A 144,179-nucleotide genomic window follows, 5' to 3' on the forward strand; every position below is an offset into this window, starting at 1 on the left:
GCCTGAACACCTAAATTCAGCCAATGATATATCAACGGTCATCTGTCAATCAAATGTTTTCAGTCATAGCATCTTGATTCATATGTCGCAGCTAATATACGCAACGGTTGAAATCAGAATCCTTTCCTTTCCCATTGAGTTGCGTCCCAGTGTTCACGGGGATGGACGTCTGTGTCTTCGGCAGGCGTAGAGCTAACAGAACTGGCAGCGTTGCGAGGCAAGGGCTCAAAAATGGACGGCTGGAAGCCTTCTACACCAAACCAAGCTTCTGCCGCCCTGGCGTCCTCTTCCACAACATCTTCGTCCCCGCTTTCCTCCTCTAAATTCATATGGGATTTAAATGACAGGTCCTGATCAAAAACAACACCAAGATATTTTACTCTATTATTAGAATTAATCCCTCATCTAAAAATTCCGAGTAAGGACCTGGTGGACGATACAAAGTTACAAAAAGAAGAGGTTTTCTTGCTTTGCAATTTGGATGAGAGAAATTAAGGGTTAAATGTTCAAAGGAGTTGGCAGTATTAACCAGAGATGGGAAGTAAAAAGTCGCCATAAAAATAAGTAGTCAAGTAAAAATATCAGAAAAATCTACTTGAGTACAGTAACGAAGTACAAATACTTCGTTACTGTACTCAAGTAGATTTTTCTGATATTTTTACTTTACTTTACTACTTATTTTTATGGCGACTTTTTACTTCTACTCCTTACATTTAAAAATTGTCTCGTTACTTTAGTTTTGAATCATTTCAATGGAGTTACCGTTATTATTTTTCACGTCATCAATACCAAATTCAATCTAACTGGATGGGAATCTACGTTGCATTTGACGCACCACTACAAGATGAATCGACAGATTCGGCGGTATTCATTGGCGGCAAATCATTGCAGCTTGGTGGCGGTGGCGTTAGCATAGTAGCATGGACGACGAGATGATTGAAAATGAACACAACGGAGATCTAGTCCTATTGGCAGACATCCATTTAAAATGTAGGCAACGGCATGAAAAAAGTGGTTTCTACTTTTACTTTTATACTTTAAGTAAATTTACAAGCCTGTACTTTGTTACTTTTACTTGAGTAAAGAAGTTTAATCAGTACTTCCACTTTTACCAGAGTATTTTTTAACACAAGTATCTGTACTTTTACTCAAGTACGGAAAGTGAGTATTTGCCATCTCTGGTATTAACTGCCTTTGGAGTAATCAGTAAGTCAGACTGAAAGATTGTTGCTACTGATGTGAAAATTTAAATAGCTTGAAGGAGTTGCCTCATTTATGCTCACATAATCCTCTTGCTGCAGCCAGGTTTCTGTCAGGCAACATAAATCAGTGTGATTATCACAAAATCAAGTCATTAGCTAGCAGACTTTTAGAGGAAAGAGATCTTATGTTAAACAGACCAAATGTATTCGTTTTAACTTTTTCCCCAATTGGAGTTATTTTCATGTTAACTAGATTATCATAATTTACTCCTTTGGAAATATTTGCTAATTTATCAGATTTTGGTCGTTGGCAAGACACTGTCAGGATGGAGTAAAGAGTGGGTAACAGTAGAGAAGATGCAGAGAGGTCTGTTAAACTACAACTCTGCTTCCTGGTCTGCACCCTGGGTGGTCAGGGTTTTGGAGGACTAATAAATGTGGCCAGATTCCTAGAAAGAAGAGCTGCACCATCCAAAGTGGGATGGATGCCGTCTCTCCGTGGGAATATATGCGTCTATTTGTTGGCAAAGGCTGTAGGAAAGTATAGTTTGTCTTTATTTAGAAAACATATTGTTCTTGTTTGGAAGCAAATGGTTACCATATTTAAAATGAAAAAGCGTTTCCAGAAATGCTTTTTCATTTTAAGAATGTGGCTGCATTGTTTGACTCATAAATAAAATTAGTAATCAATCATTCTGTTTGCATTTTCATTTTCTTCTTCAACACTGCTCAGTAAAATGAAAAAGACATTTGAGATTTATTTTTCAAAATGTACCCCAGCAAATACATACCAGAATTAAATTTGAAATGTAAAATTTGAAAATAAGAAAGCATGTTTAGAAATGCTTTTTCATTTTAAGAATGTGGCTGCATTATTTGGCTCATAAATTATAAATAATTTGCATTTTCTTTATTAAGTCTGCACATTTTATGCCATAATCAAAGAAAAAAAAAAAACGGAGGGGACATTGCTTTTTTGTTTTCATGGTCTGCCTGCAAAGTACTGTCCATAACTCGAAAATGAAAAAGCATTCTGAGCGGCGGGAGCAGCAGAGTGACGTCAGCAGCCGCTCTTCCTCAGGTCCGTGCACTGCAAAAAACATCTAGAAATAAGTAAAAAATGTCTTAAATGAAGTGTATTTACTAGTGTTGCGCCGATGCCATTTTTTTGGCCCGATACCGATACCTGGCTGTGCAGTATCAGACGATACCGATACCATAATAATGTAAAATAATTGCCATCATGGTTTGTCAAGCTGCTGCCTACCTTTGTGAAGCAGGAAAAAATCTAATACAAAGTGAATCCAGTAGAACTTTTTATTGCCTACCAGGAGTGGGTGACAATAGTTGAATAAACTTATGGCTCAAAATGGTATCGGTGCCCTATTTGTTGGTAGTCGCCGATACCGATACCACCATTTTAGGGCAGTATCGGGGCCCCGTCCGATACTGGTATCGGTGCAACACTAGTATTTACCCTTAATTTGAGCAGGCAAATAAGATGATCTGCCAATGGAATGAGTATTTTTACTCCTAAAATAAGATAATTAGATAATATACACTTGAAATAAGACAAAGCAATTGTTTTTTTCTTATTTTAAGTGTAAATTGTCTTGTTCCATTGGCAAAGTGTCTCACTTACCTCCTGAATTCAAGAAAAAATGAAACTCAGGAAACTCAGGAGCAATCGGCGTTGCCACAGGTCCGTTAGAAGCAGGCGCTTGCTGTAAAGCAGCAGCGGCCTTCCTCAGTAGCTCTGCCAATGTTTTGGTCATTGTAGTCGTTCAGTATTTCCCGATAATCAGACCCAGCAATTCAACCAATTCAACAGCGCCCCCTATTTATTATTTATAGGGATGCACGATATAATCGGCCTCCTATCGGTATCGGCCTTAAAACTGAATATCGGACATCGGCCACCCCACCGATATTTAACCCGATATTTGATCAGCTTCTGAGTTTCTAAAGTCTAAAAAAAATATACTACTTCTTCTTCTTCCTCAAAAACATCTTTTTTACAGACTTAAAAACTTCTAAAGACGAGGGATAAAATATTGATACATTAAAATATCACAATATCTTCATATGCTGATATATTGCCATTTAAAAACACCATATAAATCTCTTTTACTAATGACATATTGCTATATGTCATCGTTATGCTACGAAATCCCCCGAAAATTCACGAAATGTTGCCAAAATTTTATATGTTCATATATTGACGCGGTATCGATCTATTTTACTAACAAAATCTCACAAGAATTTGCGAAATATCACAAGAGTTTGTAACAGAACGATGAAATTTCACGAGATTCTCAAAGTAAAATAGATCGATACCGCGTTTTTAAAAATCAATTTGATATCAGCATATGAAAATATATTTGAGTATATTATTTATCAAAGTGTCAGAAATGGATAACAAAACTGCTATTTTCAATGACTACTTATTTTTGTCCAGCTTTAACATCGGTATCGGTTATCGGCTACATGAGTTTTAAAATATCGGCATATCGGATATCGGCCAAAACCCCAATATCGTGCATCCCTAATTATTTATGAATAATTTTACCGTTAATGTCTGCATGTACCTGTAGATTGAACTGGTGACGGTTTCTGGTTGCAGTAGAAGGAAACAGAGTTTTAAATGTGTGAATGAATTTAGGGAGGAAGACGCATCCAGTCAGAGATTGGAACATATTTATTGACGTGTTTAAAGCTGTTTTACAGAGTCGTATAACTGAATACAAAAAAGAAAATACTTTTGATCTGCACTTTCCACCGATGCTGAAATGTTGAAAATAGAGATTTTTTATAAATATGACGAAGCACAAAAAAATAAAATAAAAATTCAAGCTAATACATTCTGCTTTATTACAACCAGATCATGAATGGTGGTGGGGGGGTGATGATTATGGTTCGCCTCCATAATTTAATGAGTGGGAAAAGAAAAGGAAAAAAGAAAATCCCTCAGATGAGGATGGAGATTTGCTTCATTTGAATTAATAAAGATCTGTGACTGACTCCAGTCTAACAAACCTGCTCTGTCAGGAGCCACTGGTCTGGACCTGGAGGAGGAACTGACCTCGGTTCTTATTCCTCCTCCAATTTCATTTCAAAACCACCGGCTAAAAAAAAAAAAGCACAAAAAAGAAACTCTGTTTCCAGAGCTTGGATTTGTAACAAATGAATAAAAACTCCAGTTAGTCACAGAAACCTCTGGTACTGAATAAGGCGTTGATGACGGTGCTGAAGGTACGGCCAGTGCCTCAAGACAAAATAAAAAAAATAGACAGCTGTTCCTGTAACTTTGTAGTAGAAGTATCCGTGTGATTGTACAGAACCGTTCCAGACGGCAGGATGTCCGTCCAAATAATCATGTAACAGCAGCAGCTAAAGAGCTGACAGATTGACGGAGACAATCTGAAATTATGTGCAACGTTCACTAAAACCTGAAAGTAACAACGTACCATGTACCATGTTATATATATATATATATACATATACACATATATGTATATATATATATACATATACATACATACATGCATACATATATACATACATACATATATACATACATATGTACATAAATATACATATACATACATATACATATGTACATATATATATATATACACATATACATATATATACATACATAAATATATATATATACACATATACATATATATACATACATATATATATATATATACACATATACATATATATACATACATAAATATATATATATACATATACACATATATATATATATATACATACACATGTACATATATATACATACACATGTACATATATATACATACACATGTACATATATATACATACATAAATATATATATATACATATACACATATATATATATATATACATACACATGTACATATATATACATACACATGTACATATATATACATACACATGTACATATATATACATACACATGTACATATATATACATACATATATATATATATATATATATACACACATAAATATATATATATATATACACACATACATATATATACATACATAAATATATATATATACATATAATCATATATATATATATACATAAATATATATATATACATATACACATATATATATACATATACATAAATATATATATATACATATACACATATATATATACATATACATAAATATATATATATACATATACACATATATATACATATACACATATATATACATATACACATATATATATATATATATACATATACATATACATAAATATATATATACATATACATAAATATATATATATATATATATACATAAATATATATATATATATATACATAAATATATATATATATATATACACATAAATATATATATATATATATATATATATATATATATATACATAAATATATAGATATACATATATATATATAGATATACATATACACATATATAGATATACATATATATATAGATATACATATACACATATATAGATATACATATACACATATATAGATATACATATATATATAGATATACATATACACATATATAGATATACATATATATATAGATATACATATACACATATATAGATATACATATATATATAGATATACATATACACATATATAGATATACATATATATATAGATATACATATACACATATATAGATATACATATATATATAGATATACATATACACATATATAGATATACATATATATATAGATATACATATACACATATATAGATATACATATACACATATATAGATATACATATACACATATATATAGATATACATATACACATATATATAGATATACATATACACATATATATATATACATATACACATATATATATATACATATACACATATATATATATACATATACACATATATATATATACATATACACATATATATATATACATATACACACATATATATATACATATACACACATATATATATACATATACACACATATATATATACATATACACACATATATATATATATATATACACACATATATATATATATATATACATACACATATATATGTATATAAATATACATATATATATCTATATATATATATATATATATATACACATATACACACACCCACACATACATATATATACGTATATATATATATATTTTAAACAAGGTCGATTGCACAGATTGTTGCTTCATTTTCTCATTATAAACTTCAGACTTTGATGGTGTCTGACCTCAGGTATGCAGCCAGATGACCTCCATGGCTGAGAAGGAAGAAGAAGAAGAAGATATGTAGTTGGGGTGGGGAGGAGGGCTGGGGGGGCTGAGACACATGATGAATAAGGAGGTGTAATGGCTCTAAACCTGCTCTGCAACATGAGGCCACTTTCAATTATAACTTTTCTAACCACAACATCTCCATCCAACACAAACAGGCCTTTGACGGTGATTAATGTTGAAACGTTCCGTTTGGAGGTGAAGATTGATTTGCGAACGGGTCGGGACACGGACTCGGACTCAATGACACGATGATTGGAAGGAGGCGGATGAGGTGATGGAGCTACTGCAGCTCGGTAAAAAGCACAGTACAAACCTTTGATATTTACAGAGTAAAGAGAATACATTCAGGCAAAACAGGAGGGGGGTGGGGGGGCTCCCCGGCGCGAGGTACGTTTGGCACTGCTAATGCGCGACCCGTCCCCCACACGCCGCCCCGGGTCCAGGAGCAGAGAGCCTGCAGGGCCGCCGTCCTCACACTGATACAGTACGTCTGAAGCGGCGCGGCCGCTTGGCACGCCGCCGCCGGCAGGTCCGGTCCTACTGAGTCATGGTTCAGTTCTGAAGGCACGCAAGAGCATCTTTCATCAACCCCCCCCCTGAGGGGGTTCTCGCTGCGTTCCAGCTTTCAGGTCGGTCTTCCGTGGAAGCGGCAGAGGGAGGTTGTGGGTTTAAACTCAGATTCCTTTGGTGAGATCCGTGATAACGTTGGCTTTAACCAGCTTACGGAGAAACTCCTTCTCCTTGGAGATGTTGTGAGTCCAAGACTGCAGAAAAACAAAAAAAGAACAGATTTACGTTAGAAGTTTTTTTATATCATATATATGTGTTTTTTCTTTCATTCTCTTTTTTTAGATTGAGTTTCCAATAAAGGATTATTGGGAACCGCTTCAATAAAGACGCCGTAGAGTGAGAAACTCCAAAAATGCAAACGATGTCATGGAGACTTTTATATCCAGTGAATCCGAAAAGAATCTTCGGATTTAAAGAAACCAATTTTATTGCAGATTTTTTTCTTTAAAGAATGAATCAGTTTCCTTGAGCTTTTCTCATACATGTGTTCTGTTATCATTCAGTTGCTGAAGAAAAGATTTTTGAGGCCATTTTCTGTAAAGCCGGGCATCGACTGTACGATATTTTCAATCGTTGCTCGCAGCTACAGCTCACACTTTACGACGAAAACGCAGGGTTTAAAAGTTCACAGCTCACGATTTTTGTTCTCACACTGTATGACCCGACGCTATAATGCGATCTACCTGCTCACACTGTACGTCTAAAAACCAGGTGGGACTCAGCTCCGCAGTGAGATGGCGCTACTCGGACTCGTCTATCCAGAAGCCAAATGAGTAGCAGAGGAATATGAAGCTCAGTAGAGGGAAACGCGCTGCCTTGGCTATTTTTGCAATTTTGTGCTAAAGCCCTAAAAAGAAAAGGAAACGACGTATTTGGACAAAGACATGGCTAAGCTAACATGGCTACTACGGTCTGTCAGTTTTACTGAAATAAATTCCATTTCACTCGCACCCCCGCCATGCAGGTGTTTTCATCTGACAGGAAGAAGAATTCTTGTTTGCCCACTGAGCGATTTGCCCACGACTAGCTTACGACGGCCGACTGAATTTCAAACATGTTAAGATTTTCTCCCTACCTTACGGCTTAAGGCCAGAACTCACTGAATCTGATTTTGCATCTGATTCGAGAACAAGGTTGTGGCGTTTAGCGCTCATTGAAAGTCAATAGTCGGCAACAGACTGCCGACCTGTCCACGGTGTAACCTGCCACTCGCCCGTAGACGGCTGGAGAAAGATGGCACCAGCACCCCTCGCGACCCCAGCAGGGATGAAGTATGGTGCAAAATGTATGGATGTAGGAAACTCAATAATCCCATTTACCCTCTGAAAACCGATCAGTGCCGAGTTCTGACCGGGCTTGGATCAGTTAACCGTGCCGAGCTTGGTTCCTTACCACGGTTTACACACCAAGTGGCTCCTCGCCTCCTAGTGGCGATCTACAGTACTACTGCTTACTAGAGGTAAACAAGCAAACCAACATGGCGGCAACCGTATCATTCAGGAAGTTATGTTTTGTTGTCATTGTGGTATTTGCTTTTTCGCGGAGAGTCAGGCGAAGAAGGCAGCCTTGACAGAGTCGGCGTTTGGAAAGCGGATACGGCAAACAATGATCTAATCAGGGCTTACAGACGCAGGAAACAATTAAAAACGTTGAGGTTCATCACCCTGCTAAGCAGAATCATCACTGAAATGGTGTTGCACAGTCGGGAAGCTAGTATATTTTATGAATGTCTGAAGTTTCATGATTACGGAGGCTGTGGGGGGATGACGCGGTGAGCTCATTCGCTCTTTGTTATCTGAGAACCGAGCCAGAACTAAACCGCGGCAGAACTAAACCGCGGCAGAACTAAACAGCGCCAGAACTAAACCGTGCCAAAACTAAACCGCAGCAGAACTAAACCGCGCCAGAACTAAACAGCGCCAGAACTAAACCGTGCCAAAACTAAACCGCAGCAGAACTAAACCATGGCAGAACTAAACCGCACCGGAACTAAACCGCGCCGGAACTAAACCGCGCCAGAACTAAACCGCGCCAGAACTAAACCGCGCCTAGGGCTGGGTATTGTTCAAAGATTTTCGGTTCCGATACCAATACCGGTACCTTCACTTCGATACCGGTTCCTGAACGATACTTTTTTCGATACCAGTTTTTTAATATCCATTCAAAGAAAAAGAAAATTACACAACATAAAAAAGTACAAATCTTGAGTTTTATTTTAAGCTCTGATTTTTCCATTTACATTTTTCCTCTTACATAAAAAAAGTCAGTGTCTAATATTTACTGTTACATTGTGAGGACCTTTTTACTTAGCAGTTTTCCTTTAAAAATTACCATGTCTGACAAACAAGCCCGTTGAATGGGATCCTACTGACAGCGCACCGCTGGTATGTGGGGGTCTGAGCGGCTCCCACAGAAATATTGGAAGGCAGGATGAACTGACTGCACTGATTAAATTTTCAGGTGGATTTTCCCGCTTAAAAACATAATAAAACTACTTTATTCCCACTGATCACAGCAAATATAGCTGCAAGGCAAATAAAGGATAGAGTAGCTCCGCCCAACGCGCATCAGACACACTTTTGCACCGCGCAGCCAGAGCAGCAGAGCTTCTTCAGCCGCGCGTCAGAAACTGGTACAAGCAGCAAAAAAGGAAGCAGCAGACGTGATTTTGCTGCTTCTGCTGCGTCCAGTTTGAAAGCAGCATGATTCACTCCGGTCTGGCTTTGCTCCGCCCACGGGCTGCTGAGAGGAGGATGGCTGCGCCGGCTGCGGTCCGCTCTTCTTGCAGTCAAACACCGAGCAACTTTCTGCTCTTAAATTGTTTACGTGCGCGATGTATTGCATTGCGCACTATTAGCATCAGTCTTAATAAAGTGAAGCCGCACTTTTGACCTGGGGGGCATTTTAAAGGGGTTCCGCGACGCTGCAACCAGTTCACAACAGATACACATGAACCCTGGCTGTAGGCGGGACCACCTGTGTATTTTTCCTGGATGACGCAATCACGTTAAGTGTTACAGCCAATCACCGAAACTTGGTACCGAAAGACGAGGCATGTTTCGATACTCTGTAGAACCGAAGCATTTCGGTCGGTACCATAAAAGAACCGAAGTTCGGTACCCAGCCCTAACCGCGCCAGAACTAAACCGAGCCAGAACTAAACCGAGCCAGAACTAAACCGAGCCAGAACTAAACCGAGCCAGAACTAAACCACGGCAGAACTAAACCGCGCCAGAACTAAACCGAGCCAGAACTAAACCGAGCCAGAACTAAACCACGGCAGAACTAAACCGAGCCAGAACTAAACCGCGCCAGAACTAAACCGAGCCAGAACTAAACCGAGCCAGAACTAAACCGAGCCAGAACTAAACCGAGCCAGAACTAAACCGCGCCAGAACTAAACCGAGCCAGAACTAAACCGAGCCAGAACTAAACCACGGCAGAACTAAACCGAGCCAGAACTAAACCGAGCCAGAACTAAACCGAGCCAGAACTAAACCGAGCCAGAACTAAACCGAGCCAGAACTAAACCGAGCCAGAACTAAACCGCGGCAGAACTAAACCACGGCAGAACTAAACCACGCCAGAACTAAACCGAGCCAGAACTAAACCGAGCCAGAACTAAACCGAGCCAGAACTAAACCGCGGCAGAACTAAACCACGGCAGAACTAAACCACGCCAGAACTAAACCGAGCCAGAACTAAACCGAGCCAGAACTAAACCGAGCCAGAACTAAACCGAGCCAGAACTAAACCGAGCCAGAACTAAACCGAGCCAGAACTAAACCGAGCCAGAACTAAACCGCGGCAGAACTAAACCACGGCAGAACTAAACCACGCCAGAACTAAACCGAGCCAGAACTAAACCGAGCCAGAACTAAACCGAGCCAGAACTAAACCGCGGCAGAACTAAACCACGGCAGAACTAAACCACGCCAGAACTAAACCGCGCCAAAACTAAACCGCGGCAGAACTAAACCGGGGCAGAACTAAACCGCGCCAGAACTGAACCGCACCAGAATTAAACCAGCGCCGAGCCATTCTGATGAACTATTACCATGTTAGCGCGGTTCAGTTGTGTCTGGTACGGCCAGTTCTGTTCTGCATACCATTTACACTCAACAGTAATCTCAGTTACCGTGCTCGGACCGATCTAGGCACAGTTTCAAAATGGTAAATGGAGCTAATGGGAATGATCACACATGACACGATTTCCTGCAGGGGGCAGCGTAGCTACGACTAGAGGCCAGGTCTATTTTAGTCAGACGATGCAGCAATTCAGCAACAATTTCATTGGTCGGACAGGAAGAGAGACGTGGTTTCAAAGTAAAATATCCGCTTTGGGAGAAAATACAAAAGAATCCGTTTGGAGTCGCACATCGCGTTTATATTAAGCAGGACAGACTGGAGCGAAAACAATGAAACAATAAAATAGAAACTTTCCCCATGATAGGAGTTCAGGACAGAAAAGGGATAAAGCAGTGATCCTCTTTGAACCTCACTAAAACTAAATAACGAGGGGCAAACAGAGCAGGTAAGCGCAGCGTATCTCTCTCACCTCTTTATAAAAAAAAAAAATATTTTTAATCAATGTAACAGTTTCCTTAAATTTCAGGACCACATGCAGCAGCGTTTTAGAGCAGAAGCAAAGTTCAGTTTACTCTACAGTTCAGAAACCGATGTTTTTGCGTTTATCATTCTAAGCAACAGCTTAAATAAAAATGACATTTTGACTTTCTAATAAGGCGTCCAGGTGACGATCCTGGAGATGAAAAGCCTAGAGAGCAGAGAGGAATGCAGGTACAGCGAGCTTTATCAAGCATAAAAGACGGAGCTGGATGGCAGCAATGCTGATCTTTATCACCTTTTACTCTGATACACATCATCTGTTTTGAAACAGCTGGATGAACTGAAAACGCCATCAGCTATAAACGGCTTTCAGAAGCCTGGGGTTACCTTGGAGCGCCATGTTGGTTTAAAACATTTAAAACAGTTGGTGGGATCCCAGCATTTCTGATCAGCTCCAGCCTCAGCAGATCGTTCATTATGGAGGGTATTTTGTTCCATTATTATTGCAAAGAACAAGTTTTGGACAAAAATGAGAAAAAGAATGCAATCCCGAATGTTTGTAAAACTACAGCCAGTCATAGATTTAATATTTATTACGCAAAAACAATCAGATTAATCGATTATTGAAATAATCATCAACTATTTAGTAATGGATAATCGTTAACTGGACTATAGAGACTCTAAAACATGCTTTTAGCTGACAGAACGACCCACTTAGAGCAGTAATTAAAAAAAAAATGCATAAACATTTGACATTTAAAGTCGTAGGGAAGCGGCTGTTCCAACCGTTGCATTTCCGACTTCTCCCGAGTGGTGCCCGACTTTACACGAGTGAATAAAGTGAATGTGATTGGTCGATTATCAAGGGGGCGGGATTGTTGTGGCGGAAGGTTTGCAAGCAGGTTTGATTGTAGCCGGTTTGTTGGAAGCATCTTGCCAACTAGTTAGCAACTTAGTGCTAGCAGGTTTCCAATGGGAAATTCCATTGGGACCAAGTAGCACTAAATTGGTGACTTAGAAACGACGCTGTCAAGGAACGCTATGGACAGCGGAAACATGCAAGAGGAGGAGAGTTTAGTGTCGGAGGTCGTGGATGAGTCTCCTCCGTCATCCATTTATTTAGAGGAGGAAAGCGGGATGAAGATGTTGTGGAAGAGGACGCCAGGGCGGCAGAAGCTTGGTTTGGTGTAGAAGGCTTCCAGCCGTACATGTTTGAGCCCTTGCCTCGCAACGCTGCCAGTTCTGTTAGCTCTACGCCTGCCGAAGACACAGAAGTCCATCCCCGTGAACACTGGGACGCAACTCAATGGGAAAGAAAAGGATTCGGATTTCAACCATTGCGTATATTAGCTGCGACACATGAATCAAGATGCTATGACCGAAAACATTTGATTGACAGATGACCGTTGATATATGATTGGATGAATTTAGGTGTTCAGGCTGACGTAGAACTAACTGGCCTGCAGAAGATAATGAGAGAAACACAGATTTTAAGACAGGATTTTTTTTAAAATAGAAATGTTCTAAATTTGTTTAAGATTAAGCCAGAATGATTTGATATTTACATATGACGTCTCTACGACTTTAAGATAAAAAAAATTTTTTTTCATCTCTTAATCTGCTTTATCCAGAACTCCTCAAGTTGAAAAGTTTTGTTTCACCGATTGTAATTTTGTACTAAATATTATTTTACGAATCTTTGGATACTTGATCAATAATCAAAAGAATAATCGACAGATTAATTAATTTGGAAAATAATCGTTAGGTCTAACTCTAATATTTACTCCTCGGGAATCACATAGCTGTGAATCTATGGAGTCAATTTTCTTCCATTATTCCATTGCAAGCCAAGAACAAGTTCTGCAAAGTGAAAAAAAAAAAATGTAATCCAGAAATTAAACTTTAAAAAACATTTTAATTTAAAAAAAGTTCTGAGAATAACTTTGCTGTTGCAATAATGCAAAAATTTTCTATATTTCATTTCTTTTTTTTTTCTTTTTTTTTTTACATATTTGATATTTTCAAAAAAATTTCTTTTAAATTTTTGTGTTGCAGTTTAAAGAGTTTTCTGAATTGGATCCTTGAAAAATTGTGTTTTCTGGATCATATTTCCTTCACTTAAAACCCTATAAAAACACAAAAATATTGCTGCTAACCTCCGTCTAGTTAGAAATAGAAATGTGCCTTTGATTTCACTCCAGAAGAAAGGAAATGTAAAAAAAACAAAATCTGCAATTTTTTTTCTTCTTCTTAATAAACTGTTTTTTAAAATTTAAATTCTGGATTTCATTTTTTTCTTCAAATGTTCGCTTGCAACAATAATGTACGAACATTGACTCCATAGCTTCACAGCTGTGTGGCTCCTGAGGAGCAAACATTAAACCTGAGCGGCTGCAGTTTGGCTTCGTCTCCCAAACAAAAGCCTTTCCATTTATTTAGCCTCCTGAAGCAGACGAGTGTGGAAGAAGACGGCGATAATAAACCGTGAAAGTTCACGCGGGAGTTTAGACGAAGGTTATCATCATACTGAGCTCATGGTTTACACTCATCAGCGCACGGGTGACATCTCCAATTCCCCTGCATCCCAGCGTAAACACACAGAGAAAGACTGACTGATTGTGCTGGGAGTGATCAAACGGCGTGCAGTGTTATTACCACTGATGAAAGATCTCCAACCATTCAGTCTGCTGCTTGTTTTTTTTCCCTCTTTGAAAAGTGACAGCATGAGATTTATCAGTTCTTTCTTTTATTCACCTGTTAGTTCTCTCTGAAGGCCGAACACAAAGCAATGAGGATATCAGACAGGAAGAATCACTCATATCTGATAACATCACTGGAGATTAAAGCCTCAACTTTCATCTCTAAAGAAACACCGATTTTGCTACTGATCTCCGGACCGAGTTCGCAAAATATTTATATATATTCTTCTAAACTACGGCGCTCCATCCTGCTACGGAGCGGCTTTCTGAGATTTCCACAACGACTCTTAATTAATAAATAATTAGGGTTTCATACATGGATCTAACAAAGAGTTTGAAACTTTTAAAAGAAAAGTTTGGTCAGAATTCAAACTTCTAAAAGTTCTTTAAATATGAAATTATTCCAAACTGTTCAATAAATGATCAGTGTTTTTAATTCAGAGTAATTTTCATGTGAATGTGCTTTACTGGAGGCATCCATGTTTGTCAAAGAACACTACTGCCACCTACCGGTTTGTGACGTCACGGTGCGGTATCGGCTGTTGATCAAGTCCCAGTGCTGTATGATGTAAGATGTTGACATTTCAACATCTTTTTCTGAATCCCACATTGTAGCATGGCATAGACAATTCACGTTAGCATTTTGAAGAACACCTGCTTGCTTCTGATGATTTCCTTTAGCTAACCAATGAGTGTTTGCGTTCTATGACTCATCCAATCACACTAGTTTTCACCAGATGTGGGTGGAGCCAATGATCTGCATTGGATGGAGCACATGACGGGAAATAAATATTTAGAAACATTAAACCGAAGCCAAGAGTAACGAGTAACGTTTGATTTAAAAATGTAAGGAATATAAAGTAACGATACTTGTGTGAAAATGTAACAAGTAGAAGTCAGAAGTAGGAAGAAAAATAAGTAATAGAGTAAAGTATATATACCTAAAAAGTGTACTTAAGTACAGTAATGAAGTATTTGTACTTTGTTACCTGACACCTCTGGGAGTGAGGCGTTACTGGGAGTTGGGAGAGGGCAAAAATGGCCGCTCCCAGACTCAGTGATCGTGACGAAAATAATTATTTTACATTTTTTACTGATTAACACTAAATTCATTAAATCACCGCGAACGTATTAGTTTTAGGAACGGACATTTTAGGATTCTGACATTTTCCGTCAAGTATTTTATTTTTCTTTATCGATATTAGGAACTGAAATATCGATATTATATCAGGGAGCCGAAAATAACGATATATTGCCGAAACAATCTTTCCCCACACCCCTAGTGGCGGATATTCATTTTCTTTGTGAAGTCAATGATTTGTTGTGGTGTGTTGCGTTGGTTAAGTTAAAGGTTTTTAACTAATGCATCTGATTAGAACTTTATGAATAAACTCCATTTATTTGAAATATAGTTTTCCTGTCAAATATGCGTCTCTAAACACGTATTTCTATTCTGAGGCCAAACAGGATGAGTTAAAGCATTTTCTCTTCTATTTTTGCATCAATAATAAAAAAAAGAAACCCACAAATTCTTTGTCATTTCCAAAATGCAAACACAAAAGGGGGCGACGCACCTCTTTAATGGCGGACATCTTGACATTCTCGTAGTAGTGCAGAGGAGCGTGAGGAGATGTCATGTCGTAGCCAAAACCAGCCACCGCCACCTCGTCACAGTTATGCAGCGCCATCGTTATAGCAACGGTTCCCAAAGTTGGAATGTTCTGCAGTAAAAACAGAGAAGTGGTCACCACACACATTAAGCAGGGGTATGTTAGCATGAGCAGAATGCATGCCTTAGAAAAAGGCTGGATAAGCACAAAAATAAAAGTCCCGCATCGAGACCTGGACTGTCATCAAAAGTTAATCACAAACACCCGACTTCACCCGACCCTCTTTAGGAAATAGTTTCATGCAAATCGGTCATAAATCCTGCAAACCAAGGAGTGAAGCGGCCACAGCGGGATCAGAGACGCAGCAGTCATGACTTCTTCGTGTTCGAGGACTAAAGCGCTCAGATAAAACTTTGCTTTTTAAACCCAGAAAGCGCGTTTTTCACACCATTTATCAGGTTGTGGAAAGTTTACCTTAAAAAGGACATTTCTGTTTCCGTTTTGGACCCAAAATTATTATGACAATGATTTCTGCCTTAATCAAGCAGCCAAATATGCTTCTTTGCCTGCTGTGCACCTCTGGCTTTGTTCTGCTCTGCTGCTGCTAACTGAATCGGAGCACTTGGTGATTAACTATTACCTTAAAGATGTGACCCTTGCAGACCCACGGCCGCGGTGATGAACGGGGCTGAAGTGTGCTTCCTAACCGCCCCAGGCTGCCAGAGACTCTGGCTCCACAGACGCTTTGTTTGCATGATTGAGGGAGTGGACATAGCACCAAGAATCAGGCAAAAAAAAAAAAAAAAAACGTGTCTGCTTTGAAAAAAACATGCAGGTGGAGAAGAGAGAGTGTAAGGAGGCCCCATTTAAATCATTACCCTGATTTGCAGCCCTCAGGGTTGCTGGAGCTGCACCAGCAGCTGGCTAACCTCCTGCTGCGCTGCATGCTTCTAATCGCCCTTATTTTACACACACACACTCAACATAAACACTTGCATAACAAATAGATATCCCCATTAATTTCCATGTGCATAAACACTCAGCATGGGGGGGGTATGATGTGCTAAATCATACATGTCTGCAGCCTGAATTGTTCAACACAGCGATGTGAACACAAACTCATTATCTCCTCCTTCACACACACAAGCAGATGTTGAACACATGTGGCGGCCGGGCGAGTTTGACGCCCGGGAGTTCTGGTAGCCCCAGAGGGCAGAGTCGGGGTGATGTGCTCCTCATGCCCCCTCTGATTTTCTAACAATACTCCCCTGCAGCCCCTCAACAGCACAAACAAGGCCTGCGTAGCAGCAACACATGCTGGGACAGCCGGGTTATGGAAAAAATGAAAATACAGCCATCGATCAGCTTTACCATTCATCTTAAAACAAACTTTATTAATAAATCGACAATTCTAAATAAAGATTTGGGAAATTGTAGGGCTGCAACTAATGATGGAGGGTGCGATTTAAGGGGAAGGGGAAATTTTAAGACTAATAGATGTAGAACAACATAGAAAAGATTATGTTTATCAATTCGTGGAGTTAAGTGGAACAAACTAAATGAGAACCTAAAGCGATGCCCAAACATATTCCTTTTCAAAAAAATGCACAAAGAAATTATTTTCAGAAGGTGTAGAGATAAATGTAGAAAGGTTTGTTTGTGTTTTTTGTTTTGTTTATTTGTATATATGTACGGAAGAAGATTAGGGCCACTGAAAAATTAAAAGTTAACTGATTTTCTAATTTTATTTCAGTATAGTATGGGAAAAAAGTCAGAATTCTGACTTTTTTGTAATGTGTTGACTGCTCAATAAAAAGCCTAGCAAGGATTCCCCTTTGCAAAGCATTTCAGGAAAAATCTGACACTGTCTGTTTCATTTTTTATAGGTTAAAGTTGGGGAAAATTAACAACCCTAACAATTGTATATAATCTTCAAAATTTGTCACAATTTCTGCATTAAGTAGATTGCTCTTTCAGCTAATTACGTTTTAGACTTTGTGTGCTTTAAGTCACAATTTGATTCCGATAACAAAATTCGTTGCATTGCAAAAAATCTAAATCTAGATAAGTCATTTTTTCTTAAAATAAGTGCATTTGTTTTTGAATTGAGGAGGTAAAAGAGACATTTTGCCAATGGAACAAGACAATTTACACTTAAAATAAGAAAAAACACAATTGCATTTTTTTTATTTTAAGTGTATGTTATCTTATTTTCTTATTTTAAGAGTAAAAATACTCATTCCATTGGCAAACTATCTCATTTACCTGCTCAAATTAAGGGTGAATACACTTAATTTAAGAAATTTTTACTTATTTCTAGATCGTTTTTGCAGTGTGATGATTATTTTAAGAGTTGATTAATAATAATTAGTGAAATTAATCGTTTCAGCCCTAAATGACATTTACCAGCTCATCTACGCTCCGCTGCTTAAAGATATTAAAGAGGAATTTTCTCAGAAATGAAGAGGAGAGATTGAAAATAAAATGACTCGATGGTTTACCAACACAGAAACGGTGGTTTTATGATAAAATCATCTTTAATGTGTCCCTCTGTCAGCACTGCAGAGCGAGGAAGCAAACAGAAAAGCGCCAAAGAGAAGCAATAATAATAGAAACACAATATTTACAACTGAATCCCAGTCTGCTATTATGTCCATAAGTGTTATGGGTACATGAACACTCCCAATACAAGTGTTTATGGATATAAACACTTACCATAAGTGTTTATATCCATAAACCATATAAACACTTTTCTGCGTTCTGTTGTCTTTTTCAGGCAAACACAACCGTTAATCATATATTATCCTCTGACGGTGTTTTTAATGTCATAAAAACATCAGAATATGATTGAGAATATTCTCTCCTCTTCAGTATATAGAACCCTGTTCTTCCTGAAAGGCCATCCACTAGTTTTTCTTCTTCAACTTAGAGTTCATTAATGTTCTGTTGGTCTGTGGACCAGAGGCGGAGCTGGAGGGGGCCCAGAGGTGGCCCTCTAATACAGAAGGTGGCAGCAGTAATACTCTCATTGGAATGTTTAAACTTATTAAACATTTGTGAGCTCTTTCCCATCGTCTTCTTCATTTTTGATGCTTGTAGAAGTTTAGTTCTGACGCGAGGCTGAAGCAGCTTTGCTGCTCTGGCTGCGCGGTGCTAAAGTGGGTTTGGCGCGTGTTGGGCAGAGCTACCCTATCCTCTATTTGCCTGGCAGCTGTCTTTGCTTTGATCCATGGTAATAAAGTAGTTTTAAGATGTTTTTAAGTGGGAAAATCCACCTGAAAACGTAATCATTGCAGTCAGTTCATTCAGATTATCATCCTGCCTTCCAATATTTTTTCTGTCGGAGCCGCTCAGACCTCCACATACTGTCAGTAGGAATCCCATTCAACAGCAGCCTCTGGCCCGGTCGCCTCCTCGCGGATTGCTGCGGCGGCTGGAAGCGGTTTTCATGTACGTAATCTAAACTGCAGGCACCAGGATAATAAAAGCGAACATGTTTTGCCGGCAGGTTTCTACATTTTAAGCTAATTTAGGCGTTAATAAATTGTTTCAGAGGAGTGATCATAGCGCTCTGTGTCAGCAGTGATGTGTCTGTCTCCCTGCCAGCTCCCAGATTAGATTCTCTGATTGCTTGACGTGGCGCGTCGAGCAGCAAAAGTAAAATTTTTCTATCTTGAGCAGCAGCTGCTCAAAACGCGCTGCAGGACCTTTTGCTGCACCTTGACACACGTCAACCATTGAATTTGCATGTAAAATTGCTGCTTCTGCCGCGCCTGCTGTGTCCGGTGTGAACGCAGCATAAAAGAAGCTAGCAGCAGCAACCCAGACTGACAGCTCATTGGCTTATTTGGATCACGTGCAGCCTGGAGCCGGACGCTCCGGAGAGCTTTACCATATTAACAGGAGAAGCGGCGCAAGTGAAGTTAGACTGTCGTTTGACAACATGCGGTAATTTATAAATGTTTTTAATCAGGAGGCTCCGGATGTGGACCGCGGCCCGCTAATCTGTGACCGCTGCTGCAGGCTTCGCTTTGTGCAGGTGGTCTGGGGCGCAGTGGGGCAAGGCGGTAACAGAGGATGTAGGATTTCAGGGTCAGTGTGCATTAGTTATCAGGGTTCCTACAGCATAAGGCAAGTTAAATTCAAGACTTTTTAAGACTTTTTAATGCCACTTGAAATAAAAAATTAAGACCAAATTCACAACACAAGAAAAACCTGCTTGCTCCAACTTAACCCAAAGGTTTATTTTAACATAAACCACTGCACTAATGTTTCAAATGTTGAAAAGCTTCCCATACAGGAAGAAAGCTAAAAACACACAAATGACAGATATATTTTAACAATTATTTAACTGAATTCACAAACTTTGTTTTAGCAGGGAACAAAACAAATCAGTTTTAAAGCCCCAACATAACCAGTGCTAAGTCTTTTTTGCAGCTATTTTTCTTTGTATGGTTTTCTTAGTATGTTTGATTTGGTGATAAGTGGAGGCGTTGCAGAGACAAGGGTGGAACTAAACTGAGAAATACCGGCTGTTTCTCCGTAACTCCATTTTGACGCTTTGTGTTTCGCGCTTCGCATGTGCGACTCCACTGCCTTAATTCCCATCGTTCTGAGCTTGAATCACTTCTTGCACTAAATCCACTGAGCCTCATGTATGTTCCCTGGTTTTAGCCATGGAGGAAACTCTTTTGGTTACATTTGCACTTGCTCATATTTTCCAGACAAGAAGTTAATGGTGCATCTCCCAAATGTCCCGGCCGCAACAACGCTTTATTGGTTCCGCTATCGGGACGGAACCAATAATGGAGAGCCACTATTTTTTCTTTTATAAAAAAAAAAAAATACAAATTTTTTTAATTTTAACGTTTTATTTAGATTACAAAAATAAATCGTGATAAAAATAATCCTATTTATGATGTTTTAAAAAATAAGACCTACGACAGACTGATTTAAGACATTTTAATACCAATTAAGGCCTTAGTTTTATTTTTGAAGAATTCAATGCCTTTTAAGACTTTTTAAGGACCCGCGGGAACCCTGGTTACTGACTCGCCACCCATATTAAAGTTCTCTGGCTACGCCTCTGTTGTGGACGTTCTCCAGTTTGTTATTGAAACTGAACCAGGAGTGAAAATCCTCTTAAATTAACTCCAAACTTCAATTTCTAGCTTTGCTAATGAGTTTAGAGCTGTATGGAAATCACTGATAGCAGGTTTGACTTTACTGTTTTTAGTACAGGAACTGTGGCGCCGCCTTGTTGGCCAGCGAAACCAGTGTCGAGTGAAAGCAGTGTGATACTGGTGGATACAGATGTGAATGCTCCTCTTACCCCTTTGCCCATTAACCCGTTGTTGAACGGCAGGCCTATGAAGTGGAACGCAGCCTCGTAGATGAAGTATGGATTGAGGATTCTCATCTCTGTTGGGTCCCGAGGCACATACTGCGCTACGGACTTCCAGAACCCCTCCGTTCCCCTCTGGATTGTCCAAAACGGAAAAGGGGAAGAAAAAGAGAAAAGAGTGGAATGTTAGAACATGAACAGAAACATGACTCAGCCGGTAGACAGGCAATGAGGTCGGCTGAGAAAACATGACAGCAGGTTTACCTATGCAACGCTGACATGAAAACCAGAAGCTAAGCAGGAGCAGAGGCCTTTCTAGCGCTCATTAAGGAAATGGCTTTCTGGCCTTTAATGGATGGAGTAAGGATGGAGGGCTCGCAGGGCATCGGTAATTATGACCTGCCAGACGATACGTCTAACAGCCTGAGAGGCCTACCGATGCCCCGGACTGGTTCTAATTTATAGAAAACTCCTTCATCATTTCAATACCATGTAATAAAGATGCTCATTAATAATGTAATATTCATTTCACCCCAAACTTTTGGCATTGGCTGTTGAACCATTAGTGACAGACCCCGGGTATCAGAGGACAGGTTCAAGATGGCGCCACTTTCATCTCAAATTTGGGTTTTAAGGTGGGCAGCGATTATAAATTGGATCATTAAATCAACTCTCTAGTATAAAGTTCAGCTCTTCTACATCATCCCAGACAGGTGGTCAAAGTCAAACCTTTTTCCTGCACAGCAGCACTTTCAAACCGTAATCAATGCCTTTATTACATCTCGGGTGAACTACTGTAACGCACTTTATTTTGGGGTGAGCCAGTCCTCCATTGAACGTCTGCAGTTGGTGCAAAATACGGCCGCATGCCTTTCAACTCTTTGTAGGACGCTCAGGGAAATACTTTAAAAATCTAACTTTCAAGCCAATAGTGTTTTTGGAATCCAGGACAAGACCTTATTACCTTTGTAACATAAAAAATATGGATATTTTGATGGAAAAAATGAATGTCAATTTAATAAGAAGAAACGCCAACTTGCCCGAATATATTAAGAAAAAGAATAAAAGTGCTTCTATAAGAAATTCATGGAAAAAAACTCTGAGTGTGAAAGAAACACATTTTATTTGGTCCAATATAACCTTAGAGGCTTTAATCCTGATACTGTTACTTACATTTTTTAGTTTATAAACCAAAATATAATTGTTAACTAGGCTTATTAACTTATTTTTTTACTTTTCAATTAGCCTTTTTCCTTTTTTTCTTGACTTTTTTTTTTCTCAGCTTAATTTCCAGCAGGTAATCTATCATTCAAGGGCTCATCTAATTGGTCAGATGCCAAAATCAGATGTGCAGCCATGTAGCAGCATCTTTGCTGAACGGCTGGATATAGATCTTGTGCTTCTAGACCTCACTCGGTGGCTCTGGTCAGCTGACCTGATTTTTTTAATTCTTTGGCTTTTAACATAGCATGAAACCCACTCTGTTTTTGGATTTGTGGATTATTTTCATGGTTTTTTTATTTGGTTTTATCAGTTTTGAATCATTTACACTTTCCTCGATGGATCCTTGGCTCCTACAACTCATTTTTAATGTCATGATTTGTGGACATTAAGATCTAAAACGAAGCATCATCTCCTAGTCAGACCCTTAATTCAGTGAAAGTCTGAGGTCAAGAGTAAAAAAAATATGCAAGAGGAGGTAATTCCAGTGGCTGGAAGTTGGAGGGGATTGTTGGGAGTTGCAGGGAAGTGGGTTTGCCATTCGGCTGCTGTTCAGCTGGGAAGAGCGATTTTAATGCCTTCTACTGTATTTCATTTTATTATATTTGCTTTATTCCTTTAAACTTCTGTATTGTTTTTATACAACTCTAACTTTACCTGATATGTACAGCACTTTGTTACAGCTGTGGCTGTTTTAAAGGGCTTTATAAATAAAGTTTAGTTGAAAGTCTAAAGGAAGTTCTGCTTTATGCAGATTACGCTCTTTTGACTCCAACTGATCCAACAAAATCGATCCCAGCATTCATTAACGGTGTTGAAGAATTCGGACTGATTTTGGGGTCCCTGGTTAAACTCCGAGAACGGAAAACCACAGGAGCGGACGAGTCTTATTCTGTGAACCTGGAGGCCTGGAGGGCTCACATTATGCCAAAGATTTGTCAACTTCATAACAAGAATGTGAACGCATTGTTTAAGCATTTTGAAGATAAAGATGGTAGTTGGATGAAGATCCTCATATGGTTCCTAAAGAAAATGACAATACTTCCTAAAATATTACACCTTCTGTCTACGCTTTACTCCATCCCTAACAGGAAGCAGATTATGGAAATTAACAGAGCTACTTTAAAGGTTGTTTGGGCAAAACCTGAAATAATATCTAAGATCCTGTTTTGTTCTTTTATGTTTTAATAAAAATAGGAAAAGGAAAACGAGACTAACAAAGATTACAGTACAGGGCTCGATGTTAACCATCGCCCGATCTCCCGGGGCAAGTAGTTTTTATTGTCGGGAGAGAACAAATTTCATTGCATTTGCCCGCCGGGCAATGATCATAAAAAAAAAAAAATATTTATCATTCAAAATTACTTTAAAATCACCGACATTCGCTGAAAACGACCCACAAGCGTTGCCGGCGCCATCTTTGTTGTTTTGTACACATTCTCGCGTGATTTGAAAAAGCTGCGTGATTTTCCGCTAGATGGCGTGATTCAGACGCAATCTGATGCATGCATATACACACCAGGAACCTGGAAACTTACTAAATTACATGTTTCATTGATATATATACAAAAATGAATATTAGGAACTAGAGATGCACGATATAATCGGCCCCCTATCGGTATCGGCCTAAAAACTGAATATCGGACATCGGCCACCCCACCGATATTTAACCCGATATTTGATCAGCTTCTGAGTTTCTAAAGTCTAAAAAAATAAAAAGTACTACTTCTTCTTCTTCCTCAAAAACTTCTTTTTTACAAACTTAAAAACTTCTAAAGACGAGGGAAAAAATATTGATCCATTAAAATATCCCAATATCTTCATATGCTGATATATTGCCATTTAAAAACACCATATCAATCTCTTTTACTAATGAAATATTGCTATATGTCATCGTTATGCTACGAAATCCCCCGAAAATTCACCAAATGTTGCCATATTTTTATATGTTGATATATTGACGCGGTATCGATCTATTTTACTAACAAAATCTCACAAGAATTTGCAAAATATCACGAGAGTTTGTAACAGAAGGATGAAATTTTACGAGATTTTGAAAGTAAAATAGATCGATACCGCGTTTTTAAAAATCACTTTGATATCAGCATATGAAAATATACACTCACCGGCCACTTTATTAGGTACCCCATGCTAGTAACGGGTTGGACCCCCTTTTGCCTTCAGAACTGCCTCAATTCTTCGTGGCATAGATTCAACACGGTGCTGGAAGCATTCCTCAGGGAGTTTGGTCCATAATGACATGATGGCATCACACAGTTGCCGCAGATTTGTCGGCTGCACATCCATGATGCGAATCTCCCGTTTCACCACATCCCAAAGATGCTCTATTGGATTGAGATCTGGTGACTGTGGAGGCCATTTGAGTACAGTGAACTCATTGTCATGTTCAAGAAACCAGTCTGAGATGATTCCAGCTTTATGACATGGCGCATTATCCTGCTGAAAGTAGCCATCAGAAGTTGGGTACATTGTGGTCATAAAGGGATGGACATGGTCAGCAACAATACTCAGGTAGGCTGTGGCGTTGCAACGATGCTCAATTGGTACCAAGGGGCCCAAAGAGTGCCAAGAAAATATTCCCCACACCATGACACCACCACCACCAGCCTGAACCGTTGATACAAGGCAGGATGGATCCATGCTTTCATGTTGTAGACGCCAAATTCTGACCCTACCATCCGAATGTCGCAGCAGAAATCGAGACTCATCAGACCAGGCAACGTTTTTCCAATCTTCTATTGTCCAATTTCCATGAGCTTGTGCAAATTGTAGCCTCAGTTTCCTGTTATTAGCTGAAAGGAGTGGCACCCGGTGTGGTCTTCTGCTGCTGTAGCCCATCTGCCTCAAAGTTCGACGTACTGTGCGTTCAGAGATGCTCTTCTGCCCACCTTGGTTGTAACGGGTGGTTATTTGAGTCACTGTTGCCCTTCTATCAGCTCCAACCAGTCTGGCCATTCTCCTCTGACCTCTGGCATCAACAAGGCATTTCCGCCCACAGAACTGCCGCTCACTGGATGTTTTTTCTTTTTCGGACCATTCTCTGTAAACCCTAGAGATGGTTGTGCGTGAAAATCCCAGTAGATCAGCAGTTTCTGAAATACTCAGACCAGCCCTTCTGGCACCAACAATCATGCCACGTTCAAAGTCACTCAAATCACCTTTCTTCCCCATACTGATGCTCGCTTTGAACTGCAGGAAATTGTCTTGACCATGTCTACATGCCTAAATGCACTGAGTTGCCGCCATGTGATTGGCTGCTTAGAAATTAAGTGTTAACGAGCAGTTGGACAGGTGTACCTAATAAAGTGGCCGGTGAGTGTATTTGAGTATATTATTTTTCAAAGTGTCAGAAATGGATAACAAAACTGCTATTTTCAATGACTACTTATTTTTGTCCAGCTTTAACATCAGTATCGATATCGGTTATCGGCTACATGAGTTTTAAAATATCGGCATATCGGCCAAAATCCCAATATCTTGCCTCCCTATTAGGAACTATATTTCTCAAACATTAAACTGGGCAAGTAAAAATTGTTTCTGGGCAAATGAAATGTGAAAGTCACTTGCCCAAAGGGCAAGTGGTAAAAATCCTTAATATCAACCCCTGCAGTATGTTGGTGAAGATTCTCAATCATCCAGGTCACAGTCATAAAAAAAAAAGAAAGTTTCAAAGTTTGAAGACTAGGCACAATCCTTTGAGCCAGCTGACTGGCAGTGTACAGCAACAGTTTGAGGAGGGCAACACTGTGCTACTCTATGCTCTGGACAGCTGAAGGAAACTCCGCACCGATATGTTCTCCAGAAGCTCACTAAGAGAACCTAAAACCACAGGAATGAACCAGTAAAAAAACCAAACAAAACAACTTTAGCCTCTTTGAAATCTGAACTTTTAAAAACTTTGTTCCTTTACATAGCGCTAACCTAAACATTAGCAGGTGTTTTGCTGATAGATTCAGAGGTAAAAGTAAATGAGCGCAAAGCAAATCAAGAGTTATCATCTTTCCTGATGATGTGACTTCCTTAAAAAAAAAGGCACAAAGCTAAAAAGGTGAGTTCATGTAAATGGGAATCACCTGTTCAAACAACCCAGCTGCCTCCCTGCCCCCCCCCCTTTGATGCGGGAGAAGGTGTGTGTGCGTGTCGGCTAACAGAGGCGGTAGCGAGTCGGCCGACTTTGTGGCTTCGCTTTGAACAAGCGCCCTGCTCTCAGCCTTTCTGCGAGCTCTAACTGGAACGGCAGCTCATCTCTCCTGTCAACACAGCTTCTGTTTGCCAGGAATCTATTTAAAATGTGAGCATGTCTCTGTGCTTTGAATAAAGAACGATGCTGCCTTTTTTTTCCCTCTTTATTCTGGCAAGGGGAGGAGCTCATGACACAACACACACACCCCTAAGCTCAGAGCAACGGCCCAACATGTACACAGACACACATATCAAAGGGCAGAAATCTTTTAAAGATTTTAGGCACAGCTGGTTTTCACAGTTGTAGGAACAACGAAACTGAAATGGTTTGATGTTAGAAAGGGGGAGGAGTTGCTTAAGTTACAAGAAACAGCTAAAGTCACCTGAAATGGTGTAAGGTGATGAATATCTTTCTTTTCAACTTCTCCAATAAAGGGGTGAAGCAAACGCTGGGTGGTTGGGTTTGTCATGGAAGAGGAAATGACTGTTTCCCCTGATCCAGCAACAGCTTTATGCTTAAATTGGGCAGGATTATTAGGGTTAAGTGCACAAGGCTGAGCGATCCACACAGAACCACCTGTTAAAACAAGCAGCACCAGCAGAGAACGGCTCCATTATTTACATTATTCACTATTTATACAACTTCTTTCATATTTATCATTTCACTCATTTGTTCTTATTCCACAAATCCGGGTTTATAAATAGTTGTTTTAATCTCTAAAGTCTATCAGAGAAGTGTTCCAGACATTCAAAAATAGAACCACTTACTGTGCATTAAGGCTGCAACTAATAATTACTTTTTTAAATCGATTAATCTGTTGATTATCTTTTCGATTAATATATTCGAATGGCCAAAGATTCCTTAAAGAAGACTTTTTATGAAATTAAACAAGGTGAAAGTAGAACTTTTCCGCTTGAGGAGTTCTGGATTTAGCATTTTGACGGAATTAATTAATTTATAAATTACCACATGTTGTCCAACGACAGTGTCTAACTTCACTTGCACCTCTTCTCCTGTTAATACGGTAAACCAGAGCGTCCAGCTCTGGAGGCTGGAGTTCATTATCTGACGCATGCAGATACACACCAGGAACCTGGAAACTTAAAAAATACTGAATTACAAAAAAAAAAAATTAAAAAAAGGAATATTAGGAACTATATTTATCAAACATTATACTGGGCAAGTAAAAATTGTTTCTGGGCAAATTAAATGTGAAAGTCACTTGCCCAAAGGGCAAAAATCCTTAATGTCAACCCCTGCTTTACTGGAGTAATTATTTTTAGACATCTTTTCCCTGATACTTTCTACATTTTTAGCAATTATCTCTATTTTCTACTCCTTAAATTTAAAAAATAGACTCTTTAGTTTTGTTTCTTTTAAGCTTATTTTCATTATGGCCTGTTGGTATTTAAAAAACAAAACAAAAACATAATTAGTTTCATTCAGACAATTTCTTTGTGGCTGGACTCGGTGCTGCCCCAACTTGTTGTTCACCACATAAATAAATAAATAGTCTTTCAAGGTTAAATTTGACACTTAACATTAGTTATAAAACTAATATATTAATGTTTCTTTGATAGGCTAGTGCAGTAAAGCCTCTGTCATTAACATTTTTCCTGCATTACTTTTACTTTTATACTTAAATAATAAAAAATATACTTTAACATTTACAATTTTACTGGAGTAAAAAACTTTAAGTTGATTCTCCAACTTAGTTTTTAAAAAGTAGGAGTAAGTTTAGTCTGAAAAGAATGTGCAGGAAGGATTGAAAAGCATGTTAACAAGGTACTGTAGGCTTGAATTCATTATCTGACGCATGCAGATACACACCAGGAACCTGGAAACTTAAAAAATACTGAATTACAAAAAAAAAATTTAAAAAAAGGAATATAAGGAACTATATTTATCAAACATTATACCTGGGCAAGTAAAAATTGTTTCTGGGCAAATTAAATGTGAAAGTCACTTGGCCAAAAGGCAAAAATCCTTAACGTCAACCCCTGCTTTACTGGATTAATTATTTTTCCCTGATACTTTCTAAATTTTTTTAGCAATTATCTCTACTTTCTACTCCTTAAATTTTAAAAATAGACTCTTTAGTTTTGTTTCTTTTAAGCTTATTTTCATTATGGCGTTTTTGGTATTTAAAAAAAACCCAAAAACATAAAAATAATTAGTTTCATCCAGACAATTTCTTTGTGGTTGGACTCGGTGCTGCCCCATCTTGTTGTTCACCACATACCAAAATAAATTAGGGATGCACGATATTGGGATTTTGGCCGATATCCGATATGGCGATATTTTAAAACTCATGTAGCCGATAACCGATATCGATACCGATGTTAAAGCTGGACAAAAATAAGTAGTCATTGAAAATAGCAGTTTTGTTATCCATTTCTGACACTTTGAAAAATAATATACTCAAATATATTTTCATACGCTGATATCAAATTGATTTTTAAAAACGCGGTATCGATCTATTTTACTTTCAAAATCTCGTGAAATTTCATCGTTCTGTTACAAACTCTCGTGATATTTTGCAAATTCTTGTGAGATTTTGTTAGTAAAATAGATCGATACCGCGTCAATATATCAACAAATAAAAATATGGCAACATTTGGTGAATTTTCGGGGGATTTCGTAGCATAACGATGACATATAGCAATATTTCATTAGTAAAAGAGATTGATATGGTGTTTTTAAATGGCAATATATCAGCATATGAAGATATTGGGATATTTTAATGGATCAATATTTTTTCCCTCGTCTTTAGAAGTTTTTAAGTCTGTAAAAAAGAAGTTTTTGAGGAAGAAGAAGAAGTAGTATCTTTTTTTTTTACACTTTAGAAACTCAGAAGCTGATCAAATATCGGGTTAAATATCGGTGGGGTGGCCGATGTCCGATATTCAGTTTTAAGGCCGATACCGATAGGGGGCCGATTATATCCTGCATCACTAAAATAAATTAAATAAATTGTCTTTCAAGGTTAACTTTGACACTTAACATTAGTTATAAAGCTAACATATTAATGTTTCTTTAATAGACTAGTGCAGTAAAGCCTCTGTCATTAACAGTTTTCCTGCATTATTTTTACTTTTATACTTAAATAATAAAAAATATACTTTAACATTTACAATTTTACTGGAGTAAAAAAACTTAAGTTGATTCTCTAACTTAGTTTTTAAACAATAGGATTTATGCTCCTACTGGAGTAATAAACATGAATACTTCTGACATCCCGCCATCAGAGTATAACAGGTATGAGGATAGTTTGTATAAGCCAGAACCTTGTGAGCATGCCATTAGCGCATTAGTCAGACTGAGCTAAAAACCATAGCAGTGTTGTCATCAAGAGCTGCAGCTTTGTAAAGCCTAAGTCTACTTGCCATGCGATCTCAAATCAAAGCTTCCCAAAAACCATCAAATAAAGGATTAGGGAAGACAAAGCCGCGGCGGCGAGGCGAAAACCTGCGAGGAGCATAGAGACGAGGGATCAAACCTTTGGAAAAAGTGATGCAGCCGGATCACAGGAGCGATGAGAACAAAAACAAGTTCAAAGAAAATGTCAAAAGTTACAACGTCGGGGAAAGTGCCTAAATTAGGCCCGGCATGCGCTTTATCCCTTGCATCCTTTTCCTGTCATATAAAGTTAAATATATCCTTCCCAAAAGCAGATGTAAAGCGCCCGAATAAGAAAACTACGATCTCTGCGCCGCTTTTATAGCATAATGCGTAGTTAAGGTTTCACAAGCAGAGAAACCCGAATCCTGTTAAAACAAAAATAATAAAACAGATAGATGACTTTATGGCTCCTCAGGGCCTGAAACGGGGCAGATAAAGGAGGGAGGCCTTCATTCACACATGTTGGATTCTACAGGTGGTTTTTAAACCCAATACTGTAAACAGACTCTAAGGAGGGCAGCAAGCGATCTTCTCAGCACGCCCGGTATGCGTTTGCTTGTAAAGTTATGGCCCAATTTTGAAACAACTAAACAACTATCAAACTGTTTGGCTCTATCTGGGGTTCTTCAATCCTGTAAACAACTGGTTGAGGATGTGGTTGTGTTGGCTTTTTATGAAGTGGATAACTTAAACGAGGACGGCTGGATTCCGGAAGGCCCCGACTTGAAGCAATTTAAAAACCCAAACAGCAGCCAAGAACTGAGAACAATCCCAATTAAGGTTGTCTGGAGGTCTTTAGCAGGCCAAGACGCGTTGGGCATTTGGATTTACAAGGTGGAGTTTCTCACCACATAACTGTTCGACTGAAGAGGAATTTTTCTTTATGTTTGGGAAAAGCAAAGAGGAAGGTGTGAAAAAGGTGATGGGGGGAGAAATTACACTTGATAGGATCAGAAACGATGAAATTCTTTCCTCTTTTCTTCAGCTGGAATCTTTAACACCAACCAATTGGTCTCTCGTGACTTTTAAGAACGACCTCTCCCCCCCCACAGAGGTCACAGCGTTTTCCCAGTTCCTGCCTCTCATATCCGGCGTGTGAAGCCCTCGCTTCCATGACAGCGAGCGCAAAAACACAGAAAACGCTTAAAAAAACACCGTAAACCTGCAGACCTCTGCGCAGATTACTGAGGGGAAAAAAAATAAACAGGTGACATCTTAGAGTCCCGATGTCGAAGTTTTATTGCATCTTATTGGGATGCTGAGTGACAAGAGGTTCCAAAAGTGGGGGCAGGGACACCATGGGGGGTCAGGAGGTGGGTTCTTTCCAATCGTTTTGATGCGACTCCTGAAGTTCATGGGAATATATAATGAAATACATTAAAATAAGTGCCTCATGAAATAAACGGATGCAATTATTTATCTATTACATGATTATTATACACATCTTATACACCATTAAATTGTAAAATTAGGGCTGAAACAATCAGGTTAATTAATAATTAATAGATTATTGAAATAATCATCAATTCAGTAATCGATTAATCGCTAATTGGAGTATACAGACTGTAAAAAAGCGACCCACTCAGCAGCCAATCAGCTGGTCGGGAAACAATTACTTTCATAAAAGACCTGATTTCATTCAGATGGAAAAACTCCTGATAAAAGAGCTTAATCAAATAGTTAAAACAAAATATGTTCCTGTGAGTTAAGGATAGAAATGAGTATTTTAGTACCATAATAACATTATTTACCAACACCTGGATGTATATCTGTTGGCGCATGCGCAGGACGGATCGTGCTTCTGGAACGGATCGGGTAGAGACGCAGCAGACCGTTCTCCCCTAGTCTATACTTTCCTGAGTTCTGCTAAAGAACATACTTGGCGAGGACATGAGTCTGTACTCATGTTCTTCTGAACTGAGAAAGGGTCCATGTTTATGACACGGTCTTAAGAACACGCATTCAAATGGACCGTTTCCCAGAGCTGAGCTCCTCACTCTATCATCTGTCTGTTCTTTTCCAATAGTTTAGTTTTAACTAGGGATGGGGATCGTTAATATTTATTGATATCGATACCTTTATCGATACCACTATCAATACTGGTGGAAAGATGATGCGACAATATGTTTTTAACAGACAGAAAGGAAGTGGGAAAAAAAATTATTTGAAGAAATGTCTTCTTTTGGTATAAAAAAATATATACATTTTCACAATTGTTGGTTAATGTATTGTCTACTGTCACTTTTCATCATGTTTTTAGTGATTAATAACCAGACCAAAATAAATAATTGTATTTTAAATTAAATGTAATTTTTAATAAATGTTGGCATCAGTAGTTTAATTATATATTCTAAAATAATTAGAGCAATATACAACTGTATTACTCATGTTTCTCAGCAAAAACTCAATTTCCCTTTTCTTTACGTTACACTTGAACGCATCATGATAACCTAATTGTCGTTTTACTGAGTCAATCTGAACACATCATCACGCAGCACGTCTGAAACCTTATTTACTTTTCAAGCTAACTAGCTTGTATGCTGCCGATTACAACACGGATTTCAATTACTATTTTTATCTGACCAGACAAGCTACAAAGTCTGTGTGCGCTAACCAGCGGTACTCTGAGTGGATGATGAAGACGGGCCCGACTGTGGTGCGGCGGCAGCAGCCGGAGGAGGAGGAGGAGTCTTTTAAACCCGGAGACAGTGGAAGGTACTGCATTTGGCCTTTATTTCATGCACAATACTAATGTGCTTTGCCATTGAGGTTGTGTTCCCCCCTTTACAAGAGATGATTTTGCAACATAAGTTGCATTTCGCTTCTTCTTTATCTTTGAGCTTGGTAAAATGAAGCCAAACTTTAGACCTTTTCATCCTCGAGTCGTAAGCAAAGTTAAGTGCCAGACTTCACTTGTTTTACTTTTAATATCTGTTTGCTTACAATTTCATTCCAAAACATTGGTGGACATGCTGCAGTGATCGGATTGATTAGATTTAAATGCTGTGACGCGACTCGAGGGACACACAATTATGTTACAGGACCTCCGGGAGAAAAAAAAAAACGACCAGACTCTATAGTGGTATCGATAAGCCCAAACGTTATTGATTTTCGGGTTTTGAAAAAAGTGGAACCAGGTCCTTGATAGAACCGGGTTTCGATCCCCATCCCTAGTTTTAACCGTTAAAACGTGTAATAGTTTGATTAATTCCCCAAAGTTTCATCTCTCTCTAAAAACCCGGTTAGTCCTCGTGGTGCAGCGTTAACGCCGACTGTAGGAGCCCGGCAGCAAAGACCTGCTGTACGCTGTGAGAGTTAAGCTCAGCACAAACAGATTCATTCTCAATTAACTATATCCACACGCAGCCCGTTAGTCAGCTGTTTTGTGCTAAAATATTTTGTTTACATGTGAGTAAATATTTAAGACTGCATGTATCCATGCTACTTGGAGATGTTCAACAGATGTTTACCCCTAAAAAAGATCTTCCTTTCTCAGTCACTTACTCTGAGACTTTTAGAAGCTAGAAATGTCAGCTATATGAGCTGAATAATCTGGATTACACACAGATGAACCCGACTTGATTGTTTGTAATATCTTAAAGTTTGTGACTCAATGTTTGCCTTTTCCAACCCTGCAGAGGGTGCATGATGTTTTAACATCTCTCTACCTCGGAGCAGGAACCTTTATTTTTATTAAAGGAGAGACGATCTATTCCCTAGACCGTCTGCATCCATCATTCATCTTTCCGCCCTGTAGTGAGCAGAGAAAGCTCCTGTAAACAAACAGCAGGCAGAGAACACCGACCCTCCACCTTCAAATCTTCTGTTTACAATCGGCTGTATATCCTTCGCCGGTTCTGTTTAAAAATAACCCCACATATACAAACAACTGCGGTTGCAAGTGCATTAACTGCCTGTGTGAATTCAAGGAAAAAACTGAAATTAAGAGAATGAGAGGGGAAGAAAAAAAAAAGGGGGAAGAAGAAGAAAGTTCTGATATCAACAAGTGCGGAGATGGTGTTTGAGCGTATGTGTAAACAGCAGTTAGCTCCGCAATCAGCCAGGCTGTTACATATGGAGGGACAAAACTACAGAGACGCTTTTGATGCTGCAGCCTCTGCAATAGACCTGGACACAGTCTGCAATAGATCTGGACACAGTCTGCAATAGATCTGGACACAGTCTGCAATAGACCTGCACAGGGACGCAGTCTGCAATAGACCTGCACAGGGACGCAGTCTGCAATAGACCTGCACAGGGACGCAGTCTGCAATAGACCTGCACAGGGACACAGTCTGCAATAGACCTGCACAGGGACACAGTCTGCAATAGACCTGGACACAGTCTGCAATAGACCTGGACACAGTCTGCAATAGACCTGGACACAGTCTGCAATAGACCTGCACAGGGACACAGTCTGCAATAGACCTGCACAGGGACACAGTCTGCAATAGACCTGGACAGGGACGCAGTCTGCAATAGACCTGCACAGGGACACAGTCTGCAATAGACCTGCACAGGGACACAGTCTGCAATAGACCTGGACACAGTCTGCAATAGACCTGCACAGGGACACAGTCTGCAATAGACCTGCACAGGGACACAGTCTGCAATAGACCTGGACAGGGACGCAGTCTGCAATAGACCTGCACAGGGACACAGTCTGCAATAGACCTGCACAGGGACACAGTCTGCAATAGACCTGGACAGGGACACAGTCTGCAATAGACCTGGACAGGGACACAGTCTGCAATAGACCTGGACAGGGACACAGTCTGCAATAGACCTGCACAGGGACACAGTCTGCAATAGACCTGCACAGGGACACAGTCTGCAATAGACCTGCACAGGGACACAGTCTGCAATAGACCTGGACAGGGACACAGTCTGCAATAGACCTGGACAGGGACAGTCTGCAGTAGACCTGGACAGGGACACAGTCTGCAATAGACCTGGACAGGGACACAGTCTGCAATAGACCTGGACAGGGACAGTCTGCAGTAGACCTGGACAGGGACACAGTCTGCAATAGACCTGGACAGGGACAGTCTGCAATAGACCTGGACAGGGACAGTCTGCAATAGACCTGGACAGGGACAGTCTGCAATAGACCTGGACAGGGACAGTCTGCAATAGACCTGGACAGGGACGCAGTCTGCAATAGACCTGCACAGGGACGCAGTCTGCAATAGACCTGGACAGGGACAGTCTGCAATAGACCTGGACAGGGACAGTCTGCAATAGACCTGGACAGGGACACAGTCTGCAATAGACCTGGACAGGGACGCAGTCTGCAATAGACCTGGACAGGGACAGTCTGCAATAGACCTGGACAGGGACACAGTCTGCAATAGACCTGGACAGGGACAGTCTGCAATAGACCTGGACAGGGACAGTCTGCAATAGACCTGGACAGGGACAGTCTGCAATAGACCTGGACAGGGACACAGTCTGCAATAGACCTGGACAGGGACAGTCTGCAATAGACCTGGACAGGGACAGTCTGCAATAGACCTGGACAGGGACAGTCTGCAATAGACCTGGACAGGGACAGTCTGCAATAGACCTGGACAGGGACGCAGTCTGCAATAGACCTGGACAGGGACGCAGTCTGCAATAGACCTGCACAGGGACGCAGTCTGCAATAGACCTGGACAGGGACAGTCTGCAATAGACCTGGACAGGGACAGTCTGCAATAGACCTGGACAGGGACACAGTCTGCAATAGACCTGGACAGGGACGCAGTCTGCAATAGACCTGGACAGGGACAGTCTGCAATAGACCTGGACAGGGACACAGTCTGCAATAGACCTGGACAGGGACACAGTCTGCAATAGACCTGGACAGGGACAGTCTGCAATAGACCTGGACAGGGACACAGTCTGCAATAGACCTGGACAGGGACAGTCTGCAATAGACCTGGACAGGGACAGTCTGCAATAGACCTGGACAGGGACAGTCTGCAATAGACCTGGACAGGGACACAGTCTGCAATAGACCTGGACAGGGACAGTCTGCAATAGACCTGGACAGGGACACAGTCTGCAATAGACCTGGACAGGGACAGTCTGCAATAGACCTGGACAGGGACAGTCTGCAATAGACCTGGACAGGGACAGTCTGCAATAGACCTGGACAGGGACACAGTCTGCAATAGACCTGGACAGGGACAGTCTGCACCTGGGCTTCATCCTGGGAAACCTCCCCTGCAGTTTACATGTCTGGGAATGAAGTAGTTAGCAGGAGCTGCCGTGCGTTTGTGTGGCAAAGTTCACAGACTATCCAGAACGCTACACGGCAGATTGGGAAATCAGCCCCTTTTAAAGGCGCAGTAGGAGAACTTTTCTGACGCATTTTTTTACCGTGTGGCTTAAAGATCTCCTCACAGCCGCTTAGCGAGCAGTGAAATAGAAAGTCTGAAAGTGAAACTAAAATAAATGATCTCCGCTACAGTGAGATATCCATCAATAACCCCAACCAAACACAAAAGACGGTCCGTTGTACACGATTGGTCCCTGACACGTAAATCATGGTCATCTGCTTTGTTCCCTCCCCCTGAACGCGTACCCTGACACATGAACGAATCGACCCCCGATGCTCGTGCAGGACGCTGTTAGGTTTATTCAGTGATGATTATAAAATGAATGTGTGCTTATGAAACATTTGTGCGAGGGGATGCTCCACTCCTGTCTCATGATTCAGTCAGGAGACCATCCTTCCTTGTCATTCTGATGGAGCATTCTGTCTTTATGAACTGATCAATTGTTCTGTCAGAACAATACTCTGTTTGTAACCATGCGTCATGTTCTGTTAATAAAACGCTCTGCAGAGGAGATCCAGTGGGAAACAGTGTGTTTGAGTCTGGGGTTCAACTGTCTCTCCTTCCTGCAGGAATTGTATCCATAATTGTGTATTTCAGTTCTTCTTTTGCAAAAACCTACATTTTATGAACCCGACAGATGCCATAGCTGGGAGCTAGCCACTGTTATGCTACGTTCACACCTATGGTAACCAGAATTTGGTTTCTGAAAAGGATGACTTAATTTTTTTATTTTTTATTTTTGGGAGGGTTTGCTGATTGGACCAGACCGGCTGGCCCCGTGCTTTCCCCCCCGCCTGCCCAGTAACCTCAGGTGGGGGGAAGCACGGGGCCGCCGCTGTCCAGGCTACCGGCACCGGGTCGGGTTAGGTCGCTCCGTCCCCAGCCCCGGAGCTCAAGGCTCGGTTCTGCTGCACTGTAGTTGACCAAAATCCCAGACGATTTTGAAATTGAATTTGACATTTTTTTGGTATGTGAAGTAGGACATGTTTGGGAAAAAGAGGACGTCTGGTCACCCCCAAAGCAGCAAGAGCAGCAAAAACGGACATGTTGCTTCATTTTTTATGCTTGTACAAGTTTGTTCTGATGCGCAGCCGAAGCATCTTTGCTGCGCGGTCCAAAAGTGGGTCTGATGCATGTTGTGCAGAGTTACCCTATCCTAAGTTTGCCCGGTTGTTGTGGTAGTCCATGCATTTGAAAATAACCCATTTGCCTGATTTTCCAGCGTCCGAAAAGAAGCTGAATAAACAATTAACCAAAGTTTGATAGAGTTTAAACCGAATTTCAAAGATTTAAAAGCAAAGAGTGCAAAAAAACTATATTTAATAATAATATATATGAACACAAAAACTAGCACTTGATTATTAAATACTGCCTTACATTATAACTTTTTAAAAGGAGAAACAGTTCAGTAATATTTATTAGTACAATTAATAATTGCCCTAAAATGTAAGAAAATCTATTAAGTCATATTTTATGAAATTTTAAGGTCTGAATTTATTACATAATCCAATGTTAGTTACTTACTATAAGGCTAATTTCAGTATGGAGTGAATTTTGTTCCATTATTCCACTGGACTTTGTTCCAAGTCTGAAGACATTTCTCTTCTGATCTAGGAAGCTTTTTCAATTCAAAATGTCAGGAATAGCGTTGAGTTCCAGGTTTTATAGAGTGGACCAACGTTGTGGAAAACGATAGGCGAAGATGGACCAGCTAGAAGAGCGAGGTGCGTGAGAACGCTGGGACCCTTTTTCCACCTGGATCCCCGCTCTTTTTGGCCCTCATGTCCCTCCGTGTTTGCACAAACTTGCCCCCACTTCCTCACCACCTCGGCCGTATCTAGACCCACAGCTAGTTCCTGATTGGCCCTCTGGCGTTGTGGCGTGGGACCACGCCACAATGTTGGGAATAAATCAGGATAACCAGCCATTTAGACCAGCCACAAAGAGAAAAGAAAGGATAACCTACCATCAAACCTGATAAAACTGCTCTAGACGTATGGAAGTAAATCTGTGTCGCTGGGATTTGAATTAAAAATGCCACTGAAATTTAAATGTTGTATGTTTGTACTTACTGTTTCAGGGTTAAAATATATTCAGAACACATTTTTGACCTAAAAAAAATGTCATTATCATTATTTCTACACAGTTGAAATTTCATTTATTTTCTCTTCAAGCTAAAAATTCACATTACTATATCAAAGTGATTACATTTTCAATACTTATTTTTCAGTGTTAAAAAAATCAGCATGTAAAAAAATTCAACCTTTCAAAATTCAAACTCAGTATTTTCAGCCTCCTGAGATATAACTGGCTCTATTTCACCGTCTTAAATTCGGCGTCTAAATTCAGTGTAAAAAGGGAAGGGTTACTTCAGGTCACAGACATTAGCAATGGATTGTGGCGTCCAACACCCAGCCAATCCCGTTATGGTTTCTTAGTCACATGACGTGACGCTTGTGGCGCCTTCATACGGCACGAAAACCAGCATGATGTAGCCGGTCATGCAAGCTAACGCTAACTCAACGGTGAGTTTATTACTTTCATTTTTCTGTAGTTGAGTTAGCGTTAGCTTGCATGACCAGGTCCATGATGCTAGTTTTCCTTCCGTATCAGGGTTCCTACAGCATAAGGAAAGTTAATTCAAGACTTTTTAATGCCACTTGAAATAAAAATGTAAGACCAAATTCACAAGAAACACAAGAAAAACCTGCTTGCGACAACTTAACCCAAAGGTTTATTTTAACATAAACCACTGCACTAATGTTTCAATTGTTGAAAAGCTTCCCATACAGGAAGAAAGCTAAAAACACACAAATGACAGATATATTTGAACAATTATTTAACTGAATTCACAAACTTTGTTTTAGCAGGGAACAAAACAAATGAGTTTTAAAGCCCCAACATAACCAGTGCTAAGTCTTTTTTGCAGCTATTTTTCTTTGTATGGTTTTCTTAGTATGTTTGATTTGGTGATAAGTGGAGGCGTTGCAGAGACAAGGGTGGAACTAAACTGTGAAATATCGGCTGTTTCTCTGTAACTCCATTTTGACGCTTTGTGTTTCGTGCTTCGCATGTGCGACTCCACTGCCTTAATTCCCATCGTTCTGAGCTTGAATGACTTCTTGCACTAAATCCACTGAGCCTCATGTATGTTCCCTGGTTTTAGCCATGGAGAAAACTCTTTTGGTTACTTTTACACTTGCTCATGTTTTCCAGACAAAAAGTTAATGGTGCATCTCCCGAATGTCCCGGCTGCAACAACGCTTTCATTGGTTCCGCTATCGGGACGGAACCAATAATGGCGAGAGATTTTTATTTTATTTTTTTCATAAAAAAAAAAAAAATAATTTAAATTTTAACGTTTTATTTAGATTACAAAAAAAAATCGTAATAAAAATAATCCTATTTATGATGTTTTAAAAATTAAGACCTACGAAAGACTGATTTAAGACATTTTAATACCAATTAAGGCTTTAGTTTTATTTTGAAGAATTCAATGCCTTTTAAGACTTTTTAAAGACCCGCCGGAACCCTGCGTATGAGCGCCACCAGCGTCACGTCACGTAACTAAGAAAACGTAACGGGATTGGCTGGGTGTTGGACGCCACAATCCATTGCTAATGTCTGTGACCTGAAGTAACCCTTCCCTTTTTACACTGAATTTAGACGCCGAATTTAAGACGGTGAAATAGAGCCAGTTGAATCTCAGGAGGCTGAAAATATTTAGTTTGAATTTTGAAAGGTTGAATTTTTTTATATGCACTTTTTTTATTAACACTGAAAAATAAGTATTGAAAATGTAATCACTTTGAAATAGTAATGTGAATTTTTCATTTAATAAATGAAATTTCAACTGTGTAGAAATAATGACAATGAATTTTCTTTAGGTCAAAAATGTGTTCTGAATATATTTTAACACTGAAACAGTAAGTACAAACATACAACATTTAAATTTCAGTGGCATTTTTAATTCAAATCCCAGCGACACAGATTTACTTCCTTATAGACGCACTCCTTTCTATTTGAACTTTAAAGTGCTTTATAAATAAAGTTGAGTCAAATCTGTCTAATGGAGCTTCAGTTTGTTTGTTTAGGAAATAGGCTGTATAAAATACAAACAAGTTGTTTAATAATCACTATTTTTGAGCAACAAATATCTAAAATAAACAATAAAATCGATTTAAAGACTTTAACGCGAACGCCACCTTCATTTAAACTTAAACGCTAATAGCTTGTGCGTTTTTCTTTTCCTTTCTTTCCTTTTCTTGCAAACTGCCCCTGATTATTAACCCGGCAGAGACATTCTTCCTTCCTCTGCAGTACAAAGGAGATGCAGGCTGACGCCAGAGGCCAGATCAATTATCCCGAGCAGCCATTTCCACTGTCCTCTCCCACTGACGAGCCAGAAAATCTGGGCCCTATCAAAGGCTGAAGGGTCCGCTCCTTTTCTTTTTCCCAGCTATTATCCATTTACCCACTCTATCTTTGCCCTTCTCTTGTCCTTTAATCCAAAATCACACTATTATGCAAACTGGCTTTTTGTTTGATGTCCATCCAATTATGAAGGCATTTATTTCTCCATTTTCTTATTTCGAGTTGGTTTAAAGCAATCAGCTGTTCTTTCAAAGTCACAGCTGTGTGGACATTTTTTTTCTTCCTGATTTAACAGAACAATCCTGCACAGAATCATTCCCGTCGCCTTCAGCGGGCCTTTGGATTTCAGTTGTAGTCAGCCGTTAAAAGCGATCATAAAAACGATGGAACTGACTGGAAAAAATTAGACAATTAAAGAAATGACTTCACCACATCCCTTTGGCTTCACTCGAGAACGACTCACAGATGAAGGAATCGGCTAGAAGTGCCTCTAAACCATCTTAGAAATTTGCACTCCAACCCTGATCTAAATCCTGCTTTACTTGATTCAGGCCGAATTTCCACTCGAATTTTTCTATCAGGCCGAGTTTCAGCCTGATCGTGCTTCGTGTAATATACAGTAAAAGTGCGGAAAGCCTGAGTTCCTTTAAATCAAGACTAAAAACACGTTTGTTTAGGATTGCCTTCCACAGTTCAACTAAAACATCATTAGTTCAACTTTTTTATTTTCTTTAGTCTAACTTTTTTTAATATTCTTTTTTGTTTCTGCATATTTTATTTTATTTGTTTTGTTTTTTTATTTTTTCCTACTTGCTTTGATTCTGTTTTATTTTCCTGTATTTTAATCATGTAAAGCACTTTGCATTGTCTTTGTACTGAATTATGCTATACAAATAAATTTGCCTTGCCCTACAGGGAGTAACGAGGGGCGATCAGCTAGCCTGGTGAGACCATCCTGATCTCACGAGCTTTCAAGGTTTCACTCGCTAATCAGTCTGGAGACTCTCAGTTAAAGAAAATGTGGAGCCGTTCACCAAACGAACGTCCAATCAGCGTTGGCTTTGAGGCGGGTTGAGGTGTGACGCAACGAGAAGCGTGACAGTTCAGTCTAAAGAACATGGCGGCTTCGGCCGATGAAACTAGCGTTAGCGTGGCTATCAAGCAAGTTTTATGGGAATTACAGAGTATTTCTTCACTGAAAGAAGAGTAAAACACTACTCTGGAGGCTTTTCTCAGAGGAAAAGATGTTTTTGCTCTTCTCCCGACTGGTTTCGGCAAGAGTTTGATCTATCAATTGGCTCCTCTTCGTCGTCGCTCTGTTAGTACGTCATATGCTTCGTTGATCTGATTGGTTTATTTAGCCCGTCTATCACCAACATAGGCCAATCAGCTAACCAATATTTTCGCCCCTTCCCAAAATTACTTCAAGGGAAGGTTTCCAGATGGATATGCGGAGCAAATCCATCTGGCGGAGTATTCTCCTTCTTCTTCTTCTTCCAATACAGAAGCATGGCGGGGGTGCAATGAGTGAAATAGAGTTTTTTCTTTTAAAACTGACAGACCGTAGTAGCCATGTTAGCTCAGCCATGTCTTTGTCCAAATACGTCGTCTCCTTTTCTTTTTAGGACTTTCAGCACTAAATTGCTCAAATTTCCAAGGCAGCGCGTTTCACTCTAGTGAGCTTCATATTCCTCTGCTACTGGTTTGGCTTCCGGATAGATGAGTCCAAGTAGCGCCATCTCACTGCAGAGCTGAGTCCAACATGGTTTTTAGACGTACAGTGTGAGCAGGTAGATCGCATCAGATCTACCTGCTCACACTACCTGCTATCTATCTGCTAGGAAATCCTATACACTACTGTTTATGCTCTAAAAACATTCTAAATGACTTCGTTTCGAGTAAATTATGGACGCTACCCACTCAGGACACTTGGAATACATTGGACGAGCAGTATGGAGGAATATTGACACGTTTTTTGTGGACTTTTATGGACCTTTCTGCCTCGGGCGCCATAGACCTCCATTATTTGAATGTCAGCAGACAGCAAGAAGCCTCCCAGATCTCCAGATGCATTTGAGATATCAAAAAAGTACTCCAGAGTGTTGTTCAGCTTGGGGGGGAGTAGAAAATGAAGGCTAATCATGTTTTGGGTGTACTATTCCTTTAATGATTTGCAAGGAGAGCTCTCGCAAAGCATTCTGGGATATATCTGCTCATCTAGTGACAATGGATGATCACTACTACTATTCACTACTACTATTCTATTCTAAAGTGGATGGTTTACATTACGACCTGGAGAGGGAAGAGACCCAGCGTCAGCTTCCCTTCCAACTGAACCCAGTGGAGGTTTTTTTCCCTTTTTTATTTTATTAGATTTTTTTTACACACTTATTAATCAGTAGGATTCATAAATAATTAAGTATGTTTGTTTAATTTGTTTTCTTACTAGATCAAGCAAAAATGAAGCAAATTTAAAGCATTTTGTTACCAGCTAAGCAGTAAAACATGAGGAGGAGCTTTCTTTCCTTAACCTTCAGCAGCGTAGATGTGATCAGGTTTTCCTGGGAAGGTCTTTTCTCAGCTGCTGAATGGACTAAATAATAATCTCAGTCAATTAAACTGGAACATCAGCAATCCACAAGAATGATATAAAATATTCTTTTGTCCCAGTGAATATAAAGAACCCAAAGTCTCCTTAGAAAATCTGCTCCAGACGGCATTTAGAGAGAGAAAATATTAAGGTGTGATTAAGTGGAAATGAACTGAGGGGTTAATCCTTATATCTATAGAGCTTTATTAACATTAATGTCTCCAGTTATATTTTTGCAACCAGTCAGACCTTTTCATATATGCCAGTCGATAAGAACCATTCTAATAATTTTTTTCTATTAAGTCCGAATTCTTCCAAACGGATAATAAAAACTCATAAGAGCAGTTTGACTTAAGAACGCACACACTTAAACTGCTCTCTGCTCCCATTGTGAACATTTTATGAGAACAGATTGAACCCTATTAGGACCCTGATGCATCAAAGGCACGAGTCCCTCTCTGGGAACATAGCTCTGTTTTTATGTTCCTGTAGATTCTCTCCTTTTTGACAGTTTCTGTGCACATGTGTCAGCTTTGGGGGAGGAACCGACCAGAGGCTGTAAACTGCCTGCGATTGGCTACATTTCAGGAAATCCCGTCTCTGTCGTTGTCTTGCTAGTTGCGGCCAGGAACGCTGGCAACATATCTTCAGGCTAATAGCCACCCTCTTAAAGAGTTAAAAAAGTGTTAAGGGGAATCATCATTAACCATTTCTAGGGCACTCAGTGAAATAGTTTGAAATCTATATTTCAAGCCAACAGAGTTATTGGAATCCAGGATAAGACCTTATTACCTTTGTTACATTAAAACAATGTGGATATTTTGATGGGAAAAATGAATGTCAATGTAATAAGAAACGCCAACGTGCCCGAATATATTAAGAAATATAACAACCGTTCTAGATGTAACTCATGAAAAACACTGATGACAGCAACACATTTTTTTGGTCCAACATAACCTTAGGTAACCTGACTCCGCCAGATGGATTTGCTCCGCATATCCATCTGGAAACCTTCCGTTGAAGTAATTTTGGGAAGGGGCGAAAATACTGGTTAGCTGATTGGCCTATGTTGGTAATAGACGGGACAAATAAACCAATCAGATCAACGAAGCATATGACGTACTAACAGAGCGACGACGAAGAGGAGCCAATTGATAGATCAAACTCTTGCTGAAACCAGTCAGGAGAAGAGCAAAAACATATTTTCCCCTGAGAAAAGCCTCCAGAGCAGTGTTTTGCTCTTCTTTCAGTGAAGAAATACTCTGTAATTCCCATAAAACTTGCTCGATAGCCACGCTAACGCTAGTTTCATCGGCTGAAGCCGCCATGTTCTTTAGACTGAACTGTCGCGCTTCTCGTTGCGTCACACCTCAACCCGCCTCAAAGCCAACGCTGATTGGACGTTCGTTTGGTGAACGGCTCCAAACTGATCTGTGAGTGAAACCTTGAAAGCTCGCGAGATCAGGATGGTCTCACGAGGCAAACTCCTTAGGGGGTATGCAAGGGATCAAAAACTGTAACTTGCCCTATAAAGGGTTAAATAACTCACAAGCATGAATGAGTTCTGACAGAGGAGAAATATGAGCTAAAATTACTGATGTTAAAGCTACAGTGTGTAATTTTCAGTGACATCTAACGTCCAGACTGCAGACTCCAGCAACATGAACATCTCCCCCCCACTGCTTCTCCCCCCCAACAGTACGGCAAGCGTTACGGGACAAAATGTCTTCCACGACGTCCGCATCACCTACCTTCTCAAGTGATGAGGTTTGTTTACATAGATAATTTTAATACTGCCATCTATTGTTCAGTACCGTCTCAGTTCATCTCTCTCAACTTGCCGTAGTTACTTTGGAGCGTAATGGGAGATCTCGCAATCGCTAGTTTGTTGGCTCTGCGCTGCCATAGCGCAAAGATGTCTGCCTCCATGGCTGCGAGACACGCTCCTATGTAATTAGAAATAACAAATTCTAAGGCAACATTAAGGTTAAGAGGCTGAGCTCGTAGATGATGATAAATAACATAGTTATGTATAATATATTACATTTTCTGACTGTATAACCCTGTAATTATTACACACTGTAGCTTTAAATTTTCTAACTTTATATGAGCAAAGCAAACGTTAGCTTCATCGGTGATACTGAGGGGATCAGTTTGAGACAGTCCTGTTTTCTTCCTAGTTGCAGCTGTTAGCGTTAGTAAAGCATCTTGAGGCTAACAGCTGTTCTTTTCAAGAGGTAAATTCTGGCTTTATATCCAGCAGCCATCTTTGTTATCAAATCATAGTTTAATAAACACGGGATAGAAAAGGAAATATGCTTCATAAATACGATGGCGTATTATGGCCAGGCTAGAGATTTTATTTTTTATTTTTTTAAATAAGATAATAAAGTCGCAATATTATGAGAATAAAGTCATCATACCAGAATCCGTTTCAGAAAGAAAGTTTGGAGCTCCGCCCAGCAGATGACGGCCGACCAGCTCCACCAATCAGCAACCAGAGTCCACTTTGACATCCTCATGAGTTTATCCTCAAATAAAAAAATAATAATTCTAGCCTCCGTACATGATACTCCTCCGTACATGATAGACGTAAACTGATTGTAATTGCAAATGTCGGCGTTCATCTATACACCAGAGTTTGTTCAAGCCTCGCTTTCCTCAACAAAAACAGCGAAGCTAACATTAGCTTAGCTCATACCAACTTCCAAATGTAACATAAATAATTTTATAGCATATTTTTACTGCTTTCAGAAAACATTAGTGACTGAGTTAAACTAAATTGTTTGATGATTCAATTAAGCATTTTTGAACTCTTTAATAGATGAGCTATTAGCCAGAAGATGCTTTGCTAACATTGCTAGCTGTGTCGACCCAATCCGTCCTGCGCATACACGAACAGATATACATCCAGGTGTCCATAAATAATATTATTGTACTAAAATTACTTTTTTCTAACCTTAACTCACTAAAGAATGCTAATACACATCTTTAAAAAAGGTTTGGACTTCTGTGAGACAGTTTTGATGCTTTTTACATTTCTTTGTTAAACTGCTTCTCTGACGTAATCATGGGACATGCTCAGAGCAGTCAGCTAAAACCATGTTTATCTCCATTTTAGTTACTTCTTTCTAGAGATTACACACTATATGCCATAATGTTACAAAAGGAAAACATAAATCCAAAGCTGAAAAAGTTCGCATTTCCGTTGCAGAGCCTAGTAATGAAACAGAAAGGATTTTAAGGCATATATTTTCTCAGGAAATACTTTATTAATCTATATTTTAGTACGCTTACTATTTTGGGGAGGGAAAAACATAATTTAGGTCTTTTTAACAAAATATAAATCGAGGGCGATCAGGATGTATATCCGGATGCGAAAATGAGCCGATGGCGCATGCCCGGGACGGATCGTGCTTCCGGGACAGATCGGGTAGTGAAACTAGCCACAAATACTGTATGAGGGGGCGGGATTTCCTGGAAAGTAGCTAACCACAGGCAGTTTACTTTCTCTGGTTGGTTACAACCTTAGAAGTGACATAAATTGACATGAGCGCACAGAAAAAGATCCACACTAGAGTAGGACACAATCTATGGGCGCGAGGAAAGCTAGCCAGAAGCGCAGAGAAGAAAGATCAAGCATGGTCCGTTTTAGGACCCTTTTAAACTGCAGCATTAGAATTTTTCTTACCAGCCTTTCCTTGAAGACCATCTGTCTGAGCCACTTGAAATCAAGCGGTTTGAAAGCAGAAAAGACGAACAGCGAGTCTTTTTCGTAGCTGTCAGGTTTCTGGATGGCGCCCTCTGGGTAGGTGATCCTCATCGTAGTTTTGGTCCCAACGTCTCTCTTGTAGCCGCTTACTGGGGCTTCGTTCAACCTGTGAACACCAGAAAGACACGCCTGAGTTTCCCTCTAGACACCAAAAACTGAACTGACCCATCTTGATGAATAAATCTAGGATGTTGTTTGATGCGGACGGCGAGAGAGCAAAAAATAAGGGACTAGCTTTACATTTATTATCATTGTGCCATAAGTTTTTATGGAAATGGAGGAAGAAAAAGACAAAAATCGGTGAAAAATATTGGCAGCACATATCGGGGATCAGTTATTCTGCTGTCAAATTCATTGGTATCAGCCTAAAAAAAAATAAAAAAAATAATCTTTCAATCCCTGAAACAAATAGGCTTTATAGAAACCTTTTTATAAAGCTTGATTATTTACCCAGGATCATCGCTTTAAAATTTAGTTCAACATTGGTCCCAACTGCTTGATTGTGCCACAGTAAAGGCCTGAACACACCGTCAGCGTACGACTTTTTACTCTCCGATCCGATATTTTTCCATGTCACACTGACTGTGTATGAAGAGGCTCCGACTAGGCAGGGTGAGCAGATCTACGCAGATTATTTTCTGTCTCTGTGATATATGCAGATTAAAACTATTTCCCACATTTTACTGGAACAGATTATGAAAAGTTAATAAAAATAATTAAAACCAGTGGTGCATTTCTAACCAGAACAGATAGATATTGTTCATATCTTAAAATAGGGATGCACGATATAATCGGCCCCCTATCGGTATCGGCCTTAAAACTGAATATCGGACATCGGCCACCCCACCGATATTTAACCCGATATTTGATCAGCTTCTGAGTTTCTAAAGTCTAAAAAAAATACTTCTTCTTCTTCCTCAAAAACTTCTTTTTTACAGACTTAAAAACTTCTAAAGACGAGGGAAAAAAATATTGATCCATTAAAATATCCCAATATCTTCATATGCTGATATATTGCCATTTAAAAACACCATATCAATCTCTTTTACTAATGAAATATTGCTATATGTCATCGTTATGCTACGAAATCCCCCGAAAATTCACGAAATGTTGCCATATTTTTATATGTTGATATATTGACGCGGTATCGATCTATTTTACTAACAAAATCTCACAAGAATTTGCAAAATATCATGAGAGTTTGTAACAGAACGATGAAATTTCACGAGATTTTGAAAGTAAAATAGATCGATACCGCGTTTTTAAAAATCAATTTGATATCAGCATATGAAAATATATTTGAGTATATTATTTTTCAAAGCGTCAGAAATGGATAACAAAACTGCTATTTTCAATGACTACTTATTTTTGTCCAGCTTTAACATCGGTATCGATATCGGTTATCGGCTACATGAGTTTTAAAATATCGGCATATCGGATATCGGCCAAAATCCCAATATCGTGCGTCCCTATTTTAAAACATAATGAGATCCCAAGTCTAAAGAAAAGAAAAACACAGCAATAAACTCAGTGGGACGGTTTCTATGCTGACTGAGGCAGAGAGGTGATTCTCAGAGAGATCTGGGAAGTTTATCCAAGATTTTCTTTCTTTTTATGATAAAGAGGTGAGAGAGATACGCTGCGCTGACCTGCTCTGTTTGAACCTCCTTATTCTGGTTTCTGTGAGGCTCAAAGTCAATCACTAGTTTTTTATTTCAAAGGGAAAGTCCGCTCATATTTTAGAATTCAAACTTCTGAAAGTTCTTTAAATATGAAATGATTCCATCCTGTTCAATAAATGATCAGTGTTTTTAATTCAGAGTAATTTTCATGTGAATGTGCTTTACTGGAGGCATCCATGTTTGTCAAAGAACACCACTGCCAACTACTGGTTAGTGACGTCACGGTGCGGTATCGGCTGTTGATCAAGTCCCAGTGCTGTATCTGGTGTTTGTCACAACGCGCTATTATCCAAGTCATCTTGAAAACATTCTTCCTCCAAATGTTGGCTACATATTACGGGTTTTTTCTCTGGCCAGAAGTTCGATGGCAAATCCTCCCTCTTCAAGTTGGCGATCCAACGACCAACCCGTCCGTGGAGGATCAGGAATCAGAAAGGTGGAATAACTCTTTTTTTTTTCACTTTTACCCGATGTATTCCAGCATCCAGCTGCCATGCACGTGGGCATTGTCAGTTTCACTATAGCTCTGGTGAATTTCAATGGTGAAGTCCTCTGGAAATCTTCAATAATTGTTGTTGATTGCAGATGTGTCTAGTAGTTCCCATTGATTTAGCTTGGAAAGCGGGGAGAATGGAAGAAAAACCGTCTCATTGGAATTTTTTAACACCAAATTTTAAACACTGATTTTTTTTAGATATTGAATTCCTTACACTCAATTTTTATCTGGTAAAAATTCACCAGAAAAAAATTCAGCTGAATTCAGTTTTTCCTCTTATCAGACTGGGTGAAACAACTGAGCCGATCAGAGCTAGTACGGCCCCCCTGTCTGCCAAGGCTCTTGGTTCGATCCGGAAGAAGCGGCCGGCGGCAAACTTTTTTTCTTCTTCATTTCGGCCAGCGGGCGGTTTGCCGCCGGCCGCTTCTTCCGGATCAAACCAAGAGCCTTGGCAGACAGGGGTGATAAGAGGAAAAACTCTAATAGCTGTCTGTTAGTAGCTAACTGACGTTCTGTAACTCTGTTTAACAAAAAAAAAAAAATTCCTCATTCAGCCGGGAACAGCGTTGAGCGCAGCCGTTGTGTCACGTGACCAAATGAGCTAATTTCATTGGCTAGAAGCTGCTCGACTCTATCGAGTGTAGATTGCTTTGGCCTGAGTTCACCAAAAGGTCAACACTTTTGCCGCTGAATTTTTTCCTAGTGAATTTTTACCAGATAAAAATTGAGTGATAAAAATTGAGTGTAAGGAATTCGATGTTTAAAATTCAAAAGATTCCAATGAGACTGTTTTCCTTCCATACGGGGAGAATGGCGCTAGGCTTACCGCACCGTGACGTCACTGCTTGAAGATGGCAGGAGGGAGGGGCTACTATATTTGGGCAAAAATGGCCGCTCCCAGACTCAGTGATCTCAACAAAAATTATATAAAAATAGTTTTTTTTTTAGGTATAGATAATGATCCATTGATCATTCCTTGCTGATCGGACTTTTCCTTTAATGTTTAATGCATTGTTTTTTTCACCCGTCTGTCCTGCTTACTATAAACGCGACTCCAAACTGACTCTTCCCCTGTGCGTTTAACAGGTTTTTATTTTTTATTTCCCCCCAAAGCGGATGTGTTTTACTTTCTAACAGCGTTTCTCTTCCTGTCAGACTCATGAAATTGCTGGTGAATTGCTGCCTTGTCCGACTAAAATAGACCTGGGTTCCCTCTCAGTCGGAGAAACGCTGCCCCCTGCAGGAAATCCTCCCAATTTACTTTCAGTAAGCGCTAAACGTTACGACCTCATCGAACATAATTTACTGTTGGATCAGACGCAAAATCGGTGTGTTCTGGCCTTAAGGCAGTCAGTCCAAAGACATGCAGCTGATCAGCCTGCTTTGACCCACATGACCTCCTTACTGATCCTCCAGCGTCGATGACGCTCTGAGCCGCCTCTCATACCCTTCCAGGCGGATTCCCTTCAAGTCATCGAAGCAGCAGCAGTTATTTAGAACCTTGAACTGGTCATTATTGTGGACGTTGACACAGGGAGGGATTTACCATTAGGCAATACTAGGCAGTTGCCTAGGGCCCCATGTTCCTGGGGGCCCCATAGAACTCTGTTTATATGTATAATTAATACAACTCTGTATCCAGAAGCTTACGATCAAATAATCAGCTATTACTGACAGTCCCTCGGACCCGACTTAAGAGGAAAGGAGATCGGGCTTTTTCTGTTGTTGCTCCAATTTTATGGAACAATTTACCTTTTCAAATTAAATCTGCCCACAGCCTGGATCATTTTAAATCGCTTCTTAAAACTCATTTTTATTCTTTGGCATTTACTTGAAGTGTTTTGATAATCTGTTTTTATTAATTAATACTATTGTTTGTCCTGTACAGCACATTGGTGCAGTTTTATAACTGTTTTTAAAGTGCTATATAAATAAATTTGACATTGACATTGACAACTATTCCTTATTTGTGCACATTAATTATGTGCGCATTGGAGTCAATTTGCTGCACACGCTTAGAAAGGTCCAAACAGACAGCAGCAAACCATTTGAAAACAAACGATGCAAAGAGCAGTGTTGCCAACTTAGCGCTTTGTCGTTATATTTAGCCACTTTTCAGACCCCTCTAGCTCCCTTATTTCAAAAAAGCGCCAAATGTAGGGACTTTTTTTCTGCTACTGGAGACTTTAGCGACAACATCTAAAAGCAGCGAACTCTGCTCTCCAGAGCCAGTAGATTGGTAACCCCCGCCTCCTGCTCTCCTCTATCTTGTCTGCTGTCATGATTCATGCAGCTATTATTTCATCCAAATGAAAAATGGAGAACAGATAAGCAGATCATGGCTTGTCTACAGTGAAAAGAAGGACTGGGTTATTTACTTTGGCCTTTTTGGAAACACAGGAAGGAGCAATCAGCTAAGTGAGCTTAGTGCTTGGAAAAAATCTTTCATTCCTTTAGAGACAGCATGAAAAGACAGCTGAGTACAAAACATAGAGAGGAAAACAAGAAGAAAAGGGACAAGAAGAGAGGGACACAACCTAGAACAGATAATGGATGTCTATTCTATTAACATTTCTGTATCCGTTTTATGTGTTGTCTTCTCAATTTAGAGGGCCCCCTGCCTGTCTTTGCCTAGGACCCCCACATTTCCTAAATCCGCCCCTGCGTTGACATTGCCTTCCTGCGTTTCATCTCCCTATAACCCGTCATACAGCTTTCATATCAACTTCTTCTTGGGAAATAAATGCTATGACTTAAAAAATCGAGTTCAAATATCCAGAAAAAGTAAGTTTATGATGGGATGCCATATAGATCTTCAAATGGCATCGTCTGTGTTTAAACTGCTGCAAACCAACAGCTTTGAGGGATTTGGGAAATAAAACCTTTTTACAATGTTTGACAAATTTTTATAGAGAGAAATAAAAAATGGACGCCGCCCTCTTGGCTTGAAAAAGTCTTTATTTAGCTTTTGTCTTTGAAAGACATCTGTTATTATAGCAGCGAACATAAAACCACAGATTAAAATTCCTTTTTTATGGTTTTAAATCGTTTCGCCTTACCTTACGACAACATCGTATTCATCAATACGGGAGCCCAGAGACTTATTATACAGGATTCCCCCGTTCCCCACTATGATGCATCTTTTACATTTGACTCTGGGAGGACACAGAAGAAGAAGAAGAAGAAGAGGTGAGTAACCTGGAGAAAAGGGTAAAACGCTGGGTGTAGAGGCAGGATAAAGGCGAGTACCTGTCTAGCTCCTTTCCAAGGCCGTAATATTTCGTGGCAGTTAAAATGCTGTCAATTATTCTCTCTGCAAGAAAGAGGAAAAAAAAATAGCATTAAATGACACGGAGACGGGGAGCGAAAGCACAAACATTTTGGGAATTCAAACACCAAACGTATGAGCTAAAAATACACGGAGGTATTTTGTTATCCGGTTTGTATATAGATACATCAGAAGGTAAAATACTTTCAGAGATAAATGAAGCAGCTTGGAGTGAGAATCAAACTCCTCAGCTTGTGCATTACAGATCTGGACAGCGGCGATAAATCTTTCGCACGGTAAGGTACACGGAGCATCTCGGCTTAACGTCAAAGATAAGCAGCTGTTCTAACATCAGGATGATGAAACGTCCCTAAAGTGGGAAAAATAACGCCTTTAAAGAGATGAGAGGTGACAACATTCCCCTCCATTAGCAGAGCATGAATGGCCGGTAATGTATCGGTCGTCTAAAGAGGGGAGAAACCCTAAAAAAAAGGCCGCAGGCGTGGATGATTTAGGCTGGAATGCATCTGTAAGAACTCCCTATAAAAAGCAGCAGGAGAGGAATGCTGCTTTTAAACAAGAACATTCTCCGGGTGGAGGCTGCGACGGCGAGCTGCTGTGATGCGTGGCTCCCAGGAAGGCGGATGTTTAGCCATTGCACGCATAGCTGTCGTGTTCGACAAGGCTGGAGTCATGCTTCCAGTATTAGTGCGTTATTTCATTCTGCGCCTCTGGAATATTTTTAGGTCCGTCCAAAACTCCCATCAGTCCTCAGCAAGTATTCGACGTGCAGATTCCTTTATGCAGGAACGCATACGGTGGCCGTGAAAAGATGCAGAGCTTTTTCATTCGTCACACTTGAACATTTTTAGACTAAAACAATTCAAATGACTATAAGGAGGAGGAGTTTATGCAATGACCTCAGTGCGAACCAATCCTTGGTACGTGCTGCCGATCGGTCCGGGCTTTTTTTTTTCTTTATATGTAAAAAGAAAAGGCAAAAAAAGATAAGAAAATGGTTCTAAATGAGTGTCAGGCTAGTTGACACGGATAAACTGGAGAACAACAGAGATGGCGTGACGCAGGCTGTTAGCTAGCAATGCGTACAGACTTTAAAGTTGTGTAAAAAAAACTAAATCAGAAAAACATGCAACACAGCAACCCAAGCTAACTCTAACAAGAAAAGTAAATAACTTCAAAAATATAACAAGCAAATCCAAATCAGAAAAATAAGACATGAAATTAACTTCATAAGGAAAACAAAAGGCCACATTACCACAATAATGTTTAACTATGTGCTAAGCTTTATTGGCAAGGATCACATCAAAATTTTATCTGTCTTCAGGGATTCATTTGGAAAATATAAATGCTGTATGAGTTCATTTTCCTGCTGCTTTACCTTGATAAGCATAGATTGTGTGATGGCCGCATCTGCAACCATACAACAAATGGTCTGGTAGTTCTTTCATTAAATAAATCTTATATTTTACTGTACTGTATTTCATTTTTCTTTTTTTTTTTTTTTTTACTTTTACATTTAGTTGTCTCATTTTGTAATTTCTTGCTTTTTTGTACCATAATATATTTTTCATTTGAGTTGCCAGTTCCTGGGAGGCTGTCGTGAGTGTAGCCAGTAAAGGAAAGGAGGTCCCATCTGAAAAGGATCTCCTCATTGACGTGGAGGCCAAGTTGGACTCTTCCACTTACTTTTAGAAGGGGTGTAGGAAGGCTTTAGGTTTCTGTATTTGATTTTATTTTCTATAATTAAATTTGGGAAATGTAATTATTGAGGTTCTCTTCCTCATAAGTTGCTGACTTAGTATGGTTCAGCTTTCAGTTTGGTCTTTTGTTGTAGTTTTGTTTAGGCAAATGTATTCTATGTCAAAATGGTCTGAACAACCATTATATATATATATATATATATATATATATATATATATATATATATATATATATATATATATATATATATATATATATATATATATATATATGTGTGTGTATGTGTTTTCCTTGTGTGTCAGTTAGGTCGCTCTTATGTCAGGTTTGGATTATATTGATTTTTATCATTCGGTTTCCTTGATGGGCCCAGTCTTGTTAGTTTGCTTTATTTACTTTATTTTTTGTTAAATAAATGTACCATTTTTTCCATCAATGAAAAAAAAAAAGTTGTGCACTGCAAAAAATCTAAATTTTCTTTCTTAAAATAAGTGCATTTGTTCTTGAATTGAGGAGGTAAAAGAGACATTTTGCCAATGAAACAAGACAATTTACCCTTAAAATAAGAAAACACAATTTCATTGTCTTATTTTAAGTGCATATTATCCAATTATCTTATTTTATGAGTAAAAATACTCATTCCATTGGCAAACTTTCTCATTTACCTACTCAAATTAAAGGTGGATATACTTAATTAAAGACATTTTTACTTTTTTCTAGAATGTTTTTGCAGTGCATATTTAAATGTCAAATCATTCTGGCTTAAACGTGTATATAAATGTACTCTTTATCAGAGCATATTGTCCCAAAAGTAAGAAAATTTCTATTTAAAAAAAAAAAATCCTGTCTTAAAATCTGCCCAAAACTGGCACCTTACTGGGATGGAGTCTGTCAGAGCATCCGGAAGATTTTTGGATATATTATCCCCAAAGAGCCCAGAATTCTTCTGCTGGGGCTGAAATCTGGTTTTCAAAAGTGTTTTAAAAAGAAGATCAGTATATTTTAGGACTTTATTTTCGTAATATTACAACTTTATTCTCGTAATGTTATGAATTAATTCTCAAAATAAATAAAAAAATCTCCAACCTGGCCCTAATACTTCATAGAAGTATTGAGCTGGAAGTATAGAGAATTTGGTCTGTGAAACAGTTTGCATGCAATTCAAAAAAAGACAAATTTGGAAGAAAAATAAATTGGAAGAAAATCTAATAAAACAGGAAGGTTTCTTTTAAACCCTACTTTTGTCAAAAAGTTTGTTACAGTTTTTTTTCTGCACTACTGCAAACATGTTTTTAGCTTGCAGCAATAATGAAGTAAAATGTACTCCATATCAAGCTAAAATTAGGCTTTATTTTTGTAATATTACAACTTTATTCTCGTAATGTTACGACTTCATTCTCAGAATAAATAAAAAAAATCTCCAACCTGGCCCTAATACTTCATAGAAGTATTGAGCTGGAAGTATAGAGAATTTGGTCTGTGAAACAGTTTGCATGCAATAAAAAAAGACAAATTTGGAAGAAAAATGAATTGGAAAAAAAAATCAAATAAAACAGCAAAGTTTCTTTTAAACCCTTCTTTTGTCAAAAAGTTTGTTATAGTTTCTTTTCTGCACTACTGGAAAACGTGTTGTTAGCTTGCAGCAATAATGAAGTAAAATGTTCTCCATATGGAGGTAAACTAAGGCTTTATTTGCCATCTAAAGGAATAATCGATATAGTTTCAAAGGACCTCTGAGAACCAAAGGAGAGGAGCCCAAACAAACAGCAGAGGTGATAATAAAACACGGAGGGAGGGAGGAGGATGAAGGACATTACGTCCCGTTCACCCTGACCAAAGGTCCTGATTAACCTACAGCGCCGCGGCTCACTGTTTGGATGTGGTGTCGATGTCTGCCATCAAGCATCACCCCGAGCAGCATAAACACCAGGAAGAGGACCACACCTGGATTCAGGCGGGTGGAAAAAAAAAAAAAAAAAGGTGACAAATCACAGGAGGAATACATAGAAGCTAATTGTTTTATGTATGAGGTAAACATTTCAGACAAGTATGTCTCAAAGGCCGAGCCGAAGACGAATGGGGTGCTGTCCCAGACTGGTAGGTATGTTTGAAAAAAAAAAGGTCTTTAACGGAACCACAGAAGGAGCTTCAAACAACACACAAACAGACACGTTTAAAAAAAGAGCGCCCTGAACAATTCGAAGAATCTGTTTCATCAGTTGATGACTAAAGGCTGGAGAACAGAGAGCTGAACCAAAGCAAGTCAACACAGGGACATCGATGCTCCTCAGCCTGAAGAACTAAATCTGGGAACTATTTTACTCTGCATTAGTTCAGGGTTCCTACAGCATAAGACAAGTTAAACTTTTTAAGACTTTTTAATGCCACTTAAAATAAAAAATTAAGACCAAATTCACAAGAAACACAAGAAAAACCTGCTTGCGACAACTTAACCCAAAGGTTTATTTTAACATAAACCACTGCACTAATGTTTCAAATGTTGAAAAGCTTCCCATACAGGAAGAAAGCTAAAAACACACAAATGACAGATATATTTGAACAATTATTTAACTGAATTCACAAACTTTGTTTTAGCAGGAAACAAAACAAATCAGTTTTAAAGCCCCAACATAACCAGTGCTAAGTCTTTTTTGCAGCTATTTTTCTTTGTATGGTTTTCTTAGTATGCCTGATTTGGTGATAAGTGGAGGCGTTGCAGAGACAAGGGTGGAACTAAACTGAGAAATACCGGCTGTTTCTCTGTAACTCCATTTTGACGCTTTGTGTTTCGTGCTTCGCATGTGCGACTCCACTGCCTTCATTCCCATCGTTCTGAGCTTGAATGACTTCTAGCACTAAATCCACTGAGCCTCATGTATGTTCCCTGGTTTTAGCCATGGAGGAAACTCTTGGCTGGAGACTATTTTGGTTACATTTACACTTACCGTAAATTCCGGACTATAAGCCGCTACTTTTTTCCCGCTGTGGCCTATAATACAGTGCGGCTAATACATGTTTTTTTTTCATGCCGCGAAAAACAAAGTATTTGCAACCACTGGACATCAGTGTGAACCGTGCATTTAAAGTGGCACTGCGCAGTGAGCGGGAGACGTGGACGACCAGTGGCGAGAAATCCTTCACCAAAACTGGCTGCATGCGAAGGGCATCTTTCACTGATGTCTGCCAGTGGGTTCTCAATGCATGAAACCGTGCGAAAACATCCAGCATCACCTGCGGGTTTCAGAAGGCTGGGCTGCTGTGGGATGAAGAGGACCGTGACAGCGGCAAGGATGAGACTGAAGTCAGTGACGGCATCCTGAAGCTGTTCCATTCAGACACCGAGGAAGAGGACTTTGAGGGTTTTAGTGCGCAGGAGGAAGAAGGAAGTGATTAATGACTTTTCCTGGTCGGCTGCAATGTTCTGTGCGTTGTTAAATTAAAAGTACCGGTATATGCAGCGTATTTTGCGTGTTACCGACACATACGTATATTTAAATGTGTTACAGGTAGTTTGAAAAAAAAAAAAGTATTCATAATATGTACCATATTTGTTTGTTTTATTATACGGATTAAATCAAACGTTAAAAAAATGCTCACGTGTAATATCTTTATTTCTAAATATCTCATACAATGTGGGAAACCTGCGGCTTAAAAATTTGGTGCGGCTTATAAAAGCACAAAATTGATTTTCTTTCTAAAATTAGAGCGTGTGGCTTGTAATCAGGTGCGCTCTATAGTCCGGAATTTACGGTAATTTAAAACTATTTTCTAGACAAAAAGTTAATGGAGCATCTCCCAAATGTCCCGGCCGCAACAACGCTTTTATTGGTTCCGCTATCGGGACGGAACCAATAATGGTGAGCCGTTATTCTTTTAAATAATAATAAATAAAAAAAAAAAAAAATTTTTTATGTTTTATTTAGATTACAAAAATAAATTGTAATAAAATAGTATACCCAAAACATGATTAGCCTTCATTTTCTACTCACCCCCATGCTGAACAACACTCTGGAGTACTTTTTTGATATCTCAAATGCATCTGGAGATTCAAATAATGGAGGTCTATGGCGCCCGAGGCAGAAAGGTCCATAAAAGTCCACAAAAAACGTGTCAATATTCCTCCATACTGCTCGTCCAATGTATTCCAAGTGTCCTGAGTGGGTAGCGTCCAGAATTTACTCGAAACGAAGTCATTTAGAATGTTTTTAGAGCATAAACAGTAGTGTATAGGATTTCCTAAAAGCGCGCGCCAGCGCGTTCAGGACGCTACGGAAGCCGGCAGACCAAACCAGATGAAAGTGTGCATTCAGCGTCTGCTCTGCCGATAATGCAAGTGTAGAAGAGGAAATGTGCTGTTTACCTGTGCAAAGAAAGAAACAACGAAAGAAAAATGTCTGAGGACTAGGGTTGTCAAAAGTATCGATACTAAAATGTTGTATCCGGATTCAATACTTGTTTTTAAAAGTATCGATACAGTGCCACCACCAGTGGCATCTAAGCAGTCATTCATCTAAAGTGTAGAATAGAGGAAAATGTACTTTCAGGACACTGTGTGATTGAATAATTCTACGCACTTTTCAGTTTCAGACTTTTTTTTTGTAACAGGTGCAGCTGCTGAGAATTATTTTTGTTTCTTAACTGGTTTGGCTAGTGTCATTGTTATGTGTGCAAAGCATAGCCAAGTAAGGAACACTTAATTTTAATTTTATAAGTTTTTTTTATCAAGCTTGCTTAATATTGTGCACAGCATACAACCTTTATTGTATTTATTTATTGTATTTTATTTATTAATGAAAATATTTCTGTAGAATTTTGGAGTCTTTGTTTTTATCCTTGTGGTATCGAAAATGGTATCGAGTATCGAATATTTTCCTTAGTATCGGTATCGAGTTGAAAAGTTTAGTATCGTGACAACCCTACTGAGGACTTCAGTGTTGAGGAAGAGCATGAGTTCTTTGCTGAGCTGAATGCGCACTTTCATCTGGTTTGGTCTGCCGCGGTTTCCGTAGACTCGTGAACGCGCTTTTAGGAAATCCTATACACTACTGTTTATGCTCTAAAAACATTCTAAATGACTTCGTTTCGAGTAAATTATGGACGCTACCCACTCAGGACACTTGGAATACATTGGACGAGCAGTATGGAGGAATATTGACACGTTTTTTGTGGACTTTTATGGACCTTTCTGCCTCGGGCGCCATAGACCTCCATTATTTGAATGTCAGCAGACAGCAAGAAGCCTCCCAGATCTCCAGATGCATTTGAGATATCAAAAAAGTACTCCAGAGTGTTGTTCAGCATGGGGGTGAGTAGAAAATGAAGGCTAATCATGTTTTGGGTGTACTATTCCTTTAAGATGAAATAAAGTTTTTGTCTGTCTTGAACCCCAGTGGGCCTCAGCAGATGGCCGCTCACACTGAGCCTGGTTCTGCTGGAGGTTTCTTCCTGTTCAAAGGGAGTTTTTCCTCTCCACTGTCGCTACAAGCATGCTTAGTGTGAGGGATTGCTGAAGAGTCAATGAGTCGATGCAATCAGCTGGTTTTCCTTAGATAGAAAACTTTGAATCAATCTGACTGGATGATCTGGTGAACTGGAAAGTGCCTTGAGATGACAGGATGTGAATTGGAGCTATATAAATAAACTGAATTGAAATACATTAGCTAGAACTCCTTAAGTGGAAAAGTTTGAGTTTCACCTGCCTTAATTTATAAAAAAATGAAACCAGTGAATGATGATGTAAATGTGATAAGAGGGAACTCCCTCCCAAAGGACACATCTTATTTTGCTATAAAAGACGACCGGTTTCTCAGGCTGTGGAGGACGAGTGGCACAGATACCTCTCGGAACAATAACTAGTAAAAATAAACTCCCGCCCTGCGCGGCCGCTTCGTGTTCCCAATTTGGAATCCTTTGTGGCGTTCTATTCAACAACCACACGTATCGTCTCTCCACATGAGTACAGCTCAAAGGGAAAAGGCCCGCTGCCATCACAGTCCGTGGAGAAAACAGAAACCAGGTGTAACGCTCCCTTTCATAATGGCTTCTGTGTAGGAGTGTGTGTTTCAGCGTTCAGCCTGCACACAAAGGTAACATTCACAGCGCCTCCTGCGTGGAAGTATTGGAAACATGCGAAAGAGATTAATGTTATCTACTCAGTTCCCATGGTGCTATCTGCTGGGAAGATACCCTGACTGCTGCGGCGCGTTAGGATCAACCGACAAGCAGCAGCGTTGCAGCTCCAGTGTCGGAAGAACATCGGGTTCCTGGTTAAAGGAATTATAGTAAACACCCCCCCCTCCCACCCGTTATTTCAAACAGGAGCCTGCAGTTCTCTGTGTTGAGGGAAAACACTTGGACATGCTGCTGTCAGAGCTGGACCCTGGTATGTTGAGACGGGAGCCAAACTGATAGCAAACAAGACAACACGACGCCCTACGCCGCCTGCCGCTCGATAACCACAACTATGCTCTGAAACGTTAAGAATATGGCTTCACGGTGATTACACTGACAAAATGAAGACGTTTATTTAAAGGAAAACTCACCCCAAATAAGCATTTTGCCAATCGATCCAACACTGCAAAAAATCTAAATCTAGATAAGTCATCTTTTTCTTAAAATAAGTGAATTTGTTCTTGAATTGAGGAGGTAAAAGAGACATTCTGCCAATGAAACAAGACAATTTACCCTTAAAATAAGAAAACACAATTGCATTGACTTATTTCAAGTACATATTATCTAATTATCTTATTTTAAGAGTAAAATTACTCATTCAATTGGCAAACTTTCTCATTTACCTACTCAAATTAAGGGTAAATACACTTAATTAAGGACTTTTTTACGTATTTCTAGATCGTTTTTGCAGTGAACAGCCGACGATCTGATGCATCGATATGTCTGCAAGAGAATCAATTCATGTTTTTTTTTCCTCCGGCCTATTTTTATCCATTTGCTCCTGGATGTAATTGTCCCTCCCGTGCTGCGGTGGCGCTAAACCTATTTTGCCCTCCTACCTCGCTTCCTGGTTATACTCTTACAGCAGTGTGTTGCAGGGAGCTTGATGCAGACATTTTTGATTTATGCTCAATATTGAAGCGTGGTCTGTGCTACACGCTGTGGGTCTAGATACGGCCGAGGCGGCGAGGAAGTGGGGGCGAGTTTAGTCCGATGACGGAGGGACATGAGGGCCAAAAAGAGCGGAGATCCAGGTGGAAAAAGGGTCCCAGCGTTCTCGCGCACCTCGCTCTTCTAGCGGGTCAAACTTCACAAGTTCTTTTCAGCAATTTCGGTCATAAAAACAAACCAAGCTGGCCTCCTGTCTGCGGTCAGCTACAATTTGGGAGAGGAGCAGCGGAGCGTCTGTGGAGGGGGGGGACGTCTGGAGCCGAGGTATTGCATTGCACTCATTGCACTGATTATGTGCAGTATTTTTTGATGCAAAGCCTTTCAGAATCTATAACGCAGGGGGATTATTATTTATCAGTTAATAAGGTTTTAATAGATATAGGTGGAGTACAATTTTTCTGCTTCTGTTATTTGCTGTTGTTTCTCAAATAAAATGTATAACGATATTACAGCTTTCATTGATTTATTTCAAATTTGAAACATTTTCTAGCCTGTAAGGTTAAAAAAAAGATGAAAAGAAAAAAATGAACCAATTAATTGAATCGAATCGTGAAGTACTGCTTTAAAGAGTCTGATGAAAACTGTTCACTTATCAACTTATTAAACCTCGCCCGCTCAGAGGTGGTCAGTTGCCGTATTTTACGGACTATAAGCTGCTAGTTTTTTTTTCCCGCAGCTTTGGACCATGCAGCTTATAAGAAGATGCAGCTTTTCTGTTGATTTTTCCTAACTTCCAGAGGGGGAAGTAAAAGTTGGAAACAGAAGAATAATGGGCCAATTTTCATTTAGCACAAGAACATGCTAGCAGCAGGTACGACGGAGAACAAATGTCCCTAATTGACACATTTTGACATTTGCCACGTTAAAGAGACCGAGCCAAACTCCTGCAGAGTTTCAGAGACACATTTACCCTACCATCTGAAAACCGACCCATGCCGGTGACGAGCTCGGTTCCTTATGATCATTTACGAACCACGCTAGCACCGTTCCTCGTCTCCTGGTGACGATCTAAGCAAGCAAAACAACATGGCGGCACCCGTAACATTCAGGAAGATTGCAGAGTCATGCTTCTGGGAAGTGGATACGACAAACGATCGTCTAATCAGGGTTTCTGGACAAAGGAAACGATGACAGACGTTGAGGTTCATCGCACTGCTAAGCAGAATCATCACTGGAAATCGTGCGGCGCGGAAGGGAAGCTTGGATTTCTATGAATATCTGAAGATTCATGATTACAGAGGCGGACTGTAATTATTTCAATTCAGTTTATTTATATAGCGCCAAATTCACAACACATGTCATCTTAAGTCACTTTACAGTTCAACCAGATCATACAGTCAAATTGATACAAAGTTTTCCATCTAAGGAAAACCAGTTTATTGCATCGATTCATTGACTCAAATACAATCCCTCACACTAAGCATGCTTGTAGCGACAGTGGAGAGGAAAAACTCCCTTTGAACAGGAAGAAACCTCCAGCAGAACCAGGCTCAGTGTGAGCGGCCATCTGCTGAGGCCCACTGGGGTTCAAGGAGACAGAAGCAGAGACACAGAAAGCAGCTGTAAAAGGCGGCCCCGTCCAGGAAACACACAGCCAGGCAGACGAGCTCCGAGCCAGCTCCCATGTCAGAGGATGAAGAGAGCACATTCACTCAGTCACGGTCAGAGAAACAGGACTACACTGGAATTATCTGATAATCAATTAATTATCGGATAGCCAAAGGTTCCTTAAATAATACTTTTTATTAAATTAAACCAGGTGAAACTAAAACTGTTCCACTTCTGGACAGAGCGTGTTAACAGAAAAAAATATTTATCTGAAAAGCAAAATGTTTATAGATTTTTTACAATCTTGGTATAATTCCTGCTCTAAGAGGGTCTCTCTGTCAGCTAAAGGCTTGTTTTACAGTCTCTATACTCCAGTTAATGATTAATCCATTACTAAATAGTTGATGATTATTTCAATAATCGATTAATCACGATCGCTTCAGCCCAAGGTTAGAGCAAAGAAAAATTGTAAATAAAATATTGGTTCAAACTTGCCCTTTTCCTGTTGGAAGAAGACTCTGATAAAAAAAATAAAAAAAAGATTTATTCAAAGTTTTCAAAACCTCCAAACTAGAAACTGACTGTATATTCCCTTTCTTTTTGTTACTAATCTCTTAGTTTTTCTGTCTAATTACAGGTTTCCTGCCATGACAGGCTTCACTAAACTATGACATCATGAAGATACCGTGTTTATGAAAGAGACGGAGCATTTTTTATTCAGCCTTCCTGGATTACATCAACAGTTTGCCCACAATCATCATCAGCAGAGGGAACATTCTGCCGTCATCTCCTCGGCAGACAGTCAAACATCTCCTCCGAACCTTTGTGCTTGTAGGGTCATCCATCCCACTCAGCTGGCAGCTATCTGAGCCGTGATGAATGTGGAAAACCCACCCAAGTTAGGAGCCTTTCTGTTTTCAATCGCTCTCTGTTGATACAGGATCTGATAAGAAGTTTTCCAACAGACAGACTGGACACTTTTTTTTTGTTGCTTTTTAATGCCAACCGAAGGTCGGATCCAAAAGAGACCAGCCACTGGAACCGACCCAGCAGCCAAACAATACCTGAGCCTGTGCGACATGAGGGACGGATGAGGCAACATTTCTAAACAGTCCATAAATAAACTGATTGGGGAATTTAACAAACCTTCCCTGCTGCATTATGGTTTGATCATTATGAAACCGAGGGAAAAAATCTAGAGGTGTGCATCAGTAACACATTGTTTATTTCTAACATCTTAGAGGCATCGGACTGCAAAAGTCTGACAACAAAGACGAGGAAACAAACAGGAAACACGAAGATAAATGACTGCTTTGCCTTCTGAGGAGTACAGAACGTCCTCCAACGTGTGAGCGGCAGGATATTTTACCTTGAGTCTTGATGCCAAACGGGGGCAGGAGGTTGCTGAGTTTTGCAAGTCGTTTGAAGTTCCGATCGAGGAACATGGGGGCTGGTTTTACAAATCTGCAACAGAAGGAAAAAAAGAAGAAACGATTCAACAGAGTCAATCTGCAGGTTTACTAGTGGTTTCTAAAAGTAGAATGGGAGGCAGATCTTTTAGTTATCAGGCTCCTCTCCTGTGGAACCAGTTTTAGTCCGTGAGGCAGACACCCTGTCTACTCTTAAGGCCAGGCTTAAAACTTTCCTTTTTGATAAAGCTTCTAGTTAGAGTGGCTCAGGTTATCCTGAGCTATCTCTATAGTTCTGCTGCTATAGGCTTAGACTGCTGGAGGACATAGGGACCCCTTTTTCATCATTCTGCTTCATTCTATCTCTATTCTCCCACTCTGCAGAATCTGTTAGTTCAATCTCTAACGTTCTGCTCTCTCTGCTTTTTCTCATAGTAGCTTCATCTGGTCTGTTCCTGTTTGGCTGTGACTTCATCCTGGAGAGAAACATCAGCTGTGCTGCTGCCATCAACACCTTTCAGAATCAGAATCAGGTTTATTGCCATTGTTAGTGAAGGAGTTCACAAACTAGGATTTTTTTATGGTACAACCGTTCAACATGAAACATGTAATATGGAATAGGTAAATAAAATTATAAAAATATCTAAAACACTGTGGGTATAAGGCAAGCAATAAAATAGACTAATATATACACTTAAGATAGAAATATGGATATAAAATATGAAAAGTAAAATAGCATCTTACAAGGAGTGCAAATAGAGCAGTGTAAATGGCATGGGCAGGTTATAGAGTCTGACATATATTTGTTTATAGATGTTGGAGATCAGCCATATATCGGTTCGGTATATGTTGATTGTTAGCATGACATGTTGGTCGTGTTGCTGTTAGCATAAACAAAACGTGTTGCACAATGCTTGCACACTGTTGCACTTTTATCCAGCCGTCATCGTAGGTCACTCTAAATGCAAAGTGGTCCCATACAGCAGACCTATAAAGTGCTGCTGGCGCGTCTTCCAACTCCTGTTCTTTCCCACTCGCCATACCCACACAATTCTCCACAACAACTGATTTTTTTCTGCTACACCCGGCTACGCTGCTTCGCTTCTTCTTCTTCTTGTTTACTACTGGTGGTTGGCTTTGGTCTCAGTACCGCCACCTTCTGCTCTGGAGTGTAAACGCTTCGTCTATGAGAAAAAGGAGCAGCGCATGAACCGAACGCAACACACCCGAACCAAACCAAGACAGTCGAACCGAATGGGTCGTACGGTTTTCACCCCTAACCGTTCCATCCCTAATATCGATCTACATTTTGTTTTTGTTTTTAAATAGAGGAAGAACTACTATAATTATATTAAGATTGCACATAAATACATTAAGTGTGGGTAAAAAAGGAATTACCTTAGGGTTAGGATGAGGATTAATTCGTTGATAACCTACTGAGCCTACTGGTAGGTAGGAGGCACAAACTGAATCCATCCTATGTGACTGATAACCGCTAATAACAGGCATTTAATGGGACGTTAACATCCAAAGCTCCTGCATGGCTGTGTTTAAACTCTGTTATCACGGGTCTTTATTTTCGGGTCGGTGCGGTCCCGCCCGGGTTTCAAATGGGGATAACTAAGGGTAACCGGTCTGGTCTTGGTTCCGAACTCTACGGGTGCGGCTGGATAGAGTTTTGAAAAATCAGACCCACGCAGGATTCTGCTACACGGAAGATCAATGTTTGCTACATTTTTCAACAAATCTGTTTTCATGTCCAAAGCCCATTTACTCAAAAGTTGAAAACCTTTTTGGGGTAAAGTAAATTGGATTTGCTCCGCATATCCATCTGGAAACCTTCCGTTGAAGTAATTTTGGGAAGGGGCGAAAATACTGGTTAGCTGATTGGCCTATGTTGGTGATAGACGGGCCAAATAAACCAATCAGATCAACGAAGCATATGACGTACTAACAGAGCGACGACGAAGAGGAGCCAATTGATAGATCAAACTCTTGCTGAAACCAGTCGGGAGAAGAGCAAAAACATCTTTTCCTCTGAGAAAAGCCTCCAGGGCAGTTTTTTGCTCTTCTTTCAGTGAAGAAATACTCTGTAATTCCCATAAAACTTGCTCGATAGCCACGCTAACGCTAGTTTCATCGGCTGAAGCCGCCATGTTCTTTAGACTGAACTGTCGCGCTTCTCGTTGCGTCGCACCTCAACCCGCCTCAAAGCCAACGCTGATTGGACGTTCGTTTGGTTAACTGCTCCAAATTTTCTTCAACAGAGAGTCTCCAGACTGATTAGCGAGTGAAATCTTGAAATCTCGCGAGATCAGGATGGTCTCACGAGGCTAGGATTCTGCTACACGGAAGGTCAATGTTTGCTACATTTTTCAACAAATCTGTTTCCATCTCCAAAGCCCATTTACTCAAAATTTGAAAACCTTTTTGGGGTAAAGTAAATCACTTGACTTGAATTTTGTGGTTTCCATAAAAATATACATTCAAAAAAAGAAAGCACTGCGTGGGAACACATATCTCACATAGATTAGATTCTAATTCATTTTTGTGTTAATGCTGTGGTGCTATAAATGTATGGCATTTTACTCATTACTAAAATACTATGATTAGGTGATACTAGCTTGTGTTATTATAAGGTTAGAGGGTCATTTGTTGTCCTGAGATGACCTAACCACAGTGGGCCCATACTTAGAGTTAGCTACTAGTCCTCCATCTTTCTTCTTTCCCCATTCATTCCCACACAAACTAATCTGATGTGTATACAGCCCCTTCCAACACCAGTGTTTTTGTTGTTCTGGGACCGACTTCTTCCAGCATGGCCTCTTCCTTATCCTGTGTGTCCATGGAAGTCTGATTAACGGCAGCTTCGTAATTAAAAGAATCCATTTCCTCCCGAGCTTCGGCTCTGACCCAAGCGCTGGACTGTGTGCCGCTTCCACCGGTGTGACTTCAGGATGGATGTGTGTTTTTATGACCTGCTGTGAGAGCTCCAGGGATGTCAGATGTGTGGAAATGAGGCAGAACATGCCGTTTTTATTCGTAGGTCTACAAGGATCCAGTTTAAATGAATGAAGAAACTGTCTGTTGGCTGAAATCGACTGAATTAAGATGCGACTGGATGGTTATTTTTTTTTTTGCTGATCATGCACGCCTGTATTCACAAAGATTTTCATTGTCCTCTTGGAGTTCTCCAACCAAGCCTAGAAAGTGATTCAGATAATTGCTGAGAGTGACTCCAAAGAAGGAGGGTACCTGAACTCCTATCCTAGCAAATCCAACTCCTTCTCACATATAAAGCCTTAAATGACCAAGCTCCATCTGATATCAGAGATCTGATTGTTCCTTATGTTCCTAACAGAGCACTTTGCTCTCAATCTGCAGGTTTACTAGTGGTTCCTAGAATTTCTAAAAGTAGAATGGGAGGCAGATCTTTTAGTTCTCAGGCTCCTCTCCTGTGGAACCAACTACCAGTTTTAGTCTGTGAGGTAGGGCTGCAACTAACGATTATTTTAAAAATCGATGAATCGGACAAAAAATATTTTTTATATTAACCTCTTTATTCCAAAATAAACATTTTATTCAGAACAAACAAGCACACAAGTACAGGTTGCTCATTAACTGTACTGGTGCAATATGAAAAATAAATGTTTGTGTTAAAACTACGCAAACTTACATGAGAAATGTAGCTGTACATCCACAAAATATAGGGTACTTTGTTTGATAAAGTGCAAAAAAAGGAGTTTTTTTTAGACTAGAAGAGTTCAGCCTTTTAAGACAGGAAAGTACAGCAGTTAAAGTTGCTACTTGAGAAAATACTGAACCATAGAGATAAAAATAGCCCTGTGATTCAAATTATAAATTGTATTTGGAATAAAAATGAGAGAACTAGGGGTGCTAAAAAACACATCCTCCAAAGACAGATATTTACATGGGAATGTGGCAGATAATTAATTGACATATTACTGATCTTGCTGGATTTTATTCTGCTTTACTTCCATAAATTGCAGGATCTTCTTTACTTTATCTTTGCCAGAAGATTTAAACTTTAAAAGCCTTGCCCTCATAATTTGCAAGTTAATTTATTTATAAAGTAAATATAAACGCTGCTTAAGCTAATTCAAATGAAATTAAAAGTAAAATAAGTAGCCAACCTTATCACTGTCTGTAACCTACTAACACGGTAAGGAAAGCATCAGATGAGCTACCTGAGAAACTAACGTAACGTTTCCCCACTTTAAAACCAAAACAAACATGGTGGTTCCGTGCCATGTTAATTTCTTTTGACAAAAGTTGCATGTTATCACTTTTTTCACTTTACAAAGCGCAGGCTATTTTAATTATTGTGGTCAAATTGCGCCGTCAATCCCGGTGCATGCGCGCTTCATTTGCAGTCTGGACGCTGAGGCTCTGACTGCAGCGCTGAGAGGGACTCCTGCGGGAAAACGAGGTTGGTGTGGGGGAGGCGCCCCACGGCAGAGTAGGAACGATACATGCTTTCACGTAAGAGTCTCCAAAAGCCGCCAGTGACACCGAAAAAAGTCGCCAGATTTGTCGCTAGTCGCTTTTTTGAAAAATAGTCGCTGGAGGGGTCTGAAAAGTCGCTGAGTTGGCAACACTGCACCTGCAGCGCTGACTCGCTCTGCCGTGTTTATTTTTTCTTCCTCTTTCAGTCAAGAGGCAGTGATGACGGCGCGGCGGATGACGCATTAATCGCGCGACACAACTAATCGATGAAGAAATTCGTTGCCAACGCTTTTAAAAGTCGATTTTTATCGATTTTATCGATTCGTTGTTGCAGCCCTACTGTGAGGCAGACACCCTGTCTACTTTTAAGGCTAGGCTTAAAACTTTCCTTTTTGATAAAGCTTCTAGTTAGAGTGGTTCAGGTTATCCTGAGCTATCTCTATAGTTCTGCTGCTATAGGCTTAGACTGCTGGAGGACATAGGGACCCCTTTTCTTTATTGTTTAATTCTATCTTTGTTCTGCGGTGTTTGTGAGTTCAATCCCTAATCTCGACATAATCTCTTTCATTTCTTTAACATGAAAACTGGCTCAGAGCTTGTCTGTTTAGTCGTTTCCCAGAAAGAGTATGGAGCTACTTTACAGTTACCTTTCCTAAGACGGAATGTATTTATAGATTAGTTTTTCTCTTTATTTTGTATTTCTTCCTCTGTCTTCTTAAACTCCACACTGATCCTGGTTCTACTGGTTTCTTCTTGTTAAAAGGGAGTCTTTTCCTCTTCGCTGTCGCTAGCAGTTATCAGGCTCCTCTCCTGTGGAACCAACTACCAGTTTTAGTCCGTGAGGCAGACACCCTGTCTACTTTTAAGGCTAGGCTTAAAACTTTCCTTTTTGATAAAGCTTCTAGTTAGAGTGGCTCAGGTTATCCTGAGCTATCTCTATAGTTCTGCTGCTATAGGCTTAGACTGCTGGAGGACATAGGGACCCCTTTTTAATCATTCTGCTTCATTCTATCTCTATTCTCCCACTCTGCAGAATCTGTTAGTTCAATCTCTAACGTTCTCCTCTCTCTGCTTTTTCTCATAGTAGCTTCATCTGGTCTGTTCCTGTTTGGCTGTGACTCCATCCTGGAGAGAAATATCAGCTGTGCTGCTGCCATCAACACCTTTGTTTCTAGATGTTGGAGCTTGGCCTGTTTTTCAGTGTAGTCCTGTTTCTCTGACTGTGACTAACTGGATGTGCTTTCTTCGTCCTCTGACATGGGAGCTGGCTCGGAGCTCGTCTGCCTGGCTGTGTGTTTCCTGGACGGGGCCGCCTTTTACAGCTGCTTTTGTATCTATGCTTCTTTTTCTATGTCTGCTTCTGTCTCCTTGAACCCCAGTGGGCCTCAGCAGATGGCCGCTCACACTGAGCCTGGTTCTGCTGGAGGTTTCTTCCTGTTCAAAGGGAGTTTTTCCTCTCCACTGTCGCTACAAGCATGCTTAGTGTGAGGGATTGCTGAAGAGTCAATGAGTCGATGCAAACAGCTGGTTTTCCTTAGATAGAAAACTTTGTATCAATCTGACTGGATGATCTGGTTGAACTGGAAAGTGCCTTGAGATGACATGATGTGAATTGGCGCTATAGATTAAACTGGATTGAAACATAAAGACAGTAATCAGGGGTGCATTATTGATTTATTATTGATCTGTGTTGTGATCAGGTCTGCTTTTTGTAAATGAAATCTTTTTAATAATTATATTCTGCTTTGTAATCCAGGGCAGAATCAGTTTTTTTATTGGCTGTGGAAAAACGAACAAACAATAAAACACAGCAGGTCTCCTCTTTGCTCTCTATGCTCCGACTTCAGGCAGGAGTTTAAACTATTTTAAGCAAATGGCTGCAATGAAACAAAGAGTGAAAAATGTAAAGGGGTCTGAATACTTTCCGTACCCACTGTACTCAGAGTGATATTTTTAAGTCTTCTGTAAACGGTTGAACTGCAGGAAAAGAATTCCTTGCAAGGGATTAATAAAGTAATTGCAATTTTAAGAACGGTTGATGGAAATCAGAAACTGTATCTGCATTTGGTCCTTTAAAGACTCAACAGGACGATGCATTCGCTTGCGTTTGATCAGAGGTATGCTGCCATTGATGCAGCGCTGTTCTCTTCTCAGAACCAGACCACCAGCAGCGCATTTCTCAAATCCCATCCGAAAGCCCTGATGTCTGGCGCTGGGGAGCGGTAAATACACACATTCTCGGCAGCCTTAAACTTACGGCTCCTTCAGCTTCCAGAAAAACGCAGAGACGAAGGCATTTGGAGCAGAGGAATCGGAGAGCGCGCACCTCCGTTTCTCAGCAAGAATCTCGGGGTAATCATAACACTGCGATGGACTCGTATGATGGACGCCAATCCCTTAAACACAGCGACTAAACAAGGGAGGCCTTCCGCTAAGGTTTAAGGCCTTCCGAGCATCGCAGGCGGCGTTTTGATGTCCTCATTAATCTCTGAATTTAAAGCAGGAGAGCAGAGCCAGACTAGGAGAAAGCGCTCTGTTCCTTTTCTTTTTAACTTGTCCTCACATCACCTGAGGAAAACGCACACACACACCCTACATCCCGCCGAACCAAAAGAAAACTCATTAAACTTAAGACTGGTGAGGCCAGATGGGGCAATAAATAACAAAGACTTATTATGAGTCACCCAGCCCTGACCACCAGTCAGTCCCTGACATCCTGAAAATACAGACAGAGTGCTTGATGTTAAATACAAAGCGAGGTTCTCCCGAATCAGCCGGGGGGGGGGGGGATGCATTGTGCTCATTTCCTTTCGCAGGGTCCATCTCTCACGTTCGATATTTTCATAACCGTGCCACTTGAAGTTCACAGCCGCCACTTGATTTAGGGTTCCAACACAAACAGTTTTGGGTGAAGCGGAGGGGAAGAGGGAGGTGTTTAAAACAAATGGGACTCTGCAGGGCAAAGGGGCTTCAGAGAAGACAAACAAGGAGGAAGCAGGAGATGATTAGAAGGGGAGCCACAGGACCTCGGCCGCTGGAGGTTAAGCAGCTTTCTCTGAGCGCTCACGCCCGTATGGTCTGAAAACTTATTAGCTGAATTATCCTTTCCTTTAGACCAGAGCTGGCAAGATCACATTTTAAATATGGAATTATTACACACTGTTCAATAAATGATCATTGTTTGCTATCTCTATTCTCCCACTCTGCAGAATCTGTTAGTTCAATCTCTAACGTTCTGCTCTCTCTGCTTTTTCTCATAGTAGCTTCATCTGGTCTGTTCCTGTTTGGCTGTGACTCCATCCTGGAGAGAAATATCAGCTGTGCTGCTGCCATCAACACCTTTGTTTCTAGATGTTGGAGCTTGGCCTGTTTTCCAGTGTAGTCCTGTTTCTCTGACTGTGACTAACTGGATGTGCTCTCTTCATCCTCTGACATGGGAGCTGGCTCGGAGCCCGTTGCCTTTTACATTCGCTTTTGGTATCTATGCTTCTTTTTCTATGTCTGCTTCTGTCTCCTTGAACCCCAGTGGGCCTCAGCAGATGGCCGCTCACACTGAGCCTGGTTCTGCTGGAGGTTTCTTCCTGTTCAAAGGGAGTTTTTCCTCTCCACTGTCGCTACAAGCATGCTTAGTGTGAGGGATTGCTGAAGAGTCAATGAGTCGATGCAATCCACTGGTTTTCCTTAGATAGAAAACTTTGAATCAATCTGACTGGATGATCTGGTGAACTGGAAAGTGACCTGAGATGACATGATGTGAATTGGTGCTATAGAAATAAACTGAATTGAAAAAAAACAGTCGGTTCAGGTGTTTTATAAAATATTTAAATCAGGAAATTGTCTATATACCAAACTGAACGATTGTTGTTCTCTAGTTCATAAAATACTTTAGATTTTAAAATTGAAATATTTTCAATTTATTTTATTTTTTTATTAAAAAATTCAACGTATAACATGGATGCATTAAAACCTCATTTTATTTCAGTGTTAAATTCTGTTAAAAGTAACTTATTATAATTAAAAATATGTCTGGACCTTCATTGGTTGATGATTTTTAATTGGTTACCCCTGATCTATACACTGGAAAAAATGGAAATCTAGATGCGTTTTTTTCCCCCCTAAAATAAGTGCATTTGTTCTTTGATTGAGGAGGTAAAAGACACATTTTGCCAATGGAACAAGACAATTTACATTTAAAATAAGAAAACACAATTACATTGTCTTATTTTAAGTGCATTTTATCAAAATACCTTCTTTTAAGAGTAGAAATACTAATTCCATTGGCAGAAGATTTTATTTACCCACTCAAATTAAGAGTAAGTACATTTAATTTCAGAAAATTTTACCTATTTCTAGATCGTTTGTACAGTGTACGTTATGCAGCGGGGCGGGAGCAGAGCGCTGCCTCAGGAGGAAATCTGTCTCCACTGAGGCCGTCAGTGAAAGTGATGTTTAAAATGTTCTTAAACTCCCTGAAGATGGATGAGCCGACTTTGGATTCCATAAAACACTATGGATCAACTGCAGCCGATACAACAGCTCCTAAAATCATCCCTGTCTGTGGAACCGTCACACTAGACTCCACCCAGTGAGGATTCGTTGCCTCTTTACTCCTTCCAAATGAAATGTAAAAATTACCTTTATCTGCTCAGACTCCTGAACGACGGTACTTTTTGTCCTCTCAGCTGTGGAACATTGAAATGTTCCACCAACTCAAGCTGCAGCTGATTGTGGTAAATTTATTGATTTTCTTCCGACCTTACGGTTCCTGATCGGGAGGTGGTGGTCGTTACTCTCTGTAAGCTACACTGCGCAGGACGCACCATGAGACCAAAACTCCTCCCGATCAAAAAAATTCTCGAACGACTGGAGCATCGGCCCGAAAACGGCAAAATTGATCGTACGGTGTAGGTCTGGCTTAAGCTGATCAAAAATCGGCTGAAATATTTCTTTAAATGCGATGCTACGCTCAGACCGCACGCAGCAGCAAAAACACGCATGCATTTTTATTATTTAAAGAAAATAAAGAGCGTTCTGCTTCATTTTTTAAGCTTGTACAAGTTTAGTTCTGATGCGCGGCCGAAGCATCTTAGCTGCTCTAGCTGCACGGTGGTAAAGTGGGTCTGAGCGCGTTGGGCGGAGCTACCCTATCCTTTCTTTGCCTGGAACAATGGCGGCTATATTTGCTGTGATCAGTGGGTCATCTTTACCGTTGACGGGCTGCAGCCGTGTCCCGAATTATGTTTTCCAGCCACTTTTATAGAAATTAGCATTTTCCCCATTTCTCTAGCTTTTTCTGCGCCTTGAGCTTCTTTTCCAAACGCACAACTTTACGATCAACTGGAAGCAGTTCCACGCAAAAACACGGAACCAGTTCATTCTAATCTAATATATCTGACGAAATTGTTTTTATAAACTTTTTTTTATATATAAATCATTTTAAATGCTACTTTAATGCCAATTGAGGCCTTAATTAAAAAAATTATAATTTAATGACTTGGTGATTTTTACAGAGCCCCTAAAGGGACATGGAGGGGAAAAAAAGAACTTTTGCGAGATCCAGTAATAGTTTTGCGAGATCTCTCAAAGGTATTGCAGGATCTCGCAAAAGTTTATTTTTCGCGAGATCCCGCAATACTTTTGTGAGATCCCGCAATACTTTTGTGAAATCTCTCAAAAGTATTGCAGGATCTCGCAAAAGTTTATTTTTCACGAGATCTCGCAATACTTTTGCGAGATCCCGCAATACTTTTGCGAGATCCCGCAATACTTTTGCGAGATCCCGCAATACTTTTGCGAGATCCCGCAATACTTTTGCAAGATCCCGCAATACTTTTGCAAGATCCTGCAATACTTTTGCGAAATCTCGCAATACTTTTGTGAAATCTCGCAATACAACTTTCTGAGATCCCGCAATACTTTTGCGAGATCCCGCAATACTTTTGCGAGATCTAGCAATACTTTTGCGAGATCCCTCAATACTTTGGCAAGATCCCGCAATACTTTTGCGAAATCTCGCAATACTTTTGTGAAATCTCGCAATACAACTTTCTGAGATCCCGCAATACTTTTACGAGATCCCGCAATACTTTTGCGAGATCTAGCAATACTTTTGCGAGATCCCTCAATACTTTAGCAAGATCCCGCAATACTTTTGTGAAATCTCGCAAAAGTTTATTTTTTGCGGCATCTCGCAAAAGTTTTGCGGGATCTCGCAAAAGTTTATTTTTTCCCTCCATGTCCCTTTAGGGGCTCCGTAGATTTTAATGACCCGTGGACAGTGGGTGTGAAAGTGACCTGGTTTTCTTTTCCAATTAATTCTTATATTGCGCCAATTATTTTTTATGTTTTTAAGTGAGAAAATCCACCTGACCTATCTGTCTGTTAATGATAGTTTTATCTTAATTGGAAATTATAACCCTTTTACATATTTTATTTTTTTTTATATTTAAATCTAAAACAATCTTGTAAATAAATGTCATAATGTTGACATAATGTACTTGAGGTGATGTAACAAGTACATTTCTCTGCTGTGAGATCAATAAAGTCAATCTATCAATGGTCAGTATTTCATATATTTGGCAAAATGGTTAAAATATATTGAAGATTTTTCTTTCTTTTATATAACTATTTAGCCCTTAATATAATGTAAATGTTTACTACTTCATTTCCAGGTAGTGGATTCTAACTCATCCAGTTTTCTTTTATATATAACTAATCATTAACTTTTGAGTAATAACTAGCGCCATTTTAGTGAAGCTGCACCAAAGTTTACCGTTTTTTGACTCATTAAACTTTTTTAAAGGAAAATCCGGTCACCAATAATAATCAATGGATCATTATCTATACATAAAACTAATATGTTTGAGGTGGAAGGTGGCAATAGTGTTTTTTTTTAACAAACATGGATGCCTCCAGTAAAGCACATTGACATTAAATTGCTCTGAATTAAAAACACTGATCATTTATTGAACAGTATGGAATGATTTAATATTTAAATTACGTTCAGAAGTTAAATTCTGAATATGAGTGGACTTTTCCTTTAATTCCCTTTTTTTACTAATTCGGATCTATTCTCTTGAACATCTTCCAGAAGTTGTTCACAGGAAAAAAATCTAAATCTAGATCAAGTCATTTTTTCTTAAAATTAGTGCATTTGTTCTTGGATTGAGGAGGTAAAAGAGACATTTTGCCAATGGAACAAGACAATTTACACTTAAAATAAGAAAACAAAATTGCATTATCTTATTTCACATGCATATTATCTAATTATCTTATTTAAAGAGTAAAATTACTCATTCCATTGGCAATTTTCCTACTCAAATTAAGTGTAAATACACTTAATATAAGACATTTTTACTTATTTCTAGATAGTTTTTTCCAGTGTTCATGCTTAGCCTTAGAATGCTAATAAAACAGTGTCCTATAGATGAAGCTGAGATGCTGAACAGCAAATGAACACCCTGAGGGGTGCAAAAAAAAAAAAAGAAAGAATCAAACGAAGAAATGACATCAGGCTGCAGAGGACCGTGCGGATCGGGGGGGGGGGGGGGGGGGGGGGGGGGGGGGGGTTGGTTGGTGGATGAATCAGGACAGGAAGCGTGTGTCGCCCATTGAGAAGTCTTTAAAGGCTCTATGATACGGCGGAGGAAAGATGGTGGACCTTTGTTTGGGTGACAAATGTTCTATTGTGCACCGAACACGAACACAGTTGAGTTCTTGTGGCTGAGAAGTAGACGATAAAAACACGATTGATAGTAGGATCAGATTGGAAAGGAATGCAGATTCTTTTCGACCAAAAAGCCTTTAGGCCGTACCAGGCTATAGGAGTGACATCATGTATCTCGGCATGCCTCAGACAACTCATTAACATCTACACATCAAATCCATGAAGACATCTCAGGATCTGGCTTTTGTTGAATCTCTTGTCATGTATAAGAAAAGCACTTAGATAAAGCAGAGAACTCACTTCGGATAGATGGATGTCATCTTGGCTGCTGCGTATCCCGGTTTACAGACCCCTTCGCTGAGGTTGCCATACTTGTATGCCAACTCCTGCGGCCTATACGTTAACAGAAAACAGGGAAACATCCATCAGACGCACCATAATAACTCATTAGCTCTTATAGAAACAAATTGGAAACCTTAAAACTGAGCTTGTCAAACAATCTCCAGGGGGAGACAGAACTGTCGATTGCTTAGGAAGTTTAATAAGTCAGTGACAACTTTTCGTCTCATCTGTGTGTGGCAAGACAAAACAACGAGACCTTGTTTAAATAATCAAACCGGCAGTGCTAAGTCTAGAACCTCCCGATTACTACCAGCGTCATTAATAACCTGATGCACGCCGCGGTTCTAGTTCAAATAAACAGGGAGGAGGAAAAAGAGCCAAAGGTTTCTGCTCTATGTGAGGTCCACAGTCAGAGCTGGCAGCAAGAAAAGCCTCGGCTAAACTTTTTTTATTCCACTAAAGGGCTGCAGCTGTATGGAGTAACTTTTGGTCCATTATTGCTGCAGTCAAAGAACAAATAAAAAGGTTTTGTAAATAGAAATAAAAATTAGAAAAACACTCTGTAAATGTAAATTAGGAAAACATAAACAAACAAATGGAATAAAAACACTTTTGTAAATGAAAAAAAAAAAAAACATGTTATGGAAATTTGAAAAAAAAATTCTTAAAACAAAAAAAAAAGGTAATGTAAATAGAAACTCCCCCTCAATTTGTTTTTTTATTAAATATATATTTAAAAATGTATTTATCTGTTCATTTATGACTAGTTTTATATTTTCATTTAAAGATTGAGTTTTCTTTTTTTTTTTTACGGCACTAATGGTTCATTTTTTTGTGCAGTAGGCTGACAGTAAAGGGTGTATGAGAGGGGGGGAGAGACATGCTGCAAAGGACGAATTCGAACCCGAGTCGGACCCTGTATGGAGTGAATTTATATATATAAATATAGATTTAATTACTTAATTTGACAAAGAATAAAGTAATATTCACAGCCTATCATAGCCTATAATATGTAACACTATTTCATTTTTTATTACAAGACTATGGCTGACAAGTTTTCAATGAGATGAAAACATTTAACGAAACCATTAAAAGAATCTGTCAAACTTACCCATCAAAGTTAGGGGGCGGTTATCTAACACCTGATTGGTCACCCTGCACATTAAGGCGAAGCAAATCGATAACAGAGACTCGATTCCCGTTAACCCCGCCCCCTAACTTTGATGGGTGAGTTTGACAGATTCTTTTAATGGTTTCGATGCACTGCGACACAGGACCATGAAATAATTAAATGCACACTGAAATAATTAAATTTTTATTTTTTAATAAAATGAAGATGTATTTTATTAAATTAATGACACATTTATATATTTAATTCCTTATTTATTTAATGAATTACACATTTAATTTATCGCTGTATTTATTTATTTAATTGTGGCACTTTATATTAGTGACGTGGTTTTAATTAATGAATGACACATTTATTTATTTCATTCCACATTTAATTAATTATTGACACATTTAATTATTTATTTAATGCTGTATTTATTTATTTAATTTTGGCACTTTTTATCCTCCATAACGAACAAGGAGCCGTTGGCTTTCAAAGTTAAGCTGCGTTCACACCAAACACAGCAGGAGCAGCAAAAACGCGCCTGCTCCTTCATTTTTGATGCTTGCTTAAGTTTAGTTCTGACGTGAAGTACCGCTAGCTCTGATCTCCATTTCTTTTGTTTTATTTGGCAAAATGTTAATTTGATTTGTGTTTATCTGACTGTGTTCATTATTATTCCCCCATTGAATGAAAAAAGTCAGAATTTATCATTATCTAGAGACTATTAATAACAGGAGGTGAAATGCAGCTCTAGACGAGCTGAGCGTGTGGTGATGTCATCAATAAGCTTCTGTTCCAATTGACCCATATATATGTGCTGCGTGCTCGCGTTCTCGCCAAGTCCAGACTTTCCTGTGTTCTTGCCAAGACCGGACTTGAGGAGAAAGCAAGTCCGTACTCGCATTCTCGCGAATTGAGAAACAGCCAAATATTGACAGGGATAACTACCTTGACGCCAACCTCGTGAGACCATCCTGATCTCGCGAGCTTTCAAGGTTTCACTCGCTAATCAGTCTGGAGACTCTCCGTTAAAGAAAATTTGGATCCGTTCACCAAACGAACGTCCAATCAGCGTTGGCTTTGAGGCGGGTTGAGGTGTGACGCAACGAGAAGCGCGACAGTTCAGTCTAAAGAACATGGCGGCTTCAGCCGATGAAACTAGCGTTAGCGTGGCTATCGAGCAAGTTTTATCAGAATTACAGAGTATTTCTTCACTGAAAGAAGAGCAAAACACTGCTCTGGAGGCTTTTCTCAGAGGAAAAGATGTTTTTGCTCTTCTCCCGACTGGTTTCAGCAAGAGTTTGATCTATCAATTGGCTCCTCTTCGTCGTCGCTCTGTTAGTACGTCATATGCTTCGTTGATCTGATTGGTTTATTTGGCCCGTCTATCACCAACATAGGCCAATCAGCTAACCAGTATTTTCGCCCCTTCCCAAAATTACTTCAACGGAAGGTTTCCAGATGGATATGCGGAGCAAATCCATCTGGAAACCTTCCATGGAGTCAGGTTACCTTGACGCCAGCACATTACAGTTGTTTTGATTGGATAGCGCCTCCTGCTGTCGGTTAGTTAGAATGACGATTCTTTATTTAACATTGGACTTTTGGCAGAAACTTGCCACGGAGTGCGTAGAATTGTCTGGAACGTGAGGAGAGGCTGTTTTGTATGTGAGCAGAGATCATTTTGTACTCTGGGACCATTTATATTATATTTTGAGTGCAACGTTAGAGTCCGGCTTGTAAAACTAATTTTTTGTCTTTGCAACATTTAAGAACAGTTTGTAACACAAGTTTTATTTGTGAACAATAAGATTTATTTGAAAGCAACATATTTATTTGTGATAAGATTTGTTTGTGTGAAACATTCTTTATCTGTTTGCGCAACGTGCTTTACGTGTGTGCGCTACATGCTTTATGCGCGTGCTTTACGTGTGCGCGCAACGTGCTTTACGCGTGTGCGCAACATGCTTTATGCGCGTGCTTTACGTGTGCGCACAACATACTTTACGCATGCGCGCAACATGCTTTACGCATGCGCGCAACATGCTTTACGTGTGTGCGCAACATGCTTTATGCGCGTGCTTTACGTGTGCGCAACATGCTTTACGCGTGCGCGCAACATGCTTTACGCGTGCGCGCAACATGCTTTACGCGTGCGCGCAACATGCTTTACGCGTGCGCGCAACATGCTTTACGCGTGCGCGCAACATGCTTTACGCGTGCGCGCAACATGCTTTACGCGTGCGCGCAACATGCTTTAAGCGTGTGCGCAACATGCTTTAAGCGCATGCTTTACGCGTGCGCGCAACATGCTTTACGCGTGCGCGCAACATGCTTTACGCGTGCGCGCAACATGCTTTATGCGTGTGCGCAACGTGCTTTACGCATGTGCGCAACATGCTTTATGAGGTGCTTTACTTGTGCACGCAACGTGCTTTACGCATGTGCGCAACATGCTTTATGAGGTGCTTTACATGTGCGCGCAACGTGCTTTACACATGTGCGCAACATGCTTTATGCGCGTGCTTTACGCGTGTGCGCAACATGCTTTATGCGTGTGCGCAACATGCTTTATGCGCGTCCTTTACATGTGCGCGCAACGTGCTTTACGCATGTGCGCAACATGCTTTACGCGCGTGCTTTACGTGTGTGCGCAACGTGCTTTACGCGCGTCCTTTACGTGTGCGCGCAACGTGCTTTACACGCGTGCTTTAAGTGTGTGCGCAACGTTCTTTACGTGTGCGCAACATGCTTTATGCGTGTGCGCAACATGCTTTACACACGTGCTTTAAGTGTGTGCGCAACGTTCTTTACGCGTGCGCAACATGCTTTATTGTTTTGGCAGAAAGTTCACTCCATACCACAGACTCCATACATGGGCCGTGTGTGTTTTAAACTTTTAAAACTGTACTTTACAAATCAGTTTTTTTCATCTTCTAAAATTTGTAAAATAAAATCAGAATTAAAAAATACTTAAAAAACAAAAGTAAACAAGAAGTTGCTCTCTAAACCTTTTCTTGATGAAGAAATTTCACATCTGGATTGAATTTTTTTCCTTTTTCTTTCCATTACATTTCTTTTTACAAAAACCTTTTTGTTTTAACGATAAAGGAACAAAATTCCCCCCATAGAGCAGGGAAACCCTTTAACCTGCTGCAAATGAAATCTCACTCATCCTACTAGCATCAAATAAATGATCCATGTTGCAAACTAAATATCAGCGCTAAGATGAATTATAACAACGGATGGGTTGTGCTTGGACTCATAATTAATGGCACTGTAGATATAAAGCAAGTCTCTGTTTTATATAAACTTGGCGGACATTAAATCCAACCTGAGGTGTGTGTTGACGGAGTGCTTATATGGTGTGTGCGCAGTGTGAGGACAGACGCTTTGAAGGTCAGGAAGCCAACGGCAGCTTATAAAAGGCTCCCTGATGACCACCCAACTATAGCAGGTCAGAGTTAAATGATAACATCCAAGTCCAACAGTGATTACTACCTTATCTTTGCATTTCTCACCTGAGGCAGTAGTTAGATACATATTTTTAAGTATATTTTCACATTTCCTCATTGATGAACAACCAAAAAAAGTGACAAATCTTTTTCTTTTTTAAAGAAATTATGATGCAAAGCTTAAATAAAAAATGTCTGCTTTTGGTTTCCAGATAGCGGCTTTTCTTTGCTATGAAAACGAGCGGCTGAATGATGGCGGTAAAAAATATATAGGGCTATTATTAAAGGGTTTTTTTTTTTTTTTTTTTTTATAAAGTATTGGTAACTAATACACTAATTGATTATTTATATTATTTCAGCTGAAGATATAGACTCTAGAATATCCTAAAAGAACCCTGAAACTGTACAAAAGTATAAACATTTAGCATTAAAGATGAAAACCTTTTTTGGTAAATATATTCTAACCAAAACTCCCAAAGTTGTTTCCTTTCAGCTTTACCTGCATCAAATTTTGCAAAGAAAACAAAGCAGAGTTCTAAAGCACTTTTAGTTTTGGTTGGTTTTTGGCTCCCCTGGTGGACAAAAGCTGTATTGTTTTGCCTGAAGACCGCATTTCCCATGAAGACCAGCCGCATTACACGATCAAATCCTGATCTTCCAGTCGTCTGCAGTTGGAATAAACCTAATTTCGGTTTCCAGTGGCTGTGTGAAAAGATAAGGCTAAGCTAATGAAGCTAACAGTGTTATATAATGATGTTGAGAATCAGAATCGTTTAACTACGGTTTTCTACCGTATTCCTGCACAATTTATGAATGTTGAAAAACTAGTTAATGTTGCTTTAAGCACCATTTGCAATCAGACAATTAATTAATTAACAATTAATAAAAAACAACAAGAATTGACTGGTTAATCGATTTGCAAAATAATGGTTAGTTGCAGCCATCAGACATTAATAATGGAGGGCGCAGCAATGCATGCGCCTTATGTGATCGCACGGCATTGCTGCTGGACGCTCTAATAAATCAGAAAACTAAAAAACGACGCACGACTATTGCCCAAAAATTTTATCTAATACGTCTATCTCTAGTGACAATAAACCGATGATGCGCCACGGCTTCAGTTTTCTACGGAGGGAATTTCTGTCCAGAGTATGTTTTCCAAGTGGAAATTAAAAATAAAGAAAATGCAATACGGAAATAAAAACTTCTGAATCTTAATAAAATGTTGAGGAACAACATAATTGTTTCATATATTTTTTTTTTTTTTTTTCCCCCAAACTTTAATTAGAAATGTCTTTTTCTGTTTTCCAGAGTCCTATAAACTGCATTTCATTGTTTTATATACATATATACGTGTGTTTGTCAGAGGAGTCCAAAGTATTAATCTTTATTACTCTATTAGAATATACTGGTGAAGGTTCTCAGTCATCCAGGTCATAGTTTAGTTTAGTTTAGTTTAGTTTAGTTTATTTAGGATCCCCATTAGCTGTAGCAAGCTACAGCTATTCTTCCTGGGGTCCAACAACAAAACATGAAATAAAAAAAAATTACAAATGAAATAAAATTATGTGGACATTAAAACAACATTTCCCATAATCTATACATATACATATATACATACACACATATACAGATACATATATACATATACATATATACCCATATACATAAACAGAAACAATCCAAACTAATCAAAACAAACTACAAAGCACAGCAAGTGAAGAAGACAGTCCTAATCATGTTTTACCTCTATATTTAATAAATGTTCTTTCAATGATTTTTTAAATTTCCTTAAATCAGTTATCAGTTTAATGTAATTCGGCAGTAAATTCCATGCTTTCATACCTCTATACATAACAGTTCTTTTTAGGGCATTTGACTTTACTTTAGGCAAACTAAAGTTTCCTTCAGTCGCATGCCTAGTCCTGTATTCGTGATTTTCTGAACTAAAAGTAAGGTTTGTAAATAACATATAAGGTGTTTTTAATACAGATATGTTTCTAATCATAACAGTCAATGAGTATGAAAGTCTGTCTTTAACCAACAACCAGTTTAATTTTTTATGCATTGTTATGATATTTGTCCTTAAATCACACTTCAATATTATTCGGGCAGCTCTATTTTGTACATGTTGTAGTTTATTTAGCATCTCTCCTGGGGCATTTGACCAGACGACTGGGCAGTAATCCATATGAGAAAAAATCAATGATTGGATTATCATTTTAAGAATATGTGGGGACATAAAGGTTGCATGTCTTCTTATGACTGTGATTCCTCTACCCATCTTTGCAATCATGTTATTAATATGTTTTCTCCATAATAACGTGTTATCCACCGTCACTCCCAGAAGCTTGGACTCATGCACATTCCTTATCGAGACGTTATTGATATTAATATTCAATATATGATTACTGTTTACGTTGTAATTTGACCTCACAATCATGCTGTTAGTTTTTGCTGTATTCAATACCAGCTTATTTGCTTTCACCCATTTATCCACTCCCACTAGTTCGTTATTCATAATAATTTCTAATTCATTATTTGTTCTTGCTGATGTATATATAGTGGAATCATCTGCATACATAATTATTATTATAGTAATACCAAAAAAGTAGAGCAATCAACTGGACTTTGTTTGCAAGTTTGAAGACGTTTCTCTTCCATCCAGCAAGTTTTTTCCAATCCAAAGGGCTAGACCATTAAGAGCTTTAAAAACAAACAATAAAATTTTAAAATCTATCCTAAAAACAACCGGTAGCCAGTGCATTGAGGCTAGAACAGGTGATGTGGTCACGTTTACGTGTGCCAGTAAGGAGACGGGCAGCTACATTTTGTACCAACTGCAGACGGTGTAAAAGTGAGCGGTCCAAGCCAGCATAGAAAGAGTTGCAGTAATCCAATCTTGTATTAATAAAAGCATGGATTACGGTCTCCAGATCTTTTTGTAGCAGGTATCCTTTCACTTTGATAAAATTCTTAACTGGTACGACCGAGCTAAGCTGGCGATCAAATTTCAACCTGTCATCAAATATTACACCTAGATTTTTTACTGATGATTGAATGTTAGGTGTAAGAGGGCCCAAGAAGCCAGGAGGAAAAACTGCTGGACTACAAACAAACATTAGAATTTCTGTCTTACTTTCATTCAGATTCAGAAAGTTTGAGGCCATCCATGATTTAACATCGTTTAAGCAGTTAGATATATGTATATATAAATGTTAGGGATGCACGATATAATCGGCCCCCTATCGGTATCGGCCTTAAAACTGAATATCGGACATCGGCCACCCCACCGATATTTAACCCGATATTTGATCAGATTCTGAGTTTCTAAAGTCTAAAAAAAAAATAAAAAATACTTCTTCTTTAAAAACTTCTTCTTTACAGACTTAAAAACTTCTAAAGACGAGGGAAAAAATATTGATCCATTAAAATATCCCAATATCTTCATATGCTGATATATTGCCATTTAAAAACACCATATCAATCTCTTTTACTAATGAAATATTGCTATATGTCATCGTTATGCTACGAAATCCCCCGAAAATTCACCAAATGTTGCCATATTTTTATATGTTGATATATTGACGCGGTATCGATCTATTTTACTAACAAAATCTCACAAGAATTTGTAACAGAACGATGAAATTTCACGAGATTCTGAAAGTAAAATAGATCGATACCGCGTTTTTAAAAATCTATTTGATATCAGCATATGAAAATATATTTGAGTATATTATTTTTCAAAGTGTCAGAAATGGATAACAAAACTGCTATTTTCAATGACTACTTATTTTTGTCCAGCTTTAACATCGGTATCGATATCGGTTATCGGCTACATGAGTTTTAAAATATCGGCATATCGGATATCGGCCAAAATCCCAATATCCTGTATCCCTAATAAATATATATATAGGCAAAATCCTTCGTCATCTTCACAGTATTTACTTTTTCTACACCTTGAGCTTCTTTTTCGAACATATGGCTTCAGTTCCGTGCAAATATATCACGATATATCAGACGGAATTGTTTTTATAATTTTTTTTTAAATAAAGCATTTTAAATGCCACAATAAATCACATTTAATGAATTTTAATGCCAATTAAGGCCTTAATTTAATATTTAATTACTTTTAATGATTTTTAATGACCTGCGGAAACCCTGAATATACGGAGTTGAATTGACTCTGAATTACAGGCTCTGACCAGAAGAGGGCGCTTGTCTTTAGATCTTAATGTCCACAAATCATGACAGAAAAGATATTTTAGCACAAAGATTGATATTTAAAAAAGAATTGTAGGGACCAGGAAAGGAGTTCAAGGAAAACGGGGACATTTTATTAATATACGGAGCAGAAATTAGAGATAATTGTAAGAAAATGTAAGAAGTAGAAATAAAAAGATTTACTCCAGTAAAGTATTGATAAGCTAAACTTTCTACTTAAGGTAACAACTCTTTGGACTTTGTTAGTTGACCCCTCAGGCGTGTGTGAATTATTAATGTGTTTTTAGGATGTCGTCAGTCTCTGTTGATCTGTTATTTTTAGGATCAGGGGATGAAAAGTTTGGAAACTTCCCTAGATAACGGAAAATTTGGGTTAAAGTTTTCCTCTGAAAGCAGTGACTTCATTTTTTTTTTTTTTTAGACCAGATGTTGCATCTCTTATTTACGACATGTGCAGCACATGGAGAATCCATGAACCTGTCTCATTAAATGAGTATTTAGGAGAAGGAAATGTACTCACAGTTTTGCTTCCTGCAGCAGAAAACCTTGCTTATCGTACACTGCAAAAAAAACAAAAAAACAAAAAACAGAAACAAAATATTAGTCCATTAGATTTGAAGAGTGCCATCTTTTTTTGGCGTGGGGGCGGGGCTTTCTTGTAGACATTCACTACGTTATTTCAACTAGCAGCTGAGTTACTGTAGTTGTAAACAGCGTGTGCGGCTTCCACAGGGAGAACAATGCAGCGTATGGAAAAAGTAAAAGCATCTGGATTAAAGGAGACAACACAAACAAGCGAGGTTGAGGCAGAGGCCAGCCAAAAATAAACAAAACCCATCTGTTGAGATAAAAAAAAATGAATAAACAAATATTAGAAACAGTCGGAGGATCACCTATGGGTTTCCAGTAGGTGAGGAAGGGCAGAAGAAAACAGACTGCAGGTGAAATGAAAAGTTCAGTTGGATTTGTGTGATTTCAGAATTCAGGACATGACCTTTTCACATTATTTCTACCAGCGAAATAATGCGACGTCATCTGCGATTAATCCGTGTGACGTTAGCTGAAGTTAGTGCAGAATTATTCCTGTAAGTAAGAGAGAGAGAGAGAGTCTCGTCTTCAAAGAGAAGCTGGCCAACAAAGATGGAGGGGGGGGGGAAAGGGACGACGGGAATGCTTTTGGCGAGGAAACTGAGGAAGAATCGAATAGCGCAGCTCGGGGCAACAAGCAAGGTGAGAAACTTGTGTTTGAGATTTCCACTGAAGCATCACGCAAGCCGTGGTTGGAAGGCGAGGCAAACGTGGAAGACGGCAAGTATGATGGTGGAGATTCTCAGTCATCCAGGTCAGAGTCATTCCAAAAGAGTTAAAGTTAAGTTAAGTTAAAAAAACAATCCACTGGACTTTTTTTTTTCCCAAGTTTGAAGACGTTTCGCTTCTCATTCAGGAAGCTTTTTCAATTCAAAATGTCTGGATTAGCGTTGAGTTCAAGGTTTTATAGAGCAGCCCAACAGTTAGAAAACATATACTTTGAAGCTGGAATACCATCTCCACTAGAGATGCACGATATTGGGATTTTGGCCGATATCCGATATGCCGATATTTTAAAACTCATGTAGCCGATAACCGATATCGATACCGATGTTAAAGCTGGACAAAAATAAGTAGTCATTGAAAATAGCAGTTTTGTTATCCATTTCTGACACTTTGAAAAATAATATACTCAAATATATTTTCATATGCTGATATCAAATTGATTTTAAAAACGCGGTATCGATCTATTTTACTTTTTCTCGTGAAATTTCATCGTTCTGTTACAAACTCTCGTGATATTTTTCAAATTCTTGTGAGATTTTGTTAGTAAAATAGATCGATACCGCGTCAATATATCAACATATAAAAATATGGCAACATTTGGTGAATTTTCGGGGGATTTCGTAGCATAACGATGACATATAGCAATATTTCATTAGTAAAAGAGATTGATATGATGTTTTTAAATGGCAATATATCAGCATATGAAGATATTGGGATATTTTAATGTAGCAATATTTTTTCCCTCGTCTTTAGAAGTTTTTAAGTCTGTAAAAAAGAAGTTTTTGAGGAAGAAGAAGAAGTAGTATTTTTTTTTTAGACTTTAGAAACTCATCAAATATCGGGTTAGAAACTCAGAAGCTGATCAAATATCGGGTTAAATATCAGTGGGGTGGCCGATGTCCGATATTCAGTTTTAAGGCCGATACCGATAGGGGGCCGATTATATCGTGCATCCCTAATCTTCACCCTTAATAATTGGAGTCTTTGAGGTCGTTATTGGCCTGCAATACCTGATACTGGTCCATTCCTCTGACAAGGCAGTCGTTAAGGGTCATTGTTGGCCTGGCTGACCTGCAGAGATATTTCGTTCCCCTGCATAGAGATGGGGGTTGAGATGGTAGCTGGAAGGAATCAACTCTATCGCTGCTTTGTAGGTTGAGTTGAGTCCACCCCCTCTGATTAAGGTTGGTTTTTCTCTCTTAACATAAATGGCTTCCTTCACGCCTCTTTCGAAGAAGCGGCTGTTCCAACGGTTGCAGTTCCGAATTCTCCCGAGTGGTGCCCGACTTTTCACGAGTGAATAAAGTGAACGCGATTGGTCTTTTATCAAGGGGGCGGGATTGTTGTGGCGGAAGGTTCGCAAGCATGTTTGATTTTTGCCAGTTTGTAGGAAGCATCTTGCTAACCAGTTAGCAACTTAGTGCTAGCAGGTTCCCAATGGGAAATTCCATTGGGACCAAGTAGCACTAAATTGGTGACTTAGAAACGACGCTGTCAAGGAACGCTATGGACAGAGGAAACATGCAAGAGGAGGAGAGTTTAGTGTCGGAGGTCGTGGATGAGTCTCCTCCGTCATCCATTTTTTATTTAGAGGAGGAAAGCGGGGACGAAGATGTTGTGGAAGAGGACGCCAGGGCGGCAGAAGCTTGGTTTGGTGTAGAAGGCTTCCAGCCGTACATGTTTGAGCCCTTGCCTCACAACGCTGCCAGTTCTGTTAGCTCTAAGATTTCTTACTTCGACCGTTGCGTATATTCGCTGCGACATATGAATCAAGATGCTATGACCGAAAACATTTGATTGACAGATGACCGTTGATATTAACCTGACTCCGCCAGATGGATTTGCTCCGCATATCCATCTGGAAACCTTCCGTTGAAGTAATTTTGGGAAGGGGCGAAAATACGGGTTAGCTGATTGGCCTATGTTGGTGATAGACGGGCCAAATAAACCAATCAGATCAACGAAGCCTATGACGTACTAACAGAGCGACGACGAAGAGGAGCCAATTGATAGATCAAACTCTTGCTGAAACCAGTCGGGAGAAGAGCAAAAACATCTTTTCCTCTGATAAAGCCTCCAGAGCAGTGTATTGCTCTTCTTTCAGTGAAGAAATACTCTGTAATTCCGATAAAACTTGCTACATAGGCACGCTAACGCTAGTTTCATCGGCTGAAGCCGCCATGTTCTTTAGACTGAACTGTCGCGCTTCTCGTTGCGTCACACCTCAACCCGCCTCAAAGCCAACGCTGATTGGACGTTCGTTTGGTGAACGGATCCAAATTTTCTTTAACGGAGAGTCTCCAGACTGATTAGCGAGTGAAACCTTGAAAGCTCGCGAGATCAGGATGGTCTCACGAGGTTGGCGTCAAGGTAGTTATCCCTGTCAATATTTGGCTGTTTCTCAATTCGCGAGAATGCGAGTACGGACTTGCTTTCTCCTCAAGTCCGGTCTTGGCAAGAACACAGGAAAGTCTGGACTTGGCGAGAACGCGAGCACGCAGCACATATATATGGGTCAATTGGAACAGAAGCTTATTGATGACATCACCACACGCTCAGATCGTCTAGAGCTGCATTTCACCTCCTGTTATTAATAGTCTCTAGATAATGATAAATTCTGACTTTTTTCATTCAATGGGGGAATAATAATGAACACAGTCAGATAAACACAAATCAAATTAACATTTTGCCAAATAAAACAAAAAAAATGGAGATCAGAGCTAGCGGTACTTCACGTCAGAACTAAACTTAAGCAAGCATCAAAAATGAAGGAGCAGGCGCGTTTTTGCTGCTCCTGCTGTGTTTGGTGTGAACGCAGCTTAACTTTGAAAGCCAACGGCTCCTTGTTCGTTATGGAGGATAAAAAGTGCCAAAATTAAATAAATAAATACAGCATTAAATAAATAATTAAATGTGTCAATAATTAATTAAATGTGGAATTAAATAAATAAATGTGTCATTCATTAATTAAAACCACGTCACTAATATAAAGTGCCAAATTTTCTTTAACGGAGAGTCTCCGGACTGATCTGCGAGTGAAACCTTGAAAGCTCGCGAGATCAGGATGGTCTCACCAGGCTACGTTGATATATGATTGGCTGAATTTAGGTGTTCAGGCTGATGATCTTTTAAATAGAAATTTTCTAAATTTTGGGACAATATGGTCTGATAAAGAATACATTTATATACATGTTTAAGCCAGAATGATTTGACATTTAAACATGATTTCCCAACAACTTTAAGGTGTTGGTGGAGGTAGCCCATCCGTGTTTAGCCTGACACCCATTATTAATGGGTGAAACTGTTTTTCCGTTTTCAATTTACATGTTTTCTAAGCCATTACAAGGCTTTTGTTGTTTTGCTCTATCAAAGCTTGAAACTCAAAGCTAATCCAGACATTTTGAATTGAGAAAGCTTTCTGAATGAGAAGCGAAACGTCTTCAAACTTGGAAAACAAAGTCCAGTGGATTGTTGTTTTTTAACTTTAACTTTTTAAGAGTGGAAGATTGTAAAAGCAGCTTTAGGAGAGGGAATTAAACCAAAATGTTTTCAATCAGAAGGCAGCATTCATACCTGTTTTTTTAATTCGTAAACTGGTTTAATTCATAATTTTTAAGCAATAAATCTGACAGACAAAGCTTCCCGACCCCCTATAGAAAAGACTGGTTTATGACCCCGGTTGGGATATCTACCCCACAGTTTTCTAGGATAGAGTCATTTCCTTTTTCTAAAAAGTGCAGAAACAGGAAGGAGGTCGATGCTTCGGCTTTGCGGGGGCAGCACATGTACCTGGCTTTACTATTTGTCCAGCGTTGATTTCATTTTCCAGCTCTGAAACAAAAAAAGGGGTCAGTGAGCACCGTTTGAGTTCAATAAGGAGAGGCAGAATTGGACTTGTAAAAACGAGGGCCGACTGCAATTTCTCTGAACAAACATCACAAACCCCCCCCCAAAAAAAGGTTAGCGCTTCAGTCCCAAAGGTGTGAGTTAAGATTGAAAGCCCGAAAAGCTCCACTGAGGTGGAAAATTAACTGCAAAGGAAAAAAAACCCACCAATAAGTGCCCGTATGATTGCCATGACGACGGAAAATTAAGATGCACCTTTAATGAACAGATGGAGGATTGAACACAGACAAAGACGACTAAAATGAAAGGAATAGAAACGCTTAGTTAGAACAGATTTATACTCCATGAAGTGGGGGGGGGGGGGGGGGGGGGGTATTAGTCAAGTCACTTTTCTTGGAAGCAGTAACGCAGAATAAATTCTCCCGGTTCCTCTACCTGCAATTCGTATCACTGCAGCACCTTTAGTCAGCTCTACAGATGTCTCCACTGCAACTTTCTCTGTAAACAAAAGGGATTCAAACTGGATAAGATCAGCCAGGGTCATCTGAACATGACTCAGCACCACCACAGTAAATCAGAAATGGAAATAAAACAGCAGCTTTAGCCAAAAACAGAAGGTAGCTTCACAGAAACGGGAGCAGGCAAAGAAAGGAAGGAAGGAGACGGAAAAAAACAGACATCCTAGCTGTTTTCTCCTTTCTTGTATGTTTGGTTGCAGTCCTAAAACCCCGTTTATCCTAAAACACATGGGAGGAGTCGAGATCAACTTCAGTTTAAAAAAAAAACATGCTAAACATGCCCGCAAGTCTCCTTAGACCTTTATGATGCCAACCCACAGACCAGCCTAAGGGTGCATTCACACAGGGCGCGTTCTGGGCGTCAAAAAGTCTGGTTTACATGCAAGGTCTATGAGGGGGCGGCGTATTCAGAGCGTCGTAGCGTCCGACGCTAGTGCGCTGGACGCAGGAGCATCAACCAAACAGAAAAGACAGAAACTACCTGCTGCCATCGCTTCTGCAGACATTCTGCAGATGAAAAATGAAGAAACATTAAGGGAGTTCAACTCCAAACGTTCAAAAGAAAGCTGGAAGAATGGATTGTTGTGTAGAAGGAACAGAGAGGAGCTCTGATCATTATTGCTGCACTAAAACATTTTTTATGAACTATGGAGAAACAGTTTAGAAATACCAAAATTAACTAAAAATGTTTAAACCTGCCGACAGAAAATATTGCATTGTTTATTCTGGTTCTTGCAGTTTTTACCACAAACCTTAAAAATGCTTTCTATTCATTTCCAGGCGTTACTAATGGCAGCGCTGCCTCCCAGCCGTATGCTGGAGGTCTGGAGCTCGCAACAAGAAATGGGATACTGGTGAAGATTCTCAGTCATCCAGGTCATAGTCATTCTAAAAAAACCTACTGGACTTTATTTTCAAGTTTAAAGACGTTTTACTTCCCATCCAGGAAGCTTTTTCAATATAAAAATCGAAATTTTTGATGTAAATTTATGAGAATAAAGTCGTATTTCTACGAGAATAAAGTTGTACATTTACGAAAATAACATCATAAAATTATTAATATAAAATCGTATAATAATAATAATAATTATTATTATTATAAAATTGTAACATTATGAGAATAAAGTCGTAAATTTATGAGAATAAAGTCGTATTTTTACGAGAATCTAGTTGTACATTTACGAAAAAAAACATAAAATTATTGTAAAATCGTAACATTACGAGAATAAAGTCATGCATTTATGAGAATAAAGTCGTACATTTAAGAAAATAGTGTCATAGAATTATTATAATAAAATCGTAACATTAAGAGAATAAAGTCGTACATTTACGAGAATAAAGTCATACATTTAAGAAAATAGCGTCATAAAATTATTATAATAAAATCGTAACATTATGAGAATTAAGTCGTAAATTTACGAGAATAAAGTCGTATTTTTACGAGAATAATGTTTTACATTTACGAAAACAACATAAAATTTTTATTATAAAATCGTAACATTACGCGAATAAAGTTATACATTTTCGAGAATAAAGTCGTACATTTAAGTAAATAGCGTTATAAAATTATAATAAAATCGTAACATTATGAGAATAAAATCGTAAATTTACGAGAATAAAGTCGTATTTTTACGAGAATAAAGTACATTTCCGAAAACAACATCATAAAATTCTTATTATAAAATTAAAACATTTATGAGAATAGAGTCATTAAATTATTCTAATAAAATCGTAACATTAAGAGCATAAAGTCGTACATTTATGAAAAAGGCATCATAAAATTATTCTAATAAAATTGTAACATTTACGATAATAAAGTCATACATTTACGAGAATAAAAACTTACATTTATGAGAATAGCGTCATAAATTATAATAAAATTGTAACAAGAGAATAAAGTCGTACATTTACGATAAGGTCATACATTTACGAGAATAAAATCGTACATTTAAAAAAATTAGCGTCTAAATTATATATAATAAAATCATAACATTAGGAGAATAAAGTCGTACATTTATGAGAATAAAATCGTAACATTAAGAGAATAAAGTCGTACATTTACGAGAATAAAATCGTAACATTACGAGAATAAAGTCGTAAATTTATGAGAATAAAGTCATAAAATACGAGAACAGTTGTGTTTTACGACCAACTCTTACAAGAAGCACTTTCTTCCCTAAAATGAAGATTGTCGTCATCTTGTGTAGTTATACTTTAGTAGTTATACTTTCACAAATAAGGAAATATTGAGACTTTTAGCATTAAATTATTATCAGTATGATAACTTTGAAACGATTGTTAGGATGACTATGTCTGTATGGAAGCCATTTATTCTGGAAGCTTCCTTTCTGAAACAGGTTGTGGTTTAATGACTTCATTCTTGTAATTTTTCAACTTTATTCTCGCAAATTTACAAATTTATTTTTTTAATATTTCAACTTTATTTTCATAGTATAACTTAATTCTGATAATGTTGCGATTTTATTCTCATAATATGACTTTATAATGCTGAGGCATTTTTCTCATAAGGTTATGACTTTATCCTCATATTGAAAATAAATAAATAAAGAAATTCTGGCCCTACTACTGTAAAGACCATGCAACCTCTGGGGATTCATTATGCTGATAAACTCCTGATCATGTTTGAAGGACTCAAACAAAATAAAATATATTTTCAGTTGCTGAAGTTCCAGTTAAAAATTATATTTATGAATTTAAGGATTACAACAAGAAGAACAAACTTCCTCTTATTCGACTCAAGGCTGGACTTTAGAAGAATGAGGAAGAAAAAAAGATGACAGTTTTCTGTCACAATAACCAGAGAACAGCTGTGACACCATTTCATCCAGATGCCAATGATTAGTCAGATACAAAAAAAACGTTGAACTTTTGATTTTTGTCGAATATAAACTTTTATTCTTTAAAAACAAACTCCGAGCGCCACATGACCTCCTCCCCCGAGAGCTCAGGAAGATCAGATTCCACCAATTAGTGAAGCTCAGCCGGCGCGGCTGAAACCGTATAGGTGGATCACTACACCTCAGAGAGGAGAAAAGTTGATCCCTGATGTCGAAAACTGAGCTGGACTTAAGAATATTTATGGCCGGCTCCTTGTGCAGCTGCTGAGCTCGATGCTAATGAGATTCAGAGCAGAGGGCCGGAGCAGCACACGTATGAAGTGGGGAGCCATATTAGTGCCACCGAGGACAGACCGCCTGGCCTACACCTGGAACCAGCGTCTCTCATGAGGTCCTGTTCTCCTAGGTGATGAAACAGACCGCCATGTTTTCCCCAACGGTACGCAGATTCAAGTTCAGCTGCTGAAAACTGCACAAAAATAAAAAAAAATTATAAAAATTCATGTCCTCGATAAGAAAAAATGTAAAATAATGAGGAAAAGAAAGAAAAACAACCATTTCAAAATTAAACATCCATTTTTAAAATCGTTTTAGAACGGAAGTTTTATTTAAGCAAAATATTAAATTAATCGTGTATTAAATACTACATTTAAAAATTTTTTTTTAGAAAGTGAAAAATGAAATAAGCATAATAGAAGTTGTTTGGAGTTGATAGGATAACAGGGTTACAGGCAAAAGCTGGCAGCTTTTATAATATATTAAAAAAATAAATGTTGACGCTTTACAGGGCAAGTTAGCATTTTTTTATCACTTGCATCCCCCCCCCCCCCGTCCCTCAGTGAGATCTAGAAGCACAATATCTATATCCAGCATTCAGCAGATGCTGCTATATGGCTGTGCTTCTTATTTTGGCATTTGACCAATTAGATGAGCCCTTGACTGATAGATTCCCTACTGGAAATTAAGCCGAAAAACAGTTGACAAGTCAGGAAAAAGGGTAAAAATCTAATTGAAAAGTAAAAAAATAAAGTTAAAAAGTTAATAAGCCAAGTTAATAATTATATTTAGGTTTATAAACTAAACAATGTAAGTGCCAGCATCAGCATTATTGCCTCTAAAGTTATGTTGGACCAAATAAAAATATGCGTTTTTCATGAATTTCTTATAGAATCAGTTTTGTTATTTTTCTAAGTATATTTGGGCAAGTTCCTGCTTTTTTTTGAGGAATTGTTTATTTTTCTATTCCACAGGCTCCATATCCACAGCCATTTGTTAAAGGTTCAGGAAAAAAATTAACATAAAATTAGTGTTGCACCGATGCCATTTTTTGGCCCCGATACCGATACCCGATACCTGGCTGTGCAGTATCGGCCGATACAGATACCATAATAATGTAAAATAATTGCCATAATGGCTTTGTCGAGCTGCTGCCTACCTTTGTGAAGCAGGAAAAAATCTAATACAAAGTGAATCCAGTAGAACTTTTTATTGCCTACCAGGAGTGGGTGACAATAGTTGAAGAAACTTATGGCTCTCAAAATGGTATCTGTGCCCTATTTGTTGGTACTCGCCGATACCGATACCACCATTTTAGGGCAGTATCGGGGCCTCGTCCGATACTGGTATCGGTATCGGTGCAACACTACATAAAATTAAACTCTTCAGATAAAAATCTTAAAAGGAAAAGTCCGGTCAGCACAGAATGATCAATGGATCATTATCTACACCTAAAACTAATACGTTTGCGGTGATTTAATGAATTTAAAGTTATTCCATAAAAAAAAAATTCTAAAATTCTGCTTTTCAGGAAAGTATCTCCGCTTTTTTTTTGGAGTGAATTTTGTTTCATTGTTGTTAAAACAAAATAAATGAAACTACAGCCTAAAAATAAGAGAAAAAACATTAAGTTCATATAAAAAAAGTTTTGAGTTTGTGTAATAAACCATTTTGATTAAACTCAAATCTGAATAAAACTTAAAAAAAAAGTCATTTATGATCAACATCAGTGTTTTAAATCCGTGTATGGTTGGTTCATTTTTTTTCGTTTCAAAACAAAAACGAAAAAACAAAACAAGCATGTGGATTTTTGTTTTTCAATTTTTTAAAACGAAATTAGAAAAACGGCATTTGCAAAAATGAAAAAAGATTTTTTTAACTGCAATGGTTAAACCAAAGACAAACTTTTATTTTGTTTTTAATTTATTGGACCTTATGGCAGAACCGGAAATGAAGACCTGAACTCCCAATACATAACTTTTATAGTTACCAGTAGGTGGCGGTAACGTGTCAACCATGAAAGTTGACACACAAAGCAGGAAAAGAATGAAAACCGAAGTTTTCAAAACTGTTCATCTAAATTTTCATTTAGGTGGCAAAACTAAACTCAAGCGCTGTTGATTTTCTATTAATTGGATTTTTATAATTTTTTCAATTTAGGTTTTAAAAACTGAAAAACCACATGCTTGTTTTGTTTTTTCGTTTTTGTTTTGAAACAAAAAAAACAAAAAAACAAAAACAAAGAAAGAACCATAAACGGATTGTTTTATCAGAAATTATTTGAGTTCTGGGAACTTATTTAGGTGGACGGGGCATTTATTTTACACCATGCAGCTAAAAAAACAAAAGAAACAAATAGGAAGTTATTTGATCAAGGTTTTAAAAATGCTACAAGTGATTTCTAAATGATAATCAAAGCCCAGATGTACATTTTATGTGCAGAAAGCAGAGATGATGCTGTAACATTCCCAGCATAACACTCACTACAAAAACTGTAAATCTAAATAAGTCAATTTTTCTTAAAATTAGTTCATTTTTTCTTAAATTGAGGAGGTAAGTGAAACACTTTCCCAATGGAACAAGACAATTTACACTTAAAATAAGATCAAATAATGGCATTGATTTTTTTCCAAGTGCATGTTATCTAATTATCTTATTTTAAGCATAAAAATACTCATTCCTTTGGCAAATCACTTTATTTACCTTCTTAATTTAAGAACTTTTTTACTTATTTCTAGATGGTTTTTGGTTTTCTTCTTTCTTCCGTTATTCTGAGCCATTCAGATTATTTTAAGTGCAGTTCTTATTTCATTAAGCCTTTAATAAATGTGTTAAATGCACAGAAAAAAAAAGACCAAACCTATTAAACGGATCCAAAAATGTTAAAATTTTTATTGTGTTATTTTAAAATAGATATAAAAAGGGTTGGGGACCCAAAGTTTAGAAAGGCTGACATCAGCTGATGGTGTTTTTATCTGTGAAAGATTAAAGAACCAACAGGATGGAGTCAATGAAATGAAGCAGCAGTCCTCTGGCTCCCTCTGCTGGACAACAGTGGGAACTGTGGTTCCACACAGATCTTGAATATTAACCATTCTTTATCACACTGAGGGAAACAACGTTTGAATAACTCATATTTTCTGGAATATATTTATACAGATAAAGGAAAATCACCTAAAACATTTCTTCTGAATAACAAATTTTAAACGATTTGGAAAAAAACAAATAAAAAATCCTAACAAACTAATCAAATTAGACAAAAAGGGAGCATTTGAGAAGAAGCCCCTCCATAAAAACCAGCAGGTTCAACAGAATTCATAAAAAAAATAAAAAAATCAACAAGCCGACCAGATCAGAGTAGCATCTATGTTAAAGCTCTACGTCGGTCCAGTCCAAACTCTCTAACAGGTCACCATTAAGGCTGAGATCTACTTCATGCCTGCTGAGTCATAGGTAGGGCTTCTGATACTGACCTATGAATGGAGAAGGGCTCCAACTAACCACTATTTTACAAATTAATTAATATGGCGATTATTTTTTGGATTAATTAAATGATCAGATAGTCAAAGGTCCTTTAAAGAAGTGATTTTATATAATAAAAACTGGTTAAACGTAATTATTGAATGATTTTCTATTGTTGAAAACACAAGAGAACCATAATACACCGATATATATATTTATAGATGTTAGAGAGATGCCTTTTACTGCATTACATAAATAGAGCCTAAAAACATTGATGTATAAAAAAATAACAGTCGATTCCGAAGCCAAAATCGATATATATCATGCATCCCTAAAAGTATAATTTCAATTCCATCCAGAAAAATATGGATATGCTGCATTTTAAATATTTTAAAATATTTTTTTTTGTAAACTTTCTGGTAAACCTGGAGATATATTTTATTGCAGAGATATTTTAAACAGAGATATTTTAAACAGAGAAATACCTATTTCTCTGTTTAAAAAGATTTATGAACCTCTTTACTAATATAATGACGCCAGAAAATAAATTTCAAGATATGTAGAAGCTCTGCAGTCTGATTCTGTCTGTACAATAAGAAAATGTGTTCATTTTAACCTGTAACTGAGAGCCATGGTCCTCTGGGAAGCCAAGAATTTTTTAAACTAGTAAAGAAGAACATTTAAACTGTGTTTTCTCAAGCTTCTTGCATTAAAATACTAACTTGTATAAACTTACAATCTGTTGCCGTTTTTAGCTGAAAAAGCTCCGTATGTCAAACGAACAGATTTTTTTTAGCCTCGTGAGACCATCCTGATCTCGCGAGCTTTCAAGATTTCACTTGCTAATCAGTCTGGCTACTTTCCGTTAAAGAAAATCTGGAGCCGTTCACCAAACGAACGTCCAATCAGCGTTGGCTTTGAGGCGGGTTGAGGTTTGACGCAATGAGAAGCGCGACAGTTCAGTCAAAAGAGCATGGCGGCTTCAGCCGATGAAACTAGCGTTAGCGTGGCTATCGAGCAAGTTTTATGGGAATTACAGAGTATTTCTTCACTGAAAGAAGAGCAAAACACTGCTCTGGAGGCTTTTCTCAGGGGAAAAGATGTTTTTGCTCTTCTCCCGACTGGTTTCGGCAAGAGTTTGATCTATCAATTGGCTCCTCTTGGTCGTCGCTCTGTTAGTACGTCATATGCTTCGTTGATCTGATTGGTTTATTTGGCCCGTCTATCACCAACATAGGCCAATCAGCTAACCAGTATTTTCGCCCCTTCACAAAATTACTTCAACAGAAGGTTTCCAGATGGATATGCGGAGCAAATCCATCTGGCGGAGTCAGGTTATATTTTTTTAACCAACCCGTCTCCTAACTTTCACTTAAACATCGAAGTAGCTGCTGGTTAATATTCACTGAGTGCTGCTGTGTTTCTCGTCCTCCATGTAGCGACTCTGTCAGTGAAATGCAACTGCCAATCAGATGTCGCTAAGCGACAGATCCGATGATGTCACACCGAGAGGCGGGACATGGGAGCAGCGGGAGAGAGGAACACTGACTCAAAACGCTCTAAACACAGTTAGCTGCACCCAACCTCTGTTAGCTTCGGCTAAAACAAATGAATATAAAGGGGGAAAAAAGCAGAAACTCCTGTAACTCCAGTTAACGATTAACTGATCATTCCATAAAAATAAAAAAAAAATATCCACTGGACTTGGTTTCCAAGATTTGAAGACGTTTCGCCACCTCTCCAGGAAGCTTTCTCAATTCAATTTGACAATTTTGACATTTAAATTGAGAAAGCTTCCTGCAGAGGTGGCGAAACGTCTTCAAATCTTGGAAACCAAGTCCTGTGGATATTTTTATTTTTACAGAATGACTATGACCAGGATGACTGAGAATCTTCATCAGCAGATTAACTGATCACTAAATCAGTTGAGGCTTATTTCAATAATTGATTAATCAGATTAATAGTTTCAGCGTTAGTACTAACCTGTTTACAGGAGAACTTTCCTGTATTTTATAATGCAACTTGAGTTACATAAGGAGGTACTGCTCCTGTTACCGGGTAAAATATGGATCAACTTCATTAAAGGAAAAGTCTGGTCAGCAGGAATAATCACTGGATCATTATTTACACCTAAAACAATACGTTGGTGGTGATTTAATGAGCGTTAATCAGTAAATAAATAAAACTAATCACTTTCATCGTGATCCCCGAGTCTGGGAGCGGCCATTTATGCCCAAATATAGTAACCCCTCCCTCCTGACATGGAACTTCTGGCCCAAAAAAAAAAAAAAAAAAAAAAACACGTAATCTGTAGCAGACATTTGGAAGAAGAATGTTTTCTTTTTTTTGTTGAGTTTTTGCGGCACTAGTGGCTCGTTTTTTCAACAGTAGGCTGACGGTAAAGGGGGGTTATTTGAGAGGGGGGGGGACATGTTTGTATTTTAACTGGTGTACCGTCTTGGCCAGGTCTCCCTCGAAAAAGAGATTTCAATCTCAAGGGACTTCCTGATTAAATAAAGGTTAAATAAAATAAAAAATGACCCGAGGTCGGATTCTAACCCGGGTCGGCCGCGTCAAGGACTAAGGCCTCCGTACATGGGTCGTGCTCGCCAACCACTGCGCCATCTGCACGCCTTAGAGAAAATTACTCCTCAATAAAAACATTTATTTATTGAACAGTGTGTAATAATTTCATATTTAAAGTGTTTTCAGAAGTTTGTTTTCTGAATGTAAGCGGACTTTTCCTTTAAATTGAAAAAAAAAAAAACTTTATGGACGTAAAAGCAGCAGAGACAAACGCAATTTATGTTGAAGTGAGACCTGATGTCTGTTTTTAGAGTCTGCCTCTCAGGGGCGGAGCTAGAAGGGGGGGTCAGGGGTGGCCATGCCCCCATGTAATCAGTGGATGATTTCTTGTTCCCATGGCAGCAGTGATACTCTGAGGTGGGATGTTAAATCAGGGTTCCTACAGCATAAAGCAAGTTAAATTCAAGACTTTTTAAGACTTTTTAATGGCACTTGAAATCAAAATTTCAGACCAAATTCACAAGAAACACAAGAAAAACCTGCTTGCATCAAATTCACCCAAAGGTTTATTTTAACATAAACCACTGCACTAATGTTTCAAATGTTGAAAAGCTTCCCATACAGAAGGAAAGCTAAAAACACACAAATTACAGATATATTTGAACAATTATTTAACTGAATTCACAAACTTTGTTTTAGCAGGGAACAAAACAAATCAGTTTTAAAGCCCCAACATAACCAGTGCTAAGTCTTTTTTGCAGCTATTTTTCTTTGTATGGTTTTCTTAGTATGTTTGATTTGGTGATAAGTGGAGGCGTTGCAGAGACAAGGGTGGAACTAAACTGAGAAATACCGGCTGTTTCTCTGTAACCCCATTTTGACGCTTTGTGTTTCGTGCTTCGCATGTGCGACTCCACTGCCTTAATTCCCATCGTTCTGAGCTTGAATGACTTCTTGCACTAAATCCACTGAGCCTCATGTATGTTCCCTGGTTTTAGCCATGGAGGAAACTCTTGGCTGGAGACTATTTTGGTTACATTTACACTTGCTCATATTTTCCAGACAAAAAGTTAATGGTGCATCTCCCAAATGTCCCGGCAGCAACAACGCTTTTATTGGTTCCGCTATCGGGACGGAACCAATAATTATTTTTTTAAATTAAAAAAAAAAAGGTCAATTTTAATGTTTTATTTAGATTACAAAAATAAATCATAATAAAACGATCCTATTTATGATGTATTAAAAATTAAGGCCTACGAAAGACTGATTTAAGACATTTTAATACCAATTTAGGCCTTAGTTTTATTTTGAAGAATTCAATGCCTTTTAAGACTTTTTAAGGACCTGCGGGAACCCTGTAAATTCAGAGCCGTTTGTTTATGAACAATAAATTAAAAATGACAGAGATAAATTATTTATTTATATAAAAATGCTAAAGTTGGGGATATAAACAGAACAGATATCCGTTTATGATTGAAAGAAACGAAAAATTTATTTGGCCAAAATTCACATCAGCAAAGAGCCGCAGAGTTACAAAACCAGAGTTCAGAAATCAGCCAAGCAGCTCAAAGGAAAGAATATTTATATTTCAGTTCCTGTTGCATCACCGCAAGAGTCAGAGGGGGGGTAAAATAAGCAGCTTTATCAGCCACTGCAGTCGTACATCACACCATTTAGCCCAGAGTGACCGTCTGCGGTCGGAAGTGGTCACCTATCTGAGAGTAGACTGCCCTGCTGTCTCTAAACCCCAGGCCGTCACTCCGCCGCCTCTCAGCAGGAAGAGGAAGCCTCGCCTCAGAGTATGATACACTGATAACATCACTGGACCTCATCTTTCAGGGTCACAGAGATAGAGAAGCTTCCTGTGTAAGAAGTACAGAACATGCAGGTGGCTTTAGCTCAGGCTAATCGTGTCTCAGCAGAAAGCCGAGTAAAGATCAACGCCGTACGGTCTCCGTTTCTATAAAACGACACCCAGACCGAGCCCTTCAAGGCAAAAACAGACAGAAACATGCCAGCGCCTCGCAGGGAAAGCACAGAGACGGGTGCATAAGCGTACAAGAGCAGTAAGTGTAAAGCAAAAGCGGAGACTTACGAGGCTTCTGACCCCAGAGACCGTAGAGGTGCAGCTTCATGGAGGCGTAGTAAATAAAGACCAGAACCAGCCAGGCACACAGGACAAACAGCAGTTTGTGTGTGGGCTTCATGGTCTCTGGTCATTCACATGGCACCATCCAGGTCATCACCTGCACCGACAAACGGGGGGGGGGGGGGGAGGTTAGAGGCAGCGGGAGAGAAAAAAACACTGCAAAGACAATTAAAAAAAAGTGCGATTAGTATTGAATTGCGATTTTAACCCCAGACTTTCTGTTTGTTTCTGACCTCAAAGGTATGTCTGGACGATATGAAGAAAATCTAACATCCTGATATATTCCTGCTATGGCTGCAATGCATGATAAAATTACATTATTTTGCACCAAATTGAACCGATATACTCATGGCTTTGATGCTGCTATGCCAGAAGATGGCGGAAGACGTCCTGATCACAACATCGGACTGATAGAAGATGTGCTGCATCCTACTGCCAGCACTAAAGGATGACAGGATGTATGATACAACAGGATGTGACGGGACAGCTGTAGGTCAAAATATGGCTGTGGGTCGGGAGAAAAAACACGTTCCTGATCTGAACCTGATGAAGAAGCAGATTATTAATTTAATCCTCCTCCTACTTGAAGCCTGTGCACACATCTCTCATGTTGCTTCAGCTTAATCTCTAGCTTCTGATCACCTCTAAACAAATATTTATTGCAGGTTGACTCAGGGGCTCAACATCCAAAGCATTAAAAATAATAAAAAATAGAGACAAGTGGTGTTGCTGGGGAAGATTCTCAGTCATGCAGGTCATAGTTATTCCAAACAAGTTAAAAAACAACTTTTGGCACAACTGGAGTAATTTTCCAAGACAAGGTCTTGCCTGAAGGTGCATTCCTGAAATTTGCATAAAACAATTCCAACCTTGTTTTTTTTTTTCCAAGCACAACTGTTGAAACGTTTAAAGTATGCAGGCCTTAAGGCTTCCTTTAATTAACCAGGTTTATCCACAATCACACTGACGTGTTATGTTTGTGGCCCAGCAACACTGTAAAAAGCAGTTTCAGTGTTACCATGGCGCCACTATGATGTAACACTGACAAATGTCATCAGTTTCAATGAAAACCTCACTGCGAAACTCAATATTATGAATCTAGAGAAAACAAATTACTGCATTGAAGCATCTGTTGCTTCAATGAAGCATTAGCTGAAGCACAGCTAATCCACCTCCTTTGTTTTACCAACGCAAGTTTTAATGTCTGTTTGCTCATGTGGTGTAAAAATGCGCTGAAAAAGGCCGACTCTGCGTCATAGTGAAAGAACTTTGTGCTCCCGATACTCCGACTGAGTCTTTTTCAGGACTTAGATTCAATCTTTATTTATCCAGTAAACCCACTTCCTCACTCCCCCCCCTTGTCCCTTACCAACTGCCTACTTGAAATTAAAGACTGGTTCACCTCAAACTTCCTTAAACTTAACAGTGATAAAACAGAACTCCTCCTCGTTGCCACTAAATCCACCCTATCCAAAATCAAAAGTTTCTCAAGAGTAGCCTGGCTGTTAGTACGTCATATGCTCCGTTGATCTGATTGGTTTATTTGGCCCGTCTATCACCAACATAGACCAATCAGCTAACCAGTATTTTCGCCCCTTCCCAAAATTACTTCAACGGAAGGTTTCCAGATGGATATGCGGAGCAAACCCATCTGGCGGAGTCAGGTTAAACTATTCGCTCCCAGTTGGAAAAAAACAAAAAACAAAACCATCCAAAACCATAAGAAAACTTTCCAAAGGAGCATAAATAAAAGTCTTTTGAAAAATAAATATAACAAAAAAAATTTTACTTGTATTGGTGTCCTGACACAATACAGTAATTGTAGCTTTAAGTGTTGAATCATACCAGCTTTTATCATTTTTATCACTTAATGTATGTATACTGTAGAATGTTATAAAAGGCTTGATAAAGTCTTTTTACAAGAACATGGAACAAAAGTCACCAATAAAAAGGTATGAGAATAACTGAGCCACGTAAAAATGAACCAGTGAGTTACAGAAGGTTTTTAACCGAAGCAGAGCATTTCCATAAACATGAAAATATCGGAGATTTTAGAGGCGGGCCAGTAAAATCTGACTTTGGTTTTTTTTTGCTAACATTACTGATTAACTGTAGAGTTTTACACAACAAACCTAAGAAAAAAATATTCTGTATTTATTCAGGTAAATTTGGCCATCAGTTAACGGCTCAAAGGTTACCTGACAAACACAGATAGACTCACTTTTGACCATCTAAAACCAGCCGTCGCCTCTGCTGACAATTTTACAGAAATAGCTACTGGGACTTATTTAAATATATATTTAAAGAAAGTGATAAAAGAAGAAAAACAAAAAAACAACTAGAGAGATGCACCCCTTTCAGATTCCAATACGACTTCCTGGAACAGCACAAAAAGCTTTTTTCTAAAGCAGAATTTCTTTGAAGTGTATTTAATTTTTAAATAAAACTAATCAAGCACCTAACTGACTGTAATCACAACGTAAAGCAGCCGACAAAGTCTTTAAAGCCAAGCTGAAAAGCAGCTTTAAATAAAAAGTTTGGACTGAATCAGACGATTAGCATCTGAACTCAGAAAAGATAAAAGCAAAGCAAACAATTTAATGCAGACAGATGAGCTTTTCTAGGCATGTTTATTTACAAACCAACTGATAAAAACTTTTAAAGTTCCTTAAAGAAAAAATAAAGCAGCAAAGGTAGAGAGCAAGAAATATATCTTGAAATAACCTTTTTTCCCTTGTTTTGAGTAGATAAAATAAAACAATTGAATCAAATGGAATAAGGTGATTTTAACTTAAAATATTTAAAAACGATCTTGGTTCAAGAGCAGAAAATTTAATCATCTTATTTTAAGGGTAGACATAGTAATTCTGCAGGCAGATAATCTTATTTTCCTGCTGTAATTGAAGGCAAATCCATTTATTCTGGAAAAATGGTTGAGTCCACAAAAAAGTGCAAATGAGCCATTGGGAATATTCTGATAGCAATTAGCTACTGAAAGCAGGAATGTACGGAGCCCCTAAAGGGACACGGAGCGGAAAAAAAGAACTTTTGCGAGATCCCGCAATACTTTTATTTCTTGCGAGATCCTGCAATATTTTTGCGAGATCCCGCAACACTCTTATTTTTTGCGAGATCCTGCAATACTTTTGCAAGATCCTGTAATACATTTGCGAGATCCTGCAATACTTTTATTTTTTGCGAGATCTCGCAATACTTTTGCGAGATCCTGCAATAGTTTTGCAGGATCTCGCAATAGTTTTGCAGGATTTCACAAAAGTATTGCAGGATCTCGCAAAAGTATTGCAGGATCTCGCAAAAGTTTATTTTTTGCGAGATCTCGCAAAAGTTTATTTTTTCCCTCCATGTCCCTTTAGGGGCTCCGTAGGATTGCGTTGCAGTGACGCAGGATGAGTCAGTCAACGCAGAAGCGTGTCAGCTGATCCTAAGATGAATGAGGAAGGAGGAAGTTAGAGGAAGCAGCATGTATCCTAGCAACACTTCCTTTAACCTCTTAACATCCACCTCATTTTGGGTAATCCTCGCCTATTTTTTATTCCCAAATGGAAAAGCAAATAACTTTGGAACTGTAAGCCCAAATTATATGTGCAAAACATTATTTTGAAAGCTAACACAACCTAAAATTGGTTAACTAGAACACAGACCAACCTGCATCAGTTCCAACATGACTCAAAGTTTGGGGTTTTTATTCTCGGAAATTATCTTTTTTGAACAGCAGTAATAAAGACATTTTTGAGAAAATGCAGGCCTCTAGCTATAACAGTTCCAGAGCTGTGGCGTTTGGAACTTTTGGTGTCAGCTTGGAGCTGTGCGTAACGGCTCCACCTGCTGGTAAAAATTTTACCGGTAGAATTTATGCATTCTGAATTATTACCCCCACTTAAAACGACCCGGAGGGTTTTAAAAGGTTAAGTCGGGCATACAATGTACGATTTTTTAATCATTGCAGGCAGCTACGGCTCACACTGCAGGGTTTCATTGCACAATGTGAGTTCCCAGCTCACGATGTTTGTTCCTACACCCGACGCTCTGATGTGATTTACCTGCTCACACTGTACGTCTAAAAACCAGGTGGGACTCAGCTCGGCAGTGAGATGGCGCTACTTAGACTCGTCTATCTGGAAGCCAAATGAGTAAAGAGGAATATGAAGCTCACTAGAGTGAAACGCGCTGCCTTGGTAATTTGTGCAATATTGAGCTGAAAGCCCTAAAAAGAAAACGAGACGACGTATTTGGACAAAGACATGGCTGAGCAAACGTGGCTACTACGGTCTGTCAGTTTGACAGAAAGAACTCCATTTCACTCATTGCCCCCCCGCCATTCCTCTATGTTTTCGTCTGAGAGGAAGAAGATGAAGAAGAATCCTTGTTTGCGCACTGAGCGATTTGTCCACGACCACCTCTTAACGGCCCACTGAATTTCAAACATGTTTCATTTTCTCCCAACCTCATGATTCCTGATGTGGAGGTGGTCGTTAGAGGCTGATCGCCCCTCGTTACCCCCTGTACACTACACATCGCATGATACGGCTGAAAATCGGCCAGATCGAAAAATTCCCCCACGACTGGAGAATCGGCCCGAAAAGGGAAAAAAAAAAAAATGGTATAGTGTATGCCCCGCTTTAGCGTAACATTGGTAGTAGGGCTGGATAAACAAAATCAATTTTGAATCGATTCCTTTACATTTTTGCTAAATTAATGTCTAGGGAATGAGATCGATTAGTTTTATAGTGACACGCGTGACGTTCGCATTCAAATGAGCAGGAAAGATGCGTTCAAAATACTTCAAGCCAGACAGCTGCAAATATAACCAATAGGTTGACTGAAGACAGTAACAAATGGAGGCTGACCAGTAAACACCCTGTGGTTGTTACAGACAACGCTGCTAATATGGTTTGTAAATTGAAGATAATGCAGCTCATGAATGTCTGCTGTGTCACATCTGCTTGCTTGAGTGAGGCTTCACTTTTTCACTTTTCACAAACAACTTTAAAACTTAATGTGAACAAAACTGTCTCATAAGTGCAAACTGTCTGACAAGTTTGCACTTTGTGTTTAATGTGACAGGAAAAATTAAAATGCAGGAGTATTTGGAAACACAGTTGAACCATTTTCATTATTGTAAAAACAGTTAGAATCGAAATTAATCGATTTCGAACTGTATGAATCCAAATCGAATTGATTCAGGACTATGGCGAAATTACGCAGCCCTAGTTGGTAGAGAACGCCTCCTGAGATTTCCAACCGCCGCCAGGAGTTAAATGATTTTCCACAATCCTTTGTGGGACAGACCATTGTTAATGCTTTGCTTGATTAAATAATGAATAAATTTAAATTTTTTATTTAAATTATGTAACATTGTTCGTCAAGACATTTCTATAGTGTAATTAGAAGAAAAACAATATCGGCTCAAATAATCGTCCCAAAACTCTCCACAGGCTTTTCAGCCAATCGGATCATCAGAACGATCGGTATCAGCCTTTAAAAAACAGAATTGGTGGATCTCTATACTCTGCATGAGAAGAATTTTTTTTTAAAGAAACCATCGGGATACTAAATCGATTGGTACGATAAATCAATATTAGAGCAGATACCTTATCCGGTTATTGGATAAAGATATCAGTTACAGGCATGTTAAGTAAACAGTGTCTTTTTATATGGAAGTTACTGATATTTGTTTATTTGGTCCTTTTTTACCCTCTCAATTTTAAAACAAATGTCAATTCAACATGAGATATAACAGAATATAACAGAAATGTGTCCATTTAGATGTTCTCCTCTCTAATGTTTAAATGGATCTTTGCATTTTTAAGCTCCATCCACCTTAAACAATTTAAATGGTCCTAACAGCTGATGATCAAAGCAGGTCTAAGCCACATTAGACTCACATTCACCTCTCATGATGCTCCGTTTGCAATGGAAACTTCTCACTGCTGTTATCTGCTCTGTTTGAACACCCTTGAACCCAATAATAAACGAGCAAAGTGATTCATTTACATGCAAAAGTGCTTCTGATACCATCAATAGAGGCAGAATTTCCGCTGCTAGACTTGAGCTACTTATGCTCGGCTTTAAATAAACGTTTAATTTACTTTACTTCATCTCTTCAAATAAAAAAATGTTTATTTCAGAAATGCTTTATCTTACCAACGGAAATTAAAATTAATATTTTATACACTGTATGATTCATTGAATTCCATCAGACAATGTTATATTTGTTTTTCATTTTCTGTTAACAGAATTATACCATGAATCTGTGGTACTGTTACTTAAAGTGATTTAATTAATTTAGCGTTAATCATTAAAAAATAAAAACAATAATTTTCGTGATCACCGAGTCTGGGAGCGGCCATTTTTGCCCAAATATAGTAACCCCTCCCCCCTGCCATCTTCCAGCAGTGACGTCACGGTGCGGTAAGCCTAGCGCCATTCTCCCCGCTTTACAAGCTAAATCAATGGGAACTACTAGACACATCTGCATTCAACAACAATTATTGAAGATTTCCAGAGGACTTCACCATTGAAATTCACCAGAGCTATAGTGAAACTGACAATGCCCACGTGCATGGCAGCTGGATGTTGGAATACATCGGGTAAAAGGGAAAATAAATTTCTTATTCCACCTTTCTGATTCCTGATCCTCCACGGACGGGTTGGTCGTTGGATCGCCAACTTGAAGAGGGAGGATTTGCCATCGAACTTCTGGCCAGAGAAAAAACCCGTAATATGTAGCCAACATTTGGAAGAAGAATGTTTTCAAGATGACTTGGATAATAGCGCGTTGTGACAAACACCAGATACAGCACTGGGACTTGATTAACAGCCGATACCGCACCGTGACGTCACAAAGCAGTAGGGGGCAGTAGTGTTCTTTGACAAACATGGATGCCTCCAGTAAAGCACATTCACATGAAAATTACTCTGAATTAAAAACACTGATCATTTATTGAACAGGATGGAATCATTTCAGATTTAAAGAACTTTACGAAGGACTTTTCCTTTAAGTGCAAGAAAGACGACTGATTACGCCTTTGAAAGTGTTAAGTTAAACAAAACATGCCATGTTTTATTTAATCTGAAGTTAGCAGATTGTTACAATATCAAACCTACTTTACTAACAGGCACTGATCTTTTCAACTGTAATTTTTAAATCCAGTTTAAACATGAACTCCACTGTTTAACAATAATGTAGAGACCGCTTTGTAATTCAGGGCTTTCAGACTTTCCATGAGGTCCAGTGTCCTGCAACTGTCATATTTGTCTCTAATACAACGCACCAGTATCAAATAATTTGATCATTAATAGAACTCTGAGAACTTCTTGCATAATTCATATTCCAAAAAAAAGTTTAAAAAAAAAAAAAATCAATCTACTAGACATTGTTTCCAGGTTTGATGACGTTTCTCTTCCATCCTGGAAGATTTTTCAATTCAAAATGTCAGAAACAGCGTTGAGTTCCAGGTTTTATCCAGCAGCCCAACAAAGCCTGGTTTTTGTTTAGAAATAAAAGAAAGAAAAGAGAATTTGAATGAAACACTTACTGAACAGTATGGAATAATTTCAGATTTAAAGTACTTTCAGAATTTTGGATTCTGAATATGACCAGACTTTTCCCAAAATATTTATTTTATGCTGAAAGTCTTGAAAATGTCATCAAATCCAGACACAAAAACTTCCAGGAGCGCATATTAAAACTACAAAACAAACTTCTTATGGCAGGCGTGGATGAAGAGACACAGATTTTGGACGTAGAGAACGAACTAATTTTCTATTATCCTAATTATCCTTATTACAAAGAACCGCAACGAAAAGAACATGTTTGGCAGTGTGGTCGGAAAATTTTGATTTCTCTTGTCTCATATATTTAGTTATGCAACTATCCAGTGATACATGTTTTACTCGGTTTGTTTCACCTGCAAGGCTGAGAAAAGGTCAGAGTGAGGGGTGGTTTTAGACAAAACAAGCCAAATTCCTGCTCTAGGGTTGTTAAAGTGTGTAATTTGTTTTGACTGACACAACCTTAACAGTTTTTTCCTAAAAGTAAGTAAGGGAGACAAACTCAGGTCTAGTCAGAACAGGGCTGATTACTGTGCGGTAAGGGCTGTATGATGAACTGTTCTCTCTTTGCAAAGATATCATAAATAACGTGCCGTCTGAGTCAAATCCATCGATCTCCGTTTATTAAACTAGGGTTAATAGTTGAATACTTTTTTTCCCCACAACAGGCAGAAACTGCACATATGCTGGATGCTGATGGGGATTTTTTATTACTTAATATTAAATTAAGCATTTATTACCTCGTATTGTTTTCCTATGAATTGCCAAATAAAAATATAAGGTGCTCTCCTCGAGCTCTAAGGAACTCGGAGCGGAGAGAGATGGGAGGAACCGCAGCGGCTGTAGGCTTTGCTTTGAGCAGGCGGTCGGTGCGGGATGGAGGACGCGGGATTTCAGGGGAGAAAACAAACATGAATGCTCATCAGCTCTCGAACAAGTTAAAATATAATCCACAGAAAGTAAGACTATATGTGCAAAGTTAAGTTGAACAGAACTGAGCTTAGAAATAAATCAGGATTTACAGCTTTGTGTGTTTTTGGTTCCTGAGCTATCTCTACAGTTATGCTGCTATAGGCTTAGACTGCTGGAGGACATAGGGACCCCTTTTTCATCATTCTGCTTCATTCTCTCTCTATTCTCCTATCTCTGGAGAATCTGTTAGTTCAATCTCTAACGTTCTGCTCTCTCTGCTTTTTCTCATAGTAGCTTCATCTGGTCTGTTCCTGTTTGGCTGTGACTCCATCCTGGAGAGAAATATCAGCTGTGCTGCTGCCATCAACACCTTTGTTTCTAGATGTTGGAGATCGGCCTGTTTTTCTGAGGGTAAGGGCCGCCAGGACTAACTGCAGCAGCCCTCTCTCGGCATAGCCGTGTGTGAAGGACCGCTGGCTCTGATGGCGATTTTTTTGTTTTATTTGGCAAAATTCTAGTTTGATTTGTTTTTATCTGACTGTGTCCATCATTATTCCCCCACTAAATGAAAAAAAGTAATACTTTATTACTATCTAGAGTAGGGTTGTCACGATACTAAACTTTTCAACTCGATACTGATACTAAGGAAAATATTCGATACTCGATACCATTTTCGATACCACCAGGATAAAAACAAAGACTCCAAAATTCTACAGAAATATTTTCATTAATAAATAAAATACAATAAATAAACACAATAAAGGTTGTATGCTGTGCACAATATTAAGCAAGCTTGATAAAAAACTTATAAAATTAAAATTAAGTGTTCCTTCCTTGGCTATGCTTTGCACACATAACAATGACACTAGCCAAACCGGTTAAGAAACAAAAATAATTCTCAGCAGCTGCACCTGTTACAAAAAAAAAGTCTGAAACTAAAAAGTGCAGAGAATTATTCAATCACACAGTGTTCAGAAAGTGCATTTTCCTCTATTCTGCACTTTAGATGAATGACTGCTTAGGTGCCACTGGTGGTGGCACTGTATCGATACTTTTGAAAATGAGTATTGTATCCGGATACAACATTTCAGTGTCGATACTTTTTTGATTTTCGATACTTTTGACAACCCTAATCTAGAGACTAATAATAACAGGAGGTGAAATGCAGCTCTAGAAGAGCCGAACGTGTGGTGATGTCACGAGTACGCTTCTGTTTCAATTGACCCGTATCTATGCTGCGTGCTCGCGTTCTCCCCAAGACCTAGAACGCGAGTCCGTACTCACGCTCTCGTGAATTGAGAAACGGCCCCTGATTCTATTAAAATTTCTGTATCTGCACAATGGGTCTGTTTTATGTGTTGTCTTCTCAAATCAGAGGGCCCCCTTCCTGTCTTTGCCTAGGGCCCCAGATTTGCCAATGCCTCTAACTCCTAATAAATGGGGATGGATGTGGATCAGATCTCCTAACAATTGGAGATGGATGTGGATCGGATCTAATAATAAATGGGGACGGATGTGGATCGGATCTCCTAATAAACGGGGACGGATGTGGATCGGATCTCCTAATAAACGGGGATGGATGTGGATCGGATCTCCTAATAAACGGGGACGGATGTGGATCGGATCTCCTAATAAACGGGGATGGATGTGGATCGGATCGCCTAATAAACGGGGACGGATGTGGATCGGATCTCCTAATAAACGGGGATGGATGTGGATCGGATCTCCTAATAAACGGGGATGGATGTGGATCGGATCTAATAATAAACGGGGATGGATGTGGATCGGATCTAATAATAAACGGGGACGGATGTGGATCGGATCTCCTAATAAATGGGGACGGATGTGGATCGGATCGCCTAATAAACGGGGATGGATGTGGATCGGATCTAATAATAAACGGGGATGGATGTGGATCGGATCTCCTAATAAACGGGGATGGATGTGGATCGGATCTCCTAATAAACGGGGATGGATGTGGATCGGATCTAATAATAAACGGGGATGGATGTGGATCGGATCTAATAATAAACGGGGATGGATGTGGATCGGATCTAATAATAAACGGGGACGGATGTGGATCGGATCTCCTAATAAATGGGGACGGATGTGGATCGGATCTCCTAATAAATGGGGACGGATGTGGATCGGATCGCCTAATAAACGGGGATGGATGTGGATCGGATCTCCTAATAAACGGGGATGGATGTGGATCGGATCTCCTAATAAACGGGGATGGATGTGGATCGGATCTAATAATAAACGGGGATGGATGTGGATCGGATCTAATAATAAACGGGGACGGATGTGGATCGGATCGCCTAATAAACGGGGACGGATGTGGATCAGATCTAATAAATGGGGACAGATGTGGATCTGATCATCTGCAGTGATCCCCAGCCTCCTGCCTTCATCCATGTCTCAATCCGTGGCTTTCTGGGCTCCAAATAGATTGTTTCCCTTCATTGATCCTGTTTTATCATCCTCTCATCACTATAGCAGCCAGTAGAAACAGATATTTGTGTTCAAATGCAATAAATACAACTTAAAAACACTACTCGAATACAGTTGATAACTATTCCATTCAAAAAACACAAATCTAGTTTCTAAAAGTAAAAATACTTTGACTGGAAAGCAACTGTTGGTTTTTCTTTTGTTTGTTTTTTGCCAGACTTTAACCTCAGTGACAGTCACCTGACATAGTTTGGGTCACCTCGATGATGTAGGCGATAATAATTAGTTATTTTCCCGATAGAAAGCAGCAAAGTCTGGGGTTAGCTAAAGCAAACATAACGGAACTTAGTTCGGTGTAACGCTACGCAGTTACGTTTAAATGGAAACAAAAACGGTTTAATTTGAGATGTATAGACAGGAGAGCGGGGGGTTTATTTTTATTTTATTTATGTCAGTAATGGAGGACCGAGCGAAAAAAAGAGAAAAAGTGTTGGTTTGTGCGTGAGCTAACCCGCTAAGCTAACGGTCGCTCAGGGCAGGCCTGCTACGTTACGCAGCCTTAAAGGGGATTTTTTTTATCCCCCCGACATAAAATGAAGTGTTCCAGAATCGGAACCGCGCTGAAAACTAGAGGCTTCAGAATGGAGCACAACACCCCCCCCCCCCCCCTGCTCCCCGGCAGGAACAACAACCATCGCTTCGGACAACAGCTAACCAGCAGTTCGTGTTAATAAATAAAAACCTCCGACTGGTCTCCATAAAACCCACACATTTAATGGAAATTAAAAGAGTTACCGTTTCATTTTATCTGAGCCCCGCGATGAGAAATAACTCCTGGAATAAAAATGACGTCCAGATTAAAGCAGACATGTTTTCCTTCCACTCCGATACATCTTGGTCAAATCCCTGGAAGTCCTTTCTTCTTTTTTTCCTCTTTTTTTTTTTTTTTAGCCCGTTATGTAGGACAGCAAGACTGCGCTCATTCAGCAGCGCTACGACGAGAAACAGCAGAGAGGAGAGGAGCCTTCAGGGGCCCAAAGCAGCTTCCCAGCGTCCATTCGGTGTCTGGAGTCACATGTGGAAAGCCTGCCTGCCTCAGGATGCCGACCCCCCCTCTTATAGTTTTTTTTTTCTTCGGGGGTTTTGAAAAGCCTTTTCTCCAGGATTATTGACGTTGGTCACATGTCAGCGATGACCCGTTCATTTAGGAGGCATTTAAATCCAGCCCACATGCGGCTCAGCCCCCATCAAGCTCTACAGTTAAAATAATCCTATAAAGTGTTTGAGGCTTATTGATCTGGCCCTCCCACACCACAACACTATAGCAGCATGTGCCGGCACAGCAGTTTTTTTCTTTTAATACTTAGATAAACTGTAGAGAGGAAGAGGGCCTCACAAGGAGCTCATTATAATAATAGATGAGCTATCTCTACCTCAGCTATCTCTATAGTTATGCTGCTATATGCTTAGACTGCTGGAGGACATAGGGACCCCTTTTTCATCATTCTATCTCTATTCTCCCACTCTACAGAATCTATTAGTTCAATCTCTAACGTTCTGCTCTCTCTGCTTTTTCTCATAGTAGCTTCATCTGGTCTGTTCCTGTTTGGTTGTGACTCCATCCTGGAGAGAAATATCAGCTGTGCTGCTGCCATCAACACCTTTTCTTATAGATGTTCAAGATCGGCCTGTTTTTCAGTGTAGTCCTGTTTCTCTGACTCTGACTTGCTGGATGGGCTGTTTCCAGAGATGGGAAGTAACGAAGTACAAATACTTCGTTACTGTACTCAAGTAGATTTTTCTGATATATTTACTTTACTACTTATTTTTATGGCGACTTTTTACTTTCTACTCCTTACATTTTAAAAAATTGGCTCGTTACTTTAGTTTTGAATCATTTCAATGGAGTTACCGTTATTATTTTTCACGTCATCAATACCAAATTCAATCTAATTGGATGGGAATCTACGTTGCATTTGACGCACCGCTACAAGATGAATCGACAGATTCGGCGGTATTCATTGGCGGCAAATCATTGCAGCTTGGTGGCGGTGGCGTTAGCATAGTAGCATGGACAACGAGATGATTGAAAATGAACACAACGGAGATCTAGTCCTATTGGCAGACATCCATTTAAAATGTAGGCAACGGCATGAAAAAAGTGGTTTCTACTTTTACTTTTATACTTTAAGTAAATTTACAAACCTATACTTTGTTACTTTTACTTGAGTAAAGAAGTTTAATCAGTACTTCCACTTTTACCAGAGTATTTTTTAACACAAGTATCTGTACTTTTACTCAAGTACAGAAAGTGAGTACTTTTGCCATCTCTGGCTGTTTCATCCTCTGACATAGGAGCTGGCTAGGAACCCTTCTGCCTGGCTGTGGAGCTGGTTGACAGTTGCTTTTTGTATCCATGCTTCAGGCCCCGTCCACACGAAGTCAAAACGAACACGAAACGCTAATATTTTCCAGAACGTTTGTCATAAAGACGGAGACGTAAAATAAATGTGATCGTCCACACGAATGCATGAAAACACTGCAAAATGTATGCCAGGCCTGTAAGTGGCGCTGTGGTGCCAAAGCAAAAATAGGCGACGAAATGTTGGGCATGCGCACTAATATTTATACATGGTTGCCCTGCGGGTCCATTTTCGTGGTTCAGTCAAATTCAGGTGCTGAACTATGTTGTCTATATTGCTCTGTTCTTCCTGGAGATATTCCAGAAGAAGAAGATTCTGTTGTAAGCCCGACAGCAGGGTGAGTAGCATGAGCAGCAACCTTTCAACACAGTACGGCGCCATTGTTGTTGTGATACTGTGTCGCGCATGCGTGTTTAGAGGCAACGCTATGACGCATGCGTGTAAAAAAAAATTGCGGTTAGAGCTTAAAGATGGAAACGCGAAAACGGCGTTTCAAAATCTTCCCACTCTGAAGGCTGAATAAAAAAAAATCGTTTACAGACCCCCAAAACGCCGGCTTCGTGTGGATGAGAGGCTGGTTTGGTGAAAAATTAGTGCGTTTAGTCCAAGGTTCGGCTTCGTGTGGACGGGGCCTCAGTCTCCTTGAACCCCAGTCGGCCTCAGCAGATGGCCGCTCACACTGAGCCTGGTTCTGCTGGAGGTTTCTTCCTGTTTAAAGGAAGTTTTTCCTCTCCACTGTTCCTACAAGTATGCTTAGTGTGAGGGATTGCATTATAGTCAATGAGTTAATGCAATCAACTGGTTTTCCTTAGATAGAAAACTTTGAATCAATCTGACTGGATGATCTGGTGAAGTGGAAAAGTAAAATAAAAATAAAACAATTACAAGGTTTTAACAACATAAATGTAATATATTATACATACCGGTAAGTATGTTATTTATTACCTACAAACTAAAAAGCTCTGTTGGCGTTGCCTTAATTGCTATTTATAATTTGGCTATGTCACTACCCCGATCCGTACCCGAAGTGCTATGGCAGGCCGTTTTGATATTTATTAGCTTGACTGAATATGTAATCCAGATGTCTCAATGCATTTTTTCCTATCTAAAATGAAAATTTCAGATATCTGAAATGTAATTCTTACGAGTACAAATTATGTCATGTTTCTCATTCAAGTGTATTGGGCTTTTACTGCCAGATATTTAAAATAACATTCTTCCTATCTAAAAATGAATTCTGAACAGATCTCCATAATAGAGTTACTAGTAGTCAAAATTAATATTTCAGATATCAAAATTAATATAAACATTACAGATATCAAGAAATTAAATTCTTGATATCAAAAATATATTTCTGCTAGTAGAAATTTTAATTCAGATATCAACTACGTATTTTATCACTAGTTAAATTATAATTTCAAATATCTCCATTTTAATAATCTCTATTTAAAATGCAGTTTTAGATACTTGCTAAAGAATAATGGGGCTCTATTTTAACATAAAATAGACAGGCTGACTAGTCACATTTCTATTATAGATATCCCTACAGCACTAGTCAAAATAACAATGTTCCTAGTCAGATTTGTATTTTAGATATATCATGCATAATATATTTAATATATACATATTTTTGCTTGACTAGATAAGTATTTCAGATATCTTTATTAGTATTCCTCCTAAAGATCAGAGGATCAGTTTATACATCCAAAGTTGTCTCCAACTGGAATTGATCTTGACCAAATGTCCCAATTCAGCCAAATAAACTATAAAAGCTTAGAGGAAATCATTCAGCAGCTAAGTTCCTCCTCCTGCTGCCTTGATGTTCTACCCACAGCTTTCTTTAGGAAAGTTTTGCCTGTCATAGCATCTGATTTGACTCAGATAATAAACACGTCCTTTCTGTCAGGTGTTTTCCCGCAGTCCCTAAAAACAGCAAATATCAAACCACTGCTGAAAAAGAACAGTTTAGACAAACTACTACTGCAGAACTACAGGCCCATATCAAACCTCCCCTTTATCTGTAAGATTATTGAAAAAGCAGTGTTTCAACAATTAAACGCTTTCTTAGATATGACCAGCCACTTTGACGTCAGGTTTCCGTGCTCACCACAGTACAGAGACCGCCCTTATGAAGGTCTTTAAAGGAATAGTACACCCAAAACATGATTAGCCTTCATTTTCTACTCACCCCCATGCTGAACAACACTCTGGAGTACTTTTTTGATATCTCAAATGCATCTGGAGATCTGGGAGGCTTCTTGCTGTCTGCTGACATTCAAATAATGGAGGTCTATGGCGCCCGAGGCAGAAAGGTCCATAAAAGTCCACAAAAAACGTGTCAATATTCCTCCATACTGCTCGTCCAATGTATTCCAAGTGTCCTGAGTGGGTAGCATCCAGAATTTACTCGAAACAAAGTCATTTAGAATGTTTTTAGAGCATAAACAGTAGTGTATAGGATTTCCTAAAAGCGCGCACATGCGCGTTCACGACGCTACGGAAGCCGGCAGACCAAACCAGATGAAAGTGCACATTCAGCGTCTGCTCTGCCAATAATGCAAGCGTAGAAGAAGAAATGTGCTGTTTACCTGTGCAAAGAAAGAAACAACGAAAGAAAAATGTCTGAGGACTTCAGTGTTGAGGAAGAGCATGAGTTCTTTGTCGAGCTGAATGCGCACTTTCATCTGGTTTGGTCTGCCGGTTTCCGTAGACTCGTGAACGCGCTTTCAGGAAATCCTATACACTACTGTTTATGCTCTAAAAACATTCTAAATGACTTCGTTTCGAGTAAATTATGGATGCTACCCACTCAGGACACTTGAAATACATTGGACGAGCAGTATGGAGGAATATTGACACGTTTTTTGTGGACTTTTATGGACCTTTCTGCCTCGGGCGCCATAGACCTCCATTATTTGAATGTCAGCAGACAGCAAGAAGCCTCCCAGATCTCCAGATGCATTTGAGATATCAAAAAAGTACTCCAGAGTGTTGTTCAGCATGGGGGTGAGTAGAAAATGAAGGCTAATCATGTTTTGGGTGTACTATTCCTTTAATGACATCCGTATAAATACAGACTGCGGAAGAACCACAGTGCTGGTAATATTGGACCTCAGTGCAGCATTCGATACTGTAGATCACTCCATCCTGTTAGAGCGCCTGGAAAACTGGGTCGGCCTCTCTGGTACAGCTCTCAACTGGTTTAAATCTTACTTAAAGGACAGGGACTTTTTTGTGTCAGTAGGCAACTTTACATCAGAGATGACAAAAATCACATGTGGGGTTCCCCAAGGGTCCATCCTGGGTCCCCTCCTATTCAATATCTACATGCTCCCTATGGCTCAGTTAATAAAAAACAACAACATCAGCTACCATAACTATGCAGACGACACACAGCTTTACATCACCATGTCACCAGGTGACAATGAACCAGTTTAAGCACTGAGGAAATGCTGAGAAGAAATCAATGCCTGGATGTGCCATAATTTTCTTCAACTGAATAAAAACAAAACTGAAGTAATAATCTTTGGACCAATAGAGGAGAGATCTAAAGTTAGCACACAGCTTCAGTCGCTTCAGCTAGTAACCACTGATCAGGCCCCAAATCTAGGTGTATTGCTGGATTCAGACTTGAACCTCGAAAAGCATTTAAAGACAATTACAAGGTCGGCTTTCTATCACCTGAAGAACATTTCCAGGATTAAAGGACTAATGTCTCAGCATGATCTTGAAAAACTAATCCATGCGTTTATTTTTAGTCGAATTGATTACTGCAACGGTGTTTTCACAGGTCTGCCTAAAAAGTGGATCAGACAGCTGCAGCTGATCCAGAACGCTGCTGCCCGTGTCCTCACTAGGACTAAGACAGTAGAGCACATCACCCCAGTTCTAAAGTCCTTCCACTGGCTCCCTGTATCTCAGAGAATAGACTTTAAAATCCTTCTGTTAGTCTATAAATCTCTGAATGGCTTAGCACCTAAATACATCACATACTTGCTATCAGTGTATCAACCCTCCAGACCACTCAGGTCTTCTGGCTCCAGCCTGCTCTGCATACCTAGAACCAGAACTAAACATGGAGAAGCAGCATTTAGTTCCTGTGCTCCACTTATCTGGAACAAACTTCCAAAAAACTGGAAAAGTGCGGAAAGCCTGAGTTCCTTTAAATCAAGACTAAAAACACATTTCTTTAGGATTGCCTTCGACTATTCTAGTTAAACAGTTCAACTAAAACATATTTTCTTTAATCCAACTGTTTTTAATATTCTTTTTTTGTTTCTGCATTTTTTATTTTATTTTTATTTTTTTCCTACTTGCTTTGATTTTGTTTTATCTTCCTGTATTTTAATCATGTAAAGCACTTTGCATTGTCTTTGTGCTGAATTGTGCTATAATAATAAATTTGCCTTGCCTTGCCTTGCCTATCTAAAATTAACATTTCAGATTTCTGAAATGTAATTCTCACTAGTAGAAAAGAAGTAACTTTTCCCCATTCATGTGTATTGGGCCGTTACTTTCAGATACCCAAAATGACATTACTTCTATCTAAAATAAACATTCTGGATGTCTAAAAAGGAATTTCAGATCTCCGTATTTCAATCGTTTCTGGTTAATAGTAACAATCTGTTTATTTGCAGTGAAACGGTGATGTTGAATGTGGACTAAAAAGCCAATCAGGGAGGAAGAACTTTGAAAACATAATCAGAACTGAGAATTTGAGGGGAAAAACCTGCAGGGTTTTTTTCTGGTGCACGTCATGAAATACTGATGCAGTATCTGAAAACGCTAAACAGGAAGTTTAAGCCTCTGCAGACATCATTCTTTAAGCATATCTTCAAATTAGTTAATTAGCTGCATAAAAACAACAAAGTCCATATTTAGGTAGTGGTGCCACTCTCACTTCCACAGCAAGTTTGCAGATAGTCAGAAAAGAAAGCAAGAATTTCTACGAACTTCCCTCTGTTACAGTGATTCTGAAGGAACGGGTCAAAAATTATTGCAGTTTTATAAAAACCTTGGTGAAAAGACCCCAAAACCTTTGAGGAAAGTAAGAGATTAAAAACCAAATTCATCCAAATTGTCAGAATGAAATAAACAAAGTGTTTTATTTTTGTGTCTGATTTCAGTTGTACCCTCATTTCTAAATAAAATCTGTTTTCCTTTGAGGAAAAAGTGACTAATCTTTATAGCTATAATAATTAATTTAACATAATGTCTATTTACCTGAGTGAAGTTAATAATGTCTATTTACCCCCCCCCCCCTTCTTATAATCAGACAATATTGGTGTCAAATGTTTGTGCTGGTTTGTTCAGCAAAAAATTTTGTTTGTGCCGCTACCATTTTAAAGTTATAAAGAAATACTTCTAGAGGTCATCAAAGGTCAACCAGCCCCCCCCCACTTTCTTCAAATTAGAAAAAATTTGTGTCAAACGAAAATTTTTTGCTGCACAAACGGAGCCGAGTTAATTGACACCCATTTTGCCTCATTTGAAGAATGTGGTGGGGGGCTGGTTGACCTTTGATGATCTCTAGAAGTATTTCTTTATATCTTTAAAATGGCAGCGGCACAAACGAAAAATTTTGCTGCACAAACCAGCTAGCCTGGGTGCCATTCCGAACTTAGTCCCGCCCACAACGTTTGAGGTAGGGAAGTTGGGTCTGGCATTGCTCAACAGTAACGCGAGTATGCTCGCACAATATCTGGCGGGCCAATCAAATTGCCACCTTCTTCAAATCAGACGAAATGGGTGTCAATTAACTCGGCTCCGTTTGTGCAGCAAAAATTGTCGTTTGTGCTGCTTTGGCTTTGAAGATATTAATGAAAATGTAAAGGTCAAAAGGTCAACCAGCCCCCCCACCTTCTTCAAATTAGACAAAATTGGTGTCAAACGTTTGTGTTACGTTTGTGCTGGTTTATAGCCTGACGTAGTCCTACTCAATTCTAGTCAGAATGAGTCTGATGCTGCTCCATAGAGCTGTGATTATGGGGCGCGTTTCGAACGAACCAGGAAAAAAAATGCCTCTGCACTCAATTGGATAGACCTACAACCAATAAGAGCAACGGAGTGCGTGACGTATGTTAAGCCACGCATAGTTGTTGTCAACAAAAATCAAAGCGTGCAGTTGCACGCCTAGAATAAGAAGATGAGCCTTGATCGCGTTTCTCTGTTCCTCTTTTAAAATTAATTTGCTGTCGATATCTTCTAGAACAGACCTAATAGCAGAATCTACTCACCTCAACTCTCCAGCGACAGCCATTGTTGTTGTCACCCAAGCGCGCTTTGGAGACGTGGTTGATTACGTTACTGTTGATCATCTGTCCATCATCGTATAAAGTCCGCCCTGAAAATTTGATTGGCTCGCCTGATATTGTGCGAGCATACTCGCGCTACTATGGAGCAATGCCAGACCGAACTTTCCGACCTCAAACGTTGTGTTCGGGACTAAGTTCGGAATGGCACCCAGGCTAGCTGGTTTATGCAGCAAAAATTTTTGTTTGTGCCGCTGCCATTTTAAAGATATAAAGAAATACTTCTAGAGGTCATCAAAGGTCAACAAGCCCCCCCACCACATTCTTCAAATGAGGCAAAATGGGTGTCAATTAACTCAGCTCCGTTTGTGCAGCAAAAATTTTCGTTTGACACCAATTTTTTCTAATTTGAAGAAAGTGGGGGGGCTGGTTGACCTTTGATGACCTCCAGAAACATCTCTTTATATCTTTAAAATGGTAGCGGCACAAACGAAAATTTTTGCTGCACAAACGTAGCACAAACGTTTGACACTAATTTTGCCTGATTTAAAAAAAGGGGGGGGGCAACTTCACTCAGGTTTTCTACCTCCCCTTTCTATTAAATCTGGCCATACTCATAGTCCAGGAGTAGTCGTTGAAAATTGGGCTGTTTTTGGTCGATCCAATTTTTTTTTCCCCTTTTGATTTTTTTTATACTGTCAAAAGTACAGAGCAACGAAATGAACTCGCTGCATTTAACCCATCCCCTTTGGAGAGCAGTACGCTGCCATTGTGTGGCGCCTAGGGAGCAGTGCGGGGGTCAAGGGTCTTGCTCAGGGACCCAGAGTGGCAGTCTGTGGGAATGGGGCTTGAAACACTAGGTCAGTGTTTTGTCAGACCAGCATTCCTATATCCAATCCCCATGCGCAAGATGTCAGATTAGCGTTTGTCCCCTGCAAAAACGATCTAGAAATCCGTAAAAAAATTCTTAAAGCAAGTTATTTTTTTCTTCTCTTTACAGTGTCCTGTCTGGCAATGTGGCAATAAGAATAATTGTCTTGATGCCAAAAAGAGCCCAACAGATTTTACTTTCACAAGTGTAGCAGTATGGCAATTGCCATATTGCTTCATTGTTTCATGCATATAAATTGCTTTACTATAATTATGCAGGGAGTTTTACAGTTTATATGGACACTGCAATGTAAGTAGAGCAGAAAAACAGAAGAAGAAGAAAGAAAAAAAAAGGACAAAAGATGAAAGAAAGAAGAGATAGAAAGGAGACAATGACAAAACATTTTCTGTTTGCTTCATCAGCTGTAACGAGATGAAAAAAGATCAGCACAACCGAAAGACATGATACGAGATATACAATAAAGCAACACCTTGAAACTATCGCTGAAGTAATATTATTAAGTCTGACATGTACTCTGTGTTACCTGAAGATATGAATGTGGGGTTTCTGTTTGGAAGTGAATCTCTAAGTACCTGGACCCAAGCACCTGTAATTGAGATTTCTGTTTTTTGCAGTGTAGTTTTGTACGAAAAATAGACTTTAAACTACCTCAATGGGCGTGTTTCCATTTAGTCATTTACAAAAAAAATATTTAAGGTCAGATCACCATACGCTTCAAAAAACACTACAAAGTAATTAATTATTTTTTAATTTCGCCCTGCTAAGATACAAACCCAGGCTTCCTGTTTGCAGGATGGGTGACTTACCACTTGAGCTAGCCAGCCACCATCTCAGTTTTCTTCATATTACACATCTTCCCCTGGCCTTATTTTTATTCAAGTAATGCATTAGAAATGCTAATCATTGGCTTTTGTCACTGTGAATCTGAAAGACTCTTATTTTCATTTTTTTTTTGTTTCTATTCCATTAAAAGACGTTGAAAAGATGTTAAAAAGCCAGTTTTCAACATCTAAAAATTTAAGCTTTTCACCTTTCAACTGTATAAACATCGTTTGGATGCAAATCATGTCTTTTGAACCAATTTTTGCTAATTTCTCTGCTAAAAAGGGGTTTTCTTACCAGTTTAATGCTATAAGTCATTCTTAAACGATGTGCTTTCTTATGCTTTAAGTGGAAAATCATAAATATTAACAGGAAAATAAAACCTTAAAAAACTTCCATGTTCTTTTAAAATAAATTGGTTGGATGAAACTATCAGGAAGCAAATAATCTGTTGAAAAATCAAACAGCTTCTCAGAAATGAGAACATTCTAAAAATAACGAAGCATCATGAAAATAGAGTCCAAGTGGAACTAAACACACAGCAGATGAATATCTAATGTTGAGATTTTCACAGAGATTGCACATCTAAGAGGCGCCATAGATGGTGCCATACGGGGAGTTCCCCGCTCAGTCAAAACAGTAAAGATCACCAACAACAGAGCCTGCTTCAGAAGAAACTCGAGATGACCTGATCTGACAGAGTGACGTAGAAAACCTGACAAGCAGCTTTCATTAGACGGAAGACATTCAGAATAAAAGCTGGTCTGAGGCCACCATGTCCTCACTTGTTTGTGTTCCTATCAAGCTCAGACTGGTGTTCAACCGCATCGTCTCAGCTGAGGCGATACACCAAATATGGGCAGAAATTAAGTGCATCATTTCTTAAAAAAAGCTTCCAGTTAGAGTGGCTCAGGTTATCCTGAGCTATCTCTATAGTTCTGCTGCTATATGCTTAGACTGCTGGAGGACATAGGGACCCCTTTTTCATCATTCTGCTTCATTCTATCTCTATTCTCCCACTCTGCAGAATCTGTTAGTTCAATCTCTAACGTTCTGCTCTCTCTGCTTTTTCTCATAGTAGCTTCATCTGGTCTGTTCCTGTTTGGCTGTGACTCCATCCTGGAGAGAAATATCAGCTGTGCTGCTGCCATCAACACCTTTGTTTATAGATGTTGGAGCTTGGTCTGTTTTTCAGTGTAGTCCTGTTTCTCTGACTGTGACTAACTGGATGTGTTCTCTTCATCCTCTGACATGGGAGCTGGCTCGGAGCTCGTCTGCCTGGCTGTGTGCTTCCTGGACAAAGGGAGTTTTTCCTCTCCACTGTCGCTACAAGCATGCTTAGTGTGAGGGATTGCTGAAGAGTCAATGAGTTGATGCAATCAACTGGTTTTCCTTAGATAGAAAACTTTGAATCAATTTGACTGGATGATCTGGTTGAACTGTAAAGCACCCTGAGATGACATGATGTGAATTGGCGCTATAGAAATAAACTGAATTTAATTGTATCTGTTAGTTGAAGTTAGTTTGGTTTGCTTTAGATCAGAAACAAAAGAAATATGTTTTTTTTGGACAAAAGTCCAATGAGCCTAAAGGCCTATTTAAAATACAATAAATAAAATACAATAGAGATTGACTACTTTATTGTAGTTTACACTTCAGTGCATGCAACCAGGGTCTATAACAAACAGACATCATCAGTTCTCAGGTGAATATATGCGCTATTAATTAAACTTCACAATAACACTATAACAATGTAGATTTGGTCAGCTGGCATCAACCTGAGTCCCTGTGTTTATGTCACGCTCGACTCTATCAGCTCCAAAATCTTTTTACGCAAACCACAAGGATTATTAATTATTAATATATATATTATCTGCTCATGCGCTCTTGTTATCAGAGAACCGAGCCAGGGAAAAACCGAGCCGAGTCCACCTCTGGAACTGTTCTGCGGTTAGCTCGGTTCGTTTGTATCTAGCTCGGTTCAGTTCAGTTTGCTTTCCATTTACACACGATAAGTTATCTCAGTTACTGAGCTCGGACCGGTCTCGGCACGGTTTTTCAAGGGTAGTGTAAATGGGGTAATAGACAGGTATCGGGGAATTACAGGCTAACAGAGATGCCAAACGACCCCCATTCCAAAGGGGTGGACCCTATTTATCTGGTTCACATCGCATGTTTTCTAAGCCAAAACAAGGTTGTTTTTTATCCCCTCTATAAAGTCTCGCACTCAACGGCATTTCCGACATTCCTGGATGGGAAGTGAAACGTCTTCAAACTTGGAGACAAAGTCCAGCGGATTGTTTTTTTTTTTACTTTTTTAACAGCCGCTCAGATGCTCTGCGTGACCTTTTGCTACGCTTTGTTGTCGTCAACCATTGACTTTTCGTGTAACAGCAGCAACAGAAAAGAGACCTTAATACTCTGAGCTCTGTGAGCGCTGCATTGGAAGCTGCTGCTGCTGCAGTGCATGCTGGGACAGCTGGCAATCTCAAGAATGCACAGGTCTGCTCTAATGCATGCTGGGTAAAGACGGCAGGGCGGAATCATAAACCGGGGACTTTGTCTGCTCTCGGTCTTCTTGTTCTTGTGAATTGGAACAGCACTAGGGCTGAGGTTGATGATGTTTTGTCGAGTACCCGAGTACATGAGAACGCACACTTACAAATAATGAGAAACGACCCAGGTTTACTAGATAAGCATCGCGATCAGCAGCTGTTTGAAAATACTCGAAGGGGAACCATGAAGTTTCAGGTTATTTCTTTAAATTCAATAAAAAATGTCGTATTTGAATGACCTCTGCAGTCTCTCAAGCATCTTCAATATTTAGCAGAACTCCCTTTGGTTGTTGGCAGAGATGGCAAAAGTACTCACTTTCCGTACTTGAGTAAATATGGAAGCCCGTTTCCGCCACTCTGTAAAAAAAAAAAAAAAACTATCTCAATATAATGAGATAGTAACTCAATATAATCAGATAGTATCTCATTATAATGAGATAGTATCTCAATATAATGAGATAGTAACTCAATATAATCAGATAGTATCTCAATATAATGAGATAGTATCTCATTATAATGAGATAGTAACTCAATATAATGAGATACTATCTCATTATATTGAGATAGTTTTTTTTTATTTTTTACCCATTTTTTAAGTTAAAATTGAGTATTTTTGGTCAATAGCTCCCAGGTCATGTGACCTATTGACCCAAAATCAGTGTGAAATTGTTCTACTAGTCTCTGTAGATGGGGCACACTCATTTGTTTTGCATTTTAACTCTTTTTTTATTTTTTACCACATATGGACACCCTTATGCTTGAACATGGTGTTCGTTATGGACAATCCATGACGAGCACAGAAGTCCAACAACAGAACACCACTCGAGTTCAGATCGGGGCGACCGTTCCTCCCAACCATGCCCCTCCAGGTCTCACTGTCATTGCCCACATGAGCGTTGAAGTCTCCCAGCAGAACAAGGGAGTCCCCAGGAGGGGCACCCTCCAGTTCTCCCTCTAAGGACTCCAAGAAGGGTGGGTAAACTGAACTGTTGTTTGGCCCGTTAGCACAGACAACAGTCAGAACCCGTCCCCCCACCCTTAGGCGGAGCCCTCTCGTTCACCGGGATGAACCCCAACGTACAGGCGCCGAGATGGGGGGCAACAAGTATGCCCACTCCTGCCCAGCGCCCCTCTCACGGGTGGTGGGCCCATGTAAGGGGGGACCCAACAATTCACACTGATTTTGGGTCAATAGGTCACATGACCTGGGAGCTATCGACGAAAAATACTCAATTTTAACAAAAAAAATTGGTAAAAAATAAAAAAAGAGTTATAATGAAAAACAAATGAGTGTGCCCCATCTACAGAGACTAGTAGAACAATTTCACATTGATTTTGCATCAATAGGTCACATGACCTGGGAGCTATTGACCAAAAATACTCAATTTTAACTTAAAAAATTGGTAAAAAATAAAAAAAAACTATCTCATTATAATGAGTTACTATCTCATTATAATGAGATAGTAACTCAATATAATGAGATAGTAACTCAATATAATGAGATAGTAACTCATTATATTGAGTTACTATCTCATTATAATGAGATAGTAACTCAATATAATGAGATAGTATCTCATTATAATGAGATACTATCTCATTATAATGAGATACTATCTCATTATAATGAGATACTATCTCATTATATTGAGTTACTATCTCATTATATTGAGATAGTTTTTTTTTTTTTTTTTTTACAGAGTGGCGGAAACGGGCTTCCATAAGTAAAAGTAAAGATACTTGTGTTAAAAAATACTCTGGTAAAAGTGGAAGTACTGATTAAACTTCTTTACTCAAGTAAAAGTAACAAAGTACAGGCTTGTAAATTTACTTAAAGTATAAAAGTAAAAGTAGAAACCACTTTTTTCATGCCGTTGCCTACATTTTAAATGGATGTCTGCCAATAGGACTAGATCTCCGTTGTGTTCATTTTCAATCATCTCGTCGTCCATGCTACTATGCTAACGCCACCGCCACCAAGCTGCAATGATTTGCCGCCAATGAATCCCGCCGAATCTGTCGATTCATCTTGTAGTGGTGCGTCAAATGCAACGTAGATTCCCATCCAGTTAGATTGAATTTGGTATTGATGACGTGAAAAATAATAACGGTAACTCCATTGAAATTATTCAAAACTAAAGTAACGAGACAATTTTTTTAAATGTAAGGAGTAGAAAGTACAGATATTTGTGTAAAAATGTAAGGAGTAGAAGTAAAAAGTCGCCATACAAATAAGTAGTAAAGTAAAGTAAAAATATCAGACAAATCTACTTGAGTACAGTAACGAAGTATTTGTACTTTGTTACTTCCCATCTCTGGTTGTTGGGACCTGTTGAAACATGATGCAGAAAGCCAGGCGCTAGCTTCTGGCAGACTTCCACTCGTCACAGGTGAACGAGCGTCCTTAGGGACTTCTTGTGAGACTGAGCCTTAGTTGGCCTTGTGTGATGTTTTGAAGCATTGAGTTGTTGGAGGTCCAATGGTGTCCAGTTTTCCATTGACCAAATATGCTCTTTGCTTTCAGCATCGATGGCGGAAAAATCTCTCTTTGTATACAGAGATTGTGATTAGAACATTGTTTTGTAAAGACCGATTGTAAAAATCCTCAGTCAGGTTGACTTTTGAAAAAAAAAAAAAAATAAATCACACCAAGCCACATTGTGTGGCGCAACAGTCCCAACACCCTCCTCTCACATCTGCTCATCTCTGTTATTATTAGGTTTCTCTTGCATATCTTGCATCTCGCTCGTTTCCTGACATTCATACAGTGTTTCTATTCTACACAAGCAGCTGTTGAGGCAAGGATGCGTATGAGGTATTTTTTTCTCTACAAAGAGTGTCTCAGAGTAGCACACCAATCTATTAATATTGAATCAAGCAGGAAATAGAATCTGCTCTCCAGCTGAGCACAAGAGCTTCAGAGGAGGAAGGAAAATGACTCAAAGGCTAAACCTGAGACGCACACAAGGACAAATAAGACCTCTGGGACCATTTTCTGCTATAAATAAAAGAAAGAAAAAGCAGCATTTTGTCGTTTTAGCAAATATAATTCATACACCTATAATAACCTACAGTGTTGCCACATATTAGAGCAGAGAGCTTGCTTTCTCTGGAACAAGGTGAGATGATTTTGGAAACTCTGTGGGCACAGATCAGCACCTTTTTTTTAACCTTTATCTACAAACAGCCTTTAGGCAAGGCAAAGATGTGCCTTTTTTTTTATCTCTAGCAAGATGTTCAGAAAACAGATAGATTTTATTTATATTGTTAATAATATATGGAGTGAATTTTGTTCTAATATTGCTGCAAGTAAAGAACACCTTTAATAAAGGTAAAAAAATGCACCCCACAAATGAAACTTTGGAAAGTTCTCACGCTACTGTCAGACCGCAGGCGCAGGAAGCAGCAAAAACGCACGTGCTCCTTCATTTTTGATGCTTGTACAAGTTTAGTTCTGACGCACGGCTGTAGCATATTTGCTGCTCTACCTGCGCAATCGATGGCCTGATGGGCGGAGCTACCCTGTCCATTCTTTGTCTGTAACAATGGCAGATGAAATCGAGAGAGTCACTTGGCTTATTTTAATGAATAATGCTACGTTGAGATCCCAAGGGCTGGCTTTGCTATATTAGCGGGTAAAAAGTAGTTAGAATCTATGTTGAAGTGAGAAAGTCCTCCTGAAAACATGTTCTGTGCAGTCAGTTCATCCAGATTACCATCCTGCCTTCAAAGATTATTTCTCTGTGGGAGCCGCTCAGACCCCCACATACCGGCGCTGCGCTGTGACTGGGAATCCCCAGCAGCAGCTGCCTCAGACCCACTCGCCTATTGGGGGTTTTCCACTACTGTTCGCGGCGTCTGGGACGAGTTTTTCATGTACGTAATCCAGTTAATCCACCAGATTAATAAAATCCAGTATATTTTGCTGGCAGGTTTTGACGTTTTAAATTAATTTAGATCAGAGGTCACGGATTAGCAGACCAGGGTCCGGACCCATCTGCTGGCTAATCCGACCCCAACCTGTTTTAAAACAATTATAAATTACCGCATGCTGTCCGACGGCAGTATCTATCTTCACATTTTGGACAAAGAAACAAAACGACCCCCATTCCAAAGGGGTGGACCTGTTCGTCCGTTTAAATTTGCATGTTTTTTTAACAAAAACAAGGTTTTGTTGGGCTGCTGGATAAAACCTGGAACTCAACGCTATTTCTGACATTTTAAATTAAAAAAGCTTCCTGGATGGAAGAGAAACGTCTTCAAACTTGGAAACAAAGTCCAGTGGATTGATTTTTAACTTTTTTAACAGCCGCTAAGACGCTCTGCAGGACCTTTTCCTGCACCTTGACGTGCGTCAACCATTGACTTTTTATGTAAACTAGCTGCTTCTGCTGCTTGCAGCCTGAACATAGTATTAGACTTAGACTCAAATAAAGTTAAGTCTATAATCTAACATACACTGTAGGTTACTCATAACCAGACTCTGCCAGATGGAAACCTTCCGCTGAAGTAATTTTGTGAAGGGGCGAAAATACTGGTTAGCTGATTGGCCTATGTTGGTGATAGACGGGCCAAATAAACCAATCAGATCAACGAAGCATATGACGTACTAACACAGCGACGACGAAGAGGAGCCAATTGATAGATCAAACTCTTGCCGAAACCAGTCGGGAGAAGAGCAAAAACATCGTTTCCTCTGAGAAAAGCCTCCAGAGCAGTGTTTTGCTCTTCTTTCAGTGAAGAAATACTCTGTAATTCCAATAAAACTAGCTCGATAGCCACGCTAACGCTAGTTTCATCGGCTGAAGCCGCCATGTTCTTTAGACTGAACTGTCGCGCTTCTCGTTGCGTCACACCTCAACCCGCCTCAAAGCCAACGCTGATTGGATGTTCGTTTGGTGAACGGCTCCACAAATTTTCTTTAACGGAAAGTAGCCAGACTGATCTGCTAGTTAAAAACCTTGAAAGCTCGCAAGATCAGGATGGTCTCACGAGGCTAGGTTACTCAGGCTCTAATGTCCAGATCAACATTAGCCATTAGCACGCCTGAACTGTTCAGTATAAAGTTCCCTACAACTCTGGTGGAATAAGTTTACTGCTGGCAAAAAAGTCTCGGATGATAGTTTCAAATGAAAGGTTTGTTTATCTTACAGGAGCTGAGTGATGACTACACCATCAGTTTGTTCCTTGCCGGATATTTGGAGTTTGTTAGCAAAGACTTTGGAAGCGTTTCGCATTGTGACGGTTGGGCACCTTACCCTCTAAATCCTATTTTCCCCTCTCTGTTTGTTTCCATTTGTTAACAGGTGTGGTTTTGTACACGCAAGGGCTTTTACGTTCAATTCAATCTGTCAAGTCTGTCAGACTTCCCCATTAGTCAACAGACACAGCCTTCACTTTAAACAAAGGAGCTAAACTAAGCCGAATCACGTCAACTTCCAGTATTTACACAAGGATGATTCATTTATTCTTTATCTTTTAAATGGTAACCAATATTGGTTATCTGTTTTGGGATAGGTTCCTGTTTATGGTCTAGCTAAAGATCATTTCTGAAGACCTTTACTTTCTATTTTTGGTAAACATTTTTTCTCTGGGTTTTTTTTGGAGGGAATTTCTACTCCCACCAAGGAAGTTATGCTTTCAAGTTTTGTCTCTTTTCAAAAATAACTAAAAACGTTATTGGTGAATTTTAATTAAATTTTTATCACAGGTGTGTCTCATGCCAAGGAACAATTCATTAACATTTTAGAATGATCTAGACCAGGAGTAACCAATTAAAAATCAGCATCTGAATAAACAAAACCATCAACCAGTGAAGGTCCAGCGACATTTTTTATTATAATCAATTACTTTAAACAGAATTTAACACTGAAATAAAATGAGGTGTTTATGCATCTTTCCATTTTAAGTGTTTTTTTTAATTAGAGAACAACAAACTTTCAGTTTGGTATATAGACAATTACCTGATTCAAATTTTATAAAACACCTTTTTTCTGTCTTAATGTTGGCAGTGGGCTTTAAACCTGGGTTTAAATGGAGACTAAGCCATTCTCAAGCACATATCAAGGAGCTCATTTTGAGCCTGGATCCAGATTTATTGTTGATTCTGTTCATGGTGGAGAATCCTGCTTCACAGCAGCAGGTTGAGCCAAACATCCTCTAAATGTGCAGGGTCATCTTTGAGCACGCCATTTCACTTTTCTTTCACCAGTTCACCGCAGTTCTTCCAGCAGTCCACACTTTCTCTGCTCTCTTTTTCTCATGGTCTTCTCCTTCTTTCCCATCGCCCGGCTTGCCACAGGTTTGCCTGCTGTGTCTAAAAGTAGCAGCAGCAGCAACCCAGACTGACAGCTCATTGGCTCATTTGGATCACGTGCAGCCTGGAGCCGGACGCTCCCCAGGGCTTTACCGTATTACCAGGAGAAGAGGCGCAAGTGAAGTTTGACACTACCGTCAGACAACATGCAGTAATTTATAAATGTTTTAAATCAGGTTGGGTCCGTGACCTTTGATCTAGGCCAACTCTCCTCTTCATTAGGGCTGCAACTAACAATTATTCTATTTATCAATTAATCTTTTGATTTATTTTTTTGGATTAATTGATTAATAATTGGATAGTCAAATGTTCTTTGAAGAAGACTTTATGAGTTTAAGTCTGGTGAAATGAAACATTTTCCACTTGATTTGATCTGGATAGAGTCTATTGACAGATGAAAACATTAAAAAAAAAATCTTAAATGCAAAATGTTTATTATGAATATTTTTTTTTACAATTTTGCTATAATCGATGCTCTAAGGTGGTCGCTCTGTCAACTAAAGGCAAATTTTAAAGTCTCTATAGTCCAGTTAATCGATTAATCGATTACTAATTAGTTGAGGATTATTTCAATAATCGATTAATCTGATTATTGTTTCAGTCCTAGATTGAATCCAAGTCCTGAAAAAGACTCAGTCGGAGTATCGGGAGCACAAAGTTCTTTCACTATGACGCAGAGTCGGCCTTTTTCAGCACATTTTTTCACCACATGAGCAAACAGACATTAAAACTTGCGTTGGTAAAGCAAAGGAGGTGGATTAGCTGTGCTTCAGCTAATGCTTCATTGAAGCAACAGATGCTTCAATGCAGTAATTTGTTTTTCACTGAATTCATAATATTGAACTTTGCAGTGAGGTTTTTATTGAAACTGATTACCATTGTCAGTGTTACATCATAGTGGCGCCATGGTAACACTGAAACAGCTTTTTACAGTGTTGCTGGGCCACAAACATAACACCTGAGTGTGATTGTGGATAAACCTGGTTAATTAAAGGATGCCTTAAGGCCTGCATACTTTAAACGTTTCAACAGTTGTGCTTGGAAAAAAAAAAAAACAAGGTTGGAATTGTTTTATGCAAATTTCAGGAATGCACCTTCAGGCAAGACCTTGTCTTGGAAAATTACTCCAGTTGTTACAAAAAAGTAAAAAAAAAAAAAATTGTTTTCTAACTTTTTTCAAATGACTATGACCAGCATGACTGAGAATCTTCACCAGCAACACCAGTTGTTCTTTCCCATCGCCCGGCTCGCCACAGGTTTGCCTGCTGTGTCTAAAAGTAGCAGCAGCAGCAACCCAGACTGACAGCTCATTGGCTCATTTGGATCACGCGCAGCCTGGAGCCGGACGCTCCCCAGGGCTTTACCGTATTAACAGGAGAAGAGGCGCAAGTTAAATGAGACACTGTTGACGGACAACATGCAGTAATTAATAAATGTTTTAAATCAGGTTTGGTCCGGATTCTGGTATAGATCATGTGAGTTTTAGTCACAGTACGGGGTGAGAGAAGCTGCTTTGGTGGAGGTCTACGCCCTCAGATTGCTTTTCTAGTTTTCTATTATTGCTGCAAGCAAATAACTGCAAATAAATCAAGAATTAAAACTTTGAAAAGTTTCTTGATAAAAAAAAAAAAGTTTTGAGAGTAATATTTCTGTTTTCTCAAATTTTATTTGTTAAAATTTTTATCATTATTCATTTTGCTGGTGCTCATCTCCAGCTTAGTACGGGCAAGAGGCGGGTTCCACCCTGGACAGGTCTCCACTCCATCACAGGGTAATACAGAGACGAACAGGACAAACAACCATTCACACACACCTAAGGCGAATTTAGAGAGTCATGTTTTTGGACTGTGGGAGGAAGCTGGAGTACCTGGAGAGAACCCATGCATGCTCAGGGAGAACATGCAAACTCCATGCAGAAAGACCCTGGGCTCGGATTCGAACCCGGAACCAGTGCTACCCACTGCTCCACTGAGCAGCCTTATTTTTTTGTTTCATGTAAGATTCAACTTTTCTTTTCAAACTTCTTTTACAGATTGTTTTTCCTGTTTTCTGGTTCAGATTGAGTTTTATGAGATGCATTTTGTTTTACAGATCACAGACGCCTACGTTAACAACAAATGGTGCTGGCAACGCAAAAAAAAAATGTTTTGTAAAGAAAAATTGAATAAGAAACTGCTGTTGTATACGATTTTTTTTATTATTGTTTCGTATCTTATTTTTATTAATTTATTTTAAAAAATTGTAACATTTTATATTTTCTTTTTTTCAAATTTCAGTTTCTCAGATTGAGTTTTAATTATTCAATTTTTTTTTCTTTTTTTTTTTTCAAATTTTGTTTCACAAATCACATTCCAGCCCAAAACCACACAAGACAGATGAGCAATCTCAACCAATTAAAGGAAAAGTCCGGTCAGCAAGGAATTATCGATGGATCATTATTTATACCTAAAACTAATACTTTCATGGTGATTTAATGAATTTAGCGTTAATCAGTAAAAAAAAAAATTTATTTTCATTGCGATCACTGAGTCTGGGAGCGGCCATTTTTGCCCAAATATAGTAACCCCTCCCTCCCGCCAACTTCCAGCAGTGACGTCACGGTGCGGTAAGCCTAGCGCCATTCTCCCCGCTTTACAAGCGAAATCAATGGGAACTACTAGACACATCTGCAATCAACAACAATTATTGAAGATTTCCAGAGGACTTCACCATTGAAATTCACCAGAGCTATAGTGAAACTGACAATGCCCACGTGCATGGCAGCTGGATGCTGGAATACATCGGGTAAAAGTGAAAAAAAAAAAGAGTTATCCACCTTTCTGATTCCTGATCCTCCACGGACGGGTTGGTCGTTGGATCGCCAACTTGAAGAGGGAGGATTTGCCATCGAACTTCTGGCCAGAGAAAAAACCCGTAATATGTAGCCAACATTTGGAAGAAGAATGTTTTCAAGATGACTTGGATAATAGCGCGTTGTGACAAACACCAGATACAGCACTGGGACTTGATCAACAGCCGATACCGCACCGTGACGTCACTAACCAGTAGGTGGCAGTAGTGTTCTTTGACAAACATGGATGCCTCCAGTAAAGCACATTCACATGAAAATTACTCTGGATTAAAAACACTTATTTATTGAATAGTATGTAATAATGTTAATATTTAAAGTACTTTCAGAAGTTTGGATTCTGAATGTGAGCGGACTTTTCCTCTAATAACTCGCGGAAACGCTGAAGATGTTTGAACGTCTTATTTCTGACCTACAGACTTAAAAAAAAACTGGGCCTGTAAACAAAGCCAAAAAAACAAACAGCTGTTTTAGAAGCTCAGCGTTAGAAAAGAAGCTGGGTTTAGATCATAAACAGTTGCTAAGTTCTCCTCCTGACCAGCGCCCTTAAATAAACACAGTGAAGGAGGCAGACGCACTAAATCAACTTAGACTCTCACAACTCCTCTTAACCTCAAGTCCTGAGGGACCCACTTCCTTTGCATTAATTTGTTCTCCTGCTGGATACATCTAGGTTAGCTGTAAACCAAATCTGAGTACATCCAATTAATGTTTCTGCCACTACAGCAGTCCTTAACTGCGGCTAAATAAATGATTCATTGCTGTAAATCATAGGTGAGCAGGCTGCTCCGTGGCGTGCATTTCTCATTCACTGAGCGGTAAAGACAGGGTGACTGCATATTTGGGATATGTGACAATGTAAAGGCACTTTGTGTTGATTTAGTTTTAGCCCCTTGGAATATCTGTTTACTGTGCATTCTTTATATGGTGATAAATCACCTTCTCCAGTACATTAGGTAGCCGAGAGGTCCAAACAAGTTGCAAATACATAAATGTGCAGCAAAAACAAAAAGTAGTGCAAACACAAAAATGAGGCTAACAGAGAAAAATACAAAAATGTGTGCAAAACGAAAAATGCTGCAAAAGAGAAAAGCTGCAACCGTACAAAATAGAGAGAAGCAAATGCGCTGCAAGCACATAGATGATGCCAACCAGTTCCAGAAATCTATGGAGTGAATTTTGTTCCATTATTGTTTCAAGCAAAGAACACATTTTGTAAATTAAACTTTGAAAAACAAATAATAAAAAAAAGGTTTTGAGCAAACCGGTTTTTTTTTTTTTTATATTTTTCACTTTTTTAGATTTTTTTATTTTTAAAGCTTATTCTTCAAATGTGTCTCTTTCCAGTGATTTAATTCTAGGATTTGAATTATGTTCAATTGCATACCAGATTATCTTCACCTCTGGTAGCAGCTTTTCCTCTGTCAAAACGGAGACGTATGTCTGTTAGTCGGTACGGACCTTACTAGCAACGTTTTTATTCGTCAATGTCCGCATCAAGAACAAGTTTTTTTTACAGGGCTTAAAGAGATCGTGATCTACAGCCTCATTTACTCTACCCTCTGAAAACTGATTCTGTTCCGAACTTGGACCAGGTAACCGTACCGAGCTCGGTTCCTTACGACCAGTTTACACACGACGCTAGCACAGTTCCTCGCCTCCTAGTGACGATCTACGTTACTACCGCTCTCTAGAGGTAAACAAGCAAATCAACATGGCGGCACCTGTAACGTTTAGGAAGTTTGCGGAGATTCAGGCGAAGAATGTAGCCTTTGGTGAATTCACTTGACAGAGTCGGCTTATAGGAAGTGGATACGACAAGACATTGAGGTTCATCTCAGTTTAGCGCGGTCCGGTTCAGTTTTGCGTCCCATTTACACTCAACAGTTATCTCGTTAAACTTGCTCTGACCGATCTCGGCATGGTTTTAAAAAGGGGAGTGGAAATGGGGCAGACAGAAAAATAATCTGAAAAGAAATGTCAGAAAACAAAAATTGAAAAGAAAAAATATGAGAGAACTGCTAGGTGGTTCTCAAAAACCTTTAATATGATTAAGGAGTTTTTCTAAGTTTCATTTTTCTAGATTATGTATTTCTTCCATTTACAAAACATTTATTTTGCTTACAACAATAAATGAACCAAACTCCACTAATTTATTAATTTTACTTTTTTTTAAGAACCGGACTTGGACTAGAATTTAAACAAATCCTGTAGAGCCATAAGAACTGTTTAAGTCCGACTAACAAGCAGTTGCAAATTGTTTTATTTTTAAATTTTTTACATGGATTTACATTTAATGAAGTTTAAAGTCGTAGGGAAACGGCCGTTCCAACGGTTGCAGTTCCGAATTCTCCCGACTGAACTTTTCACAAGTGAATGTGATTGGTCGATTATCAAGGGGGCGGGATTGTTGTGGCGGATGGTTTGCAGGCAAGTTTGGTTGTGGCCGGTTTGTCGGAAGCATCTTGCTAACCAGTTAGCAACTTAGTGCTAGCAGGTTCCCAGTGGGAAATTCCATTGGGACCAAGTAGCACTAAATTGGTGACTTAGAAACGATGCTGTCAAGGAACGCTATGGACAGCGGAAACATGCAAGAGGAGAAGAGTTTAGTGTCGGAGGTCAGGGATGAGTCTCCTCAGTCATCCATTTTTTATTTAGAGGAGGAAACAGACGGATCCTAACTAAAGGAACATCTCTGTTGGATAATGTCCCCCCCTCCCATGCATGAAGCTGGTGCTGAACTGGAGAGCTCCTTCAGTGACAGACTGCTGCACCTTAAATGCACCAGGGAGCGTTATCACAGATCCTTCCTCCCAGCAGCTGGAAGACTCTAGAACCACCACTGTTCCCAACAACCTCAATCAGTTGTTCCATTCATGCTGATTTTGCAGTTTCTCTCTTAGTCAGTTAAATAACCAGCTGCTGTCATTTTGCAAATCTCTGATGTTGCTGCTATTTTCAAATATCAATTTCTGTAAAAATGTCCATAGCTGCATATTGGTTATTTATTCTTCAGGTGCACACACTGGAAAAAATCTAAATCTAAATCTAGATAAGTATTTTTTTTCTTAAAATAAGTGCATTTGTTCTTGGATTGAGGAGGTAAAAGAGACATTTTACCCTAAAAAAATAAGAAAACACAATGACATTGTCTTATTTCAAGTGCATATTATCTAATTATCTTATTTTAAGAGTTTAAATACACATTCCATTGGAAAACTACCTTTTTACCTTCTCAAATTAAGGGAAAATACAAGTATTTTAGGAAATTTTTACTTATTTCTATATCATTTTTACAGTGCAGTTTTATATTGTTAAAACACTTTACAGTATTTTATTGTTTATCTTTTAACTCTTCACTATTATGATATTCTTATACATTTTTCTAAGCTCCACATTTCTGTGACCCATTTTTTCTATAATCTTTTTGCTGCTGTAAACACCAGAATTTCCCCACTGTGGGACAATAAAGGGATTTTCTATTCTATTCTTTTACCAAAGACTGTAACAACACGCCTGTTGCACATTGTTACACACGTCCTCACAATGCCTGCTCTCCCTATGGAATAACCTGATACCTTCTGTTCAGACTGGTTCTTTTCCTTCTTCTCTAAAAGGCCGTTTAAACCCAGATTTACTGATATCATCCGCGGCCGCCATTGTTCTGTCAGCATCACACAAAAAACTTTAATCCGAGTTCATTTGATCCCCTTTTAGGATTGTTAAATATCTCTCCCTAAAAGTTTCTCTTTCAGACTTCCCCTGTTGCTGCTTTTAAATGATCCAATTTATTAGAAATATTCTCAGAGGAACTAAGTTTAAAATATATTAACATGTTGCCCATTTCCTGAAATGCTAGATTCTTCCTTCTTTTTTTGTTTTTGGTTGTTATGCTTTTATTGCTGCTGGTATCAGAGTTTTTCCAGCGCCTCTGCTAAGTGTATTTTCTCTTAATTTGAGCAGGTAAATGAGATAGTTTGCCAATGGAATGAGTAATTTTACTTTTAAAATAAGATAATTAGATAATATGCACTTGAAATAAGACAATGCAATTGTGTTTTCTTATTTTAAGTGCAAATTGTGTTGTTCCATTGGCAAAATGTCTTTTACCTACTCAATCTAACAACAAATGCCCTTATTTTAAGAAAAAAATAATGCATCTACATTTAGTTTTTTTCCACACTGCAAAAAATATCTAGAAATAAGTAAAAAATGTCTTAAATTAAGTGTATTTACCCTTAATTGGAGCAGGTAAAGAAGATGATCTGCCAATGGAATGAATGTTTTTACTCCTAAAATAAGATAATTAGATAATATACACTTGAAATAAGACAAAGCAATTGTTCTTTTCTTATTTTAAATGTAAATAGTCTTGTTCTATTGGCAAAGTGTCTCACTTACCTCCTCAATTCAAGAAAAAATACACTTAATTTAAGCAAAAATGACTTATTTAGATTTCCATCTTTTGCAGTGCAGTGTGTCTTTTTGAAGAAGGACCCGTCAAAACATTAACACTGGGTATTTTTTTAGGGCTTCGGGAGCTTTAAAGCCTTTCAGAAATAGGCCAATCACAGAGAACCAAGCCGAGAAGTGCAAATAAAAGTTTGCTTCCCTTTTTTTAAAGGATTTACCAGATCAGGCTGATATCCTGCCAGCTTAAGGTAAAAGGGAAGCTGAAACTAGAGCGACTGCGACTCTTGTTTTGTCCTGTATTCTCTTTAATCTGCTTCTCCGGCTTCCTTCCTGCGCCGCTGATCTCCTAGAGGAAGGAGCTGCTCCTCCTGGATTCCTCCACACTCCTACTGCTTATCTGCTCATCAAGCCACACCAGTACCAGCATGATTCACTCACTGACTGTTTTCAGCAGTTCCCTGTAATAAAGCTCCTCCATGTTGCTATCAGAGTTGCCCAAACTCTCCCATAGTTGGAGCAAACGTATGTGATCAAAATCTAGTGTTTACAAATCATTTCACGCACAGGATAAAATGCAAAACACGATAAATCATGGTGGACGGTGGAAGAAAAAGGCTGAGCTTTAGTGGATCTCACTTACCTGGAAAACGTTCAGCCTGATCAAAGTCAGCCGACGGGGTTTTATTGTCAAAATCTGCACAAGCACTTCCCTATTAGAGTTAAGCTGTTCTTTATTCAGTTATTTAATCTATGATGAATATGAATTAATACACAAATAATTCAGATTGACTCAAAGGTTTGAGTTAAATTAACATGTTGCACTAACATACGAGTTAAATAATATAAAGAGTTTCAGCAATTCAGTCTAATCTCTTCAACAATGGGTTAACAGTGTAAATGTTATCACAGACTGTGCTAAAACTCAGACAAATTCAGTTTAATATATTTCATAGGACATCTTACACTCCTTACAGGCTACATACACTGCAAAAAATGAAATCTAAATAAGTCGTTTCTTCTTAAAATAAGTGCATTGTTTCTTGAATTAAGGATTTAAGTGAGACACTTTGCCAATGGAACAAGACAATTTACACTTAAAATAAGAAAAAAACAATTGCATTGTCTTATTTCAAGTGCATTTTTTCTAGATACCTTATTTTAAGAGTAAAAATACTAATTTCATTGGCAAATCATCTTATTTACCTGCTCAAATTAAGGGTAAATACCCCTAATTTAAGACATTTTTACTCCTTTTGAGATCATTTTTGCAGTGTAGAATTGGCAGTAGAATTTCCTCTAGGTGTGAGATGCACTGCAAAAACAATGTAGAAAGAAGTCAACATTTCTTAGATTAAGTGTATTAAACCTTAATTTGAGCACGTAAATAAGAAAGTTTGCCAATGGAATGAGTATTTTTACGCTTAAAATCAGATGATTCGATAATATGCACTGAAAATAAGACGATGCAATTGCTTTTTCTTATTTTAAATGTAAATTGCCTTGTTCCATTGGCAAAGTGTCTCACTTACCTCCTTAATTCAAGAACAAATTCACTTATTTTAATAAAATTTGACTTATCTAGATTTTGATTTTTTTCCAGTGTGTAAAGTGACTGATGGGGATCTTATACTCATACTATGGAGCTGCCCAATTGATAAAAGAACTTTGGAAGAGGGTCATTGTGATAACTTCAAGGGTGATAGGAATGCAAATTGAACAAGACCCCAAACTATGGATTCTCAGGGACCAGACATGTTCACAAGTCATTTTTTGCAAGTCCAAGTCTATGGGAGAATTATCCTGCCATAATGCAACTGCACATAATTTCAATTTGAGAAAAGAATTTCATCTTCTTGCACTCAAAACTTATAATGCTCAAACTCAAAACGTGCGCTCTCTCTCAAATATTTTCTCTTCTCTCTCAAATCTTTGTTTCTTCTCTCAGATTTAATGCTTCTTGCACAGATATTTTCTCCTCTCGCTTGCCTCCTTCTCTTCGCGCACAAACCGCGCTCCGCTAGAGTCTCAGATACGCTCGCAAACCCGTAGGCTCTGCTTGCGGATTTTTTTTGCTCTCTCTCAGATTGGATTGGATCGTTGCCTAGCAACCTTTCTAGCCAATAGAACGACAGCCTCAGAAAGGGTGCGCAGGAAGAACCTATAATGACCTCAGCACACCTGCAAGTAAACGACACGCCCACTTTCTCCTTAAATGGGCAGAGAGGGAAGGGCTCAAAGTTGACCGCAAGTGACTCTTTTAGCAGATAATCTGCACGGTGACAGCAACTGTCCCAATTTCTAACTTGTTAAAATTTGTTTTTTCAACTGAGAGAGATCCCAGGCTGTTTATGGAGGGAATTTTGTTCCATTATTGTTGCAATCAAAAAACAAATTTTGTTAATTAGATTAGGAAAAATTCAAGAAATTAAACTTTAAAAAACTTCTTATTAAAATAGTTTTTCAATAAGACTTTTTACACCTCCTTTTTATTTTATATATTGTATTTTTTTAATTCATCATTTTTTTCTCATATTTTATTTTTCATTTCTAATTTCTATTTTTTCAAATTTCTCTTTTTCAGACGAACTTTTTAAAATTGCATTGTTTTCAAATTTAAATTTTTACTTACTTAGACAACATTTATTGTCATTTTGTACACACAGAGTTATTTTCTCTTTCTTAAAGTGCAGCAGTGATCAAATCTAAACAGTGAGGGAGAAAAAACACTGTGCAAAAAAATTCATTGAAATATATGTTGCAGTTATGCAGTGTTTTGGTTTGGTGTCGTCAGTTTGATTCAGAGTCTGTGACATGATTTAGAGTTTTTTTTAACAGTTAAGTTTTACAAATCACCTTCTCTTCTCTGGAGTGAAAGTCCCCGTCACACCTTGACGATTTAAACCAGCGTATGCTTAAGGTACGAAAAATCTGGCAAATACTGGCAGATGTTGGATAAGTTATGGGTATATTTTGTACAACAAATCCTTCTTTCTTCTTTTTTCTTTCTTTTTATTTATTTTTTTTTTTTGGGCGGATGGTAAACAGCAGCTAGGTTAATACAGCAATCAAAGACATCTTTTTCGATGTAACGCTGCTGTGCGTTATGCATAAGTTAGGCTGTCGTTGGACATACGTTCTGGACTCGTTATGGATACTCTATGTATACGCCCAAAATTTTAAAAATACAAAGAAAGTTCAGCTTATACCTGCGTTTTAGGAGATTCTGGGATGTCAGACATACGCTGAATAAATTGGCTTTCTATTTGTCTGCATGGAAATTAGCAACATTTTTATTGGTCAATGAGCAATAGTGAGTCATTGTATTTGTTTATAAAGTAAATATCTTTAAAAGGCAACTAGAAAAGAATGCCGTCTGTCAAACAAAAACCGAAAAAGAGAAGTTTGAAAAAAGAACATTCTGAAACGGTAACATCTGAGAAAACAGGAAAATTTCTCTGAAAACATCTTTTCAATTAAATAAACTTCACTTATGGGCTTAATTTTTTTCCCCAAATGACCTTGCCTGCAATAATAATGGAACAAACTTCATTCCATATTAATTTAGCTTTCCTAAAGAAGTTCCTCATCGTCAGAATCGTTCAGGCACCAGGCTGCAGTGGATCAAGGCTGACGTCATGAAATGGACGACACCCACATGAAGAGGGGCGTTGTTGCAGTGAAAGCAGGCGCCCAAAATTACATAACAAACAGCTAATATTCAATAACAAATAAATACTTTGCAGTGCCACAGGAAATATGAAGTGAAATATAAGCCTATAGTTGACTGTGAAAGACATAAGAACAGGAAACAAAAGGTTTACGCTTTCAATTCTGCTTTTATGTGACCTGAACTAAAAATTAATTTTAATTAAAAAGCAGGGGTTCCCAAAGTAGGGGTCAGGAAACACCAGGCTAGGGGTGGGGGCTGGGATGGGTTTCCCACAGTCACTGTGATGTAATCCCTGAGTTATATGGAAGGCCAAAATATACCACTGCCCCACAAATAGATCAAATCTTGACATTTTAGCCGAACTCAAACCAAATAATGCCCAAATTTTAA

At 38.9% G+C, this 144,179-nt stretch overlaps 1 protein-coding gene across 2 annotated transcripts; it reads right to left on the reverse strand.

Annotated features, from left to right (window-relative positions):
• Nucleotides 1–6,705: 6,705 nt before the first annotated feature.
• st3gal3b (ST3 beta-galactoside alpha-2,3-sialyltransferase 3b) lies at nt 6,706–114,898 on the reverse strand. Of its 2 annotated transcripts, XM_038269953.1 has the most exons (13): nt 114,398–114,898; nt 102,608–102,758; nt 91,308–91,370; nt 90,816–90,857; nt 86,233–86,272; nt 76,878–76,970; nt 64,405–64,499; nt 52,628–52,691; nt 52,438–52,533; nt 47,120–47,306; nt 21,303–21,449; nt 15,935–16,081; nt 6,706–7,286 (listed from the first exon to the last, which is right to left on the reverse strand). In XM_038269953.1, the coding sequence occupies exons 2-13, from the start codon at nt 102,717–102,719 to the stop codon at nt 7,197–7,199; spliced, it is 1,176 nt and encodes a 391-aa protein (XP_038125881.1). In that variant the 5' UTR covers nt 102,720–102,758; nt 114,398–114,898; the 3' UTR covers nt 6,706–7,196. The 2 variants fall into 2 exon arrangements, with proteins under 2 accessions (XP_038125881.1, XP_038125880.1); XM_038269952.1 differs by lacking the exons at nt 90,816–90,857; nt 91,308–91,370 and having other exon boundaries at nt 114,398–114,894.
• Between the last annotated feature and the right edge of the window lie 29,281 nt (nt 114,899–144,179).

This window comes from Cyprinodon tularosa, unplaced genomic scaffold, assembly GCF_016077235.1.
Source record: "Cyprinodon tularosa strain WSP-4 unplaced genomic scaffold, ASM1607723v1 ctg744, whole genome shotgun sequence".
Lineage (NCBI taxonomy): Eukaryota > Metazoa > Chordata > Actinopteri > Cyprinodontiformes > Cyprinodontidae > Cyprinodon > Cyprinodon tularosa.

Coding starts and splice junctions, on each gene's coding strand:
- st3gal3b (XM_038269953.1), bottom strand. CDS start 102,719: ATGAAGCCCACACACAAACTGCTGTTTGTCCTGTGTGCCTGGCTGGTT. Junction 21,450..47,119: donor TGGTCTTCAAGGAAAGGCTG/GTAAGAAAAATT, acceptor TGGACAATCCAG/AGGGGAACGGAGGGGTTCTG. Junction 7,287..15,934: donor AGATGTCCGCCATTAAAGAG/GTGCGTCGCCCC, acceptor GTTTTTCTGCAG/TCTTGGACTCACAACATCTC.